This window comes from Anser anser (assembly GCF_964211835.1).
Source record: "Anser anser genome assembly, chromosome: 1".
In the NCBI taxonomy this organism is placed as follows: domain Eukaryota; kingdom Metazoa; phylum Chordata; class Aves; order Anseriformes; family Anatidae; genus Anser; species Anser anser.
This window is the reverse complement of record NC_139720.1, coordinates 39,340,441-39,478,369: the sequence shown is the minus strand read 5'-3', so window position 1 is coordinate 39,478,369 and position 137,929 is coordinate 39,340,441. Positions and strand designations below refer to the sequence as shown.

Here is a 137,929-nt window from a genome sequence, read left to right as displayed (position 1 = left end):
GGTCTCCACAGCTAGCAAGTCATTTTGCAGCAGCATCTGGACTTTGAATTGCTGTCATTGTTCATGTAATTATACCTAGCTGGTTTATACGTCTGCTTGTAGTACTGAGTTAATGCTATTCCTACATGAATTGCATTCTGGGCTTTGATGGTAGATTCCTGGGTCACTTTATCTTACCCTTTTCATACCTCTGGGACATACTGTGAAGACAATAACAAGCTTTTTGTATTTTCTACCCAGATTACAAGCCTTAAGCAAGGAGTGGAGGGAGGGAAAACAAAGCCTTGGCTTAACTCATGATTTTTTTTTCCCACAATTTTTCCTGGTTGAGTTATATCCAAATGCAAAAATAACAATAATATAGTGATATAAAGAATAGCATTTTTTACCCTATTAAAACACACTTTCTGCTGTTTATCCATACTGACAATAGCACAGTACCTTTATATATATATTTTTCTTATTTTTACTTACATTGAGGCTGTAAGAGTTGGTACAGCTATGCATCAGAATCTGACCTGTATTTTTAACTAGATGCTGATAATTGATATTAAAGACTCCAGAACCATATTTCTCATATCTGTCAACCTGCCCACTTGTACAGGGCTGGGCTGGAGTCAATTCTTTTCGGAGCAGCTTGTATGGTGCTGTTTTAGATTTCTGACCAAATCAATGCTGATAACACAGTAATGCTTTAGTTATGGATAAACAGTGTTTTATACAGCATCAAGACCTTCCATTTCTCGGTGAATATACTGGCGGTTTTGTATGAGTTTGGGAGGGAACACAACTAGTTAGGTGACCCAAACTAACCAGAGGTAATCCGTGCCATATAATGCCATGCTCAGCAATTAAAAGGGAAAAGAGGGGGTTTAGGAAGGTTACCCATCATTTTCCTGGGTACTGGTGGTACATCAGTCTACTCATGGGAGGTAGTGATTCTCTTTGCATCACATGGTTTGTTTTCTTTCTCTCTTCTTCTTCACTTATTAAACATTTTATTACCTCAACCCACAAGTTTTCTTGCTTTTATTATTCCTTTCCTCTTTCCCATCCCTCTGGGAATGGGAGGGGAAATGAGCTGCCTAACAAGGTTAACTCCCCACATCACAGAATCATCTAGGTTGGAAGAGACCTCCAAGATCACCTGGTCCAACCTCTGACCTAATACTAACAAGTCCTCCACTAAACCATATCACTAAGCTCTACATCTAAACGTCTTTTAAAAACCTCCAGGGATGGTGACTCAACCACTTCCCTGGGCAGCCCATTCCAATGCCTAACAACCCTTTCAGTAAAGAAGTTCTTCCTAATATCCAACCTAAACCTCCCCTGGCGCAACTTTAGACCGTTCCCCCTAGTCCTGTCAGCAGTCATGTGGGAGAATAGACCAACCCCCACCTCTCTACAGCCTCCTTTAAGGTACCTATAGAGAGCGATAAGGTCGCCCCTGAGCCTCCTCTTCTCCAGGCTGAACAACCCCAGCTCCCTCAGCCGCTCCTCGTAAGACTTGTTCTCCAGACCCCTCACCAGCTTCGTTGCCCTTCTCTGGACTCTCTCGAGCACCTCCATGTCCTTCTTGTAGCGAGGGGCCCAAAACTGAACACAGTACTCGAGGTACGGCCTCACCAGAGCCGAGTACAGGGGCACAATCACCTCCCTAGACCTGCTGGCCACGCTGCTTCTTATACAAGCCAGGATGCTGTTGGCCTTCTTGGCCACCTGGGCACACTGCTGGCTCATATTCAGCTGCCTGTCAACCAGTACTCCCAGGTCCTTCTCGGCCAGGCAGCTTTCCAGCCACTCAACTCCCAGCCTGTAGCTCTGCTTGGGGTTGTTGCGCCCCAGGTGTGGGACCCGGCACTTGGCCTTGTTGAACCTCATACAGTTGGCCTCAGCCCATCGCTCCAGCCTACCCAGATCCTCCTGCAGAGCCTTCCTTCCCTCGAGCAGATCAACACACGCACCTAACTTGGTGTCATCTGCAAACTTACTGAGGGTGCACTCAATCCCCTCATCCATAAAGATATTGAAGAGGACTGGCCCCAGTACTGAGCCCTGGGGGACTCCACTAGTGACCGGCTTCCAACTGGATTTAACTCCATTCACCACAACTCTTTGGGCCCAGCTATCCAGCCAGTTTCTAACCCAATGAAGCGTATGCCAGTCCAAGCCATGAGGAATTACTAGCCACTCCACTGCTTTCACGTTTCATCCCAAGCTAGGTGTCTGTACGGAAGCTAGAATCACAGGAACGTGGGTGGTGGTGGGTGGGACGACCTCATCGATCTTCTATGGGTATGTCACGGTAGTTAGTATGCCGTATACCTAGAGAGGCTGGTGAAGTATGGGCTGGGTGAGCAGAGTGTGAGGTAGATCAAAAACAAGCTCCAAAGTGAAAAGAGGAGGTGGAAGTGTCCACTTACCTGAAGAGCACAACAGAGCACAAAGCCCTTTACAGTTATTTTTCTATGATACAGTCCTGTATGTATACAGTGTCCAACTGTATGCCTGGATCCAATTCCACAAAGCCCAAGGTTAATATTATGTGGACAGTGAAAAACTGAGTGTATTTCTGTCTAATTGGGAAGCATTCATTACATTCTCTCTCCCTCCTCCCCTCCCACCCCCAACTTTTGATTGTAAATGTCACCAAAAATCTTGCCCAGCCTTGAAAATGATCTGTAATTATCACCTGGAGCCTGGGATTAAAATCTTCGGAAGGATTAATCATTATTTTCCAGTCCTAAGAGTCTGAAGAATAACAACATGTTGAGAAAAAAATCCAATGAGAAATAGCAGAGGCCATCCTGGCTGTCTTTTCCTCATCATTTTCTAATTTGAGGAAGGAACTTATGTCCCTGATGTGGCCTTAAGATACTTAAAACTCTTCATTGTCACTGCAGTTGCTATCACAGTTGTAGCATTCAAAATCCAAGGAAGCTGCAACTCTCTACATAACTTTTTCCTTCTGAAATACACACTTAGATGGTGAATAAAATGCGGGAGCCCTTCACTCAGAGAGACTCTGGCCTCTAGTGAGGAGGACAGATAGAAACTATGTGCCATAAAGGGGCAGCAATCACATAAAGCTTCCTCCCAGAAGCAGGTAAACGGTCAGTGAAGGAAGAAAAGCGTCACAAAATAAAAATCTCTTCCTTGCAGAAGCTGGTTTCAGTGTGTTCCTGACAACCACCTGGTCTGGGCCTCTGTTCTTTTGCTCTTTTCTAGCAATTTTGCACATTGACTGTTTTTGGTTTTCCTTTGGTTTGTAAAGACCATCTCAAAGCTTTGGAAACCATTGAGACAGATTATATTACTCAAATTATTTAATAAGGCAGAACTGAATTAATTTTCTAATAGAAGGGAAAAAAAAATAAACTATTTCTTGAGTTGCCCATCACTGTATCTCTGGGACAAGTTCACGTCCACAAGGCTCTGGAATGAGTACCTGCATCTGCCCCTTGGAAGCTGGTCAGACCCTGACTGGGTGCCATTCTCCTTAGCAGGTCAATTGAGTTCACGTCCCATGATCTGTCATTCAGAATTGTAAAGCAACAACATTTCTGATTTATTGGAATAAATAAGTCTGACCACCAAAATTTATGTCACGGAACAATTCAGCTGAGGGATGAGCGCATCAGTCATCTGATCAGCTTAGTAGGATTCTGAGCAGACTCCTTCCTTGGAAGCACACCTGGATCGACAATGTCTTGGTGGCATTTGGCTACAAGGTAATAAATTGGTGGGTTACGTATCTGGTGAAAAAAACTGTTCGTTGAGTATCTCTACCTACTTTTGCTAACATTTAAGATATTCTAGTTATATCTCCATCCTGCAATGGAAGTATAATTGTAGGTGTGGAGATACTCCTAACTAGCTTAGGTAGAGTACAAATGAAGATGTAGCAGCATCAACTTCAATATTTTTCAGTAACTTTCAAATCCATTAGAATTTTGAAGTGGATTACTGAGGCAGTTAGACTGCCTAGAAATAGATGAACTCTATCTTATCTGAGAAATCTAGACTAAACCCAGCAGATGTCCTTACACATCCTGCCATTTCACTGGGGACCAACCTACCCGTGGTCAGGAATGAGATGAGGGCAGAAGAGGGCTGTTTTCCAGAGTCTGTTGGTATTTCATCACAGGGGATTTCTGTTGCTCTGAAGAGTGCACGAGTGTTAGTTTATCTGTATCTGCAAGGTGGCTTCATGTTTCCAAGAAACCCAAGATCAAAACTGGGCCTAAAATAGAATATAGATGTTAACTGCTGCTTTTCTTTTTTATTGCACACTACAATTTGTTGTTGTCCTACCTGAGTAGCTGATAGTAAAGCAGAGTGTGGCTTGTAATTGAAACTTAACCTTGTAAAATTGTTGGCAATGTATTATCTGTGTGACTGTTTGCCAACAGGAGCATAAAATCCAATCATAAAGTCTGCAGTACTGCACCTGGGATCCTGGCAGAAGTGACTGTATCATCACTCAGTAAAATGTTTACAAAGAGTAAACAGGAGGAAGCCTTTCAGTGCAGACAGCAGGGTCTGATCTAGCAAAAAATAGCATAGAAGATGCAATGATGCTGTCACACAAGTGATTTGCATCAAAGAGTCTGAGCTGGGGAAAATGCTGCATTTTTGAAAAGGAAAATGATTTTCAGTTTATGTCTCACAGCACATGATGGCCACAGGTGGTCTGTGAGGAACCTTTGCTCTTTGAGATGACATTTGAATTCTATCACTGCTTTTTATTTCTGTGACAACTGTTGATCTGGGTCTCATTTGTGTCCTTTTTAGTTAGGTTAGTCCTTTTTCCATCACTTCAAGAAAACTCCATGGCTGAGGAAACATGGCTGGGGAACTTCTAAATACAGGTCTTGAAAGCAATGATGTTTTCTCTTGTATTGACAAGAGTTAATGCAGCGTGAATGGAAAGGCAGAAGAACTGCTCTAACAAACTTGCTTGAAGAAGTTTTAGTTATGATGATGTGATGTGGGAATAGCCCAAGTGCTCCTGCTCAGCCCCTGCTCACTGTAATCACATCTGCCTTTCCCATCAACTTGCATCTTTCCCTCTTGAGGCCTCCTTCCCCCTCCAAAAATCTTCTGTGAACTTCCTTTCTCTTCCCGATGCGTTGTTAATGCACCGTTTTCTGCCTGAAGAGGTTGGTTAGATTTTGGTAGGAGTTGCATTGCTGGAAGGTCACCACCAGGGCCTGCACAGTTCAGACCTCTGGGAAGTCAGGAGAAGGCAAGCTCTGTCTAATCACCTTTTCTTGGGACAGCAGGAGGAGCAGTGTGCAGTCCTTACATGGCCCCCTAGGTAGTCCTACAAGACTGAAGCATGATTTCAGAAGGGCACTAGCACTAAGCTGCGCAATTACAGGTACGATATACCATCATTCTTAAAATCCTTGAGGGAGGATCAAAAAAACCTGTCTACATAGAGGACAAACACAGTGGTTTTAATCTCTGCCCGTGTTACTATAAAAGAGAGGTTAATATCTGTGCCTCAAACTAGCCCTTGGTGCTCCCAGTCAGTAGGACTAGTCAATGCCGTCTGTGAGGATCACCCAGTACAGACTCAGAAAGCTACGGTAAACTTCAGAGTGTACAGATCAGAGCTTTGAGATCATATATTGCACTGGAAACAGCCATTTGTAACAGCATCCAGAATCCCCTGTCCACCAGTGAGGTTCTCAGACTTTACTGGGGGTGGTGTGGGTTTTATTATTGAGAGGATTTCGTTGGTCTGTGTGATGCATTCCTGTCGACCTGAAACCAGAGGCTTTCTTGGTGCATTACAGTGCTCCCTACAGCTCAGACACACAATAAAAGCTTTGTTAACTATATGGGGCACTAACTGGGAGAATATTTTGGAGATGGCCCATAGCATATCTTCTGCTCATTTGTAGAAGCTGAACGTGGGAAACTTGCACCCTTGCACCAATTTTGTTAGGACTGCAAAGAACTTTTGCTCCTTCTTTTTAAAGTGTGTCTATTTGCCCCAGCTGAGCAATGTCTGGGGGACTGGCATGTGGCACTTGTACACCAACAGAGGAGTAGTTCTGGCTTGGAGAATAGAAAGTCCTGCTTCCATGTGCTTTCTAGTTGTAAAGCCCCAGTATAATCTGATGGATTGTCTGGAGAACAGTGTGGAGACATGAAGATATTGCACCATAAATAATGTAAGCTGATATAAAATTGCAAGAGAGGAGATAATAATATGACCAGTGTAATTCATCTGGAAGGTAAAAAGTCAATGCTTTTGCCTGAGATCAGCCTATGAGTGGGTCAATGTCTATAAAGTGCCAATGAACACAAGGCTTGTTTTTTCACCACTTAATTCAGCACAATCCTTCTACAGTGCTATGTTGAGTCGTTTTTGCAGGCCCTGTGCCAGAGCTTTATCAGATCAACCTAGATCAAAGGTTAGGCTTGATTATTATATTTGTATATCTTTCCGCTTTTTTTTTTTCTTTTTTTCTGTCCAATTCTACTAAGCAATCCAGAGGCTTTAAGCTATGAAAAGCTTTTGTTGAAGTGGAGCAATGAAAACATTTGTTTCAGCTTGGCCTGCTCTCACCCAGTGTGCAGATGGGTGGAGAACACGGAGGTACTGTGCCGGGGCTGGGCTCACTCCCTGTACTGCACGCTCTGGTTTCTGAGGTGGTGGAGGTCCATGTGGCTGCTCAGAGAATGGTCCACAGAAACCTTTTGGCCCATGCATCATCTGCTCCAGGTATTTGGTGAATTAATATGGACCAGATGCTGTTCCCACTGTGTTTTATGGACAAGACCACTCTGTTTTGAGGGAAAGAAGAACTGGAGGGAATGTGAGTATGTGGACCTGGATTATGTGCTGAGGGCAGAGGATAGCCCTGTTCTGTTTAACTCACACACAGGCATAGCCACTGCACCTGGAGGCACGAGTCAGGTCCTGTGCTGGTGCTGTGGAGCCAGAGGAGCTCAGAAAGCCCAGCACTGAGGCTGGAGACTCCTGGATTTTGTCTGGATGGAGCCGGGGTCCTGGCGGTCCCAAGTGCCCAAACTGCTGAAGACAGGGTCCCAAATCCTTTTCTCGGGGACAGCAAGAGGCAGCAGCTGGGCCTCTGGCACCACCTGAGCTCTCTCACAGCTGCGGCTCCACAGTGCAGCTCTCATCTGCTGTCCTTCAGGTCCCCTGAGCCGGAGTGAAATATCGTCCTTCTCCGGGCTGTAGCGATTAAAGAACAAGTATGTAAACAGTCTGCAGGGTGAAAGAGGGGGTGCTTACTTAATAAAGTGATCATTTTTCCATACGGCTCCTAGAAAATGTGGTGGTGATGGCAATGAAGACCTCAGCTTGAATGAGCGGTCAAGCGTGTGCAGACTGTGAGATACTCCAGGATGATTTCACTCCTGAAGAGTGCAAGTTTCTTGTGGTGCGTCCCTACTGCAATTCCCCCGCTTTGCACGCTTGCTGAACTGCAGGTTTTAGTTTGTGCACGTGGGCTGGGAGATTGGTACAAGCACATGCCACACTGGGCTGCAGTATTTACTGTTTTCTTGACTTCCCCAGGACACTTTCTAAAGTCCCACCTGCTTTCAGATTTTGGAATCAGGAGCTGTAACACTTCTGCAGGTTCAAGATATCCCTGCCCAGATTCCCAGACTTCCAATACCCTGGATTTAAAGCTTACTTTTTCAGATAGCTGAAGCAAACAGGCAGGTGCTTTTATTTATTTATTTTTAATAGAACAATGAATGTATAGATCTGAATAACAGTTATTCCCAGTGGACTTCATTTTCTCCATTTCCTGCCCACTCTTCTGTGCAGATCTGAGAGTCCCCTTTGCATGATTTCCCAGTCTCCCCACATTAATTTGTCTTCCAAGATCTGCTTGGCTGGGCTCTGTTTTCTGTGCCCTTGGCTTTCCTGCCATCACTTTGCTTACAGTGGCTGATGAGATGCTTTTCTCCAGTAATTCCAGAGACCTTTGATCAATTTTATCTGTTGTTCTCTTCATTGATGACTTCCTTTCTGAAGGTCAGACTTTTTTACCATGGTTGGCATCCGCCTTGCTGATCAAGGATGCTGTGTTTCGGATGGAAAACCATTGAAGCCTATGAGAATCCCATCACCATCCTCATGCTCGCCTCCTCCTCCACCAGACTGGGAGAGCCTGGGAGCATCTCCTGCACCAGAAGTCCCCAAATCTGCACAGGGAGTCCCCTCCTCAAACTGTCCTCATGGGGTTTCTGGAAGAAGGATGACTCCACTGAACCAGAACCTGAGAAGGGAAATAATTACTGATGCTTCACAACAGCAGCAAGGCATGCGTGGGCACACGGTGGCACCAGGTGCCTGGCTAAACAGGACTTTCTCTGGTTGGCCCTGGCTGCCAGTGGCCTCAGATCCGCATCTCTGATGGGAGAAGCAAACGCCTGAGTATTGCGCAGCAGGACAAAGCAAGAAATCAAGGTTTCTAATACGATGTCTGGGAATACTCGCTTAACAAGTGTTGTCCTCTGTCTGTCATCTGTCATACAAATTCTGCTTCTGGTCATGTTACACTCGCAGGTCCCTCGGGGCAAACCTTTCCTGTAATGCTTTCTCAAGCCTCCCTTGCAAATAAACCCAGGGCACATTCCTGCTACCTTATTAAAAGTTCTGTGACATTGTTATCTAAAATCTTGTTCACATTAAAAAAATATTAGGTTTTTAAAAGGTGATGGCTTAATTTTCAGTATGTGTCCCTCTCCAGAATCTTTTAATGGCTGGTTAATATCAGGCTGGCAGCCTAAACTTCTGAGTCATAAATTTGAAACTTCTAAATTTTTTCCTTATGACAGAGGTATTTGGGGTAGAAAATCTGAATGACACGAAAGAGAAATTTGCCAGGGAGCTCTATGGGGGGAAATAGAGCTGAACAATCTTTTTCTAATTATCCTAATAGAGTGCCATTATCAGGAATTCTCTGTGTTCCATTGGGAAAGAAAGTTATGTTAATAGAAAACAAAGATATTTGATCCTTCATAGATCAAAGCACTTTTATGATGCTGCTCTCATTATGAAAGGCTCTTGGTGTAAGAATGGAGCTTTCTGGACAATGGCTCTATTGTTTGTCACTTATTTACCTTTTAAGAAAATCAGACCTAGGGTATCATTTATGAGGTCCCAGATTTGATGAGAAATTCTTCACTCTACCATAAAGTAACAGTTTTTAAGGCTGCGCTGTTGTTTACTGCCTACAAATGTGAGAGGTTCCACTGTGCAAAAAAAAAAATAAAAAAAAATAAAAATATATATACATATTTGGTGTGGAAATAAAAACTTGCTGAAATGCACTGAAGTGCAGAAGGTCCCAGCAAAGCTTCTGCATTCCACACTAGAAAAGCCTGTGGGCTTTCTTACCCATTTTTTTCTTTCTATTTGTGCTTGCTTATGTTTAGAGTTTAGCCCTGTGAGCTTCCAAGCAGCATTTTTCTTCTGTATTTATACAGCACTTAGAGCAGTGGGATGCTGGTCCATGACCAAAGCTCCTGAGTGCTCTCCTAACACAGATAATAATAAAAGTAGAGAGAGATCAATACTGAGAACAGTTCACTTATGGCTCACAAAATGTATTTCTTACAGCTGTAAATCCCTCCAAGCACGGGACAAGTGTTTAAAGACTTGGAAAACCCTACACACACCAGCAGTGTTGTGTCAAGCATAATGTCAAGAGTATGGGGAAAGGAGAGAGAGAATGTTATTCCAAAAAAAAAAGAAAAAAGAAAGAAAAGCCTGTCAATTCTTGTAGGTGCTAAAGAAGCACTCAGGGACAGAACTCAATACTTAATACTGGTAATTTACTGATTCCTATTTTCCTATTTAAGTGAATAGAAGAAAAAAAGTGAATTTTGAATAGCTTGTCAGTTCACTCAACACCCGATGAACTCAATAAAACGCAATGATTTATTTTTTTTGTTTGTTTGCTACTGTCACTTATATAAAGGTGTTTTTTTTCAGGTGTTTCTCATTTCAGGTATTTCTGCATGAATATCTTTATCTTTTTTTCTTGGACTGATGCTCCACAAATATCTGTGGATGCATTTAAGTCTCTGTTTAAGGCTGGAGACCTTTCGTCCCCCTTTGCAATCCAAACAAATAGCACTGTCTAGTCCTCCCTTGCATGTGCAGTCTGCCCACTACTACTTCAGTTTCCCTTTGCTGGTTTTGGGATTGAGGCCCTTTGTGACTCTGAGATTTTGTAAGCGTTTTTGCTTCGGCTCCTTCAAAAGTTTCTTTTCACGTGCTTCTTCCAAGAGTCGAATGCCACCTTAGAGACGGGCCAGTTTCCATTAAGTGCTCGTGGTACTTTTAAGCCCAGAGCAAGGAGTGTTTGGGACCTTCAGTAGCAAATCTGCTTGTTCAGGAGGCTGTGGAGGCTGCACCCTGTCCAGGAGGTGGCATTTCCTGGGGCAGGTGTTTCGGCACCGCTCACTGCATGGACAAATCCTCCAACACTAGATTTGGGGCTGGAGAGCAGGGGCACGTTCTCTGAAGAAGCCTACTCCAAAGTAATATTTCTCTGACCCACAGCCTCCATTTTCGTAAGGTAACTGCATGACCCTTCTGTCCCTTGGTGACATTATGGAGTTTCCAGTCTGTTCTGACTTTGCCTCCTTGCCAGCTATTACAGTGAAATGTTATTTTTCACTTGCAGAGCATATTGCCTCTTTGTCTTCGTGATAACGAACACACGCCAGCTCTGTTGCAGGTGTTCCTAGATATGATTCCACCCTGTGTACTTTATTGCCTTACATCAGCTCAGCAAGAATGTCATTGTCCCTCAGATACGAGGAACTCCCTCCCAGTGTCTCAGGGCTTGGTGTCTTTAGTTCCCCATGTCCTCCAGCATAGGATATGTCCCTCTGGATGGAGAAGCCCACTTGGGCAGCCAGGCCGAGTGGGGATGGGGCTCCAGGGGAGCAGAAGCTTCATGTCTGTTCAAAATACAAGGCTGACAAATCTCACAGAGAAAGCTTATGTGTCCAAGTGATGGTAAGTGGCTCAATTGCCACACATTATATCAAAGAAGAGGCATACAGAGCAGGTTGCTCCTTCCGTTTGGGAGATGGTGGAATTGAAGGACTGATGCCTAGGAAGCGAGGCTGTGTATTGAATCACTTGGTGTGCCAAATTTCGAGTGGATAAACTACACACTTCTTGTATCGTACCTGAGATCTACTGCCACGTTCTCACAAGACAGCGGGATCAGTTCTGGGAGCAGGATTCATTTCATGCAGAACTCTTTGCTTTCCTCCTCAGCAGGAAGCAACCACCATTGAGGTGTCTGCTGTGGGGGCTGGAGGTGGTGGTGGGCTTGTTCTGAGGTGGGCAGGGACCTCAGAGAAGTGCTCCACCTCCACCAGTGAAACAAAAGGGCCCTTCTGGGATGATTCTGTGCAGGACCCTACATCAGGGACTCCTCTCCAGAAGGGCTTTTTAGTCCTTATAGACTGTGGAGGGACCCGAAAGGGGACGGTGGACACTGCCCCTGTCACCACCGCTCCCTGCTGCAGGAAGGCCGAGCATAGGCCTCCAGGCACATGCTGAGGCTGCGTCGTGGCCTGCAATATTTAAGCTTTTGTAATGCATGCCTTCTTGTGCAAATGGCACTGTTTGCACATAAAATGCAAACAATTTGAAAACACATGCCACACCAGAAAATCCCCCCTGCTAGTTTGAACATGTTCCTCACCTCTTTCCCTCGAGGTCAGTGCGCCCAGGCGTAACGCTGCAGAAAAGCCAGGCTGTCGCTCAGCCCCAGCCCCTTGCTGGCTCCCCACGTCACACAGCTGGGCACAGGGCTGTGACCTGTCCCTTCGGGACCCTTGATGGGTCTCATGTTCCAAAGCCCATTCCTGATCTTCAGCCTGGGGATGTGGTTTGGCTTCTCGGTGTGTTACGCCCCCCTCCTGCCACGCATCACCTTCCCTAGCTCTTTGCATTCCTGAGATACAGACCCTCCCAGTCACCATCTCATGGATTTAGTCGCTGTTCTCTGAGCTCATCCACACTGGCAACACCTTTCAGCTGAGGGAAGGTCCCTTCCCTCAATGAGCACGACATTGCAGAGGCTATTCCTCACGGGCTGTGCAGCGGCAGGCAATGCTCTTGGGCAACCGGCCAGCTCCAGCCTCAGACGTTTCTGCACGTGTGAACCACAATTCCTTCAGTCTTCTCCTTCACCTCCTGCTGCTTTTTGAAGGTAACACGTCTGTACTTCTACTTTTTTAATGCTAATCAAGGGATTTTTTGTTCTAAGTGTATTTAATGTTTGTGGTTTTTACAGTACCAGTTACCTTCACACAGTGTTTGTGTGCTCAGAAAGAACAAATGATCTGTGATGATGTTTCATCCATGCCTGACTGTATTTTGTAATGAACAGAAATCCAATTCCTTAAAGGTGGACCAAGGCATGTATTCCATCCATTAGAGTTCCTCAATGAGGTATTTCAGGAACAGTTCTTATACACGCCCTTTTCCAGTCTGGTGATCATGATAAAGCCCATGCTACCAGCTGCATTGCCTGCTATTGTCTATTACACTTAATCAAAGACATTTAAATTTTTAAAATATGTTTTTTGTAATTGAATTCATTTCTTTCTCTTTCTTTCTTTCTTTCTTTCTTTCTTTCTTTCTTTCTTTCTTTTTCTTTCTTTCTTTCTTTCTTTCTTTCTTTCTTTCTTTCTTTCTTTCTTTCTTTCTTTCTTTTTCTTTCGTTCGTTCGTTCGTTCGTTCGTTTTCTTTGTTTTCTTTGTTTTTCTTCCTTTCTTCTCCTGAGTTTCTCAGCGAGTTCTTCTGGGTTCTTCAGTGGGAGATGACACCTCAACTAACTGGTGATTTTTTTGCCTGGGAAGCTTCCTTTCATCCATTCTCTCTCCATGCCATTTTTTCTCCCAATACCAAAGCCAACAGGCTTTCAGCTGTTTTGGCTGGTGCTGGTGGCTCATGTGGTTTCACATGGAAGCTCGGGGCCAGCATCTTTGTGTGGGGGTGACTGAGCTGCCTGCTCATGGTGCGGGCGGTGGGACTCACGGCCCCTTTTGAGAAGGAGCAGGAGGCAGAGTCGTGGTACAGACCTGTTCAACAGAGTCACCTAAGGAGGAGCCCTTGGTCCCCATGCTCCAGAGAACAGTTACATACTATGCATACAACAATCGGTCATTTGAATGCATAAACAACTCTATTTTTCGAAGAATAGACAACAAAAAGTTGAGCACTTAATCAACCCAAAGAACAGTCTTCCCACTGCATGAATTAAGATGCCAATGGCTGGCTCTTCCACCTGCTTGGGGTGTCATGGGTTAGAAATGTTATTACTCTCTTTTGTGTATCTCCCTGGAACAATGATCTTGGCTCCTCTTTTCTTTGCTGACTGATGAGTACCTTCAGGGAGAGTACGTACTCAGGGAGCAAGTGCTTAGGTGCTTGCTGATGCTGCAGACTTCAGACCGATTTCATATCCCAGGATTCATTCCCTGACCACACAAAGCTTTCTGGAGTCCTGTTGAAGGCTAACCAGAACAAGAGGCCTGGGAGAATTTCACAGAAGGCTGTGGCACTTCTAAAAGAGATGAAACCTGTTTCTAGTAGAACAATCTCCCAAATTACTTTTTTTCTTAAAAAGCTGGGAGAGCTCCTTCCTCAATGATAAAGTCAGTTCATTAACTGTAAATGCTGACAATAACTGCAGTGAAATCTATAGATAGTCTTGAGAAGCTCTTGTTATGCACGGAACAAAATTAATAACTGCAGACACCTGTCAAAACAATGATTACATATCAAGAATGACTCCAGATGAAAAAGGAGATGTTTGAAACTTCCTTCAAGTATTAGTTTTGGAGTCCTGAGACTTTCAAAGCCAGTTGGAGAAGACTCTTGGTATGTGCATGCACTATACTTAGTGGAAGTCTTGAGATTCACAGATGGAGTTTTTTCCCTTATTAATAAAGGCATATTTTTTGCTTGACAAGTGGAAAATGTTGCCACCTGTGAAAAGATTAAATAGGGATTTTGAGTGGACTCTTTGTCTGTGACTGAGTTTTTTAGAAATCCTGGCTGTGGGCCAGCTCTCAAGAGGAATATTCCTAATGTTTGTTTTTTCCTATGACTGAGATCGGATCCTTAGATAATTTTGTCAATGACACAACAAACTGTTTTATGGAGGGAATATACTCATATTTCCTATGTCTCCAGAGTCACTGAAGCAGAAGTCTGTGATTCTCGTTATGTGAACAAGATGTTCTTAATGTTGATACTGCCTTTTCTTTCCAGCACACTTGTGTTAGGTATAAACACATGGAATTCTTTCTACTTCATTTATTAGCATGGGTAAATTTGCATTCTTCTTTTAAATTCCTAATTTCATGTAGATGGGACTCTCTTGTAGCAAAGACAGATAAGAGTTGAATCAATTTCCTGAGCTTAGTTTAGATAACATACAATAACACCCAATTACTTTTAATAATAACGTTGGAGAGTGATAAGTTTGTCCCTTACACAATTATCATTGCCATGCTAGTGAAGGAGAACAGGAGACAAATGTTATGGCTGGCGGAGATGCTGGTCCATCCTTTGCTGGTGGAAGGAGCACAGCTCTGCTGGAGGCTGAGTGCTGTGCCCTCTTGCTGCACCTGAGCTTCTGCAGAGTTATTACACCTCACAGACCTGGAAAGGATTTTCTAACAATGTTGTTTTTGCTGCTGTGATCCTAGTTCTGTTCTTTTGTTGTTAGCTTTCCTGTGTTCATGTTCTTACTCCTTTATCTCCACTTTCTTGACTTCCAGTGCTTTCCTGGAGGAAGACCATTAATTTCGCTACACACATTTTAACAATTTAAGGTTTTCCTTAAGTGGTTGAATAATAAGGTTTTTCAGCAAGACCTTAACTTTCATACAGTGACCTAAACTGACGGTAGAGAAATGTCTGATTATGAGATTATTGTTCCAGTCTCTTATTCAACAGTCAGAGGAAATATGCTGTATAGCTGAAATTCCTATTACAGAGGACAGAGATAGGAGATACTTTGGTTGGCTCTTATATGCGGGCCACTAAGCCAGGACGCAAACACGGAGCAGCAGCAGCAAGGACTGTGCAAATGGTTGGTCTCAATTTGAGATTAAGTACAACCACCAGGTTACCCAGGGATGTTCTCCCCCACCAAGGGAAGGAGGTCTGAAGCCACGTGCCCAGCTGAAGCAGCTTCTCCCGCAGTGGCATTCCCCGTGCTTCTCCACTGGTGTCTGCTAAAGCTTGGCCTTTATGCATTTGTTTTTCTTACAGGTCATCCCATCTTCTTCATGGCATTCACTTGTTTCTCTGGCTAGCTTTTTGCCTTGGCCAAACTTGTATCTGCAGCTTCCCTGAGGACTTTCTGAGTTCCCAGCTAAAACCTCGTATAGTATCTAGCGTGCCAGAGCAGTGAGCTGGTGGCGTGCCCTGTCTGCTCTACCAAAATAACCCATCAGGAGAGGATGTGCTAAACTCTCCTTCGGCTGTTACTGGTGGTAACACTGCACTTCTGTGGCATGAGTGCTTTAAGGCAGAAGTCACCCACCTGTGCTTGTGTGTCCTTGTAGATCACCAGAACACTGAAGTTGACCACAGTACCTACTGCTCACTATTTGGCAAATAAGTTGATGAAAATTTTTCTTCCATGTATCAGGCCATAAAACCTTGATGGCTCTTTTTCTCTTCTGCTTTGAGGCTTCTGCTAACCAACCCATTCTTCCTTTGTAGCTACTCTGTCGCTCTTCTGTGGTCAAGCCATAGTATTTCCTTACTCAGAAAATGCAACTTCCTTCTTCTCCCACAGGCCCCCAGCTCTTTACTTGTCTGGAGCAAATAACTGCATGTGGAAGCCTCCTCATTGCCTGCTTTCTTACCATTTCAGTCTCCTCAGCCATTGCACTTCCATCTTTTTATATCGAACCCGAGCTCTTCATCCATCACAAAACTCCAACGCTATTCTTAACATCCCATAAAATTCTGCTATTTGCTTCCTGTCTCTTGAAACCCTCTCTACTCCTTGAGTTGTGCCTTGCCATGCATCTTTTTTTCTTCTGCAGATATTTAATGCCCTTCTCATCCCCATTCACTGCTGATCCTGTCCCACCTTAACAAGACCGTCCCAAAACTCACCCATCGACAGTATTTCTTTTTCACTTGCCTTCCAGCTGCAGTGACCCCACCCACCCTGGCTTTCTCATTTGTGCTGAGAACCTGCACACCCCCTGCTAAAACCTATTTTCATCTGGGATCGTTTTAATTTTTTTTTTTTTTTGATCTTTGTAGCTTGTTACTTCCCATGTGGATTGAATTCCTGCCTAAACGATTGTTTGCTTTCTCAGCATTTGTCCTTCATTGGTGTTTCACCTCGTTCAGGTTCTTCACAGAAGGGACCTAGGCTCACGATCTCTGAAAAGCCAAGCACATATAACCAACTGCTCTGTGCTGTGGTCCCTCCCAACAAGAATGCATCCGCTGCCTTGCCCTTCCTCGATACCTAGATGTAGTTAGACCTTGACTGTTTAGCTGCTGCCTGTGTTTAATTCAATTGAGCTGCAAGCTCTGGTGCAGCCTGAGCAACCCGACTCTTGCCAGTCCCATGCTTGTGCTGCACCCTCCACTTACCCTCGGCACCTGCGTGCCATGCGTTTTGTATGTGATGCTGCCACTGCCTCTCTGCTGTGTATCATCTGAACTTTGCCAGCTGTTTGGTAATCCCCCGACCAGCTCCGTCTGCCACATACAGCGTTGGAGAGAAAATGAAAAGGCACATGGGAGAATTCGTTGTCTGGCATATACTGCCAGCAGCAGCCTTGTGCAGCAGACCTTCATCTCTCCTGTGGTCCACTGTGACCTGAAATCTGCTGGGTAACTCACAGAGTCATTAAGGTTGGAAAAGCCCTCCAGGATCATGTGGTCCAACCATCCCGCTACCACCAATGTCACCCACTGAACCGTGTCCCTAAGCACCACGTCCAACCTTTCCTTGAGCACCCCCAGGGACGGTGACTCCACCACCTCCCTGCGCAACCCATCCCAATGCCTGACTGCGCTTTCTGAGTACTCGTGCACATCCGTTGTGTCACACGGGTCTGAGGTGAGAGTGTCTTGTGCGGCAGTTGTGAGAAGTTGTCACTGAAAACTAGGACGTGCAGGGAGCAGAATCTGTTCGTAAGGGTCTACGAGTAATGTTTTTTGTAAAAGACAGTCTATGTTGAAATGAAACACTATTCATCATCATTTTTTTTTTTTTTTTTACTCCCCAGGGCACCTAATGAGAACCCATGACCTGTAATTTATACTTCACCAAGAATTCTGGACATCTGGGGCGGTTAGTGTAAGTATTAGAATAACTTGGGAAGGACTAATTGAGGATGAACACAATTTTGTGAGGTGTTAGGCCCTGATTAAATGCTCTTTACTGTGTAGTCACATTTTATTACAACTTACATATGTTTGGAACACTGATAGAAAAGAAAGCATGTCATCTATTTACAATCACTACACATTTACATTATATTATTTACAGATAATGAATTTAGTAATATATATGAGCAGAAAATATAGCAAATATCAATATGAAACTGTACAGGGCTTAATCTCATGTCCTTTACTGTGGTTGCATTTCACTGTAATAATAAATACAGTTCTATATTTACAAATTTTACTTTAAAAATCTATTAAATGAATTTTAACAATTTCAAGTTTAAAATATTTGATCAAAATATTTCAAACATGCTTACAAAAATAAGACACAAAGCCTTTAGGACTTTCTGCAAGCTAAAAAAGTTCTGATAAAAGAAGCTTTCTTTAACTAGTCTTTAGAATTATAACATTATCTTGCTTCTCAAATCACTTTACAAACTTCTTAAATATAGCGAGCTGAAAGGAATTTCACTGACATTAAGCAGTGCAGCACAGATGGACCCAAGTTAAATTAAAGCTAAGTAAACATGGTAATAGGTATTGTGCAATGGTTGACTGATCCTCTGTTTAATCCAAAGTGGTTTCAGGCATCGTTCTCCAGCTGTATGCTGCACTGCTTCAAAACCCACAAGAGATAAAGGATTAAGATAAGTACTCAGCTGACTTTATCGTACATAATTTCGGTATTGGTTCATTTTTCTTCCTGAAAGATGAACATGTCAGCCAAAGTCAACTGATGGCATCTGTAACTGCAAAACTAAAAATACGCCAATGTGAATGGACAAGAAAATCAGGGCATATCCATTGTTGGCAACAGATTCTTCACTGTGAAAATCCATTCTTGGAGTCCCAGGAAGTTACATATGCAGTAACAGATGAACAACCGTGATCATCTGTAACTGATTACCTTAATTACTGGGCTAGGCTAACCTTGGTAATGTTCAGAAATTAGTCTCATTCACCCAGAAGCTGAGTGGCCATTAACCGAGAAGTGATTACTGGGCTATTAAATGTTACTCCTCAGGGAGCTATTTTTAACAACAAAAAAAATCAAAAACTTCACTTCCGTGTCTTAAACGATCAGCTCACTTGAGCAAAAAGTTCCAGCTCTAAAAAAGGATGACTGGAATGTCCTCTGATGGCTTGACTAAGGTCAAAGACTGATATTGTGGGAAGTGAAGGGAGCTCTGTCATCTGAGATATTTTGGCAGTAGACTTGGCAAAGACTTGAAGTTTCTTCTCATCTAATTGCATGATGTCTAAATGTAAATGCCTTGATTCAGCAAAGTATTAATAGATTTAAATCCAGAGAGTAACTCTGTGTTAATCTAATCTAACCGACTCGTAAACTAATGCCATCAGGCATCCCTGAATACCAATAGCTGCTCCAATAACTTTTTGGCAATAGATCCAATTTGAATTTATACATATGTGATGACAGATAGTTCACCCCAAGCCATGCTAACTTGCTTGGCTTGCTAATGACCATCACTGTCAACAATTGGTACCTTTATTTCTGTGTTGTATATCCCTAACATCAACTTCCAGGGGTCCATACTGGATCCTTCTCCTCTTGACTTAGTCCTCTGCTCTCAAACTTCTTTTCCCAGAAGCTGCTACTTATATACTGTGATCAAGTCACTTCTTTGATAAGTTGTTTTGTAAATTTATGATATTCAAATCCTTTTCAATTTCCCAGTCTTCTTCACAGCGTGTGAATACAAGAACTGTCTGAAATATTTCAGTAGTGCCTGTATCAGCGCTAAGAACACAAATCATACAACCTCTTCACTCCTACTTAATATTCCTGCATCTGTCCTTAGCCAAAAGGATGCAGTGGCCTCTGAATCTTCATCTGACTAAGGACCATGAGCTAGAGGCTTTCTAGAAGCACTGTTTCACAGGACAGAAATTGTGCTATGAGCAGGACTACTGTTTTTGTTCCTACACAAATGACCTTAAATAATTGTTTCTATGTGAATGCCTTTGGTGTCATTTATTTGTACTCAGCACACCAGTCTTCCTATATTCATGACTTGCTATGTAGTATTTCCCACTCTCAAATTCTATGAGTCCCTCACCTACCAATTTTATCAGCAGTAATTCTGGAAGTAATTCTACTGGCATGCTAGCAATTCATGACCAGGCTCTGCAGAACCTCACTAGAAAAATATCCATGTGACAACAGCTTGCCATTTATGATTACATTTTAAGTGCTCAGCAGGATTTTAATTAATTTCCTTCCTACCATATTATTGTTGTGGTTTTGACTGACAATTAAAAATGTCAAGTCATCCGACTTCTAAAAAAATCCAAGCCTAAGAGCAGGTAAACTGTTAAATGAATTCTATCAGTTGAACATGGAGCTTCATCAAAGTCTATTCTGCAGAAACCTTTAGGACTTCCAACAGGAATACTTTTCCACTTAGATACCCTGCTGAATGAGGGCCACACACGGATGCTTATAAAAACAATCTTGACACTGAATATCTATTAAGTTCGAATTATAATAAACAGGAAAACAAAAACAAAAACCCAACCCCTGAAACAAACAGTGCCAGGTGAAGAAAAAGCTTACCAATTTAACATGGTATTTTTGCTCTTGACCAACTGCCTTTTCTGAGAGGTGCTACTTTAAAAGAGAGCAGCCAACACAACTGCACAAACTGCAACAGCTTTCAGTTTCTCTCTTCATTCCAGCATTTCGGAGACAGGCCGTGAAGGCTCAAGTATTGGATTTTCAGCCTGCTGCAACTTTTGTCATCATCTGTTTTGTGATGCATGTAAAAATAATTCAGAGGCATTCTCTAGGTTGTAGACGCACACCCATACTTATTTTTGGGATTAAAAAAATTTGTAAACATCAATATTTTCTGCATTGCCACTGAAACTAGCGACACGGAACAAATGCTACTGATGAAAGATTGCAGCTTTCTGTCATTTGATAAGATGATGGCGTTAGTGAATTGCTGGTAGGCATGTCGTATGATATGCTAGCACTTGTGAAGGTTACCAATGCTTGTGTTGAGTCACAAGATTGTTTTTCTATGTCTTCTGAATTCACAGAGATCAGACTAGCATGTTTTGATCTCCTCCATAAGAATGTTTGCTTTCGCAAACTTCCCAAGTCCTCCTTGAAGTGTGGATTGAAAAGTATATAAAGGAGTGGGTTTAGACATGCAGGCAGTGGGACAATTACTAGCAGTATTGACTTTATCACTTCTGGGCTGATAAAAGTCAGGTTTAGTAAGGAGGAAAAAGATAAGAAGGCCACAGGGCAATAAAGAATGCAATTAGTAAAAAGTAGCAAGGCTATATGTTTGACCATAGAACAATCCCAAATGTTGTCTAGTTCTCCCTTTTCTAAACTGCAGTAGAGCTTTGTGTAAGCAACAGTCATTACCAGAAAACAAAGTGAGTTCAGCAACACCAGTGCTACCATGTAGCCCATAGCAGTGGGTTCTCCAAATGGTAATGGCAAACAAAGCGGAGAGACCCCATACTCACTCCCAGTGAGGAGTGGTATTACTGCAATGATAAGTGCCAACATAAAACAAAAGAAAATGGCAATTTTGACACTAGCAATAGAGGATTTTGTTTCAAACTTTGTAGCATGCTTTACAGAAAATGCACGTTCCAGTGCGGCTAAGGTAAGGAGGAAAATGGAAGCTTCTGAAGCAAAAATGGAGAGAAGACCAGTCATTTGGCAACCGATTCCACTTTCCCACCGTGCTCCATACTGAGCAAAGCTACCAAAAGTTGATGCATCCACACTAGCCAGTACTCCACTGGCAAGGCCCATGAAGGCATTTACAATAGCTATTAGACCAATCAGAAGTTTTATGGAGGACATATACAACGGAGATCTGAAAACTGTAGCAGTCACCAGCGCGTTGCAAATGAAGGTCAAACCCACTATGGTCCACACTCCAATTCTGATGAGCCAGCTCCCAAACAGATGGTCACATGGTTTGAAGGGACCTGAAAAGTCAAAAACAAACAAACAAAAGGGCAATGGAAACCCATGTAAACTAAAAGTTAATTTTGTACTTTGTAAGACTTCAACTTTCACGCCTCTTGCAAAAGTTCTCAGCACAATCAAGCAGTGAATTTTATTGTAAAAGGGGATCTGAAAATTTTCTTTCTTTGTAGTAGAGATCTCCGTAATGTGCTGCTCATATGCATGTTACACGAGTCTTTGTTCCTCAACCCAAATATTATATACATACATATATATATATATATATATACACACATACATATATATATTTGCCTAGTTGTAAACATGCAGTATGAATACCATGGGTAATTTCTCAGGAAAGAAAAGGGTGGCTGTGCTAATGAGTCCTGGTGAAGTGTGATGTAATGGATATGGACAGATGCACTTTGGCTACCTAATTAACATGTCATTACATGGTCCAAGTCCCCTTTGCAGTGTCTTTTCAGAAGACTGCTTTGCTCTTCATTTTCTCTATTTCATCCACAATGATTCCAGGATATGACTTAAATGGCTTTGACCTTTGCAAGTATAAGGCCAGGCCTATTTTTTGATATCCTATGTGTGAGGAAGAAAGCACTTTAATGCATGTAGCATTGAAAAGAATAAGAGAAGGTGGGTTTTTAAACAAATCCATTCCAAATAAATTCATGATGCATTTTGTAATGTTTTTTGTCAGGAATTTGAAATGGATCCTTAAAGGCAAGTTGCACAGACAGAGAAATCTGGGTGTCATCATTAAGTCTGCCATCATCTCCACCACTCTCACTGAAGTAATGGCTACTAAATATCCCATCTTCATAGACAAATGCAGGATGGACCTTAGTGCTACAAGTTTGAATAGGGATCCAATATGATCTGAGATGATTCAGTTTAGACTCCGAGGAGAAATCTGACCTTTTAGAGGAGATCAGGGTTCTTGAAGAATTTTAATAATGATAGAAGACTTGACATGTTTTAGTTTGGCTACAAACAGACCTTTTGGGACTAACCTATTTGAGAAAATATCCCTATAGTGGAATATTTAAATCTTTCATTTAAGATTCAAATAAATTTTTCTGTTTAAATTGACTATTAAGCTACATTGCAGGCAAGGAACGAGCACTGCAGAAAGTGAAATGTATTGTTTCATAGACTGTTTGATACAGCAGTTCCAGAATGACACATCCATGAGATATGAAGATAAATGGGGAAGGTAGTTTGAAGATAGGCACCAAATAAAATTGGATTGTCAGTTTTGTATTCTCTTGAGGTCAAATATGTGAGCTAGGTTGTAAGAGGAGAAGGCTTATGTGGCTCATTGATTTCATCATCTTAGCAGCCTGCAACAAACAGTTTGTGACCCAAAGTGTTCCGAATCACAGAAAATTGAAGCTGTATTTGTATGTGTAAGGGCTGCCTTTTTGGAGGTGTTTCCAATGATCTGTGGCTGAAGGCAGGTCAGTATGACTGAAGCCTGTTGTCCTCTCATAGATTTGAGGTGTATATGCTGTGTGATTGAAGCTGAATACTCTGCTGTCTGAGAAACATTTATCTTAATACTAGTCAGCTGTGCTTCCTCAAAGCATGTCCTCCACAGTGGTCTCTGATTGTCTATGCAGACACAAACCGAGCAGCTGAGATGTACTCCATATGACTACAGTTGTTGCCATCCAGTAGGCAGAAGCACCCATTGTGTCAGTTTGTAAGTTTTTCTAAGATACCATTTGAAAGATCAGCATGGAAGCTAGATTTTCACTTAGATCTGGTCATAACTTACCTTGAAGATGAGGACATTTCTGTGAACTCGATGGTATAAAGGAGGCCATAGGAGAATACAGGATGGTCAAATGCTTCTAAATTCTTTCTTTGACCTCCTACCTTTTCTATTTCTCTTGACATAACATCTTTTCATTTATTATTTGCTGTTATAAACAAGAATCTTGGCTTGGAGTGAGTCTTGAAGTACTAGCTGTCACTTGCATTTTTTTGTTCATGTGTTACAATTTAAGAATGGCTAGGGAAACCGCTTGCTGAGTCAGGATGCTAAAACTAGAAGCAACATTCTAAGTTATTTCCTTGCCTTAAAGGAAACTTTCAGTGGAATTGGTTTCCAATTTAATCACTTAAAAAAAAAAACACATGTTACTCTACAGGGATACACTATTCTACAAAAAAATGACAGTGCTGGGAGTCCCTTGTGTGTATGTTAATATAGTACTGTACAGTACATCCTAGACATTGAACTAAACTGTGTGCTGTTCGAGAAGCTCAAATGTAAAATAACTCAATGAAGTTGAGAAGAATTACTTCAGCTTTGCAAAGGAATGAGTGAGCAAAGATTCTGTTCTATTATCTGTTTCTTGGCAGAAGAGAACCTTTGCTTTTCCATTCCCTCGATAAGGCGGATCAATTCCTGTGGTAAGGGGCTTGGAGTGAGGATCTGCCAGAGGACTCTGAAACTTCTGGTACATTCATAGATGAATTCAGTACCTGAATATTTTTCTGAACTTCAATGCAGAATTTTGTATTTTTGTACAATGTATCCAGTCTCAGCAAATTATTGCAGAACATAGTGTTACAGTCCTTGTTTCAGATTCAGAGTTCGTTCTGCATTTCAAATATCTGGTAGTATTATGCTTAGATTCCTAGGTACTTGGCAGTTTCATACCTGGAGAAGGTGAGCATTGCACTGAATGATGAGCTTTCAAATCTTCTTCAAAGTCAAGCAGAAAATCTTCAAAGTCACGCTCATCTGTGGGGGAGGAAATACCCAGATTTGATACTGCAATTTTCAGGAAAATTTCTTTTAGTACAAACTCCAAAAACATCTTCGGTATTTAAGGCCTGTTCTCATCTCTTTGCCTGCCAAACTGTAAGCAGAAGCAGATGTATGCTTACTTGGTTTTGAATCACTTTACTCAAGATTATTTAAAAAGTTGGCACCATTACTTCTCTGAAAATAATCGCTTTTAGAAAGGTACATTCTCCATTACCTAATTTGTAGTGTGATGACTGCCTAGGAAGGGGTTTAAAATACAAATTCCACTGTTGTGCCAGGATACAGAGAATTAACCCAGGTTCTTTTATGTTTCTTGTGTCATCACTTTATGTATTCTTGGCTCTGTTCTTGCTGGGACTAGCCCTGAACTCTGAGACACACTGGTTTGCAGGAGTGGAAATAGCAAAGAAAGCAGCAGGATGGTATAAAATGCATGTATACACTTACGTAACAGGTCAAATAACAGACCTTGTGCTGAAGGGGAAGAAAAATACAGTAAACATCTGTTCTTGAGAGCAGATGCGCTCTTTGGTACCCAGGAAGTGCTGAGAAAAAAACCGAGCAGCTATGCCTAAGTAGCCACACTAGCTCTGTGACTGATCCTGAAACATGTAGACAGCACAATAGCCAAGGTGTTGCTACTTCCAAAGCTGGCAAGAGATTGAATCTTTGCTGCCCTATTATTGTATGGGGTTACATACCAGCACCACTTCCCTGTCTCTCAAGTAAATGGAAGATTTCACTTCCCACGTTATTATTTGGAGAGAAGGAAGAGTGAGTGAGATTTTTGAAAGATAGACCTGACAAAATGAATTTGCTAAGCTTGGGAACACTGACATATTACCAGGCAAGAGAGAGGAAGGTACTGCCTTGGTGACTGCGAAAGAGTATTGGATTTAACATCACAGATTGCTTACTAGAAAAATCACAGCCTTCAGGTAGATTTAAAAGCAAAAGGTGACAGTTACCTTGAATTTGTAACAACCCAACATCTTTCCTGTGAAAATCATCAATGCTGCTATTCTCATCTTTGTTCCATTGGCTGGAGATTTTGTAGTGGCTCTCACAAGCTCCAAAGGCACAGCACTGATAAGCATAAGGCATTTCCATGACCCTGTAGAAGAACAAGGAAGCACGCCATGATACTGGTTTAGAGCACCAGAGTTACTCAATTGTACTGCTCACAGTTTCAATTGTTAGCACAAATGAACTTGATTAAGTAGCCGCGATTGAAAGTCAAAATATTTAAGGGTAAAAATCAATCATGATGATACAAATTGAGGATTCACAAATAGAATTCCACATCAGACATGCAGATGATTTCTACGGTAATTTTAGTAAAGGCACAGTGAAGCTTTCTTATGCATTTTCATGGGAGATATGGATGTAGAACATGACTTGCAGTTTATTGAATGTTACTCTTAAGAGTTCTGTTTCTTTTTTATGTCTTAATAATTTTACAGTGTAACTCCACAGTTTCTTCACATTACTTTCTTAATGGCTTCTTTTAAAAAAGGGCAAGATCACAACTGCGCCTACCTGCTTAACAGGCAAAACCAAAACTTCACTTCCCAATGATAATTTTTCCAGTTTGGGGAAAATGAGATCTAATTTTGGATTCAAACTTCATCTCTCTCTTTTCACATCAAATTTTATCACAGTAAAATGGCAAAAAGGAGATTGTCTTTTGTGCACAGACCAAAGAAGCAGTATTCTACACTGAAAGGGGAATGAATCACAAATGCAGCATATGTGAAAACAGATGTCACTGAAAAAAGGCTTTACTTTATTAATTCTCACAGGAGTGAGCACAGTCATTGCAGGACACTGCATGTTCATTCCTAACTCCTTCAATATCATTGGTATTCCTAACACAAAACTGAGTATGAGTGAGCGAGTTTCAAAGATTTTGAGGTTTTCTATTGCCAGAAAATTGCTGATTTCCTGTATGTTTTGAATTCCATTCATTCAGGGATGTCCAAATTCTGGGGTAGTACGTAAGAACTACATATGTTCAACTTCTACAGACTACTTCTTCTATTCCTTGGATACACTTTGTACTTTGGAAGTGGAGATATTTAATATGCAGTTCCCCAATAGTACATAGTAAAACCTAAAAAATTATCTTAATTTCAAAAGTTCAATAAACCAAAAGCTTCAGATATAAATAGGTAACTAGGTTATTCTGTCTTAAAAAGAATAAAATAGAACTGTATCCTACTTTCAGGTTACTTTCAACAGGTTTATCATGTAAATTAACATAATGAATGTTCCAAGCAACCTTTAATGTCCTGGAAAATCCAGCAGGGAGTCTGTCTGAAGCAGGCCCAATACCAATAGGACTTGTGCACTAGCCAAAGGCTTGGTACAAAGCAGAACAAAGTGAACCCTAAGCTCTGAAGTGATTTTTAAGTTAGTGCATTTGGGGGCATTTAGATTCTATATACTTATATTTCTGTTGGGAATTAATTAACAACAACATTCTGTACTCTTGTACCCAATACAAGAAGTTAGGTAAGCTGTTTTTAAAGTACTCTGATAAAAGTTCAAGGTGACCAAGATCTAGTTATCATGCAACTTCAGGCCAGCAGATTTAAATATGTAATTTCTAATTCATTTCTGTGCATGTTATCTTTTAAAATATGGAGATTATCCTGATTAAACATTTTGATAAACATTTCCTAGAAGCCCTTAAATAAACTATTACTAAACCCTTCGCTTACTAGACTAACCCATACCTAGTCGCTTGGGTTGAAAAACAATCCACATCCCCAAAAGAAATGCCCCTTTTTTGACAGACAAACACACAAACAAAACCCAACAAAAACAAACCACAAAACACCTTATAAAAAGAAATGCTGAAAGTTCTGCAAGGTGATGACTGCAACTTGCGGTGTCAGACTTATTTGAAGACATTGATATAGCTGTGGAAATGAATAGCTAGTGGATATTTTAGGCTCAAGGAGTGAGAGCAAATGTGTTCTTGAACAGGATAGTTGATTTGGAAGCAGCCACCAGAGATCATCCAGTCCAACTGTCTGAACACTTCAGCGCTAGCCATAAGTTAAGGCACCTTACTGAGGGCACTGTCCAAACGCCCCTCGAACACTGGCAGGCACGGGGCATCAACCACCTCCTAGGAAGCCTGGTCCAGTGTTTGGCCACCCTCACAAAGAGATTTTCCTCGTGCCCAGCCTGCAGCCCCCCTGGCGCAGCTCTGGGCCGTCCCCAGGTGTCCCGGGGAGCAGAGGTCGGCACCGCCCTCCCCGCTCGCCCTCCTCGGGAAGCTGCCGAGAGCCAGGAGGTCGCCTCTCAGCCTCCTTGTCTCCAGCCCAGGCAGCCCAAGGGCCTCAGCCTGCCCTCACGGGACACGCCTGCCAGCCCCAACACCAGCTTTGTCATCCTCCTCTGGAGGTTTTCAAGCACCTCAACATCCTTTTTGTATTGTGATTCCCATTTCTTATCTTCCCTGTAGGACTTTCTAGCATCCTTTGTTAAACCTGAACAGTTCCCCTCCACACTCCTACCCGCCCTGGGTTACTAGGCTATACATATAGATCCCAAATTGGTAAATACTTCTGAATTTGTGTGTAAAACACACATGCACAGACTGAGTGGGATCCAGAACACACTGGACAACATATACTTTGCAATGCAGAGAAACTAGTATCAGCTCTTCCTGGTGACCGAGGAGTTCCTTTCAGCTACTTTTAACATTAAAATACAAAGGCAACTCTCAGCCATACAGTGCCAGAAGCATTCCTTTCTATGGCTAGTGTTTATTTGATGTGGGTGATTAGATTTGGACTTTGTCAAATTAAAGTCTTGTAGAAACACTGTCTAAATTTATTTTTATATACTACTTATCTTACTGATGGTATCTGTACACCTGATTTTTTTTTTTCTGCAGCAAGGAATGCCTCTATTTCTGTTTTTGGATTAAGCAGCAGAGAATACAAGGTTGTTTTCCACCTCACAAAGGTGAATGGGAATGCAGAGTTACAATGGACGGAGCTAGTCACTGAATTCTTTACAGCACTGAATCAAACCATCAGATAAAGAAGGAAGGAGTGGTTGGCAGCCCAACTTTATTTCCTCGTAGCTTGCTATAGCAAGCTGGGCTCGGCTCTGTGAGCATTCTTGTGCCATTGCTGGAGGTGGGGCAGAGGATGCTCAGCTCTTTGATGTGTTTGTGTATTGAACAGCAGTGACCTATTTAGATGAGCAGGCAGCTTTTGTACAGGAACTTGTCTTTAATGTTGTAACCAATGTCTAGTTCCAACAATTACAAAGGGTGAAATTACATTTTGTTTTAGATCTCTGTTCAAGTTTGGTGCTTCATGCACTGTTTGTGCAGTGATCCTGTGTGAAGTCCTGGCCTCATTAAAATGTAGAAATCCTACAGACTACAGGTTAGGATTTTACCCCACTTTCTCCTGATTGGATATGATGTGCTCTTACAGATGTTAATCAGCTCTAGATATATCAATCATACTTTTACTAACTTTAAAAAAAAAACTTAAGCTATTGTCTGACATCCTTTTTAATTACTTGTCCAGTAAGTACAGCTTTTTAATTACTGTAGTTGCATTTTAGCAATGTACATAATTTGGTGGAAAAATTATACAAAACATAATGTTGAGGAAAAAAAATAAAAAATCCGACTTGTACCCAATTCAGCTGAATAATGGATTATTCTAGGACCACTGCAGGATTTCTTATGCCAGTAGGCTATGGTATAAATATTACTATATATTTGCTAGTCTGGAATGATCGATTTTTTTGGTCTTTACACTCTTTTTAAGAAATTAAGGCATTTTAGAATTGTCACGTGCCTCAGCATGAGGGCAGTCAGTGAGAGAAGAAAAACTGGCAGAAGCTCAGCCTCAGACACACACAACTTTTTATGATACTTGCTTCTTGACCTCTGAGACTCATCTGAAGACTTATGTAAGGCCTCTAGTGCTTTGAACATTTGTGTTATGAAGTAGTTTCATACGCTGTGATCAAGTCACTGCCCAATCTCCTCTGTGAAAAACTACAAACATTGGGTTTATTAAGTCTTTTAAGGCACTGTTTCCTAACCCTTGAACCATTTTTGCAGCTCTTCTCTCTGTTTATATTAACATACCATCACAGAAGTACTCTAGTGTGGATCCTTCCAGTGCTGTATGCAAACATTAAATCATCTCCCTACTTCAACTTATGACTGCCTTATTTATATCTTCAAACACTCCAGTCCTTTTCATCAGTAACATGTCTCCTTGAGTTGTTTGCCTATTATGACTTATGGAACTTCTCCAGTGCAAAAGCCAAATCAAGTGAGGATATGAGGATGGAGTCTCCTTCCTTGGAGACCTTCAAAGGCTGTCTGGACGTGGTCCTGGGCAACTGTCTTCAGGTGGCCCTGCTTGAGCAGGAGGTTGGACAAGATGACCTCCAGAGATCCTGTCCAACCTCAACCATTCTGTGATTCTCTATGTTCACGCTGTTTAATTGTTTCAAAATTTACAATATCTTTTACATTAAAATGAGTAAAAAATATATTTTGCAGTTGGCATCCTCCAACTAAAACAGAAATTCAAGGGGGACTTAGGAGATACTCCCTAATATCCTGAAGTCAGAGGCAAAATTCTCTACTGTGACTTCCCTGTGGTCATCCAGTGACTAGCAGAGCTTCAAATAATCTCTAGAGATCATTTCTTTTCTCTATCATAGAGCATCCATCAGCAAATTATTAGCATCAAACTATTTAAGTAGTAACAGTAAAGTATTATCTTAATCAAATATTACAGGAAAGAGAGTTCATTTCTACTTGAAACAAAAATGGCAAATTATTTTGGAACTTCAGAAGTATATTCTTGATATTTACTGAATTCTCACTAAATATAAGGGAGGTTCTGTAACCACAGTCCAGTAGAAGGAGATATCACTAAGCTGCTAGCAATATTGTTTTAACAGCTTTTGAAACATATCACCAGGAAGCAGATGTGGCTCATATTAAGCAAGTACTGGGGTTAATATTTCAAAACACTTCATAGTTCTTCAGTTAAAAGTGAGCATAATAAAATAACTCTATCATTTTTATCATATTTGCTTTAGTTTTAATACCACAGATCAAAGACTGACAATACGAAGCAACATGCCTTACACACTGACACACCTTCCACTGCACATGAACACAAATGTGGCTTATTAGTTTTAATGATATACTCACTTGAGTTCTGGAAAATTTTCAGATGATATCAAACTTTGTAGGGCACGATTTCCTGTTAATTTTAAATGAGTTAAACCATGTAGCCCCGTCACAGGAAAAGAGGACAAAAGGTTGGATGACACATCCCTGCATAACAGCAAATAAAAATCAGCTTACAGGTTCTCATTTTTTTCTTCAGTGCTAGAAGAGTCATGTTGGAAAAACAAACTATGCTATTCTAAATTGATACAAAATGAATGCATTAGAGAGGCCCCAGTCAGCAAAGCAAAGCTGCAGCAACACTCAGGAGTATACACCTATGTCTCTAGCACAAAGCTAGTAGTATATACCTAGAAATCATTAAGAATAATCTCTGTTGTCAAATTTTAACTCTAAGCATTCAAATACAAGTTTAGAGACCAGCAAATGAGTTTAAAAATAATTAAATGGACTGTTGAATCAAAGGGAGCCAATACCAGAACAATTTCCCCCACCCTAAAAAAATCAGTGGGATACGAGAGGGCATGGCTGCTCTGAAATCTACACAAGGAGGAGCTCAGGTGTATGGTGAAGAAGTGCATTTCACAGTAGGACAGGTTTGGGCTGGAGAGAGTGAAGGTGATATTTCTACGCTAAGGTTTGTCTGAGGAGCTGAGAAAATGCAGATGAATACAGAGACATAACTTGGCAAAGTAAAACAGGTGAATGGAAAAGTGACTGTGATCAAGGAGAAATGGTAAAGTAATCAAAGAGGGGGAAGCTCAGATGCGTTCTGTTCTGTATTGCTCTCCATCCCTTCCATTTACTGTATAAGCCTTTTCAGTCCTCTTCCTACTAATCTACACTGCAATATGTAAGATGGTTAATGCTCAAGAAGGAGAAAGAAGGGGAGTCCGATGCAGGGGTGGATTGAAAAGTTCCTGTCTCTAGGACTATCTAAATCTAAAGGGCTAGTCATAAAATAAGAGATATGTTGACGGGCTGGTCTTCTACTTTTTCTGGTATAGTGCACTCGTGTTTGTGCAGGTGTGTGTCCTACTGCTCACAACACAGTTAAATACTAAAAGTGAAATTCTGGTCCTGCTGAAAAGGCTAAATCTACCACTGACTTCAGTCAGACCAGGACAACAGACTAGCATTTCAGGTAACACTCAGTACACTGGTTTACTCTGTATGTTCGAAGGCTTTTTTTCTTTACTTTTGTGTGACTGTTTGGTGCTATTGAACAAATGCAGAATTTATTGCTGGCAGCCTGATGTTCCCTCACCCCTTCTTCTCTAAGAAAGCACTGAGGAGGAACCCAAAAAGGAATGCCATAGACAATATTGGGGATTTTGCACCATTCAGAGGGGAGGCTTCTTCCATTAACAAAAACTAATACCCCTTTCCAAATGCGTGTTTCCCATGACTCTGAAATCCAACTACTGGATTATCTGTATGTCTTTGTGAACAACTTTGGAGTAGGATGACTCCAGAGGAATTTTCTTTCATGTCTTCCCCATGCATCCACTGCCTTAGGGGGTACCTTAACAAGGTATTGCAATGACAGTGGGAAGCAGGAAAAAGTTTTTGAAGACAGAGATGCTTGTGAATAAGGCATATGCAATTTGGATTCTGATGTTTTGACCACTAACTTCTCTGGCTGAAGTTACTAAAGAAGAAAAACTATTCCATCAGAGAAGAAGCAGTGAAATAAAGATGCTTACTGGAAAATGTTTCTAATTTAATTTTGAATCCAGTTCCCTAGTCCTCATACACAACTAGGAAGGTATCTGCATTGCTGATAATAGAGACTGAACTACTAACAAATTCAAAGAAGCAAGACAGGTAGACTGATATATTTCTTGGAGCCCAATCACTGTGATTACACTCTGGTATATGAAGCTTCTCCACAATACCTATGGGAGTTAGTGAAGTACAAGAAAAAAGACATTTAGAAATGGATTTGACAGATCAGAAGATTAGAATAGAGAGAGAAAGCCTCAATTTCTGCTGAGTGGGGCATCAAGTTACAATTTTTTTGCATGTTCTTGCAAGAAAAATGTGAAAATTTAAATGTAAAAGATATATAAATACTTACAGTTTGATCAGAGATGGTAAAGAAGAGAAGGCATTGGGGTGAATAATTTTAATTTTGTTCCAAGCTAAATCCCTACAAGAAAAGCGAGTAGAAAATTACATACCCACTGAGTGAATATGGAAGTTTTCATACACTTGATTAGGGTGCCTAAATATAAAAAAGGTATTAATTACATGCAAATATTTTCAATAAACTTCTACATATCTCAAACTGCAAAAACTTTTTACATTTTTTTCAAATTATGTTAGTCAGTTAATGGTGTTAGTTACTAAGGTGACAACATTCTCTAAAACTTAATGACTTTTGCAGTCTAACTCTGTTGTTTTCAGCCTGCTTCACAGTTAAGGCAGCAGAAAGAGGAGTGGGGTAATGGACTACTTCTAAGAGCCCTCATGACATGACTAGGAACAGCAAATCCATTGTCAATAGGCTTATTTTCTTAATAACAATCTTCACCACCCCTGAAAAAAAAAATAATAAAAAACACCTGCAAGCAACTAAATTAAAAAAAAAAAAGATGGGCTTGATTCTTCAAAAACTTAAAAAAGTAAAAACTTACAAAAGTAATTTCCCAACAAAATTATTCTACTGTGTCTATGTGAATACTAGAAACACATACAAGTTTGAAATCTATTTCTTACTGTTCTTCTTTATAGAGAACAGTGTTCTCTATAAAGATTTCATGCTCCCTAGAGATGATTCTTACATGAACCTGCCATCAGATGCTAGTTTTGGCTCAGTATCTCTCTCCACCTCTGTCAGAAATGTTCACAAGTAACAGCTTTTATAGCTGGAAGTTTACATCTTTGAATTCATTGCTGCAGATGCTAAGCTTCACAGTGTTTATTCTGCTTTCACAGTTATGACTTAACGGATGAAAGATCAAAGCAAGGAGAAATAGAAACAAGGATGTTTTGGGGCAAACAGTGGACAGACAATGAATAGATAGTAAATATGCCCCATGCTTTTGAGAACTCAAGTGAACCACTGCTAGGGCCGTACTCACAGAGAACGAAGAGCAGCCAGCTGCCGAAAGGTGTCTGCTTTGATTTCATCAATTTCGTTATGATGCAAGTCACTGAAATAGCAATAAGAATCTCCTCAGTTTCAAAGGCACCTGGAGGACGCTCCATGGTAATTCAGACTATTTATGATCCACTTTGGTGCATTGTAAGGGTATGTATTTGGGATATGTCAAATTGGTCAGCAGTAACCAAATTAATGATGCTCAAGCAAATTTGTATACAGATGACTCTTGTTAGGCATTTTAGAATAGTTTGAAGCTTACATTTTTTGAAGTTTTTTACACGCAGTAAAACAGGGTAAATCTTCCAGCAGATTATAAGACAGATCCCTGTAATACACAAGAGAAGAAAAGATTAATATTCAATGTAACGTCAAAAGAAAATATTGCCTTTCCTTGTGTCTCTTCATGCTCAATTTAAAATAGCTTGTTTTTACAGGAGAATACAAATGAGTGGACTCAGTTATCATCTGTCATCTGTCAGATTTTTATTTCTAACTGAGAAGGAGATATGAGGGGAAAAGGTAGGATGTATTAACTCCATATCCTACTTTTGCAAATTCCTTGCATTGTCTGACAATTTCCTGCCTGAAGCATAGACTTCTGAGTGTTTTACAGTAACAATATCAGCAGTCTGCTTCAAGGGAGTACTGGCTTTGCATCACAGACTTCATGTTCATCATGTTTAACTTGACAAATATTTAAACCGTTGTAAACGATCTATTAAATACACATATACATATATATATTAGATACTCACATTTTGTCAGAGAATATCCTATATTTTTCTGGCAATAATCACAATGAACTGTAATCAGCTTTCCGTTCTACACTTTTAATTAAGCAGTATTGCCTCTGATCCTTAGAACTGTTATGTCTTATAACTGAGTGATGTGGTTAAAGATATTGGAACTAACTTTGAAATCAATCACTACATGGGAGAAAAAAACTCTTAAAATGACTTGAGCCAAAACTCAACAAATTACAGAATAACTGAAACATCTGGACTGATTTATAGTATAATCTAACTAATCAAAAACAAGCCCAGGCAATTTGCAGAAATTGGAGGGGAAAAAAAAAGGAAAAGAACCACACACCCCTCCCCTTCTCACTCTCAATAGTTTCATCGTATATATACATCTTGTTTGGGGAAAACTGAATTGGAATTTTGCTGGTGGAAAGAATATAGAGTAAAACCTTATACCTATAATTACAAAAAATGTCCTTTTTCACAATTATTTAATATTATCAACAAAAAGAGTAATCTCTTATCATTCCTGCTTCAAATCCTTTAAAATTGGATCACATCTACCCGTTTACTTTCTGGAAAAAAAAAATTATTTTCACAATTACTATTCTGATAGGAGCATTTTGTAGATTCTATATTTGACTTGTGAAAGTGGTGCAAGTAACAACAGCGCCTGATTTTAATGAGTTCCACTCTGCTTTTACTATGCAGAAAGGCTACCATTAATATATACACATTTCTGTAACAGCAGGGTTATTGCCCCTAATTTTGTGCTCTTCACAGGTACTCTGTGGTTCAGATCAGACATGCCAGAGAGTTCAAGTGAGCTGGAAGCTTCTAAGCCAAGGTAAAAGATGGTTGGGGATTTTTTGTCTCTTTGTTAATAAATGATGCTCTTGGCAGCAGCAGAGGGCCAGGGGTTATGGCTCTCTGTTGAAGTGTGTATCCAACTGTGCTGAGAGGAGTCCACCTTCTCAGATATACCTCTACTACAGGTGCACCTGGGAAGTCTCTGTGTTTATTCATCCACGTTAGGAAGCACTGGTGGCTAGGTAGGATAAACAAAATGGCTTTCAAAGCAGTGTTTGTGCTTGTAGGATTTGTGTCTCAGAGCGGGGTGTTCTGCAGTAACTGAGCCAGGAGGCTGCTTCAAGGTCACTGTCTCCAAATAACTGGTTGGGTTCAGCACACCCTTATACTTCATGGTGCAGGCAAAACTCATCTGTAAGCTTAAATGTGAACTTGGGTACACATTGTAAAATGTGGCATGTTTGTTCCAGTCTGATGGGAATGGGGAAAAAGCAACTCTGTGTACATGACATGGCTGCCAAACTGGTTCCCTGCCCTTTTAAATGTCAGCTTCAATAATATTGGGTGATACCTGAAAATAAGGGATGTGAATTTTCAGTGGAGGCTTCTGCTCTTCCATGAACTGTACAATTTATTAATTGCTACTGTATTTATTTGCCTTCACTTTAGAGATTATTTATTGTTTTTGAATAGTACAGGGCATATTCAAAAGAAAGTCTGTGTGCAGACTTCCTTCTGGCAACAGACTGTTTCTGTCTTTTATCATTCTGGACATGATTATATTGAGTCCATCAAATAAAACTTAATTTTTCTGGAAACGTTCATGACATCCAAGCTGGTATTCAAATAATGTGTTATAATTAGTGTTATTTTAATGTTGGCCAGAGAAGCAATATCAAATGCATTCCTAGTGATGTAATACATAGAGGAAAGTGCTGTTGGCTGAATCTCAAAGAAGCGGACACAATGATTACTTTCGTTAGTGATTAAGCAAACTCCAAGGACATTTTCAAGCTAAAACAATATTGGATATTTGGTATAAGAAGTATGCCCCAACTATGCCAAATAATAGTCTATTAAAATTTCAGTCAACTACTTATGTGTGTTTGGAAAAGAAACTAAAAGAGAAGCATAAAAAGTACTCAAAGCTAAACTCCTTACTCAGTTATATTTTCTATTCACTTCACTGAGTTATCTGCCTCAGAAAGAAAACACTATAGGAGACAGAATGAATGAAAATAAGGCCATGTAGCTTTGCAGTTTTTAAAAGAAAATCGAGAACCATTTTAAGCTGTCCTAAAAATATGAAAATTAATTATCTTTTCCAACAATGTATGGGAAATCCTGACTGGTACGTGGATTGTGAACTTTTGGAGGCTGGTATTTTTGAGTAACATGGGGAATTGCTCCCTGCTCTGAATCCCTAGGCAGTTAATGTGATACACAGAAATAGCAGCAATTGGGTAATTTCAAAATCATATTGATTTCATTTGTTCATTAATCTTTTGCATTACTGTAATGTTATTAATCTTACTGAAACGTACAACACTTGGAGATTAGGTAGCTGGTCACAAGCTGATTTGGGGAGAGAGGTGATCTGTGCTCCTGTGAGGGTCCTGTTGAGAGCATTTATAAAAAAAAAATATTACTTTTTAGAGATTGTAAAATATTTTTTTTACAACATTCTTTAGAAAAAATAGTATCCAAAAATATAAAACAAAGCAAAAATATTGCTTTAGCACTTACAAACTCTCCAGACTTGTAGTCCCAGTCAGATCAGGAAACTCTGTTATCTGTGAAGCACCATTTAAGGTCCTAGAATTTAAAACATCATTTCAATATAATTGTGTTGAGGGATGTGTGGGACAGCTCTAACACTGCAATATATAAAGAGAATTAAAACAAAATTAAACACATACAGAGTTCTGAGTTCTGGTAAGTGTTGAAAAGCAGATTTTCCAACAAGCTGGATGGGGTTATCATAAAAATGTCTGTAAAAAGAAAGCAAAAAAGGCATTTTATAAAAAATATTTTAAAATATTCAGAACACATTACATGATTGTATTATATGCAAGTGAGTATACTCTGTATTCTCAGCCACAGACTTGGTGCACCTCTGGGCTTTTTTTCACCCACTAGCCTAAGTCCATCAACCATATTTTGAATACTGAAGCAGTCAGTCTCCTTGAATTTAAAACCAGAAGCTTGCCAAAAAAAACCCATCTCCTCTTTCTCCCGGGTTTGCATACATTGAAACCCAAAGATGAAGAACTTTGTTATGACATGGAGCCTGGAGAAGAGGAGGCTCAGGGGCGACCCTATCGCTCTCTACAGTTACCTTAAAGGAGGCTGTAAAGAGGTGGGGGTTGGTCTGTTCTCCTACGTGCCTGGTGACAGGACGAGGGGGAATGGGCGAAAGTTGCGACAGGGGAGTTTTAGGTTGGATGTTAGGAAGTACTTCTTTACTGAAAGGGTTATTAAGCATTGGAACGGGCTGCCCAGGGAGGTGGTGGAGTCACCATCCCTGGAGGTCTTTAAAAGACGTTTAGATGTAGAGCGATATGGTTTAGTGGAGTACTTAGTGTTAGGTCGGAGGTTGGACTCGATGATCTTGAGGTCTCTTCCAACCTAGAAATCTGTGATACTGTGACATGAGACAAAGTTAGCAGGTGAAGAAGTCAGAACTTCACACACTTGGAGGAGGTTGACCATCCGTCGCATTTGAGTTTCACTGTGTTTTTGAAGCCATGCTGCTTTCACTCATAAAATAACACTGCTCAAGATGAGTCACTATTTTTAATAAAATTGTTTTACAATTTCTTAATCTGAGGTTTGACAATTCTCAAGTATTCTCATGTAAAACCATGGGAATTAAGACTGGAATCCATCAGGAGTAATTTTGCTATCTTCTACATTGCCAGTAAAACGAAGAGACCTATAAGGAATAGTTCAACTGAAAGGTCAAGGCTAAGGCAGCAGTACTCACTCCCTTTAAATAGGGTATGCAAACTGCCACTCGTTCCATGAGGTTGGAAAGATATAAGCTTGTTCGCTTGCATTACTGTATGTTACACTCACAAAAAGATCTATCAGACAAATAGCCACAAATATGGTGTTTAGTTCCACATGCTCTACCAGGAAGAGTCACTGAATAAACTGTTATCACTTACATTGTAATAAGTGATGGATTACCCACAAATGCACGCTCGGGTATTGATTTGATGTTATTGCTATGAAATCCCCTACAAAAGAAAAAATGGTTTACACAGTAAAGAAAAAAATCGTGAAGGCATAATCTGTATTCACAATGCACATTGTTTTTTGTTTGTAATAAGGAAAGTGTTTGCGTGTAAGGGTATATCCTTGTTTTCTGGGGAAGATAGAACTGAAAAAAAAAGCAAAAGAAAAAGTAAAGCAAATAGTTAGACTTCTGCACTGTTCTAAATGAGAGTGCCGTTCAGATAAAGTAAACTGCAAAATGGCATTTTAAATTTCAGACGCTCACAGTAGGCAACAGTGCTTCATAGCTGTATGTCATGTATGTATGAATATATGCGTATGTATATGTAATGTAAATATAGACATATATGAAATAATAAAATTAACAGTTAAATATTAAAAATTAAATAACAATAAAACAGTATATATATATATTCCCCTGTGCTTGTTAAACTGCAACTATTTTTTTTTCTGAGATAAATGAATTACACAAATTTGTCAAGTAAATGATTTTATACGTTATATTAAGTCTCCCACAACCAACTTTCTGTTGAAATATTTTAGATGTGGACATGAACTAACTATCCAACGTAGTTGTGACTGCTGGATAGAGGACCAAATCTTTGTCTCATCATTAATCACTGGATTTTATTCATATGAGTAATTCTCCATTGTGAAAAACAAAAGAAACAACTAAGGTTTCAAAAGAACAATGATGATTTGTGTGGGAAACTCCCATTAGTTCAGTCGGGTATGAAAAAGGCTTCCCAGATTAAATTTATACATTTAGAAAGCCTCAAATTGTTCACTGATGCAAGCACACTTGGTCATTACTTGGACAGGTCCCACATTACTGGTTTCACTTGTTTAGTCATCATGCTACTGCTGATGAGACGCTGCAAGGCTCTGAATCCCTTGTTCTTCTGCCTGCAGTAAAAGCTGCATCCATGCAGATGCGGAATCCAAGCAATATGAGGATCCCATTTCACCTAGAACCAGCAAAGAAGACTGGTTTTGTGGCTGTATTGACTGGGATTCCCTGTATGGCAGAAAAGCTAAGCAAACGGCATGACTACTTCCCAGGGCACTGTCTGGCCCCTCATCACCACTCTGACTTCAGCCAGGAGCAGATTTTGGTGCATTTCTGCAAAATAGAGTCTAGAGAGCTTCTGAACTGGTTGGAAGAGAGCCTCTGCCCTGTGGCACTGCTCACCAGTGATACACCCTGCCCAAACCAAAGCTAGGTTATAGCCTGCCAGTTTATGTGCATGAGGAAAATTGCTTAGAGCTAACTGAACCTCCAGGTAAGAAGACTAGTAAGGCCACAGTGGGAAAAATTGTCCCACAGGTATTTTCAAAACTCAGTCTGGCAAACATTATGTAGGCATTAACTTTGGGTAACAGTTATACACACTTAGTTTGCACAGAACCACCCCTACAGCTGAGATTGCAAAATGCAGAGCCTCTGGAACAAACTGATTTGGCTCTGACTCGCTGGCCAGCCCTCCAGCTCTGAGTGGCTGCCTTGGTGCCTCCAAGCCACAAACAAAATGCCACATTCTGTCTTTTCAGCCCAGGCACACATTCTGAGAGAGAAACGAGGCTTGGCCCAGAAACCCCCTTGGTAAGGTACGCCTGCAATGAGCTGAACCTCCCTCTGCTCCCTCCTCCAGAGCCACACTCCTGACTAGCACGGGAGGTACCGAGCTGGAGTCAACGCTGCCTGGGGATTCCCTGCTTCGGAAAAAAATCCCAGGTCCCTACTTAAAGTGGCTTTATCACCAGCTTGTGATGCAACAGTGCTACAACTGCATCCAATTGCTATGTTACCTAGTTTTTGTAAATCTCGATGCTGATGGTACCGGTAATGGGGTAAATACTTCACATGGAAAGAATTCTGAACATGCACACCGTTGTGTACATTGTGTGTACAACGTGTGAATATTTCATTCATTCTTTTAGAATTCAGCTGTTTCTTACAATAAACTTGGCTGGTTTCTTTTCATTGTTGACATTATTTTACGGAAACTATGTCTGTGCATCCAGAAGTGTTTTGTTTACAACGTTACAAAGGAGTATTTACAGTGAAAAGAAATTGTTTTAATTTAATGGTGCAGGAGGGATGGCAGATAGCATCTAAACCTGATTGGCCAGTAAGAATGCCATGTTTTTTTTTCTTAGACTAGCAGATTGTGGGTTTTTTTTTGATTGCTTGAAAAAAAACAACTGTTGTGTTTGGGACTCAAAATGAATTATTGTGTTTATTATTCACTGTATTCCAAGGATGAAGTTCCTGAAAAAAATCTACTGCACAATGCAGTATAGAAGTTTTCAGAACTAGTATGCTCTAAACTGTGTGTTGAAAATTATCTTTTATCCATGTTGGCATGTTTATTAGTTCTTTCTAGAATATGAGTTTTTAAGGATTACTGATAAAATCACCAGCATTAAAAAAGAATCTGTCACACACTAGACAAAACATCCTCCTTCCGAATGTAAGTGCTGTGCTTCTGTACTTACAATTCTTTTAGGTTTGTTAGTGTCCTGATAGCAGTGGGGAACTCGTCCAGACTGTTGTAATTTAGATCTCTGTGTGAAAACAGATTGTATTATTGAGGTTATGTGCTGCATTAAGGATAACATAGACTTGTTTTGTAACAAAATACCGTCTTCCATTCATTGAATAAGTACATACAGGCAAAAGCCAATAAATCATCAGAAGTGTATGGATGTTTTCTAACAGACTCTATTTAGGGCACATTTTCATTCCTATTTTTCTATCAGCATCCTATTTTCAGTTGTATCCTAGCTATTCAGCAATGAAGAAGCCAAAAGTGGATTCAGATACTACTAATGGATCTGCTCTTTTGTAAATCGCTTGTTATAACTTGGAAATTATCAACAGAAAAAATAAAAACCAAACCAAACCAAAACAAAACAAACACCTCTTGCCCAGAATATTCAAGAACTTTGTACCATGAGCTGAATTTTACACGGTTAATACATCTCTTTATTAAGGTTTCATTTGCCTCTGACTCACTCAGTCTTTCAAGACTTAGATTTAATTCTTGAGTCTTTCTTTCATCTAATGTACTTTTCATGGTCTGTGAGACCAAGAAATTGGAGATACTGGAGTTAATGGAGTTTGGAAGGTAAAAATGATTGGGAGAAATCTTCCTCTGGCTAAAACAAGTGGGAAAACATACAGTAAGTTCAACTTTATCATTAACTATATAGTTAATTTTAAGCTTTGTCAGGATTCATATGGAGAATGTTTCTAACCACACACATTGTAGGAACAGTAGTTTAGCTAGGGTAGTAACCTCTGCTTTAAGAGCTGCTCATGTTGCTGTGGCAATTAGACTTCATTCTGTTAAACTGAAAGGGCTGTTAGCATACTTCTGCCCTGAGCATATGTGCATCCTTTAGCATTCAGGAGACACCTGAAACTAAAATTGAGATGTGCCTGTTTAGTGCAATGCTCCCTGAGCACTGCTTTGTGAGGAATACAGTCTGAAAAACTTGAGTAAAAGCCTTTTTGAATGGGCAAAACACAAATCACAGTTTACAATAGATTGAAATTGAAATAGTATCAGGCTGAAGTAATGCAGGCAGGAAACTGCTGTCTGAACTCAACAAGGCTTTCCTTCCTGCTTGTAAATCTCTCTCTCCTGCTTATTGACAAAAAGAGATTACACGCGCGTACGGTTTGGTTTTGCCCTCCAGTGATATGTGATTTCCAGACCTATGCGTTGATGCAAACAAATGATTTTAAAGCTGGCGTCCATCGTTTACACAGAGATCTCTTTAGATTAGCTTGAAACTATCTGGAAACTGGTCTATACAGTACACAATTACTGCACTCGGGGCAAGTGCTGCATTCTCCTATCACAGCAAAATGGCTGCACCTACACTTATTCCCAGGTTCATGATTGTCCTCTGTGTTTTCGCCTCTTTCATGCCAGGTGGCTGGGACTGGGTTTGCAATTACTTATTCCATTGTTCTTTTTTTCCCCATTTTTGACCAAGTGCCATGTGAATCTCACTTGTGAAAACAAAACAAACTATTACATTTTCCTTCTTCCTTTCCTGTCCCCTTTTCCGGTGCTACACTAAGGGACTTCCTTTCAACTCACAGCAGGCTAAAAATTGTAAAACTGCAATTGTAAAACTAAGGGATCGATGCAACTGAAACCAGCGATTAAAAAAAAGGCCAAAACTTCTTGCTTTCTGATCTTATGAAAATACATAAACGAGCAGTACATAATTCTGTGGATGAGAAAGAAAATAGTTACCTTTAGACCAGCATTATTCAGTTTTGATACTTTGCTCCTCAAACCAGGCCTTTTATGTTCTGCCCTGGTTGGTTGAAACCTCTAAAATCTCTGGAAAGGATTCAGCTGAGTGCAGAAGGTGGCAGATAGAAAGATATGCACAGGTCTACTGTCCCTGTAGCATTTTTGGGTTCTGTTGTCTACTCTAGCAGACAACGTGTTCACTCATCTATGGCAAAAACTTGAGGCAACTTGAATCTTTACAAGCGCTACTCTTTATCAGAGCTCTTTAAAGACAAAAACGGATACAATTGAAATGTTCCTCTCTTCCCTTGCAAAACATATATAATTTGGCTATTTGGCACTTTTTCCAGGGGTAGAAAAATAAAATCATTTTATAACCCTCCTCTAGGGTGAGACAGTTTCTTAATGGTAAACATTTTCATTGTGACAGCTTCCCAATCTAGCTATTAGCTTTATTGATTAAACAAGACAAATAAATAGTACTAAACTAGGCAAACATAACTGTTCATGAATAGGCACTTCTTTTTGAATGCCCAGTATAGTTTTCAAATGTCCTTTCAAAAATTTATCAACAATGATTATTAAAAAGGCAAACTAATTTAATAGTAAAAAAATAGGATTTGCTGTATAGAGTCTTTGTAAACCATCACTTAGATCCTGTAGCGATTAGGCAAGCCAAAAACCACGTTTAGCTTTTAGGCTATTTTTTATTCTTTCAGAATATTAATGAAAACAGTGAAAAAAAAAGGAAACAAATAAGAGGTCAACTCACAAAGTCTCTAGGCTGTGGAGCCCATCAAAGCATTTCTTTCCCAGGGAGTAGATTCTATTGTTATGGAGATGTCTGCAGGGGAACATTAAGCACACAGTCAGGAAAGCACACTACACACAGTGGACTTAAGCAAAACATTTTGATGCTTCAATCAAAAGAAACTTATTTTCAGGCATGCACCGATTATATGCAAGTCATGCTTTTGCAAGAGCATGTAGAGGAGGCACCTTCGCCAACCCTTCCCCCTTTCTCCTGACATCTCCCTACCCATGAGGGCTTCAATTTTATTCCGTACATGGGATTTCTTTTACAACCACCTAGATGGTCTAAGAAGGGTATATCCTGGAGGTCTAGGTTGAGGTTTGCATATTAAATACCATGCAATTGTAGACATATTCTCACCAGTTGTTAATTAACATGTTGCCTTAAGAACTGTGGGGAGTGTTAGCTGTATATATGGAAGACGTATATTCAGAAGGTGTTAGAGGGGATGGCACAAAGCAGGAGCAGGTGAGGAGAAGGATAATCAGGCAGAAATAGTCATTAGCCTCGCAGAATGAAAGAAGACACAAAGCCACAGGACAACAAGTCATAGCTTCACTGAGATGAGTAAGCTAATCAATCTTCAAAGTGCTTTAACTTGCCTTCCTTTGAAACTATAAAAACCAACAGCTACTTTCTCATATTTTCAGCAACTGAAAGAAACAGTTGCATGTCACATTTCAATCAAAAACTCCCATGTGAAGGCTGGTAATGCTGCCTATTTCTATGGTTTTTAGACTGACATAGAAAAAAAAAAAATATTCCGTGTGAAGCTCATTAATGTGAGTAGGTAGAACTTAGTGATACTTCAGATTGATTTCTAAAGAGGATGCTTTTTTTCCCAGCAGACCTTTATTTTATTCTGACACTCTGCTCTCATAGTGGAGGGAAACTAAGAGAGTAGCACTTAAAAGAAAAGAAGGTCTGTGAATGAGGAACTGCCAAGCACATGCCCTTCAATGCTTCATTCTGCTCCGAAAATAATTTTAAAGACCACAGAGCCTACAGAATTTGAGTCTCCCTGCCCATGAAAAACAAGGTTTCTAATGGCAAAATACAGATGTTTCGTGGGTTTTTCTTTTCCTGTGAAAAACCTAATCATTTTTTTTAAATGACTACACTGAGCTGTAATGCTTTAGTTAGCATGAAGAGTGTCTACAAATTCCAATTACATTTGGATTGCTAGTGATCGAGCTTCAAACCTACGCAAAATGAGCATGCATATTTGCAAAGAGTGGAAAATTTGCCAGACTGAATAGAGTAGGAAACAAACGAAAACAGAACCACACAGAAAGATTTTGACAGGCCAAAAATTTCAGTTATTGTAGATCATGAGGGTTGATTTAATTATTAATCAATACGAAAATCAGAAGACTAGAAATAAGCAGGGCAGATCTAAAATAAGGGAACCTAAGTGAGCAGAAGGAATCAGGGAATCAAAAGAGGTCATTTTCTCCTGGATTTCTTAACTATCCTCATATCACTGTATTTCTGGTATGGATGTAGAGAATAGCATTGAAGACATTCTCTATCTTAAGCATTGCTGAGATGTTTAGCTCGGTAAATGACTCCTTGAAAAACTTTAACTTGATGAGACTATTACTTGATGTAAATAGAGGGCAAAGATTGTGTGCCACAAGGCAGCTATTATCCCCCTATTATCGGTGCTCTATATGTTGACATGAATATATTAGGCACTAGGCAGAGATGGTGATTATAAAGCTCAATAAAGAACCCTGAAGAATGCCAGGTTCTATGCTCACACTGGAGTTAGAACATGCTAAAATATGCTAAGTGTCTTACAGACTATGGTTTCAGACAGCTTGTAAATCTTGAATATATTATTCTCTCCTTAATAATACTAAGATTTTCCAAACTATCCTGAAATAACTTCTCCCCCTCAGTCTCCTCCTCAGTTTCTCCAGCCAGTCTAGAATTTTTTCCATTTGGTGCATTCCCAGAAGATAAAAAACTGAAACCGTGTTCCAGAGTATTCCTTCCAGATTTCGGTGTGGGTTTTGCATCTGTTTCATTTAGTTGTATTGGTATGCAAACATATCTAAATACAAAACTACATATACTTTCTACAAAGGGAAATACATAGTTTCTACTGGACAGCATTCTTTCCAAGTCACCCAGAAAGCTTTCTGTTCATTTCCTTTTTCTAATCTTCTCTCATTCAGTCCATGCTGCCTTGGAGTCTTAGAAGGCAAACAGTTCATCTGTTTCTGTTTGTTTTGCTGACCAGATATGGTGATTTTTTTAAAAAAATCCCTTACATAGCTCTTTACTGGAGACGGAAACTTTTAAGCTAGATCAAAACAAGCGATTTAGCAAATGTGAGTTTAACTGTAAGAAGATGTAAAAGATATGCTTCTCTATTTTTTTTCTTTCAAATTTTGTTTTATAGTACTTATGCAAGCCAGAAAACTTAATTTGTATTCCAAAAAGGACATTTTCTGTAAGAAACAGTATTGACCTTATGGTAAAGGAGTATCATCATTAAGACTCATGCAAAAGTAGAAGGGAACTGCAGCTTTATGGCCCCAAGATACATCAGTTTAATACTAACATTGAAAGACAAAACTGAGGTTTAGTTGACCCATGTATATAGCTATTTACCTATTGTTTGCCAACTAGGGAGAGACTAGAGGAATGTTAATTATTAAAGGTTTTCTCAAGCAATGCTTAAATTAAACATTGCATCTTCAAGCAATTTATCACAAGGAGGTCAAAGCTCTGCAAAGAAGCAGAGATTGTGGCTAAAAAGCAATCGATAAAACTTACAGAACTACCAAACTAGAGAGGTTTCCAAAAGCATAGTCTGGTATGTAATGAATTTTATTCAGTGCCAGTGTCATTGCCTGAAGTGCTGGTAAACTTCTAAAAGCTTGGACGGGTATTTCTGTCAAAGAATTATCATCTAGCCACAGGTGTCTAAGGGAGACCAAGCCATTGAAGCAGTTGGGGGGCACATAGTTGATGTGGTTGGCATCCAGGCGTCTAGGAGAAAAAGAAATAAAGAAAATTGACTCTGAGAAAAGAACAGTGGATTTACACATGAAATTATCACCAAGAACACAAGGATAGGTAGGGGTTGCCACATCCATCTTTCATTTCCTGGAGATTCTACATTTCCATCTTGCTTGCAGCCTTATCTGAGACCTCACGTGGTGAGACCTCTCCTAGTCAGCTGGCTTGCTGCAGACAGCTCTCCTTTGGAGCTGTCAGTTCACTGAGAGCACAGACTAATCACTTCTGAACAGATCCTCTCTGTGGATCAGGCATGAATTTGTTTCCTTTCCAAATTATTCGAAAGTATGGAACAAAAAAGTATAAGAAACTCAGCAAGACATTCTCTTTCAGAATCTATAAATCACTGAATCATGGTGCCAAAAGCCGACTTTGGTTTCCATTTGCCATCCACAATTTTAAAAGCCAAAAATAAAAAGAATTTCTGAGTTTCTGCTCATGTTTTACACCTTCTTAAATCCTGTGTATTCCAATGATTCTAATGAGCAATGAGGTTAACATTTTTTAATAGTGGAGCAAAGTGTTTTTAAACAGAGGTCAGTGCTGCTAATGCAAATTATTTACTTTGAAAAGTAAAGTACTTAATACACTTCAGTTGCTGCAGAGCCAACAGAGGGAGCTCAGTTGCACATCGTACCTTTTCACAGTCTGCAGGTGATATCTTGCTTTCACACTTCTGCAAATAAGGATTAAATCTACTGAAATCTTTGCAGATATGGCACTAGAAATACTATGTCATATATTCACTGGCTTTTACTTTCTGCAACTTCATGAAATATCCAGATGGTGACCTGTACTCAATACACTTTTTCTGCTTTTAATATCTTGTTTGTAACATAAAAGACGCTCTCTAAAACTTTTCTTGAAGACATCTGTGCAGAGAAGTAATTAAGTGAATGATGAAATAAAAACAAATTTAAATAGAAGTCTGAAAACACTGCAGAACAAACAGACACACCCAGGGTACAAAGAAGTAATTCTGTACAGCCTAAATTCGGTCTGTTTGAGAGAAATGTAATACTCTTTGTGGCGGACATGGTAATCTCTTTATTTAAAGCTGCTTCCTCATTTGCAGTCATGTAAAATGTCAGGTCCATTCTATCTCCTTCTCCATGCTTCTTCTACCAACTGCATGAGAACAAATAATGAACGCTAAGGCTCTGTGCCAGGCTGGCAAATAACTGAGACAAGGTCAGTTGGAACAAATTTATAAAGTTCAGTGTCAAAGCCCTTGTACAATTAAATTTTCAATATAATAACTGACATGGCAGGCAGCAGAGACAGAGCTTCCAAAATAACTCAAGGGTTGGTCAACAAATGGGTGAGGCTGGAAATGTTTAGAAATAGTCATGCTGTACCTCCCCCATTCCCCAGGCAATGAGCATGCTATGCCTGTGTTTTCAAATAAGGTATAATTTGAATGAGTAGATGAGGTTTCTTTGTGTTTTGGTCAGAAGTAAATTTCTTCCCTGTGTGATGCTGGTATGTAAACTAAGAAGTTACAGTTGCATTAGTTTGACAGTTACACTGATTAAAGAATGGAGGCTTTATTCAACCTAAATGTGTTACTGCATTACAGTCAGCATCTTGTTCAATACCAAGGCTGAGTGTGCAGCTCTGGCTTCCCCGTTGACTCCAGAGGAGTTACTCACAGAGCCCCTGGTCACATGTTGAAGCCAAAAGTCAGTTGTTTCTATATGATCTTGTGGCTGAAATGGCAATATTTCTGTTGTCCTCAGAGAGGTCAGGATTTCTACCTTACCCATATTCAGCAGCAAATCAAGGAAACAACTTTTTTTATAACCGAAGTTTCCAAACATAAACCCACCATTAGCTACGTAAGCAAAATACACGAAATTGGTACTGCTGTAACATAAGTGAGATTCTAGGTAGTTGGATTACTCTTTGAAACCTTTTGAACCTTTGAAACCTAAACTTTGTAAGAAAATGAGAAGCTACAATGATCTGAGTTGCAAGCCCTATTACTGGACTACGTATCCTACCAGTGCTCATAAGAAGTACTGCCTCAAATGCATTTTGTTATCTAATCTTTTTAAAATTTCCAAGTACCATTTTCCCTCTTGCAGATAATAAAACATTTCAGTAGTGGTTATGTTTCCTGTCATACTGTAGGTAATGCACACTGATGTATAAAGCATTGATCAAAATCGCTGTTTTCAGCCAATTGTTTTACATGTGCTGATCAAAGTTTTGGCACTTTCAGAACTAAACCCATTAACTCACAAACATGACCCTATTTATAATTGAAAATATATAGATAACATGTGGTGAGTTTGAAAGCTGCTATTATATTCCAGAGAGAACCAATTTAAGGAAACAGAAAAGCTTGATCTCTTCTGATAGGCGGCATGTAAATAAAGCAGCCAGTATGAAATTCACCATGAGCTCACTTAAAATGTCCAAACCTTTCAAAGAAAATGCTTGAGCTATGTGGACTGTATCCCACTGGTGTTTCCTGTGACATACTGTGAATGCTATGACCATATGCATTATAAATGATGAAAAGATATTATTCATATAGAATTGTAAACACGACTAATTTACTGGTACTCCGAAAAGGGTGAAAGTAGATCTTTGAATAAGTTTTGATGCAGATATTTTGATCAGTTCAATATGAACGGACACCTAGTTTTATGCCACTGGTAGGTTTCTAAGGCAATATATATATTTTTCCCTTTCTCTGAGTCTTCTCTCGGAGTGAGCCCAGCTACCACCTAGTGATATACCTGCTAAAGACATTCCTTAATGGCTTGTTGGTGTGTCTTTCTCATTCATTCAAGATTAAGTCAAATGCTAGGTATGGGATCAGGAAGGAAATTTCTCCCAAGTCATTCTCCCCTCTGAAATAAGTATCTATTACATGAATTGCCTCTTCTTGCAGTGATGAGGGACTGAATACAATGAAGGGACTGGGCAAGAGGAAAGCTACAAAGACAGACAAAGAAGCCAAGAATACCATGTTTCTTCTGACATTCATTTTAAAATAAGACATGCAAACCCAAATGATAAGGACCTATACATCACAGGCAGGGGGGGCAGGGGGCTGAGAGCACACGAGGGCTGATTTCAGGCACGGCAGATTAACAAAGGGCACGATCCTCCCTCTCCTACCTCCTTCCTCCCGGCCTGACCGCCTGACCAGGATCTGTTATGTGGGGAGCATCACACAGGACTTGCTGCAAGGTGTGGGGCAGTGATGGGGAAGTACTGGGGACAGGGCCTGTCTAGGACGGGTGTCACAGGCAGGATGGGGTCACCTGCAGCCCCACCACGACAAGCCTGTGGTGACATGGACCCCCTCAAGGGTTTGTTGATAGGAGTTGGGCTAAAGCCCTGTGTAAGGAATAGCAAGAGTGACATCAAAACTGGCTCTGAAAAGTGGTTGTAATGAAAACAGAGCTGGCCATTGTGAGCTTGGTTTTTCAAATGTGGCCCTTTAAGCAGGATATCCCCTTCAGTCCACAGGGGAAAATGCTAGGACTATTGTGAAAGCTTAATTACAACACATCAGCGCAGCGGTTCCCACAGCTCACTTTCAGCTCTGCCCTTGTATGGGCTCGTACAGGACCGATACAAAGAACCCTGAGCAGCAACAGCAAGACTGAAAGAGAGAAGTCACAAGCCGTAATTTAGGAGCGTTTGTTTCTGTCCACTGCTTGGTGTAAACTCCATGTGCATGCAAAGCAGGAGGAGGTCTCAACAACTCTGAGAGTTTCAATCCTTAGCATTTCTCTCCATATCCAGATATTCTGCTCAGGTGTAGTGGTAAACCTGCATTTAAGATGGTGTGCTAGGATGCTAGCACGACGTATACAGCACAAACATCCAGTTACAAAGCTATTTTCAAACTAAGACTGGCCCCGAAACCCCAGAAGTTGAAAAAAGTGGGGCCAGCAGGACTTTTTGGGTCATCCTAGGAATCTGGCCGAACACCCAGATCTGAAGTCCATGGCCAGACATTTTGTGTGACCGCTCCTGGCCTCCCGAGCAGGTGGCTGCATGCAGAGCACTGATGGGATGGTCCCAGGGGTGTACGAATTGCCAAGTGACCCCGCAGGACAGCTCAGCCAAATCTTAGCTGGCGCTGGTCGAAAGTGTGGCAAGGACCCCGTTAACAGCACAGCTTGGTAGATGGTCATGGCCAGAGCCTGGGAGCACTCCTAAGCACTGTTTGCTTTGCTAGGCTGGCTCTAGCAACAGTATGTCACTGTGTGGCGCCTAGGAGGCCCTCCTTGGAAATCTAGTATGAGCCTCGCATTGCTAACCTTTTCAACACCTGCTACTCATCCTCCTCCCACAGATGGAGGTGGGGTTCAGCCACACAGGAAGATTCTTCATCAGCAGTTCTCAGGTTGAGAAATTTCTCTCTTTACAGATATGATTAAAAAAAAGTGCTTATGAGATTGCTCAGCAGACTTAAAAGAGTCAGATGTCTAGTAGCTTCTACTGAATGAAAGAAAACATCCCTCAGCAGCCTGGAACTGCTGATCTAGTTCAGACTATTTGCACCCTGCTTTGAAAGCCATCTGACCCTACAGCTGGTTGTGCTAGGGACTGGACCCAAATAAAGGGGTAGCATACACAGTTAGGGGATCCTTGCACCTCTGCCTTCCTTCCAGCTGCTTATCAAGCTAGAAGAGTGTCTGCGCTCTGATACTGGGCTAGTGCTCGATGTTTCAGTCCCTCTTCTGTTACCTAGTGTGCCCTAGGGCTCTAGTAGCTCACATGGTTAAAACATGCAGCAAATGCAATGGTGAGTTTTGAGACATCTTCATGTATGTGTACAGATGCATGCATGGGTACACACAACCTTGATTAAAACTGTGGGAAATTCCTCCTTAGGTAACTGGGTAACTGTTGAGGGACTGGGTTTCCTAAGAAGGATAAAGCCTTCTATAGGCTTCATTACCATGGGCTGTGACATGGAAAACCACAACTAAATCTCCTGTCTTTTCATGAAAACAATTCTCTTCGGAGAATGCAATTTCATCAAAGTTGGTTTGTCTTTTAACTAAAAATCAGGATTATTAACACAAACATACCGGAAAAAAATGTTTAAAGTTAACGCTTCTGAAAAAAATGCTTTTTAATTTCAAGACTGAAGTGGATGCATTTCAGAACTCTGTGCCATCAAAGTCTTCAACTCCTTGCTCAGATTAAGAATTTCCTTTGCAATGTCACATATTTGGAGGATTAGGGAGAAGGAGCTGAAAAATCAATTTTCTGACTGGTTCCAGCCAGGTAGATTATTTAGAAAATCAGAGATGATTTCTAGATAACATTTTATGTAAAACTGCATCACCACCATATGCACCAAACTTACAAACATATCTGAAAAATAAAATTGAAGTGATTTATAAATTCTGTCAGAAAGTTCAAACAAATTTAATTTATATTATTTTGTTATCCTGTATCTGTAAAGTCAAATTATTTTAATTGATATTATTTTCTTATCCTGTATCTGTAAAGTCAAATTAATTTGCTACACTAAATTCCAACTTCGCAGGTTTTTGATGGAGAAAGGATAGTTTATTTTTTCCTCTACCAATGTTTCCAGCACTTTGGAAGAGGGACTGTCTTGTATTCTGCCCTGTTTCCTGCTATTAAAGTAAAAGTCCTCTTAAATTTTACAGGAATGAAAGCAGCTAATGTGTGTTACTGTAAATAATGCTTGTTTTTAAATAGCCTTGATGACTGGTTTGGCATGGGCAGTGACACGGTACTTGATCTGTTCTTGATTTTGACCATTCCTGTCTGACAACACAATAGGAAAAGCTGCTCATTAATAATGATGCCTAAACAAGCAAATAAAGTGAGAGTTAAGTTTCATCTGTAGTATTCACTGCAAAGTATTGTGTTACAATAGTCTCAATAAAAGAATAGCAGAAGCTTCACTTTCTTATCAGTGATACTAGTTAGACTTTCCTCCTTTATTTAGTAACGTGCAAATAAAGATCTCCAACTTATCAGTTGCTAATAACCTAAAATTTATGTTAACATGCTCAGGAAACAACCTTTAAAAAACCAAACAAACATATTCTTACGTTATTTCCTGCTTTATCAATCCCTTCTTCTTCAAAAAATACTTACATGATAATTCTGGTACCTAACTGTCACTAGAAAAGACAAGATGATTATACCACAGGAAAAAAAAAAAAAAAAAAGAAACCTATTTAAGCAAATACTTAAATTCAATGAAAAGAGTTGGCCAGACAGCAAGTTGTTAATTAATAACTATATTTGAAAAATAAATCAATATACCTATGTAAAAGGCTTTTGGACTATACAGATATATTTAAAATTATTAAAAGCCTTCTTGATTTAAAAGCAGAACAGAGATATTGGAGCTCTGGGAAATATAAAATCCAGACACCATTTGCTTACAGTCAATTCCAAAGAAAAGTGAGTAACAGGAGAGAGAGCATTTAAGTGGCACTTCAAACCCTGCTGTCAAGATCTAAGTTGTGACACCAGTGATTGTGTGTTGGTCGTTTTCAGTCATGGTATTTGAGCTGTTTCCCTCTTTTTGGCTTAACAGAAATGACTGCCATTTGAATTGTTAGGGCCAGTAATCCAGATAATTTTTATTCATGATACAAAAAGAAAATTATACCCCATATAATAAGCTGAAGATATCCTTCTGCTGAACTTGGAGATAACCACATCTCAAAATTCATATGTTCTGGTTACTTTCTTAAATCCTTATGCCATAAAGGGAATCGGAGTCCAAAACAATCATGACCCAAGCACCAGTAGCTGAACTTATTTATTAATCAAAGTAGCACATCACGGTTGTTGATTATTGAACTATGAAGACTTCTAAAATTGGAGAAGATTTTAATGTTGTTAAATCTAAATTTTCTGCTTAAGAAAAACAACATGGTTGTTTGTTTTCAGGCAACAGTATTACGGTTCTCTCAGATTTTTTGCTGTTGAAGATGAAACACAATTTTTTTTTTTGGTGTGTGGTCATTTCTCATTTCATAGTATATAGTGAATACTGCCTGCTGCCTGAAGGCGACTGATGTACGCTGAAGGTAGTTCAAGCCTTAGAAAATTTATGATTTTAGTATTTATCACTCAATCTTGTCGTGCTATTCAGCATGCCAACAATATAACAACATGGGTGAGAAAGTGGAAAGAACTGGTGTTCATTCCTGCAATACAGCAGATTTTCTTGCTTTCTGTACCGCAGGCCATGTAACATCAACTAATCTGGTTATCAACATCTATACCTGCAATGTCATTTTTTGAGCCTGGAACTAGACAATAAGGAGGGAATATCATCCAGAAATATCTTTTTGTGCAAAAATTTGTGATGAATTTGTATAGTAAGTGAACATGGAAAACTTGTGTTTGTATACATATATATCATGTGCGCACACACAATTATATATATACTTATATAAAAATGATTTTAACATTATCCTCTTCACATTCAGTAAGGTAGAAAGGTGATTAGTATGGTTTGCCTCTCTACATGGTTGCCCTTCCTGGGTGAAAACTTAAAAGGTAGATTTTAAGTCCTGTCACCAGTTTTCAGGTTTTTGCAACTATACTAACCTAAAGAAAAGGGTTAACGAGGCTTCCAGAAACCATGCCACCTGTTTAGTTAAACATAATAAACACAAGAAGTTGTTATCTTACAGAACTTGCCTTTGTGTAGGCTTTTAACCTCTTAATTACACCCTTGAAAAGACTCCTGCTATTCTGAAGGTTTCGAGAAATAACTCCTATTGTAAATCAGAAACCAATGCAAAAACCACCATGTGAACAGAAAATTCCTAGACTGTATGAAAGAAGAAATTGAATCTCTGCACACCTTTATCTGACAGGCACAACCCAGTTTAAGCAAACAAAAGAATAATAGTCTTCTTTTCCTCAAAGAGGTCTCTTTCGCCAGTGATCGTCTTTCAGCTGATAGTAGCTTTTCTGTACAAACCCGTATCGTTCCATCTTGGATCTGCTACACAGCTGTCTAAAGGTTTCTCCTGACCACTCCTATTCTCCCTCTGTTTCAATTCTGTCACAAAACACCACTTCTTTACATAGAATACACAGTGTAACTATGTTTGGTTTACTTCTTCAGCTTCTTCACCTATGGAAAAGAGTATTTGCAAAAAACAGTGGGTGAGACCGTCATTTTGTTTAGAAACTGTGCTGCAAATTCAACAGTCTCTTTCAGAGCAACAAAGGAACTCTTGTTTGCTTGGCTTATCGTGTTTTGGTCCAGAGTGTGTATAGCATGATGTGATCTCAGCAAGATTTTTTTTTGTTTGTTTAGCAGAAAGAAAATCTAATATAGTCACTAGACCAGCATTTTCTCATGACTTTTTAAAAGATCAAAGGAAAGAACTGTAACCTCAAAAGTATATGGCTAAGATATTTCAGTCTGTGTCTGGTCAATAAAGAAAAAAGGCACTGACCAAATAACAATTATAAGATAATTAATTCTTAAGGCTGTTTCACCTTGACAAACCTTAACGAATACTTTGTATATTAAGGAGCTAAATATTGTTCAAGACGGACATAGGCACCTGGGAGCTAAAACAGAATAATGTGAGCCTGTGTAGTGGTAAGTTATACACAGATGACAAAATTTTGCTAGAAATCAATTCATTTCATTAATTCTGTTCTTCAGATTTTGGCTGAATTGAATGTATGCAAAAGATGTTAACTTTCTGGTAGAACTTCTTTACACATAAAAAAAGAAGACAGCATGTTTAGCACAGTATGCTTCCCCATCAAAGTATCTTAACTGTAACCAGACTAGATAGCTTGGTATATGTGCTACCCTTGTCATTCTTAGACCAATGATGTGGTAATCACTGCACACTGTAGCAACATTTTTTGCAATAGTTACTTGAACTTCTCTAATGACCTCTGATGACCTCTACAGGAAAATAATCTTATTTCAAAGTAGTTCTGTGAAAATATATGGTGATCAACTAAAGCACACAGTCAGCTGACCAGCTGATGCTTTTTGTATGTCCAAAGAAGAACGTGCCTGGCTATCTTAAATCATCTAGATACTTCATCCTGTAGAAGGTTGGTAGATACTTTAGAAAATTTAGACACCTTTTTTTTTTTTTTTTAATACTGTGTGAAAATGAAATTCTGTGGGTAATTCAGAAATGGAATCTACTCTGCATCCTGCATTGAGACAACAAGAATGTCTTTGTAGTTGGAAAATGTGAACTGCAATTGCAGTACAAGGCACTAATGATAATCAATTGACTGAACAACAAAATGGCAGGGGGATTTCAGTAGAGGTAGATGTAAAGTCACATCTCTGGGGAAAAAGCAATTCCCACTTGACATGACAAACTTCTGAGTAGCCATAAACATGCTATGAATTGGTCTTGAAGTTGTAGTAAGTGTGAAAATCATAGCTTAGTGTTTACTAAGGGTTAAAAATTTAAACAAGACAAATTTTGGGTGGTTAGCTGGAAAGTGAATAAAAAACATCCATAACTCCTCTCTACAAGTCCGGGGTGTGTGAACACTTTCAGTATTCTGTGCAGGTCTGATTCCTCCCTGACTTGTCTCAAATCCATGGTCAAAGAACTGGAAAGATGTTCAGTACAGAGTGACAAGGATGACCAGATGCAGGGAATAGCTCCCACATAAGAAACAATTTAACATTAATGACTAACGGAGATATGATAGAAGTCTATAAAATCTGGGGTACAACAACTGTTTACACCTTAGTCCTACATCTATCAGCATCTATTACCATCAAGAGTGATTGTAAGTTCCAAGTACATTAGAGGAGGTAGTTCACCACACTATGCAGAGTTAGCTGATCAGCAGATATTCTGCCATAGAAAATAATGGGTATTACGTTGGCTCAGAAAGCAATTGTACAAACTCACAAAGAAAATCCTTTAAGAGCTATTGAGTTCAAAGAAGCTGTTCAGTGAGTCCCTGAGTCCCAAGCTTTGGCAGATGGGACAGTTTACCAAGGGAGTATTATTATATTCTTCTCCTGACCTTTTAGTTTTCCTTTGGCATCTGCTGTTGAAGGCTGGATACTGGGCTAGGTCAGCTTTTAGCATGATGCGGTACAACTGTCCTTATGTTATAGAGCAGAAGCACATCAAAATAATTTCATTCATACCATGAAGCAGCCAATCCTCACTCCTGGTCTAGGAAATTTGGCAGGAGTTCTGTTAAAACTGAAGCTTGTGGACTGAGTCAGAACGGCACAGTCAAGAACAATAAATATGGAGACCAGCCTGAAGCACAGAATATAATTAAGCATCCTCTAGTACACTTTGTTTCATAAGTTAATAATATTTTCCATATTGCTTAAAAAGAAAAAAATTACAGCAAACGAAAAAAAAAACAACACAAGAGTTTCGTTTGGGATCCTTTCTTTTCACCTGTAAAGAATCTTAACTAGAAACCATGGGAAAGACCAGTGCTCAAGGGACCATATTCTTGACCCAGAAAGTATTGCAGGGCAAGGAGTGTCTTCTCAGATGGTGAACCAGTTTATAACACTGCAAAGAAGCCACCAGTGTCATGAAATTACTGGAATGAAATCAGTCACTTTTGATGTTTAATTGAGAGTACAATTCTCTTGAAAAGGAACTCAAAGAGAGTTAAAAGGAAAAGTTGGTTCAGCATGTTATTGAGTGACATTAACAGGTAATTAATAGGTAATTTTATATACTATTGTTAATGTAGGCTTACAAGTTGATTTATCAAGTATACTCACAGAGACTGCAGGCTGCGTAAGTTCTGGAGTGCTTCAGTAGGAACCTGGCGTAGTTGGTTATTCTGCAGCATCCTACATTTTGAGCAGCGCAAAAAAAACCAGAATCAACACAGTAAAGTTATTCTTTCTCTATTGCAAATTTTCTTCTAAGCTTACATCCTTTGTACTGGTTTTACCTGAAGATTAAAAGCAAGGAACAATTTACACAAATGCTCCATTCGCCTGGCCTTTTCAAAATTCTAGTTCTCTTCAAACCAAATACCTGTAGCATAATAGCCTTGTTAAGAGCTACCCATCAGCTTTAAGTGGGATTTTCAGAGCAGGTGAGGAAGTTAATAGATCAAATCTATTTGCTTTTGATAGGGTTTTTTAGGTCTGAGCTCCTAATTGCCTCCAGTGATTCTGGAATTGTCATCCTCATTGGGGGTTGGACCCGATGATGTCCCTTCCAACCCCTACAATTCTGTGATTCTGTGATCCTCATGTATTGATTTCTTTTTTCTTCTGCAATACTTCAGTGTTTTATTCTGATAAAGCTCTGCAGGACTGAGTCTTGAAATTCTGACTCGGGAAGATGCTACTATGGCCATCAGGATTTTTAAATGTATGAGGAGTTCATGATTTGGTTCGAAAAAATTTAACTCTGTAAGAACTGATAAACCTTTCCCAATTAAATTAATTTTCTCAAAAGAAAGGTTGCTTGCAATGACCTGACGGACCTCTTTTCTGAAGCTGTCATCTTTTAGCATGCAAAGACAGAAAAATAATTTTTCATTCCAGCAGAAACTTTCCTTCACTTTGAGCGTGGTTCCATTCACACTGCCTAATAACCTTGTTTGGACCAACTCCCATATATGTAAAAGGACTGTATTTGGGCGACTCTGATGTAGTGCATGTCTTCAAAATGAGGCATATTGGGACATTGTATATGAAATCATTTTTGGCAGGCTTAAAGCTCCTTGCGCCAACAAGAGCTACAGCTGGCCAACTTTAGAGTAGATGGGAGTGGGAAGCCCTTCATACTTCTTTCCCACTTACGTATCTTTGCAGTAGGGCTCTGTATATTTTTATAGCAGCATCTGGCTTACTTTGACACTGTCTAGGAGGTTGGCATTCTTGCTAATAAAACAATTTCTATGAACTTTACTTTAAGCAAAGATCACCTCTAGTAGCTATATAGTGAGATTTGGTCTGCTAATAATTTTTTATCAACTGTATATATTGTCTTATTACTCCAAGTAATATAGGGTCTAGTCATTTTTAATAGTTTATCTTAGAGTAATTAGATTGCAAAGAACAAGGTACAAAATAAGAACTGGATTTTAAATTGCATTGTGTTCTACAATAATGACTTCCCCCACCCCAGCTCTCAAGAAAAGGAAAAGGCAATTTACCCCTACTTTTGTGTGATCATGAAAAGTCCAAAGGTATTTAGACCTGAACTCAGAAATTTTGAGACAATTAAAGAAACTATTAACTGAACCAATTTTTACCTTTGATATTGTACAGAGACATCTACTTGATGAGCAAGTTGTTTTTAGAATGCCATTAATGTTTTCCAACCTTTGTGTTTAGGATATTTTCTATATGAAAAAACAAAGATTTAATGATGTTCATATGTATCTTCACTTCAGCTGAATTGTTCAAAATGAGCTGATCAAAATATGTAATTTACTTGATCAAAACTTCACTGGTTAATTAGTTCCCTGGAGCATTTAGGAAATCAGAAATATATCAAACAACACACAGTTTACTTACAGCACTTTAAGACTGAAAAGGCCAGCAAATGCTCCCTTAGGAATGTATGTCAAGCCATTTCCTGCAAGACGTCTGCAAAGTTTGAAAAAGAAAAAGAAAAAAGAGTGAATACTTCTACTCTTCATGTGGAATTAATTTGGTTGTTAAAAAGTGCAACACAGCTATGTTTGAACGACTGATGCCAGAGGCAGTAGTTTAAGAGCCTTGTTTTGTCATTAATACACTTTTAAAAGCAAAAAATCAAGAGGAGTCCTTAACTGTACAGTTGATTTACTGACAGCTGGACTGCAGAAACAAAATGCAAGTTCATTATAAATCAAGCTTATGGTTTAAAATGCATATCTAACTCTTCGTAGTGTTCTTTTTAAGCATTAGAGCCTCAGTAACAAAAATACAGGTACACTGACAGCAATAGCATCATTAGACTTACAGGCATGCACTCTTGGAATTGTGCATGTACAGTATTTGTGCACATCTAACCCAGCTGTGCATTTAACAGATGTACACATAATATCAAAATAAATTCATGTACTAGTGATTACAGTTCATTTTACAATAACAACACGTAAAACTTCTGTATTGGTGCAATCACAGTATTCCCTGTGAACAGACTTGTGATAGTTTGTCTTAAAGTGTATTTGCTTAAACTTGTAGGGCTTTTTTCCCTATTTCTTTTGCATCCTCCATCTCAGAATGTCAGAAAATACTTTACAGACCGAGGTAAGTACAACAAATACCTCTGTAAAGCACATTACCCTGACAAAAAAAAAAGAAAAAGCAAAAAAATAAAGCAAAAAAAAAAGCAAAAAAAAGGCAAAAAAAAGCAATGTGTAAGATTTGTGCCTATGGAAGAGATTCCGTATTCCGTATTTGATGTGAAACAATGCCATTGGTATGTTACCCATCAGTGGAACTCCAGAGCATCTTGTATTTAGCCTCCTGACATTCCAGTCCAGCAGGAATGTGCTATGATACCTGTTCCACAGCTGGAAAACTGACTGGCTGAGGTCAGATTCCCAGTCAAGTTCCCCCAAGTGTGTGTCAGTAGAGCCATACTGTCTGCTCTTAGGTGGCCACAATTGTGGGTTGGTATGATCTGACCCTCATATTTGCACACCAACTTAAACCAAGTGGAATTAGTTGAAATTTCACATCAGCTATATTGCACATCGAAATTGCAGACAGTTACCACAGGCCAGATGATGGGATGGCTGAGCTGACATGTGATTTTGCATCTGGCCCTTTAGGAAAGACCAGACAAAATGCCTTAGGTATTGAGCTGCCAGAGAGGAACCTACAACATCGAAGTTGGCATCAGAGTTGCTAATCCTGTTTGTGGAAAGAGCCAGGTGCTTACAACTGCAATCCCAAAGATGGAGCACCAACTGGTTCCTAAAATTTGTCTTCCTTTGGAGCTTATTTGGCCCAAGTTAACTACAGGGTCCTGGGCACACCTCCCTAGATATCCTTATCATATAAAAAAAAAAAAATTGGCCACAGAGAAAAAAAATGTGATTCCAGATGCTAACTCCAAACACTTTTCAGGCATCTTCTATCTGTGAAAAAGGACCTTCCTTGTACACACACACACCTGTTGGGTGATAGACCTGTGGCTCTTCCTATGTGTGCTAGGCTAGGCATGCCAGATCAGTTCCCTGAAAATAAACGCCATTTGCAGATCACAGACTAGCAGAGGCTAGGGACCTCTCTAATGCTGATCTCAGTTATGATATGGAGTTTTGGAAAGACTATAGACTACTTAACCCCCTCAACAACCTTCTGCGCTGTTATTTTACTGATAGGACTGGGTATGAGTCTGGACATGAATCAGAAAGTGCGGAGCTTGCAAAACTTTACTGGAAAAAAAAAAAGTAGGTACAGGTACTGAGGTTTACACGGACAGACAAACGTGCCTGCTTTGTGTGTCATATGGAAAACTCGATAAAGAGCAGAGAATTAAACCCATATATATCCAAAGATTCAAGCTGGTGCTCTGTCAGGCCACCATCCTTTCCTAAGAATGGCCATGTTGCAGTGAATTTCATAGTTGTTGCGATGCAAACTGCCACACACACGTTCACACTGCCACTTGGAACTGGACTGTTCTTTATTAAAAGAGCTAGCTAAGAAAATCAGACCCTTTAAGAGCTCCTAGAGAAGGACGCTGGTGTGGTAAGCATGCTCCTTCCTGCTCCAAATGCAGGACTGTGGCAATGCAATTGGGACACTGCCCAACTTTAAAGTTTTATTTCACTGTGTACTACTTCTCCCAGCTTAAGAGCATCATTGTGTCTTTCTGTGGTAAGCCTTAATATTTGGCATTTATTTATTTTTTTTTGAAAATGGACTGTTGTAATTTTTAAAATGGTTTTATGGTACCTGTGATGCATATCTCATATAGGCAGAAAGAAATACATATGCACAGAGACATACTTATACATGCACATGCTACGTGTCTCACTGACATTCAGCATGGTTTCAATGAGACTGTACTGCGCTGGGTTGCATTTAAGCTAGTCTCTGATGGCCAGAATTTTTTCATTTAACTTTTTTTTCCTGTTTCCTTTTGTGGTCAGGTTTTGTATCAAAAAAAACCCTGTCCTTGGGAGAAGATTTGCCAAAGTAAACTGTTGTCATTCTGATTGTAAGGTCCGTTTGGATTATCTGGCCACCCACAATGTACCACCCGAAGAGCACGACTTCTGCATGGCCCCATTTCCAACACCTTTCGGAGGAATATCTGAAGCTGACAGACAGGTATAAGCGAGGGATGCTGAACCATGTTCCTGAGATGTTTTGAATGATAGTTTCCTGCATTGTTAAATTGAGATGTAATTTTTCCTTCCTTCCCTTTTTTTTTTTTTTGTGTGTGTGCCTTTTTTTTTTCAGATTCCTAATCTTGTTTCGTATTCTGCTTCTTTTCCTTTTAGATCACAACTTCTCGACTATTAAATGTCTCGTACAGACACTTCAGACAGAGGAAACCACATGGTTTTGTATTCAGAGCTGCTGCATTTACTCTTGAGTTTTTCAAACCTCTGGTCATTCTTGTAGTTCTGCTTTGATTATTTTTCAGTTTGAAAAGAGCTCTCACTGATTTTGTAGACAGTGATTACTATAATTTATGTGATACTTCTCTGCTTATGCAGCAGAGGATCATGTTCATCATGTATAGGCCATCCCCTTCCAGTAAAGGACTAAATCAAATGTATCGCAAATGACAAAATACATGTGTGTTTGTGCCGTTCTCTTACCAGGCAAACTGACAGTGTCAGGAAAGGTAGACTTCTGGCAACATTTATTTTCTACATAATGATGTTGTCTGACCTGCAGTTACCGAAGTAAATTCTTTCTCACAACACCCTTTACATGACTTTCCATGGAATCAAAGTCAGGCAAACCACCTATCCACTCCCAGGATGCTCCATGAGACCACTTCTGAACACTGGCACAACAGCAGTATCTTCCTTTCCCAGTTCTTTGGAATTCCCCAGCATTGTGTGATTTGGAAAAAATAAGCAATAATGATTCATTGGGCTCATTATCTAATTCTTTCAATATTCTTGGATGAAAGTTAGCACACCAGATCTTTAAGACATACTGCAAAGCTCATTCAGTCTGGCTTATTTGTTCCCAACGTTTTTAATGCCTTCCTTGTGGCTTTTTTCTTGCTATTACTATGTTTATTTTCTCAGTCTTGGCATAGGGGAAAATGAATCCCCTTGTTGACACTACAGGTATCTATCAAGCATCTGTCAGAGTTTACTCTTCTCCATTTCAGGGATTTTGTTTTCCATTACACTAAACTATTTGAGGGAAGCTGCCCAGTACTTTTACTGAACTTTGGATGGACTTTGGGTACTGATTTCAGTCTGGATGGATATTGTTTTCCCTGAACAGATGAGGATGGACATCCCGTCTGTCTCTACAGTTCAGCATTTAGTTATGATTTCTGAGAGCAGGAATGAGCTAGCTTGTTCGTAGCACTTACATAACCAAATGGCTGGCTTCCGCTATTTGAAGTACTTTGAATTTCAATTTAAAAAAATAATCACTGTTATTTCCAGCATTTCTGAGATTTATTACTTTGGAAGTATCACATTAAATAAATGCAGGCTCAAAGGCATCACATCTCTTTAATGAAAAGGTAATCAATAGTACACAGTATTACTGGCTTTGGATCACATTTTTAAAGCTGCAATAGTTTAGAACTAGATTTTACTTATGCTGCTTCATTTCTCTTGCAAATTAATGGAGGCTAGAAAACTTAAGGGCATGTGTCACCATATGCTTCCCTTGGTACCTGCTACTTGACACTCTTGAAGACAAGATACTGGGCTACTTTTGGCTTAAGCACAGTGTGTTTATGCTACTGCATATTTCTTTCTGAAAGATGTAAAATAAATGAGCTGACAGAAAAGCATGTTGCCTCTATCCTCTCAAATGGCAGCAACTTATAAAATATGTTTCAGTGCTGTTCAGCCCAGCTGGCAATCTCTGCTCAATGTTGGAATGGTTGCAGTGCTACAGGTCAGGTTCGTGTCCTGTTCTCAGATCTAAGAAAAGGCAGGTCTGGTGTCTCCTCTGAGTATTCCTCATCTGTTTATCCCTTTTATTTTGTATTCTGACTTCTCCTGCAGTACCACAATTCGTAGAAATGGTGGTCCCCACATCAGGAGAACATTCCTAAAGACAACGCAACTAATGAGGCACCCACGGAAAGTTTTGAAAATGATCTGAACCTTTTTGTTTTCCATCTACTGTTGCTCACGTCTGAAAAGAACAGCTTCGTTACTCAGAAAGAAGCAAATAAACAGTTGTGACTGAACACAGTCAACTATTTTCATTTCTAGTACAAGATTTTTTTTCACCAACTCAAAACTGCGTTGTGTGTGTGTTTTCTGCATCAAAACAAGTGCTGCCTGGTGCCAAGCCTCTTCTCATTACCTGCTGGGATGTAACATGGACTTCAAACACTAAAAAGTCTTCTCTCTACAGCTAATGAGCTGTGGCACTTAACAAAAAAGCACCTTTTCCCTACCTACTAGAAACTGTTGCAAACCTAACCTAGCTACTCCTCACTGTCTACAGCAGATAGTGACAGTAGGATATGGGTAGTGGCTGCTTTTCTTCTTTTTTTAAGATCTAGTCCAAAAAATGCTGAACAAACATATATAGTGTATTTCAAAATCTGGTAGTATCAAAATCATGGGAAAGATATGAAAGGAAGATAATCATCTCCTTTTGAAACAGCATTCATTTATATTAATTTACACCCATGCTGTGTTCTAACAAGACTAGCACAATGGAATTTTCTTGAAGAAGTGACTGATCAAACCCTGCAAGGTGTAGAAATGTAGAAGAGATGGTACTCTGCATCTTGGTATGGCTCAACGTATGGCAGGGATAAGCATTACAAGAAGAGTTAAGCTGCACTGTTAAGACATGAGAATCCAGTGAATTCTTTTTTAATTCTCCTTCTGAACAGACACAGTTAAGTAGGACCTCATTACAATCAAACTTAAAATAAATATATTGGACTCATTATGATGCTGGTAATCTACCGTAGCAATACCAGATTATGGTCCTAGGCTGGTGCCAATGCATGTCCTTTAATAAAGATTGGATTACATATCATAGACTAAAGACCCTTAATCACTACTGCTGCATTATATTTAATCACTCCTCATGCCATTTGCTCATATGTATTTCAATATTCTATACATAATGTACCGATGAGTGCAACTCAAAATCATCTCTCACTGTGCAAAGATATTGAGGGATATCAACAAAAATAATTCCCCGCTATCTGGCATTTATCTCCCTTTGACTATGCATTTTACTTCTGATCATTACTTTGTTGATTGTATTTGAGGAATGAGAACAAAGAGTGCATGTACCAAGACAATGACATTATGAATTTGGTCATATAAAAATACATATATGTAAATGTAAGTTTAAAAATGGGTAGGTTACCATCAATAATATTATAACTCAGTTTTGCATTTACCTGTTTACTCTGAAAACATGTTCCATTCCTTATTTGCTACATTATATTCTGCAGCTAACAGAAAATTGAAAGGAATTATAGAGACAAACCTAGAGAAGAAAGAAAATAGGTGAAAAAAATCTTTGTTCTTATGAATAGAAATTGGAAGTATAGAAAGCCTGAGACAGTGAAAAGTCCTTACAGCTGGGTCACTACTGCTGCTCTGTGGTACTAATGTTGCTGAATTTGGTGCTAAAACGTTAGTGTTGCACATAGAGAATTTCCTTAACATTTATGAAATTGTGCATTGTCTCTTTTATACCTGGGGTACAGATAAGAAATCCTCTTTTGTAATTCAAAACTTCTTTCCTTAAAACCTGATCCCTCCTCTCCAACTGCCATAATTGTTCTGAGTAACCGATGAAGATATGTGGTGAAATCTTAGTCCCATTGATGTCTGTGAAAAAATTTATGTTGACATAAGTAGAAACAGGGCTCATCTCTGCATCGTGTCTCAGTATTGTATCTGCCAGATTCACCTCTTCTCCTACAAGTCGCACTAGCACTAGTACCAAAACTACTATCCACATTTGCAATAAAGGAAACTGCAGTTTCTGGAGATACAATGTGGAAGCATAACACAAAAATCCACATTTCATTTTTTTTTTCTTAAAAACCTTGTTCTGGATATATATAAAATGTAGCCATTATTTAGGGAAGAATTACTCATCTTGAATCTTTTGCTTCGATTTTCTTTACTGTCAAACTTAACCAAAGACTTGTACACAACACGTACACTATACCTACATATAGTCTAATTATAAAAATATATACGGAATATATCACATATATTTCTATGATTATAGCTTTCGTCAGTTTACATACACATCATTAAATAGATAACACTAAATGTTCTTGCTTATCACATTGAAATAGCTCTGATAATACGGACACATATCCAGAAGTCAACTAAAAAGCGAGATTAGAGTTCAATTTTATATTTATTAATGATTATTCTTGGGCAATAGAAATGTATGAATTGATGGGTGATTAATTACTGTGCTAATTATTAATTAATTAATGTATGATATCAGTGTATATCTTTCAAAATGTTTTTGAAGAATTAGTTTGTTAGATGAGGAATTTAAATGTTACTCTATGTTTTAATTATCTTTTTATATTTCAATCTGTCATGTTAATTAAAACTGTAATCATTACAGTAATATAAAAAGAAATGTGGGTCAAATGATATATTAAAAAATCCGATGCTCAGAGAGATCAAAGAAAAAATATATAAAGATACTCTCCTTTCTTTAAAAAAGGGGAGGGGAGTGTGCAAGTCATAATTGTGCTGTACATTATGCTTATTGCTACTTACAGTTTAGTAGGAAATTCAAATATAACACAGTTTGCTCTTGCTTTAGGGCCTAATTGCCTTTTAAAATGCATGTGCCAAATTCTCAGAGGGTGTAAACTGGAGCAACTCCAACTGACCTCAAGCAGTTGGAATGAAATCAGTGTGTATTTGATCTTGAACTGGCTTTGATAAAAGAGATCTTAGATTTTTGTCAGTTAAGGATGTGGTCTAAAATGTACTATTTTTTTCTCCACTTATAAAAGGGAGAGCCTCTTTCTGCACCTGGCATGATCCAACAGTGTGTTCCAACAACTGCTAAGGACAACTGATCTCTCCTTTCATGAAGGTGTCCAAGGCCAGCGCTGAGAACAAACCGCTTTGCTCTCAGTGCAGCAGCAGCCAGCTCCCTTCCAGAGGGCTCTAACAGCGAGTGGCCTTTTGCTACACAGGCGGCTGGGTACCTGCCCTCTGACTTACAGCACGGCGAGTTGTTAGGAGATACTCCAACATCAGCCAGGAAATCCCACGTTGATTTCCAGGAGTGGATTCCAAAGATACCAGCAATAAAAGAGAGAACTTTACCGCCACATTTGAAGAATGCTGTCACCAAATCACTAGTCCCAGAATAATCTTCAATTTGTTATAATACTTTAAATGTTACAGCAAGATGGAGCAACCAATGGTAGGTCAGATACATTACATTTCCTAGTCTGGGTCTTTCAAGCAATTAAGTAATACCAAAGAACTACTGGAGAAATTACTGCTAGCCCTGTTTGGAAATTAAAAACAAAACAAAACAAAACCAAACCTACCAACAACTTAGAGATAAGAACTGTGCTTGTTAACTTATTAGATAGAGATGTAATATAGGGTGAATTCAATATCTGTAATCCTAAGCAAGTGGAAAAATGAACAGTATAGGTATCAGCATCAATCACTGCTCTGAAATCAAGCAGTCTACAAACAGGTCGAATTTCCACTGACAAAAGATTATTTCTGCATACTTGCTACTGCAGTACATGCACAACATGTAAGACTTAAATTAAAATCCTGCCTCAGGATCTACAGATACATGGCACATTTAATAAAGCACAGTTTCACTTAAGTTAATTAAGTATAATTTCACTATCTGTATCGATCGTGAAACACGAAAAGCTCTTCCTGTGACTTTATTTGATAGTGTAAACTAGTTCCTAATGAATATTGCTGGATAATAAATCACAAGTTCCAGAAAGCACTTACAAGTTACAAGCTGAAAATATACTTAATGTGCATTCAGTAAGAGCAATGCAGCATTATTGACAAGGCTTCTTGAATACTGACATAGAGCGTTCATTGTTCTTACCTGCATGTGTATCCTACTATTTTCACTTTTCTTTTACCTTGTTCTCCTCATCCTCTCCCCTTCTGCCCCTTTACACTCCAGATGCAGAGCAGTGTCAAGGTTGCTCCATGCAACTTGCATTAACACTGCAAGAGTAATTGTTTGTCAGCACACTGTTCTACAAGCAGTGCAAGCTGCTCTCATTTAGTAAGGCATTTGCCACATTGTCTTCTTTTTGTTACTCATCTTGTCATTACAGATAACACAGAAATAGGGCAGCTTGGAGAGGGGACACAGCCACATGGGAAATCTCTTTGTTGTTCCTCAGCTTGGTGGCATCAAAGGCATCAAAGGGACCGCAACAGAGGCGGTGGCAGCTCCAGAACCATCGGGGCCCTTTTTGGTGAATGCAAAGCTGTCATTTTGTGCAGCACGAATCTTCCCTGCTTGGCTTTGTTCTTTTCTAGCAAATCAAACTAACCGCGTATGTAAAAACCAGGGGAGAAAACTACTGTAGTTGCTTCCAATTGATTAATTGCATAAATACTTTCTCACTGTTTTTACTGGTGTATGGTTAATTTCAAAAGGACTGGTGCACTTCAGGGCTTTCAGTGCCTCCCTGTCCGTCTCAAAGCAAAGCTGTGGAGCCCCGGCCCTGAATTATCACCAAAGTCTGTCCTACAGCACAGGAATTTACGATGTGCCCCTGGCTGCTTGCCTGGCTGGTGACAGATATGGCTCACCGATAAACACTGAGTATTGAACACAGCGGCGTATTCTGAACAGATCACCTCTGCATGTGATATGTGGGTATGAAGGGAAGAAATCAAATTCACAACTTATGTGCCAGCTATCATGTAGCACCCGAATTACCTCGGGGATTGTAAGTCTTTTAGCAGCGACAGTTCTGGAGAAATTCACTGATGGAGATGGCACAAGCCGATTTCCACCAGGAACAGCTCCTGTAAAAACTTCTGTGCAAAACCCAAAAAACTGATATTTAAATGACATCAGAAGGACACGTGTGGGGACGGTTTGAGGCACTAGGTGACACCCTATTTTTACTTCTGCTGTGCATGTCCATTGCAGGTATTTTTACTTTTTTGCCTTGGAGGTTTCTAAGTCTATGCAGATTATTCTTTGGGAAAGACTTTGGTATCTGAGCATCCTGTCCAAAGTATGTTCAAGTAAATTAGCATTCCCCCCAATTTCTCCAAAAAGTTTTGGACTATGGCTGCAGCACTCTTATATTTACTACCAAGTTCCATAATAGTAAGAAGAGAAGAATGATTTTTCAGTGCTAGCCATAATGAGCCTGTATCAGCACAAAAATAGATGGTACACGACCCCAGAAGCTAATGGTCTCAGTTCAAAGACACAAATGACTAGAGAGCTCAATCCCACCACTCCAAGTCAGTGGGGAAAAGAACACCTAATTCCCACTAGCAGCTTTGAAAACCTTTTTGTAGGAAAAGAGAGCAAACAGACAGAGAAGCAAAAGGAAAATAATAAATAAGAACAGTTTTTAATGAACTATGCCTGGTTATTTAGGACATCATTTTCATATATGCAGTGGTTGCTTGACCACAACATGGAGGGATTTCCACACAAATGATGGTGAGGTTCGCAAAATATGTCTGTTTTGCGTTGTATCTGTAATTCTGCACTTCAGTATGGCAATAAAATCCACTTTTAAAGGCACTTCTGCTTGATTAACTGATGTAATAATATCATGGGCAATGTGAAAAACTGTGGACGTGTATGTAAATCCCTCCAAATGTTTTCTTTTTTTTAAAGAAGTAATGTGTGTAGGTAAACTTTACTGTATCTATATGTAGGTTACAATTAACTTAAGGTGATTTTCTCACTTGATTTTGCTAAACAGTCTTACTCTGTAGGTAAAATAAACCTAATAACAATCCTATTTTTTGTTCCTTTTTTGCTAAAACATTTAGTTTGTTGAAAAACAGCAAAGACCTAAGAATCACTTGGAGTTTTGCTCATCTGTGGAGTGTTCCTGTGTTTAAAATTGAAATAAAAGCCTCGTATATGTGAGTGCGTGTGCATATATTTATATTATTATATAGGAATACATGTATTTATATATATATGAAGATAATTCTAGTTGGAGATATTTGTAGTTAAGTCTGATTCAAATAGTTGTAAATGATTATTGGCTTTCTTCCTCACTCTTCACAGAGATATTAATTTATAAAATAAAACAGTTTCAGGCACTGCTTTGAAGTGTTAGTAATCCCAAAATGATATGTCTACATTCAGAGGGAGTTGCCTGTTAAACTCTTAAGAGCCCTAGCCTAGGTAATTCTTTACACTTTCTAAAAAGCTTTTTTTTTAATGCAGTACTCTAACTTACTGCTCTATTAATACAGGCATACTAAACACATTGTAGAATGACATATATCTAGAAAAACACACAGGATCGAGTCTTGGGCTCAGTCATACTGATAAATATCTGCTGTTATTTTGAATTTATAATGAAGAATTTTACTTAATGGTGTTGTACAAGTCCATGCAAAGCAACTTGCTGATAATCAAGAAGCTGAAGCATATTTTTTTTCTTGGTGGGAGTTCTATCATATGCATTTTAAGAAAAAATGATGTTCCTGAAAGGCCTGAAAGGTCCATCATTTTCACAAACTGAAGATCTTGCTCAAAACTAAACTTTTTAGGGGCTGGAACAGTTCAGTTTTCAAAGTAACACAACATTTTCCAAGATTTTAGGAGGAAGAGGCACCTCAAAAATACAGCATAGTTTCAATATGTATGTGATCAATAAATACCAGGCATGATCATCAAGATTGCAAGAATGCTGCTTGTAGAGGTGTCTAACTTTGGCTGGAAGAGTGGATCAGAGTCAGCCTAGACGGTCAGAATTAGCTCAACAGACCTCACTTATACACCCTGCTTTGGAGTCAAAACAATTAATAAAATCTCAGCTCTTTTTGGTTAATGACCTGTAAGCATTGCCAAACCTCACATCCAGGACGTAACATCTACGCTAAATCTCAGTGGATCGATTGTTAGCCTTTATCAGATTTTTGAACTAGGCTTATAATAAAGGGATTACTAACACATTTTTCAACATTAAAAAGCCCTAGAAAATGTGTTTTTAAGCCCCTGCTATTTTCATATTTCAAAGAGTGGGTGGCCATTTCTGAGATGCATTTTAACCTCATGGAGACATCGCTTTGGTCTAAAGATCTTGTAAAATTTTATTTTACAATGTCTGTATTACAGGCCAAGTTAGGTTTTAAAGTTGTCCCATTTATTTAGCTGAGTAACATTAACAAGACAGAATTTCCAGGTAAGCTGGGAACAGAAATCATGTAGTAATGCCTGGACGAGCAAAATAATTTTAATACATACAGTCACTGCTCAAAAACAAGTATTAAAGGAGCATGGGAACTACAGCAGCTGTTACTCCCTACTTCAAAACTGAATATCCAATTCCCTTTCTATTGTCTATACTTTTTTCTGAGTAATACTAGACTGAATTGTATTATGTGGCTCTGAACACTGCAGACGCTCTCAGCACATTGGGTTTGAATTTGCCTTAAGAACCGGTAATCAGTTACCTCACATCTTCAAAGGCTTCACCTTTCTATGCTTATTTGGAAAGTGAATACGAACAGGAAGGCTGTCACAAAACAGCATCAGAATGATTAGCTCGTGCAAAACAAACGGAGGAGCTGACAGTCGGCATGTACGGCAAAACATAGCAATGAAATTCCCGGTACTATCAGTGGTGAAACAATGAAAATACAGAATTTGGAAGAGATGGTTGTAGGGATAGTTGTTTAATATTTAAGGTGGAAAATGTAGACCCAGCACAATTCCAGAGTTATTGACCAGAAAGATGAAATAGACTGCTGAACAGTCTCTCAAACAGTGATTTAAGTCTTGCTATTTGGATCATCATCAGGAAATACACAAAGGACAAGACAGAATTAAAAGAAATAATGCTTTGTAAATGCGAATGCTGCCATTAATAAATATAAGACATTCAAAAATATGAAAGGTGAAAAAGGAAAAGAAAACAGAAAAGAAAAACCTGCTTGCAAATAAGGTGTTGTTCAAACTTGGTATCACCAAAAAGGTTTTAATTTCTTTTTTTCTCACAGATGCTGGTTGGAAAGACCAGGTGGAAAAATTCAAATGACTGTTAGCAAGGACACCAAAAGTCACCAGTGCAATAGCCACCTAAAGGACATTTAAATTGCAGAGGACCATGCACTTTTCATAACTTAAAACAGACTCTGTCTTTGCAAGAATGGCAGAATCATGACTTTGCATATCTTATGTGGGGTTTATGGTGTGCTAGCAGCTAAACTTGCTAAGAGAAAAGAAGGCTTTCACTTTTTAAAGCTTATAAAGCACGTTTCATAATAGGCTAGATGCTTACACAGTTCCTTTAATCAACTTGTAGAGGTACTCATGCAAATGCAGGTGCTAGTTTTTTTCCCACAAGAGCTGTGGTGCATCATTTACAGAGTCTCAACCACTCCTCAGGAACCTAAATTTTCTTTTAAGCTTGGGTCATTGTAACTAGGGTCACTGCTAAATCCAGGTCTCATGAAAGCACAATACTTTTCACTTTTGGTTAGTCACCATCACTTCAAAACAGCATTCCTCTTTTGATGTTGTGCTTGATCAGCTAGTTTTTGCAGCACAGTTTTTCCCCTCAGTGAACGTAGTAGATAGCGTAACTAAGCTTTTTGAAGGATTCTGCATTTTACAGTCAGCCTTCAGGGATGCTAAATTTAAGAGTAAGGAAACAGTAATTAAAAGCGATTAGGACAAGAAGCATTGATACTATGAAATGTGGACTCAATTGTCCTTGACACAGGCAGAATGAGGCAGCAGGTTTTGGTTTTGATTATTGCTTTACTTGCGATTTTAATAAACATGAGCCAGTATTCAAACTTTTAATATCCTGCTGCTTAGCTATTTCCAAAAAGCAATCCAGCTCTTTTAAGCAGTCCTTGTTTAAAAATTTTAATTTGTTTGGCTCTGTCCCGCCTAGAGAAGTTGTAGCCTCTCGGTAACTCTTTTATAAGTTCATTTCCAGAATCACAAGCAATCGTTTTTTTCAACTAAGTGTTTCCGCATGTGCCAAAAGTGTCAGGCTGACAGCTTTCCTGCACCGTTTTATCTGGTTCCCACAGTAAGTATGAGAGACAAACACAGGAATGTGTCTAGTGCTGACTATGCCCATCAAGGATACAATGATACTTACAGCTCTTCCAGGAAGCGGAGATTGTGCACGGGGTTTGAGGGCAGCTTAGTAATGTTGTTCATACTGAGATCACTGTAGGGGAAAACAGACAGAGACTTAGTATGGCATGCCACAACTGTGGTATCCAGCTGTTCATTCCACACATTTTTAAGTACTACGTTAACAAAAATTAGTTCCTCTGCCAGGATTGATGAATCATTATCTAGTTAGCACTTTAAACATTCTACTTTCCTATGAAAATAGCTTTGTCAAACCAACACAGGCTATAGCATGTTTCTTGTTTCCAAAGACTTTGGAATGTTTTATCATGCTCTATAAATCAAGCTGGAATATTAAACAGCCCTGTTAGCCTACATAATTTTAATAAACCGCTGTACTGTACTAAAATTTATTTGGAGCAGTAAAAGAAAACTACTACGGTTTTCGTTGTTGTTATAGCATTGTAGCACACTGTTGGTATACTAAAGTAGACAAGCAAAAGTGTACAGATACAAACTATGTGCATAATTCTTTACATTTAATGAATATGGAAAAATTTTGCTTTTGCTGTACAACCTACTGGTTCTATTGGTTTTCCTTGTGTTACTTTAGGTACCTTAGGTGTCCCCAAAACCCAACTCACTTGAGCCAAAGAAAGGACATATTTTCAAATAATAAACATCCCCTTTCTAGAGTGCTCTTTTTTTGCAGGTTCTCAAATTGCATTAAATAAGTGAAATGAACCATAAAACAAGGGTGTAATGTGATCCTGCTCTGTAGCACACTTCCTGGTGGGGTTCCACAGTAGTTCCTGGCACAGGAAACAACCAGCCATAGCAGCTCTGTCAGAGCTCATTCAGGCTATGTCTTAGACTAAATTTCATATAATACCTTTTTATTCTTAAGGTGTTTCTTCATTGTTTTCCATTGTCTTCCCCAAGCCCCATACTATCATTACAATTGATTTGCATTAAGAATAAAAACTGTAAACAGGCTGCATAACAAAATTCTACCTGGAAGATACGACTTACACAACTATGTCAAAATTATTGTAGACGCTGTTAAAAATATTAGAGAACTTCATGTTTTATGCAAATGTTATGTGATCATTTAAAACAATCTATTCAAATATATGTATTTGTAGCAGCACTTATAGATTCTAGCTACTTTGGGTAGTAGCTGGATAACTTTATTTTTTCCAGCTGTTGAGAGCTCACAAGGTAAAGAAGTTATCTATACTTTGGTGGGTAGGGGTCCTATTCCTATTCCATCCAGTTCTTATTACTCACAGTCTGTTTCACATTACAGAATATATGTTTTTAGTCAGCATTGTTAATTCTGATGTTTGATCTTTTGCTGGATTTTAAAACGTGCAATTTAAAAACATACTTCACGTAAAGATTTTGAAATAAAGGAAATGTGTTAATACTTCACGGCAATTATCAAATCACTATTGGGTAAGATCTTTGCATCCACTTCAAAATCATGGTATAATTTCAGAACTGTGAACTTATTAAATTCATTCTTTACTGTAATACTTTATCACCTAATTCTTTCATACAGCTTAGCAGGTTATTACCTTTTCACTTTGATAAAGGCTCAAAGGATTTATTCTGGCAAAGGAACAAATACATGGATTTACTTGGCAAGAGAAAAACTCACCCAGGTAGTGAATCATATACTACTGAATATGAAGATAAAAATGATATTTTAACATCATTTTGACTGTGAAATTTTCAACATATATCTTAATGGGTTTTTGTAAACACATTAAATCACATTTTAGGCTTAAAAAGCCATAGTTGGTTGAAGGTGGGAGTGATTCTTCTTCAGATAGACACGTATTTAGGGCACTCTATAAAAACAGCATTAATCAGTGCTCTGGCTGACCAGGAGAAACTGAAGCCTATTTTTATAGTATATTAATTTCCAGTAGTAGTAGACAGGACTTGTTTGTTATCCACAGAACCCCATGTCTCCCAGCTCCTGACACATATCTGATGATACCCGTCATAAGCGATCTACAGACCAGGTTCTCTCTATTTTCTTAAGATGATCAGAAGAAGAGAAGGCCACTTTGATTACATGCTTTGATGCACAATGAGAAAATCAACATTAAATGTTTGTCCTAAAAACATCTTTAGAACTCAGAGGTGGATTTACCAACAGTGAATTCCAGTGTCTTAGTCTCCTTTTCAGATTCCATTTACATGGTGAAGTATGTGTTCTCCATCATATGATGGAGGACAACCTTTTCTTTTTCCCAGTCTACACTGCAGTAGTTGCTAGCTCTTTTTAAACCTACTAGTTAAATAATCCCATTTTGCTAAATAGGTTCCTTTTTTTTTTTCCCCAAATTATTATTTTCTTGAAACATAAAATACAAAGATATTCTTGTGGAACAGGACAACTATATGTTACCTATACATACTGTTTTTATTTTTAACAAATTTCTCGTAAACAGAAATTATTTCCAGATTTGTTCAGTAACATCTTTCCAAACTAGTTTTTAACACAGTGGTAACTAATATACTGACTATTGTAGTCTATGTTGGCAATGTGTTGTTGTGGTTTAAGAATCTAAGGAAGACTGCTGTAGGGAGAAGTAATATCTTTTAATTAGGCTAACAGATACATCTGGAAAAACTGAGAAACTTTCAGACACAAAAATCAAAAAGCTCTCCTTTTCCCAGCTGTACCAGTTGGCTGATTAGATAACTCTTTCTTCCTAAAAACCTTACATTGCTTGCACTGGCAAAGCAGTTCGTCTGCACTTACAGTTCTTAGTTTCAGAGTACTCTTGCGGGTCAGAATCACCATGGATGCATTTCATCCAATTTTTGTTCACAGAAGGAACTGAGGGACTTAGGAGAGAAGTCTCATGACCCAGAGCTACTTCTGGAGTGATGTACAGAGAAGCAAGACAAACAAAAAGAGCTGATGCAATGCAGTCAGTCACTGGATCTCATGTGAGCAATGCTGCAAAGTTTGGGCTGCTGAGCAGAAATTCTTCATAGTTCTCCAGAGACAAATAAAGGAGGCTCTCGGCAAACTTGCCAGCCTTTTTACCATATTGCCAAGAAGACATAGCTAGGATGAGATTTATGTCCATTAGCTAGATCAAGCACAGCTAACAGCCAGAAAGAGCAAGCTGGTAAATTGTAGGCTTACATATTATTACTACGAAAAACTGTAACAATTGTGATTGATATGTCTTACGTCCTGCACCTGCAATGGTGTATTTCCAAAAAGTGCATCAAACAGGTCTTCTGATTTCTCCTTTCAGTGCTGCCTGTCAAAATCAGTCATTTGCTTGCAGTAAAAAAGAGAAGGGGATGAAAGGTGGCTTGCACATCAGGATTTGTAGTGTAATGTTGAAAAAATATTAAAATCAAGGTCTTCAACTATCCCCAGAGGAACTACTCGGTTTTTATATCAGATCCATTCTCCAGTTTTCCTTGTGTGCATGTGCATGTGTACTCAGCAAAATCAAAACCACTGAAACTGCAATTGTTTCTTGTCCAACTCGGTGGAGTCTTACAGGCTACAGTGATGAAAAGCTTACAATTATTAGAATACTGAAAAATCTTTAATAAGTTGATGTAACACAACTTTTCCTATATTCCACCACTAAAGCACCCACAAATCCCACTTATGTCAGTAGGACCTGCATCATTAAGAGCACATTCTGAGTCTTAAAATGCCCCTATTGTAAACAGCAATAACATCAGATCATCACGTATGAAAATTAACCTCCCCACGAGCTTAAGAACTGTGCTGGAAAGGTGATAGGTTATTTTGAACAGTCAAATGAACACATCATCTCTTCTCCAAGCAGCATTCCTGCAGTCTATTTCCAACTGCTGACCATAAAATCAACATACCAGCAAATGATACTTTTATCTTGTCAGAAGATAAAAAGATTTGCTTCAATGACTGCACTGGCAACATGGCTCACTATAATGGTATCTTAATTATACTCTGTGCCAATCAATCACCAAGCTGTGTCTCTGGTGACTTGAGAAAGGAATCCTACTTGTGATGAAATCGTAAAGTACTTCTATGGCAAATTATCTTTTGAAGGACGGAGAATATTGCAAACTACACCATACAACTATTCATTTGTTTTTCTTGGTGACTATACAGAAAAATTCTGAGCATTTGCAAAACAGAATCCAGAAATGTAAATACAACAGGTCTTCCTCTCCCACTTCCACTTTTGTTATCCGTGCATATACATGCTGAAAAAAATATCTAGTTACCGTCTTAAAGGTAAGTAGTTCACCATAAGTTCCCAAAAGCCAGTAAAATAAGTTAAATGAACGAGTTCTTAACATATAATGGACGAGTCTGGAGGCCAAGTTACTAACCTGTTATTAGCTGTTATTACAAGAGATGTTTCAGTGACTATTCATCTTGGAATCTGTTTTCCACATTGTTCTTATGTCCTTTAAAGGAGAACAAAATCTGTCTTGGCATATATACAACGCTTCTACAGTTCATCTATTACTAGGTTATACTTCTATAATACTAAATATTACAAACGTTTCTACCATCACAGGGCTAATACAATAATCCAGTATTAATTAACAGTTGGAACCTAATTTTTAGAAAATGATCGTACCTCACTATTAGGATCGTTAGTTATGCTTTCTCTAGGCCTGCCTTGTCCCAACAAGATGTGTTAATAATTATTTTTATGGCAGCCTTTGAAAGATAAAGCACTAACATTAAAACACTGGCAACAGACTGAATGCACGATGTTCCTACAAGCTGGGAACAGCTCCTACACTAAGGCCATTTCCTTAATCCATTTACAACAAAACTGGACATTATCTTACATACAATATAATGAAAAGGGGCGAGAATTGCTACTGCTGTTCCCTTGCTATCTTTCTAACACAGCACTCTCACTCTTACTGTTGGCAGGACACTTTACTAGCTCCCCTGGTTGATGGAGGAATGTGCTAGCTATTAAGCGCCTGCCATCTACTACTGCAATTGCTTCACTATGGATATTAAAAATAACTTCATCTGCTACAGCGACTTAAAGGAGATAAATCTATTTGCCAACACTGTAGTAGTCGTTCCTATTTCTTACAAATAAATTCCTATAGCACGTCTTCATTCAAGGGTCTCTATAAATAAATAGAAGAATAATTACCATTGTTTTACAGAAGGGAAACTAAGACACCTAATGGTGAAGAGACATGCTCACAGTCCATCAGCAGGTTATATATATGCCATGGAGGAACACTGATGGCTTGTCCAGTGCCCTCTCCATTAGATCACAGTCTGTCCTGCAGCATTCACACTGCTGTCTTCCCAATGGTGGTGCATAAGCTGTCAACAGCCTCACAAAACAGCTACACCCAACTAGGAGCATGTTTTTATTCCAACAGTCCTCGATTATATTTTCTTTCAAAATCGATATACAAATTGGTAGGCACATGCTTCCATGTTTAATGCAGCCATGCAGAGAAGCACAGGGCAGAGCAAGAAGCATTGGAAGCACTTCCTGACAATTAACTCACAGCACTTCTTCTCACAGCTAGCTGCAAGCTGCATCTGTGGTTCTTTGAAGGACTCCATGGTAAAACTACGATTAAGATGTGAATTTGCACTAAGTGATTTGCATTTCAAGCAGTACATCTTTTTATTTGGAAAAATCTTCCAGAAAAATTAGTGGTAGATATGCAGGAAGAAGCAGTAAAGAGGGAGAGCTATTACAGGCATCCCGTGTAGCAGGCAACCGCCCCATCAATGTATTCACAGTCGACAACAAATGACAATAATGTGCGTATTTTGTATGCACATTAATCATGACCAATGCTAAAGTTAAATATTTAAAATGTCATTATCCCACGAAGTATGACTCATAACTGCAACTTATCAGCAACTGATCCCATTCTATACATTAATATGGAGATGATGCAAAGCTAAAACAAGGTTGCTTGTTACTCAGTTTCTACAGAAAATTTTTGTTACTTCACTTTGAAGTTTGCTCTTTCCAGAGACTCAACACTTTTGTATTAAAACACACCGTGGAAAAAGCAAATGAGGTTGTGTGGCCACAGAAGAACAGACCCTGTAGTGTAAGTATGTGTGTCTGCCCCTCTCCAAGAGCTTTATGCTAGTTTGGGGCTTGTAGCGCTACTCCCCCCCTTGTACTTCCCTTCCCTTCCTTCCACACACCAGTGGTGAGACTTGCAGCACTGCATTTGGCTTACAGAAGATATAAGCTCTGCAACTGTAAATAGCTATCTACTGGAAGGATCTGCTGCCTCAAACTTAAGTGATCCAGCCAGGTCTGGAGGGCTCCATCTACACTTCTCTGCTGTTGCCTATTGGCATGGAACCCGCTGGGCGAGCACTAAATAATGGATCCGGGCAAACCACGCCGCTAGGCCATGGCTGGATTCATCACAATCTAACAAAATGCTGTGGTCAAAATTTGAACTTCCTCATACCTGTCACTGGGTTGCTCGAATGTCTCGGACAGCAAAATCTGGTTTATTATGGAAGTAGCTCTGTATCACAGTCATTTTAAACAGCACGCATTATTCCTGAACATGGTAGGCAGTTCTGTCATATAAACAGCCATCAAAGGCTTGCTTAGATCTAGACTGCAGAACATTTGTAAAGCAAACAGTACGTGCATGATTAATCTTTTCAGGAAACAATTTTGCCATTCAGTTTATCCAAGACTCCAGCAGAGGGAGCAGGGCAGAGCAAACAATTAGGGTCAAAAAGAAAGTAAAGATCAAAGATCAGATGAAACACACACAGTGCTGAATTAATCTGACAAGTACCTGACATTTTATTTTAGGTACAAAGATTCCTGTGCTCTGCTTTTCTTGTATATCAAATTCACAGTGCTCCCTGGATGGAATTATCCCTTTACTTTCAAAGCTGATTCATGGCTGTTCACTTGGCGTTGAAGACTCAGTTTGGTAAGTAATAATTACCAGGATAAGTTACAAGAACATTCCAACGTGTCAATCATTTACTGTACTTAACTCACATAATTTACAGCTTAAATATCTAAAGGAATATTTTATAACACGGGAGCTAGCAGGAGCAATTAAAAGAGGCCTGAATGGAATTCCTCTTTCTCCCAAGCCCACAGATTGCCTTAGCGTGTTTTTGCTTTATGAGTTATTACTTGTTTCTGCTGCGCTAATTCAAATAGGTTATATGAGAACTGCAGACACTATCTTGTTCAAATACTGAAGACAACACACAACAGGAAAACCTATCAGCTTTTATTGCAATTTATGAAGAAGACTACTAGAATGTTTGTTCTGTTCTTTATCATTACCTGTTTGTTTATCAGGTACTGTTTATCTCACTTTGGATGTAGGACAGTGAGGTTAGCTTCAGAAAAGTTATGTGTTAGAAGTGACAAAGTTAAGGAAAAAAAACATCTCGATGTCTCCAAGTTTCAGAATATTTCCTGCAACTCCAGGTTTTGTTTATTTTTACTACGATTTGAAATAAAAATGACAAATATTTAGGAAAACCTTTTATTTTTTTGATGAAGTGGCACATTCATCCATTTTAGAAAATGTAGGCCCAGCCTCCTTTTACTTCTAGATTTATAATTTCATCACTCAATACAATGAAGGTGTTCTATAAAGCACAGACAAAGACTCAAAATATAGGTCCAAAGCCATCAAGGAAGACTTTCCTAGATTATTGCGGGCCACACAGCCAACTGGACTCACTACCCAAATGGAGGGCATGCACGACATAGACTATATAATACACAAATCAGTTATATACTCATTTTTGCCAAAATATCCAATATTACTTCTGTGAGGCTGCTGAGGGTGGAAATGAATCACAATTAGCCTGATTTAATTCATAACAAGATACACTGTAAATAACTTCTGCTGGCCATAATTTGCCTCAGCTCAATTCCATAGCACAGATTTGAAGACTTCAAAAGTAAACAGCTTTGACAGCATCTACTGCAAGCCCATTCTGACTGTGATGATGTAAGTCTGCGCATCCGGCAATCTGTGCACCTGCATTCAGAGCAGAAAATACAAATGCTACGTTGCACAGTGCGGAGAGCCCCTGGGTGCAGATGAGTGAGCTAGGTCCAGACCTGGGAGCTACGTTACCATGCTAGGTGCTCTCAGAATGGCTAATTATCCCTGCTAGAGCAGCATGTTGCTACGACTGTACTAATTTCACAATGCAGGGTCTCTGCACAGTGTTACTTTGGGTGATATAAGGTGGCAGCTGTCTTAGATATAAAGCTGGTATTTCTAAACTGGTTCATTGCAATGTGTAGACATGCACTAGATTGGGTGAAATTCTGGCTTGGTAAAAGAAATGGCAAAAACTTCATTTAGCAAAGCCAAGAGTCCATCTCTTTGGTCATAACTATCTTCTCATCTCAGAGTTTTCAGTAAAACTCTGGTTAGCTTCTTCACTATTCCTATTCTGTATGGTTCCCATGTTCTTATGCACTGGTGGTATATGATTGGGTTTGTTTTAACACAGCACTGTCACTTCTGCTTTTATTCTACTTTACCTGTACCTTGTCTTGTTGAAGAGTAATCTGAGTTTCACCAGAGAAAATGATGCTGTGCTGTATAACAACTACGAGAGCTCTACTCTGAATTATTTCACTGTATTTGTGTTGTTGCATAGCTGAAATAATTTTTTACAGAATCTTATCTTTATTGCACAGACAATGCAATGCAGCACACATGGTTTCAGCCAACTTTGCCACCGAATGAACTGCTCCTGATCCCTCCCACCCCAACACCATCCATTCCTTTTAAGGATGCTGTTGGACCAAGGTTGGCAACTGATCTGGATTAAAACAATTCCAGCAGGAAAATAAAAACTGGATTTAATCCAAATCACTTTCCTGAGCTGGTTGATTGCATCGCTGTTTGTGCCACCACAAGCAAAAGTGTAGAGGAGAAACAAATAAGGAAGGTGAAGCAGAACTATTTTTTTTGTTCTTGTTTTTGTTTTCATTTGGCCGTGTTTGTTTAGAGCAGTTCAGGGTGATCTTATACCTAGGAAGCAAATATTCTCAGTCTTCTTCAGATATACAAAGTTGTGGATTTTTTTTTTACACACACATTTGCCCTTTATGTCTAACAAACCTAGTTTGCTGAAATACAATAGGGCCTCCGCATCTGCCAGCTTCTGGCTGGCTGACAGCCTCTTACAACACCTCCTGTGGAGCTCAGTGGAATGACAGAGCTGTCAGATTTTTCTCTGACAGACTGAAGACCAAAACTTCTGCAATAGTAAGTGCCAGCAACTATTTATAGCTTGATTCTTACAAAGATAATGCACTTAAAAACAGTGCATTTCTCCAGCAAGTCACATTTTCTTTGCCTGAGGTGTTCAAAATTCACTCATCATGGGATACTTCCACTTGGGCTAGTATAAAATAGTCTGAATTTACAGAGACATCAAATCCTTAATCCTATACTGACATTATGTGTACCTGCTCCACTCACATTTTGTTTGCTTGTAACTGAACAGCTGCCCTTCAAATCAGCAGAGCACTGAAATACCTGGGCTAGCTGTAAGGAACTCAGGGCAAGGAGCAGGGCTGAGCACACACTAACGTACAATGCCAAGGAGAAATCTCAAGTAGAGACCTCACATGTGTTGGATAGGGCTGGCATGTGTTTTTCACATGGCTATACCAGCACAATCTTCAGGGAAAAGCGCTGTACTCCTTCTTGTATGAAAGTGCCTTCTCTTTGGACAATTTATTTCCATTTCCAATAAATTCCTGGAATCAGAGCTGTAGAATTAACACATGCAGGCAAAATACTTCAGGACTATTTCCACTGAGATCAGCTGGGCAGACTCCAATCTAGACTAAATGATCACAACTTCCTTCCCTTTATTTGCAGTGTTTACATAATCTGCTGTTTGGCCACCTCATTTTGAGGCCAGTGACCCACCACTTCTTGTCATTGTTACAACGATCAACTGAAAATCTCTTCAGGGCAAGTCATCAATTGGTACTGTTCAGGCACATCTGCTGCTACGTCTTAGTTTCAGGTTTGAAATACCAGTTCTGGGTCTTCTTGGAGATAAATACAGAGCAATATTGTAAAACACCAGTAGCCAACCCAAAACTTTAACAAACGTAAACTAGCAATGGTTTACTAGCAACAGTTGGCAATAGAGCCAGCCCTACTGCACCTGTGTGCATACATGCAATGTGTGTTCCCTTCACTGCACCTGTCTCTTCTGCTTTTTTTTTGCACATGAAATGAACTTTCCAAGATTCTTTTCTTTAGCTTTTCCAAATGCCATAAAAATGCTGGAAAGAATCGGTCATCCTATTATTTACGTGTCTTACAACTTTTAACACAGCAAGTCAATGTCAGCACTGGAGCAGCGCCTGAGGGTGAACACCTGGCTCTACTGAGGTTGGCAGCAAAACTCCCAGTGACTCCCATGGGAGCAGGACATGTCCCAGGCCTGCGGTGTCTAATGCCAGCTTCTACCCAATAGGCAGTATTTCACAGTCGTGGAAATCATGCAACAACAAATCACTTTGCCTGGAGCAGTGAATGTAATACCTACTGCTGGCTTCACCAGGAGGATTTCTACCTATTTTTTTCTGAAATCTGTTGAGTTAAAGACAGAATGCTGTTGGTTTGGGTCACTAAGGAGAGGAAGGTGGCATATTTGCTATACACAGAATCATGATTATACTTTTTTTTTTTTCAAGTGAGGAGGTTCAAAAATATAAGGATGCGGTTTATCTCGATTTATTTTACTTGCATATTCTTCACTGTTAAAGCCTTTATTTCTTTTCTGTTTTGGTTGTAATGGCTGCCTCAGTTGTTTGGGTACATGTGTTTTAATTCCTGGTGTTCTCTTTCCAAAGCAATTTGCTGGTTCTGCTTGTTTTCCCCTTTCTCCTCCTCGCAAGCCTTTGCTCGATTTTTGTCTCACATACGGTTCAGCTTTCCTGTCGGGTCCATCAGGAAAACTCACAATCATCTATATTGCTATATGTCTTTCTGGGTGAAGATGAACCAGTATTTTGGAACGATTTGGATCACAGCACTTTCACGTACTTGCAGCAGGTTGAAGAAGATGGCACTGCATGGCTCCACATGCGTTAATATTGCTGCAATTAAAAGGACCGCGGGCTCTGGAGGGTTCTGCCAGCTTTTTACTTGTGAAGCTTTACCAAGATCTTCACAATTTTCACCTTGATTCCTACAGATACAGCACAGCACGTGAAAAAAAATGAGGACTTCAAGCCATCCTGATCCTAAGTTAAAACCACTTTAACAAAAACACTATAGTCTAAGGTCTCTTTTTTTCTAACGTAATCCCATAATGGACATTTTTAATAAAGGCATGTGGTTTGAAAATGAGCTTTTAAATAACCAGTGAAAAGAAAGGACAGAGAAACAGGTTTTAAAATGTCTGTGGAAAAAAAAAAGACAGGACGTTATTTTAAATAATTAAACTGAACGCTCAGGTGATTTGTCTTGTCACATGTATAATGTATGAGGTTACTTTTATTTAAAAGCCAGTGCTAAAGAAGGAAATGGTCGCATCATTAGCAAATGCTATAGGGCAGAGAGTCTTTTCTGGGCAATTTTTCAATTCAATAAAATTTTCAAACTTGTATTTCGCCATTTCCAGCTCACATATTAAAAATCTATTAGCAGAAAACCTATTGAAAAGCTGACCATGAGCACAAGAGACTTTTTCTGGAAACACTTCTATTCAGTTCTCATGGCTGAACAAAAGCAGATTGGCACATTCGGTTATATACAAACGCCCTTGAAAGGGACCTCCCTCCCCTTTCCCATAGCCACGCGTTTCAGGGCTCTATATGCTGAAGGAAGCCAGTGAAAGGTTTGAAGGGGTGGGGAGACCAAGGGCTTCCACCGAGATCCTTCAAAGTCCTCTTCTTCTATAGTGGGAGGATTTCCCTCTAAATCCCTTTCAATAGCATATTGATGGCTTTGAAAGCTTAAATGGCATTTGTCAACCATCAGTAAATCTTGAAAACTGTTTCTGCAAATAGCTCAACTCCGAGTCTCAGCTTTTCCCATTAATCTGTACGTAAGGCCACTGAAGACTTTTTCAGAGCCTAGATAATGCCTGGATTAAAAGGTCCATTCAGAAGGGAAAACTTTAGCATTCACCTTGTGTACATAGCCATTTCACCACTGGTATTCATGGGTTGTTATTTCAACTCTGCATTTGTCCTGCAAACAAGACATTTTGCCACAAAGACTTGGTAGAGACATTCTTTAGTGAATTACTGAAACCTAGCCCCTCTATTTGTCATGGCTTGTTATTTTTATCAAGTGTAATCAGTTCAAATAGGAACCCCAGACTGACAACTTCACAATTACATTACTATTTTAAGAGTGGACGGTATGTTTCTTCCAATTCAACAATGAAACTGATTAAAGCACAACCTGATTGCTTCATCTAATGAAACAGTCTAAAATTTCCCTTAATCAGATGTCAGGAGACTTTTTGTTTGTTTTATATTAAAAGTAAAGATAAGAACTTCATAATAATCATAGTTCAACATTTTTACTTCATAGTATTTTATAAAAATCATACATTTATGAGGTTTAATAATTTATGTTACACACCGCCTCATGTTCATATTTTAGAGTAATACCATATTGATTTAGCTTTCTCCAAACAAACCAAACAGACTTTAAACTCTCACATTCTCTGCTCCTCTCACACACACATACACACACACTTTTATTTAAGCTGTTCTTAAGTCCTGTTAAGGTCTGTGTTACCTCCTGTCTGACATTTTGCATTTTGCATCCAATAAGTAATACCATTTTGAGGGGTGCAAAGCATTATTATCATCATTACTATTATTATTAATTATTAAAATAGCCAGGTCAAAATGTTTTTGCATCATAGAAAAGAAGAAAAACAGAACGAGATCATGCACTGGAGAGTCCAGGCAAAATTTGAAGAGGTGCCAGTGATGCAATGCTAGGCAAAAAGGAAAACAGATCCCTGTCAATTTTTCCCTGATCCAGATAGATCTCAGTGTTTGAACAAATAGACCTTTTCACCACAGTGGACGATTTACTATGAATGACAATAACACCCAAACTGGGGATCAGTGAAATTCATTGGACATCCCTCACAAGGGTACACACAGATAACCCGTTCCTATAGGAACTGTCGAAAGGGAAAATCTTAGTCAAGTATTCATACGTGTAAAATTACATCAACTATGCATGAAGGCCACACCTCACACCTGCTTCTTTTGTCTACCTTACAATCAACTCTTGTGGACATGTGCCTCTCCATTTTTTGCTGTCAACTGAAAAGACTTTGTACTTTAATCGGAGGAACCATGCCACTGGTTAAATGTAAACTAGGCCTGATTTTTTATCTCTGGATCATATCTTGAGATGAATTAGGGTATCCCGCCTGCCTTCCAAGCAACTCTCCCCACAGTAGGGGGTGCCTCCTGTAAAGGCCATCTCATATTTATCCCAGGGGGACATGTGAGATAGCCTATAGTACCTTAAATGGCATGAGAAAGGTATGTGAGAACATCTAAATGAAGCTCCTGCCTACTGCTGCGTTAAAGAACAGAAACTCAATTTAGTTGGCTAAGCATAGGCATCTAGAGTCATCTGAAATATCCTTGGTTACCTGAGACATCCACATGAGCCTGGCAGATATAACGTTATCATCTATGACAAGACCCTCTCTTCTGAAGAGACATCTGAAGCCCAGGAAGGATACACAAAGGCAATTCAAGTGCAACGGCTACCTATGCTTAGGCAATTGTGTTGAGCTCTGAGACTGGCATTCAGCTCCTAAAACCCCTAAGTTAGCTGTCCACATGTGAAACAGGCTTCCGAGCTCTTAGCGTAGTCAGCTAAATCTAGAGAGATTGATCTCATCTTCAGGTAAGTGACTTTGGTCAGTGCTCTCCAATGCTCTCCAGTGCTCTCCGCTCACCACTGGGACAGTGAGACACTTTGCTTACTCTGGACGTCTGCATTTTAGATCCACATGTCAATCTGGACCTGAATACCAGTTCAGTCAACTTCAGGAACACCTGAATTACAAGACAAAATGTGTACATAGAATTCAGAGTAGTGGTGGTGTAAAGGAATTAGATGATTCCTTCTCTGCACTGATATAACAAGATTTATGATCTCTGAAGCATGTTGTCATGCCTGGTAGTTTACTCAAGCCTTCCTTTTAATTTAAAAAAAAAAGTTTCGTTCATGCAGGAAAGTGAAAAGTTATCTGTATTTTTGTCAGTATATTTTAAGACTTGTGATTTGATTGTTGGTCTTTGTTTTATAAACAGGCAGGTCTTACTACAAATAAAAAACACTTTTAAAGGATGATTTAATAAAAATTAGTAAAACTCTACCAAAAGTGAATGGAAGTTAGTCTGTAACAACACTTAATGACTTTTGAAATCTTTCTTCTCTGTAACTCAGGGTATGTTCCATGAGAGTAGAGCTTAGGGAGCCTAGCTTCATGCAGGTTTCTGTCTTGTAGTTGCATTCCCTTAGGTTCAATGAGATGGAGCAGGTTTGTCTCCCATGCAGATTCTTAGGTGTCTTTAGATAAAATGCATCCTTTTGATATGGCTAGTACTCAGGTAAGGTTAGACACGGCGTTTTGCTGATGCTTTCCAGATGGTTAGGAACACAGGCAGAGCTCACACATTTTTCTAAAACATTCTGTGTAGATGTTACTTCAAATGAATGTTGAATCTTTTGGGACTGGAAATGAGTGATATCGCAGGAGAGCGAAGTATTCCTTGTAAAACTTTTTCTGCACCATTATGAGAGTTAGATTTTCCAGATTACCACAAGAAAGTTATTTTTTAAAAAAAGTTAGCCTTGTAATGAACAGAACATTATGGAAGAAGGGCAACTTTTAGAATTAGGGTCAGTGTTTTCCTCCTGTAGGAGTCACAAATCCTCTTATCTCCTCACAATTTTGATTCTGAAAAACCCTAAGGATTTAAGAAACTAATTTCTGTGTAGCTCAGAAAGGGGGACAAAAGCAACCTCATCCTTCCCCATGTTTGTGAATAAAGTGGGGATCTGCACTCTAGCTCACATCCTACAGAAAATGTGATGTAATTGAAAGGTCTCAGACACAATTGCTATCTTTTCTCCTGGGAGTGTCAGGGGAGCAACTTTTGCCCACAGATAACCAAGAATGATGTGTACTGGCAAGGGCTGGAGGGGGAGCGGGGTTGAGGAGGAATTTTCAGAGCATGAGCATCTTATCTGGCCAGAAGTAATACATGCTTGCCAGGTCTTCCTTCCTACACTTTTTTTTTGGTACAACGATATTAAATTACGCAGTACTTTTCAGAGAGCTCCCTAAAGAAAGAGTTAGCTACTATTTAGAAGTTGAGGAAATTCTAGAAAGGGAGATGAACTAATATTGCTGTGGCACTAAGCAACACCATTGTGAACCTGGGAAGAAAATATATGTCTCCTGAACGTCAGATCAGTGTTTTACCTATGAGGTGGTGCTGCCTCCTTAAGCATAAACAATAAATGTTCCCAGGCTAACTGTAACTCTCAGCAGTACTTCAATGAATGCTTCTACTTTTCTTTGTAACTCTTCCATCAATTTTTATTTTTGTGACCATGTTCTCACATCCATGCTAACATAGCTTTTGCAGCTGACATCACATGGGTTGGAATACAAATACTGCAGAGGTTCACAATGCCAACATATTTTAGGAGATAAAAAGTCAACTGAAAAATCTGTTACCTACTTCAGTTTAAGAGTGATATCATACAGAAACATACTTTTTGTCCCCGCAAATACTATTCAATGCATCTTGCTGGCAGGGGAAATTAATTTTCCAAACTCGGTCTTTAAAGGATATTATTTTTTTAATAGGAGCGTCCTTGAGATAGAACATATGCCCCTGTTTCTCTATCCACACCATAAAATGTTTTTCCCATTCATCATAAATAGCTGGTTTTTTTTTCTTTTTTTTTTTTTTCCCCTACGAAAGCTTTTACAGAGCCTACCTCTGTGTTTTAACTGTTCCTGACACAGTGGATCCACAATCCTGATTATGGCTGTGGGCTGCAATACAACCAAGACACAAATGATAAATAGAATCCTTATGCTTATCTGACTTTTTAAATATAACTTTCACAATATGAAGAGGTAGGTGGACAGAATTATTAAGCAGACTGGCTGTAGCTGCCTGCCACTACTCAGTTCATAGCAAAATGGGGAAACCTGGGGGAAGACGTAATCTTTAACCTTCATTTAGTACAGCCTAAGGTTACGTGATTCTCCTCTGCATTATTATTGCACAGCACAAAAGGATGTGCAAATGTGAGGCCCTAATACTTTTAGGTTTGTCTGCCCCCCTGCAAGGAATGGGCCTTCTAGAGCCCAATGTCCTCCCCAAAACACCTTCTATGCCCTTGTAAGACGAGTTTGTGGGAGTGAGATAGCTGAATGTTGAACACAGGAGTTCAGTAATTTCTTCCAAGCCATGTGTGATGGACAATTTAGAGATCTGTTTATGATAACAGGCATGTTACTGACAGAACCTCAGACTGTTGACTGGCAGCAAACATCAAAAATTACAGGAACATGCGTTCTTTAAAAACTTCTTAGTTTAAGACTGCTTAGACCTGTTACTATGTGTTTCCAGAGCATTCTTCGTTTTTAAGATGGGTATTAAAAGTGGGGGATTCTGTGCCCCATGGACTTCAGCAAGATTACGTGAACTGTTTGCCTGGGTAAAGACTGCAGGACCATGTCCTGGCACTTCACACTGTCTGCGTGTTCATGGTTTTAGAGTGAAACTTAATCTCTTTCTGGGCATCTTGATTTATACTTAAACAGAATGGTTGAAGCCAAGGAGAAGAGGAGTAACAGCTCCCAAAAAACTTAGCTGAGGTATACTATGCCACAGCATGTGTTAGGCTGACAGCCACAGCTCAGGCCTGTAGAGCTGCACAGCTGCTCCGTAACAATCAGGAGGCAGGGTATCCAGCAATTTGGCTTAGGCTACGGCTAGGGCTTTTTTGCTTTCACAGTGTCTACTTAGAAACCCTCATCTTGAAGTCTTATGGCAGCAGCAGATCCAAACTGTAGTTAACCATTGAGTTATTCCACCACGACTGTGGAGAAGTATGACAAAATACCTTGGGAAATCAAACAGCATCCTCAGTGATCGGCAGATGTACTGTTTATCTGGGATATCCCCTTTCCACACAAGAGAACAGAATCTAAATATACTAAAACTCATGTTAAACTGATCTTCAGAAACTTTTAGCTGCTAGCTGCATGGCATTACAGATCGTGGTGTACAATGACAACCCGGCCCATAAAACCACCTTAATCAGGGCCTCTCTCTTATGGCACCATCCTATTTTCAACTAACAATGCTTTCAGATGAGCCGAAAAGATGTACTTTGCTCCCACCATTACAATTTCTGCTCTTCTTTTCTTTACCCCTTTCAAAAACATGAAAGCATTGGATTGCTAATTACTTTCATCCAGCCTATAGGAAAATTAGTTTATCTTCCTGATCAAAGCAAATTAGGCAGATCATGGCTGATTAGAATGCAACAGTAAAATCTCCATACTTTCTGTTCCACCCCCTTTTCTCTCAGAAATGGGGCCTGTGTCAAATATGTAGGTATTTCCCACGGCCAGTCTGGACTCTGTTTCCAACAGGCTCTGGGGCTGGGACAATGGTTCTTACACAGACACTGAAGTTCTTTAGTTCAGTCATTGTGCAAGGAAAGAACTGGTAACCCCTCAGCTAGCATTTGATGAAACATCTAGATTTACATATTTCCCTAATTGCATTTTTTGAATGTGAGCGAGATTTATCTGACCAGAGTTAAATGCCTCCTTTATTCTGCCACCCAAAACACAAACCTATGCACTGCTGGCAGAATTGCATTTGGTTCTGATCCCAGATTAAAATTTTTGTTTTCACTATAGGGGGACAAAGCGATGCCTACCTTTGCTTCTCAAAGCACAATCTAAAGAGTGGCTTGGCTAGCTGCTGCCAAGGTGGCTGCTACACCGCACAACCAAATACTGCTGCTCCTTCGAAGTAACCCCTTCAAGCAGCATTTTCTATCACTCTAGCATCTTACTGTTCACTTTTTACCCTTCATAACTCATTTCCCTTCGATTTGGGTTCTGTGGCTTTAATAGATGAAAGCCAAGCTATACTGCTACTTTATTTATAACCAATTACTATAAATTAACAGTAAATCTCACATTTAGCTCCATTTAAACATCACTATGCAGCTGCCCATTTGAAAATAAAATGGTTGCCTTCTTTCACTTCAGTGGGCACAATACAAAACATCCATTGAGCTTTTCCTTTATTGCAGCTGCCAATGCCCAGCCGACTTTTAACAAATCAACCAAGCGGAATAACAATGCAGCTGCAACATTTTATGGTATTTCTGTTAGTCCTCTTTTGAGACTGAAGGTGTTAATTAGGAATCAAAGAATACAACCCTGCCAGCTTTCTTTCACAAACTATGCACTGGCCACTGCAGTTTTCAGAAGAAAAATAAATCTAATAAAGGGACAAAAATGTTGTTTGTCACACCAGTAACGTGTATTTAAGACCCTTTGATCATGAGCTTTTTATGTAGTCTTGTCAGACAGGCTGAAAATATTTTTTCCTCTCTTTTCTCCTTTCCTTAGGCTTTTCTGAATACTGATTCTAGGGTTGTCTGGAAAGGTGAAAAACCTGATAGTAACTGGAATGCTTTACAGGTTAAAATGGCTTTGCTGAGCAAGCCAGCTTTAAATCAAATCAAATCAAATCAAATCAAGTCAAGTCAAATAATAATTGTTCACTTTTTTGATTCAAGTGTAAGTTTTTTTGAAATATAAATGATTTGTTCCTGTTATACACTTTACTAGTTCTATCATTTAGTATTTCAAGCATTTAGATATATGCAGGCGTTTAATATTAATGTATCAATTCTTTTGTGAAATCTCATTTTAAATCCTCAAAAATGACAGTTGGCTGGATGTTGCCAAATATCCAAATATCCATTACAGACATTTTTTCACATGTGTACTACACAATCTATATTCAATATTTTATGAACACTTACTAACCGTAATCGTGGTAGAGTATCATATATTCAAAGGTAGCAGCATGAAGTCATTACTTTTAATCTTTGACTAAAGTTAAAACCTTAAAATAGGTTTATGAACTTAGCACAACTGAGAATTAGTCAAGCTTGCTAGCTTACGCAGCAAGAGCTTTCACTTTTAGATGCACAAATCATGCCAAAACCCATTAATCTTGCCAGAGAATGGCAGAAAGAAGCTCTGCTCGTTGATTTAATGATAATGAAATGAACATGCTCTTAAAGCTACCTTAAAGCAGAGTTTTCTAAACTGTAAAACAAATAAAGCCAATTTTAAGAAACACTTATTACAGAAGAATATATATAGCAGTTTTCTTTGCCTTAAACACATGGAGGAGAAGCAACGTTTCAAAATACAGCTCTGTTTATCTTGTTATGCTTTTAATGCAATTCCTTATCATGTTATATATACAGAACGTAATTATGAAAGATATTTTGGGGAGTTATTACTTAATATTAAGAAACACAGAACTGGCTTGAAAATGTTAAAATACAAAACTTAATAACAAAAAATAGTTCTGTCAAGATTGTCATATACTAAAATTCATGTAAAGTGCAGGCCCAGGACTACTGTACCAGACACAAAATGAGATGATTCATTATTATAAAGATATATTTTCTTTAATGCCCCAAGTGTACCATTTCTTATATTTCTGAATTAAAAAAAAAAAAAAGAAAATTGGAGAATGGCTTACCTTTTTAGAAATACAAACGTGTCTACATCTTGCTTTTTTTTTTTTTTTTTTTTTTTTTTTAGGTGATACCACAGAGTAACAGAATGGCTCAGGTTGGAAGGGCCCTTGAAGATCATCTAGTTCCACCCCCCGGCCATGGGCAAGGATGTTACCCACTAGACCAGGCTGGCCAAGGCCCCTTCGAACCTGGCCATGAACACCTCCAAGGATGGGGCATCCACAGCTTCTCTGGGCAACCAGAGATATGTAAGATGATAGCCTACTAAAAGTGCCTGCCTTATTTTTAGATGTTTTACTTGTTGAACATTGGTCTGGAATGCATACAAAAGGCAGAATTTGGCTTGATTTTCAAAACAAGCAATGGCAGCTGGGAGATGCAAGAGAATATTCCTTTTCTGCATAGAGAATAAGGTAAAAACAGCAAATATATTTGAAATTGGCTGCTGCAGCCACTTATTAAAATGCTTTTCTCCTGTTATTGCATCGTAACAGTGCCACAGTGTCAAAAGGAATGAAATTATGCTTGTAAAAAGATGTCAAGTATATAGACACAAGCCATACTGCTCTCCATAGGGTTATAATAATCATTAGAGTCCTGTTGCTAATAATTTATTGGAGTTCTATTCTGGATGATGTATTTCATAGCAATTTCAGAGTAAGGTGATATTTTCAACTGTACCTTCATATTTGATGAGCTTTCTTTCTTTCATGGGCTTGTGTGGTCTGTGGGCCAATGATACATGTATCTTGGGTGAAGTTTGCCATTAAGTGGACAAAATGTTTTACCTGCGGGAACATCTTTATGGAGGGGAAGGGATGTCTTTCCAGTTATTATTTAGAAATTATTTGGTGTATAAACTTTGTATTTACTTGACTCACAAATTCAAGACCTGCTCTGTGATTGTTTTAATAGAGCTATGTCTGGGTGAAAAGTTCTCTCTCTACTCATGTAAACCAACTCATGTGCTCTGTGTATGTTTAACTCTGTTCTGCAGGTTTTGCTTAATTCTAGACTCGTTTGGAATAGTCTGCAGAATTTATATTGTGCCTATTATAAGCACCTACAATGATTTTTTTTTTTTAACAAAAAGCTGTTTATCAACTACACACAGCTAATAAAAGCAAAAGAGTTTGGATAATGTACATATAAATTTACGATGAGAAAAATCCACCCTCATGGTTTTCTGTATCTTCAGTTCTGCACTGCAAACTGCAATGGTACAAGAGTACTTGAAGAGTTTTCCACTCCCCTTTGGCAGCTGACCATTCTCCCCTTGGTTGTCCCTGTCCCCTCAGCTCCACTGGTTTGGCCATTTCTGCAGCTACATTCTAAAACTGATCAGTGAAATGAGAGATGTATTTTTCAAAGACCAAAAATGTGTTTCTTTTTAGACCAGATTTTTTCACAGATCTGCTTGGGAGCACAGCCCAACAAAGAGCTAAGTCGGCACAGCCAAAGGAGATGAAGCCTAGAGCAGGAGGGTGGGAACAACTGGCTTTGCATGAAGGAAAGCAACATGAACATCTTAAACTGTCTCTCTTGCTGAGAGACTCTTAATATGGAATCACATTTTTTCTGAGTTTTCTATTCCAAATCCAATCTTCCAGAAAATTCTGAGCTCTATCTTTTTCCAATTCTGTGAATTCAGAAGCTCAACCAACAAAGGCAAGCGGCTCCTACTGAAGGGATTCAGCTGCAGAAAGCCAGTGCTTTTCCCAGTGCTCTGCCCTGCAAACTGAAATTAGCAGTTGTGCTTGAGCTGTGAGTGTTGGGAGTCATCACACATGCTGGCACCTTGGAAGTACACTTTTGGTGGAACACCTCTCCTTCTAAAATGTTTTTCCTCAGATCCAGCAAGTCCTAAATCTGTTACCCTTCACAGCTTGCAAAAAAAAAAAGTCCATTTTCATTTCTTATGCTTTTGTACGAGGAGATTCTATCCTGATGAAACCAGAAGAGAAAGTGTAAAGATAAAACATACCAGAAAATAAAGTATATAAATCAAGCTTCCCCTACACTCTCCCATCCTGTTCACTAAACCATCACTGCTATAGCATTTGATGAGTTATCCCTCAAGTACAATCTTTGGGCCAAACCCAGTATGTCCACTCAGTCCTCATCCTGTTACCTTTTCAGGTACAGCAATTATTTCAAAGTCCAAAACTGGCTCTCAGTCACACCTCTGCAACTGAGCTGATTTTGGATTACTGTATTTTTTTTATTCATTTTGGTAAGCAAAGAATTGGAAAAAAAAATCAGTAGTCATTGATTATCCACTATTTCCGAGAACACTTGCTTGAAAGAATTTAAAAAAAAACAACAACTTACTATAAGAGGATAAAGAAAAAAAAAAAAAAAGATTGACTGCTTCATTTAGAAAGAAGATGAAAAGGATTGTTAAACTATACCTGTATATACACTCTTCAAAATGAGAAACAATCCTCTTAATAACAGGTTCCTGTGATAATAAAGCTATCAATATTTAACCATGAAAAAAATAATCTTTAAAAAACACCATATTTGTAGCTGTAAAAAACTATTGTCTTGGGGCAGCTGAGATTAATATTTTGACAGCAATTAGGATGGATCAGTATGTTCTCAGGAATAAGAATATTCACAAGTATATTAAAATACCATGGGACACAGGGATTTGTTCTTACTTAAAAGGTAGCAGTAGTTAAATACCTTGCAAAACAGCTAGGTGTGGCCACTGTTAGAATGAGATACAGATTTAATCATCTTGGTCTGATCCCTTTAAAAATACAGCTTGCCTAATAATTCAGCGCTGATTTTCCCCATTTAATTGCTTTATAATTTGTAGACTTTAATAATTTGACTCTGTTACCAGAGCTTACACAGTTCACTGTGATAACAAGACCATTCAGTTTTCACATTTATTTGAAAGTATCTACTTCCACGTGAGGACAGACCTAGGAATATGACAGAAAACTAATCAGTGATCTGAGGATCAAATTTAGACAGCTGTCTTATTCTCCACTGCCTGTACACGTACAGTCATGCTCTTGCCTTTAAGCAATGTAGGTGTATAAATTTGCAGACCTCCAAGTGACTGTCAGGCACCTTTAAATGATATAGAATATAAAAACTAATGTAAAAATAAATATTTGCCAGAACCTCTTTCCCAGCCTGCATACAAGCACACAAATATATTTATGTGTTCTACCAACTGCAACTTGCAAAGGAAATAATCTTCTGATATCCAGTCTTCATCTTATCAGCTAATGTCTTAAAAAGTAAGAAACACACTTCAGACTCAATAGCTAGAAAAATCTTATAAAAATCTCTTCCTAGACCTAGGATAGTAAGCTGAGAAGTTTGAATGCGCTATTAGCTTTCCGTTGTAAGGCATCTCTTTCTTACTTTAATAGCTTAAATATGGTAAGGATAGAGGTCTTAAAAGCAATATAGGCACTTACAGATGCAGAGAGTGAACACAGGCTTACTAGGAATGGATCGGGCATTGAGCAGATAATATGGAAGTAATAGTCCCTGCATTTGGATTACCTATGTCATACCAATTACATCATGATCTCTTTTTCCTTCCAAACACAAAATAGCTAGGTCTGCACTTCTATCCGAAAGTATGTAACTGCCTAACTCCCATGAATATAAGATACCTTGGTATCTAAGGGAAAATTTAATCTATAAAAAGTATTTCTACTTTGACAGAATGAAAGATTCAGATACTAAGAAAAATTACACTGACTTCTATATCTTTGTGCATTTTACACTTTATATTGAGGATAAGAATTTATGAGCTGCTGTGTGGAGCTTCTGCACCATCCTGAAGCATTGCAGCCAAAGCAATTAACCTGAAGATGCAAGCATTTGCATTATCCTGCATTTGTGTGTCTCCAGAAAGTAGACAACACTATGCATAATGAATCCAGTCATCCTACTGGAGACATTTATCTGGAACTAGCAAAGCTTGTAGTTATATTGTCAGTTAATCTACATATTGAAGGTTTAAGAGCACAGATGCAAGTCTTTTAAGATCCAGGGAAAGGCAATGATTTCAACTACAGAACTAAATCAATAGATCAGGCAGATCCTGACCATTTTTAACAGAACTCGGGAACTGCTTCACTGACTTCTCCCAGCTGGGGATCAGTGTGGATGCAGCTCACGTGCCTCCAAGTAACTATCCCTCTCAGGGGCAGGCTGACTGCAGTATATGGCAAGCCTCCTCAGAAGCCAATGGAAGTCCCTCATGTTCCTGCTTGACAGCTCCAAAGAGCGGAGTAGCTCCCGGGGTAGCTGTGAGCTGACTGCTTTTCTGAAGAACTGCCTTAGGCATTTCCTACTTTCTTTGTAAAATGTGTTGCTGTCCTAAGTAACCTACAGTGGAAAATATTTTAAAATGGCAAAAGGAACCTCTAGCTGTCCTTGCCAAACCTGGCTTTTAGAAGCAGCATAAATTCTGCTCCAATATCCCTTATGAAACTGGTCCTAATCAGCGTCTTTCAAAGTAAACTGCATCATGCGCTCTGTGAAATACTGCAAGAGCAGCAAGAGGTACAGAATTGGTATTACAATCAATCCTGCATTCATTTCAGAACATCATGTACTCACTTCAGAATATCACTCAGCCTCATGTATATGCTTACATGCTGACATCTCAAATTTGTTTCCCTACAGTGTGAAGGTTAAGTCTTGTTTATTTATTTATTTTAAGGAAACTGCAGGGCTATTCAATGTTACATGTTTAAAGACACTATTCCATGGCCTAATCGTACTTTTCTTTGTCTAGTTTGAATTTTTACCTATCGATATCGTGTCTTATGTTAATACTCAATGTACTATGTTAATGCAATTTGTGCTCAGTGCTTTTGTAACAATTTCTAGTGCATGATGCTGTACCAGCAGAAAACAGCAATAAAACCTAACCATCACCTTGCCTATCCAAACATATAATTACACAATTTTACCAAATCTGATGGTCAGAGACAATCCTGTCAACAAGATTATGAATATTAAATAAATGAAAATTATTAATAACAAATGAAACTTCTGATTTTACTTGAGATGCATTACCTATTCAGATAGGTTATGATGTGTAAGGAAAGACTGAGTTTGAATACCTGAATGTTGTTGGGGCTTCTTTCTCCACAGTTAGATCCCCATGCACCGAGATCAGTCCCTGTGCACAGATAAATTATTTCTTTGTATCTGCTATGGCTTATGACAAACTATTCAAAGCTATTTTAACTAGAAGAGAAAAACATATAAATTACATCATTAAAATACTCAAGAATATGCGCTGAAACATCCCTGTAGAATCATCTTAGTGTGCAACTTCAAAGCCTCTTTCTTACTGTAACTCCTGTGAAATTCCACCTCACACTTCAGCTCCATCAATAATGCTGCCATGGTGCATAAAGAAAAATGCTGAGATCCCTTTGTTGTGTGTCATCCTCCCCACCTGGCGCAGCCCTGGGCTGCTCCTTTCGGGTCAGCTTACACAGGCCCGCACCACGCGCTCCCCAAGTGCACCCGAGGTCGTGGCAGTAGCAACAGGCCTGCGGTAACTGCATCCAAGTGGACCGATGCAGGAGCTTGCCTGTCATACTTTGAACACCTCGCTTTGCCTGAGAAGCCAGGAGCTGCTCCAAGGGTCAAACAGCAAACAAATGCACCAGTCGCTTTGTCAGACAGCCATCTTCTGAGGAGCCACGATGGGGAGTGCAGGTCCGAGGCATTTCCTTGTGATGGACTTGATAGCAGAGAGGGACACAGATTGTTGTCTAATCTTGGTAATAAATGATGGATTACCAAATGTTTTCACTGCTGGAATTACTTCTGATGAACCACACTATGTTATAGTCAGGGAACAAATAGGAGGCTTATTCCATGTCTGATTTTGTTACGTGTCTTTTATTTACCTTTAATGTTAGTAATGGTATTACTGGCCCAAAGAATAGAGACATCAGGCTTTGCTGCCAAGGAGTTTTTTTATTAATTTTTTAAAAATGTTTTTCTGTTATTCATCTGTGGCTAGGACATCCAGACATTTACCAGATTCATATTGTTCCATGATGACACACAGAGTGCTTATTTTCTTATGGTCTAACCTCGATCAGTATATAGTTTTGAGCAACCACCTCACTGCTGCCTTAGGAAAGCTGTGAACACTTAATGGAAGCCCTCTGCGCTGAGATAAACAAAACCACTAATGAATATAATTTACCATTAATTACTCTCATTGTGTTCTCAGGCAATTATTCATTTGCCAAATATGAAAAACAAATCTGTTTGTGTACTCAACATACGGTGATACTTGGATAAAGATTGAATAATTTGCTTTAGATTAGGCTCACCGCGACCCAACAGAACCCTCTATAATAAAACTAACTGGGACATGCCAGGAGCTTGATCCATATGATGCTAAGAAGTTGCAGTTTTAGCTTCAATGGGAATTGAACTGGTTCATAATTAAGTTTTCACAGACCCTTATCAGCATAGATTAGACTAACAGCATGTTGAAAGCATGCAGCATTTCCCTGTATACTTCCCACCCAGAGATGTAGCACTGTAAATAACACAATGCAGTCAATCTGGATATTGCAAATTCCTTGTGAAATCTGATGCTCGTACAGCAGTGCCCTATGGTCAGGCAGGCAGGAACATAGAGCTACATGCCTGTGAGACGCTATAGCCATGATTGATGATAAATGTAGAAAACAGGCCACATCTGGCTTCGGGTTTACAGGATTCTTCACAGATTGACCGGAGACAGCCACTGAAGGGAGAACAGCTGAGGCATTAATACGAGGACAAACGTGATTTTGATAACTCTATTTGGTGGGATGGTAACTGTCTATGATAAGTGTAATGAATATATCACAGTGCTATGTAAGCATCCTCAAAAAAAATCTACCGCGTTTTTCACAACAAGAAATAGACTGGAAAATAAAAGAAAATCCCACCTTCCTCCAACTGCTGGAAAGTCTGTGCAGTTGACCACAACTCTGGTACAATACAACTCTCCTGGCGGAGTCCACATCCTGACACAAATGACACAGCAATGATCACTGGGCTGCATGATTAAAATATTTTTTCTTTTCTTAAAAACTATTTTGACTTTTGTTTCTGAAAGACAGACACCCTGCACAGTAATAACACATTAAAAGTTTTTTCCTTCAAGAGCTGGCAAATTAAAACTGAAATTAATGCGTCATTTTAATTACATTAACCAATGCTTTTCTAAAGACTTTGAATTTTTCAGACTGAATTTATTTTAGCAGTACCGATTCCACAGAATCAAGCTAGTTCTGTTAGTATATGCAGAGCAAAAAACTACCTGAAGTCTTTCCTGGCATAAGTATTGACTTGCACACATGGAGGGACATGCAGAGATGAACCTGGCACTGTGCCTTTTTTCTCCACCCCCTCTAATGATTTATTATAAATATTCCATCCAAATAACCCAAGAAATACTTCCACGATAATATTCTTCCACAAGTATCTGCTTCTACACAATGGCTTTTTCTATTCCAGATTAAAGTTTTTCCCCTTATCAGTATTCAGTAAACATTTGTTTTACTCTAAAGACATCTGCTTCAAGATTTCAGTAATCTGTTCAGTGACGGGCCATGCTGTCTCTGGCCTTCAGACAGACAGGATGTTCCAAGATGCTTGTCCTGCCCTTTCTTTTTACATCTCCTACCTTAGCCAGAAGGAAGCAATGTTGTGGCACTCAGCAGTTCACACTACTCTACGTATGTACAGGCAACAGGTCAGATGTGTAGTCTCCACATGCTGAGAAACTTAAAGCCTTTCCAGATGCTGTTCCCAGGATCATGAGCTTTCACACTGTCCTCTGTCAGTGCTGGCCTAAATAACACCATGTGAGCACCTTATTTTGCTCCCAATTACACTTTCACTGTGCTCCACGCTCAATTAAAAAAACAAAACAAAAAAACTCACAGTATCAGTACTGCAAACCTATGCTCTTCACCCCATTGCAATTATAGTTAGGTGTTATCTCCACCAGGGCCAGTTAGTCACACTTTTCTGGTAATACCTATGCCAACGTAACTGTACCCTACAAAGTCTTACTGCAGAGCCCTGGCACAAATGCAAACTGTGATTTCCATTACCGCCACCTCTCCTGAGGGTTTGAGATTGGTTGAGGTGCCTGCCGAGAGCCACATTTCAGTACTCTACGGCGCTGATACAGACGGATTCCCAGGCTACCTGCTCTCCTTGCAATGCAGTTTGAACTCCTCTGTTAATCCTTCTGAAATTGTGTGTGCCTGTTGCAGGTTAAGGTCAATACCTTGAAGCTTTACGTGGGGGACACCACAGGGCTGGGATTGACTTCCTGAGACCTTTATCGGGCCACAGGGTTGAACCTGCACTTCTTTTGGCCCTCTTCCAAATCGTTGTCTTTGTACGACTTCAGCATGAGTGCAGGCAATGCTTCCACACTGCACCAAGCATATGGATCCTGTACGTTTTTGTCAGCAGGTCAAATATTGCTTTCAGACGCCTGTGTGGATTTTACCTGTTCCAGTAAGAATCTTACAGACTCCCAGGTTCAGCCTATGTAGGCAGCCATGATCCAAACTGAAAGGCAGACGTATATCCATATGAAGAAAAGAAAAACAAAAACAAAAAACAACTTTGGTTTTTCACCTTATTTTACCATGCCATACTTGTAATTAGCACCTCATTAAATGTTTTTAATCTACAGATCTCTAGCATTTATCAGTCACTACCAAATTAGTTAAACTCAGATGTAGGTGGTTGTCTCAGCCGTTCCATAAAGTAAGACTACACAACAGCTGCACGACTCGCTTCAAGTTGTCAATTGCTTCATTACTGTATCCAGGAGCAGAACCAAAGGTTCTGTTTATTTATTTACCTTTTATTGTTATTATTCAATGGCTACCTGGATCCTGGCTATCCCTATCCGATCACTCTCCCCGTTCTCAGAAGCAGTTCTTGCCCTTCCCTCGTGCTTCCAAAATGGCAACCTCTGTGCAGCAGGGCATTGCAGAAGCTTTGGTTTCGACACCTCCGTGAGGATGAATCTCATTTCTGGACACTGGACAACCTCACCTGCCCCCCATCACATGCATAATTGTAACCTCGTCATGTGCAAGACCACCAGGAGAAAGATTTAATTTCCGAGGCAGCCTCCACGCCAAACTGATCAGGGATAAAAGACCCAAAGGCAAGTTACTCATCAGGGTGGCTTAGAACAGGTAACGCTCAGAGATGGGTGAGGGAGAGCTCTGCCTTATCTTGTTTCCTTTGCCAGTTATGACCTACTTCTCCCCTCAGGGCACACAGAGACTCATTTACAAATGCAGTGAATGCCAAATCAGTGCAGTTACACTTCTCTTAATGCTGACATCATCTCACATCTGGTCTCTCATTCACTTAGACTAGCGTTTATATTATCACAGGATCCAGAAGGCATGGTACAACTGGCATCCTAAGATGCCTACTGCTGCAGAAACAAGAGCTAGGGAAATTTTATTTCTGCCTAACACTGGTGCTGTAACTGTTTCATCCTCAGGCAAAGTAGCCTGAAGTGTTTGGAAAATGAACTGACAGCAAAAAACATGAAGAAAATGGAGCAGTACTAGTATTAAACAACTAGTGCTAAACACGATCTTTACTTTTCTACCCTCCACATACCATTCATGAGCAGCATGAACGAATTATTGTATGTTTTTTATGGGAAAAGTTATATATACAAAAGCACACGCACAAAAAGTAAGACTAAAGGGTTAAGTCTATACACAGTCATTATACAAATTAAGTTCCAACCCACCAAACACTTCTGTGGTACTTAAGCAGGTAATACTTAGGTAACATTAATAAACATGGCTACTGTCAATAAAAAAGAAAGCATTTATTCAAGTGTCTGCAAGAGATTTTCCCTGGTGGGAGCAGCACTTGTCTGTACTGCAACCCACTGATAGATTTTGGGCACGTTGTTAAAAGGTGTCTACCTACCTACCTACCTTCCCAGTACCCACACCAGTATGGCATCTCCTGCCAGAAACCCTCCTGCCTTTCTTGAAATACTACAATGCAAAACGTTTCAGCAATTTTTATCAAAAACACGTCCCTAAAATTACTTGCAATTACATAACAATGTTGAAAGACAGTGCTTTCTAGATTAAACTAAATACACATTTTACATAAGACTTCAAAAAAAAAAAGAAATAAAGGCTTTCAAACAATTTATGGTATACATAATGCATCGGGCTGTGTAAAGACACTGTGTAGCAGAACATCACACTGGAACTATTCCGCACAAATGAGTTCATATTTGGGGAAGGGGACAATTATTTTAAAATTACACAAGGCCTTGCTCCTGCAAACATTTGCACATGTGATTTCAGTGGAACCACTCCTGACACTAAAGTTAAGTATCTGGATAAGTATTTGCAGGATGGGAGCCAAATCATACAATTGGGCCCAGACTAAGAGCCCATTTGTTACCAATAAAATTTTAATTTGGGAGGGGCTGATTATTATAATTATCACTGTTGGAGAACACTACACTTCAAAATAACTATTTTTGCAACAGTGTCTAGCCAGGAAAATACAGCTTCTCTTTTCTGAAATGGAAGTTAGTGCTGCGGCCAATGCCCCCAAAAACTAAAGCTCACAGCTAAAAGAATGTAATAAACCACGGCCAAATCATAAAACTGGAAGGTGTCTCAGCAAAGGCCTTATCAAGCTGGGGACATCCTATAAAGTTCCTGGGGATCTGCACTGCTATCCCATTTCTTTCCTGCTTGGAGTTCCAGGTGTTGCTCGCACCTGGTTTAATGTTCTCCTGGCCAGAGTGCTCGCTTCTCTCCGAGCAGCAGCTGATGGGCTTCTCTCATCCAAACAGCAACGGCACTCCAGGATGCTATGTCTGAGTGGGTCCTGCTGCTTTAATACTCCTTTCAATGTCTCTAATTAAAAAATCAGAAATTCAAGCTGTTGCCCACAGGCTTTTAGGAAAAAAATAAAATATAAAAAACATGCTTCTTGGGTCTAAAACCAGGGGTACCATGTGTTACTGTCATATATAGTACAAGACATTCATCGTCTTAGTTCTGCAGAGTTTTCACTTAAACTTCCATTCCATGAGAAAGAAGAGGGTAGCACTCCTTCAGCAAGCAACAGTAACATCGTCTCAGGCTTTCCCCCACTACGTTTCTTTCTTTTATAGCTCTCCAGGTATTAACCTTCTCACATCTGATCAGTAAAACTGCACAGACGTTGCTCAGGTCTTCCCAGCAAACGGCGCAGAGCGTGCAGCACAAGGATTTGCCACATGAATTGCTAAGTCTCTGAGGAGCTAGCATGCTTTGATCACATCTCGTTCTTTTTTAAAGACATTAGGGTATTTTCTTCTAGCTCAGTCTAAAGCTGTTTTCATATGTCAAAAACACCACATCGTGTTCTGCCGTCAGCCGGTTTACTCAGAGCCAAAGGAACCACACCTTATTTACCATGATTTTACTGGGAAAAGAATCAGATCTGCTGGACAGTTCAAGGAAGTAAGTGAGGGAAAATACTATAAATTGCATTAATCGAGACCATTCAAGTGACCAGTCGAGAATTACGAAAGCAGCCCATGCAGATGAAATATTATCTTTGGCCAACAAACGCAGAATAAAAGCAAGCAAACGGGACAGCAAAACTGGTAGCAATTTTCAATGTTTGAAAGACAAATGACGTCGGAGAGAAGACTGGGTTAACAAGGGAGCACTTGAGGAAAGCCTAATCTCCGCTGGCATGCTGGCTGGGAAGGTCAGCCCAGTGCACGCGTTCCCAGCTGGAGTCGGGCTCCCTCTGCCCGGCCAATTGTCCTCTGCACTTCAGATACCAAACCAAATGGAAGGTGCCTTCACCTTGCCAGCTCCTTGTATTCTTCCAGCTCAAAGACAGCTCCCTTTTCCCCAGCAATTTATGCAGCGTTTCCACGCAGCAAATGCTCTCAGGAGAGAGGTAGCGTGAGTCCTTTTTCCCCCTCCTGAGCAGCACAGGGCTCTTTAGAAGGCAGTGAAAAGTTATTTTTGGCACTCTAGTCTCAAGTGGGAAGAGTGACATTCTCTTCTAAAGGGCAGTTTAAATCTAATTTTTTCACAAATTAACTTTGAGTTGATGTATTATGATTTGAAATGTAAAGCAAACCCTTTGAAATCTGGCGAACATCAACATCACAGTCTGTTACTTCTTCAGTTTTTATGCATCTCTAATTTATCTATGTGTACCATTTACCTCTGTATACCTATTATTGCCACGAGCAGAGAGGAAATGCCCCGTGGTCCGCTTGAAGAAGGGATGTAACACTGAATTCTAAACCCAGAATCTGGATTCACCTTCATCCACAACTGGGATGAGACTCAGGTTATTAACTGAAACCACATGGCAAACGTTTAATTTATTTCAACTAGAAAAGAAAAAAAATGGTTTATAAGGTTTGTAGCTATGTGAAGAAGTACTTTTTAAGAAAAGGCAAACATTTTACTAGCTACCTAACACCTAAACCTTGTCAAGGGATCTGGAAGTGGTAAGAGACTTTGTAAAGTTTGCTTCTGCATAAGGAGATACCCTGCGAAAAGATCTCTTCGAGACACTGCAGTCATTCTCACAGTATTTTAGATGAAGAGGCAGACAAAACTTGAGCCTGCACTGTGAAATGAGAATGACTAAAATAGTGCAGATTTACCCCCAAAGAGTTAGTCCTCGGGTTTTTGGGTATTTCTGGCACAGAAACAACTAATGTCTCATTTCAGAAGTGCAGATAATTTACGGCAACGTACTTTTTAACCTTCAAGAACTAAGTATTTTTTTCCAAAATTCTTTGTCATTTTTTTTTTCTGCTAAGTGCCCTTAAACACTTTCAGACACCCTCAAAAGTTTACAGGAACAATTATTATCAAAAAAAGTATTATGGAAATGAATGAACCAGAAGGCCAAAATTTATTTGAGGACTATGTTATAAAACTTCTAATATGCAGTGATTTCCTCTTCATATACTTTACTGTTACTATCAATGTTACCATAGTTTTGAAAAGGAATCTTTTTAACAAGCTACTCCTACAAAGAATTACAAATTATATGAATCATATTTTTCAAAATGTTACTACACATATTTACAATGTACTCAAAACTTTTAAAATGTAACTAACACTTACCCCAAAATAGTTCATTAAGTAAACCATAATGGAAAAGGCAATGTACTGTAGCCTGCAATAATTATACATGTATGCACACATATCTGTGTCAATCCAAGATGGCAACATTATGAAAATATTCCTCTTAAGGGTTTCATGTTAGCCTCCTCATTTAAAGGTTTTGATCACAAAGAACATTGCATCTGAGCTGTTAGATGGCTCTGGCATTTATGATACATTTTCGTTTCTGTGCTATCCAGGCACATAACAATGATCCTCAAAATCTTTAAGAGCTATCATCTGTATTGTCACCACATGGCATATGAAAAGATTTTTTTATGCTTGTCATACTAAACATTCTTAAGCAGCAGTTGGCAGATTTTACACTATTTTTAATGAGCATATATTTAGAAGAAGTAGGTTGAGCCTGTGGTGAAAGAATGGAGTTGGGATAAGGCATTCTGGCTTTAATTACTGGCTTTGCCATAAACGTTACCCACAACTTTGAGCAAGCCCTTCTTTGCCTCCGTTTTCCACATCACAGTAACTGGTAACAATACTTCACTATCTCACAGGCTTAGTGTGAGAATTAATGAGGATCCCATGTACCAAAGACTTGTAGATCCTGGCTTCTTCCTTTCACTGTGTACTGAGAGGAAAGTGACAAGTTCTTAATTTGAAACAGAGACTTGGTGCTGCCCTTCATCAGCACACGGAATTCACATTAATGCCACCAGGAATTGCATTACAAACACTGAGTACACTATTTAGCCTAAAAGTAAATGAAGAAGAAGAAATGGAAAGAAACCACTGGATTCTCCTTGCCTGTTTTTAAAAAGTCTAACAGTTTGTGGCAGTAGATACATAACCGTTAAAACAAAAAAAAAAGATTTTTGATGGGAAGGCAAGAATTGCAACTTTAAATGAGAGTGCAGAAGCATGTAACAGGTCCAGCTGTAGACTACATTTAGCTCTGCTGCAAGAGCACCTTCATACGAAACACATGGAATTTAGCCACTGTGATATATCACGATCTGTGCACATTTGTCCCAACATCAAACAAACTTTAATGGCCTCGGCATTTCAAATTTTCACACAATTTCCAGTGGACACCGTTATCATTTCCTTTTGTTTTCTATGCAGGTGCCTCAGATAAGAATGACAGAAATTAAGAAAAAAAGCTATATTAAAAAAATAAACTAACAATGTAAAACCACAGACAGTTTTTGGCCGGATGTATATACTGTACAAGAAGGGAATCTACTAGAGAGGATGTTCTTTGCTGGAAAGAGAGTCCATGTGTTTAAAACGGTTTTAATCTCCCACTTTGTTCTAAAGCAGAAATAGTCACCGCGCAAAAAGACATTTCTGTTTTACTGGGAAAAGAAAACAAACCCAAAGCCAAAAAAAAAAAAAAAAGAGTTAGTTGGCTACTACCACCCTCAAGGAGGGAAACATCTCTGTAACAAGCAGGCATGTTTTAAGATTTGCCATTGCTTAGCCATCTACAGAAAATGAGACTTGACAGCTCTTTACGGAAGGCGGGCAGGAGCTACAGCTCTGCATAATTAGGCAATAATTAATCAATCCAAGAATAACAGCCTGGTAAATTTGGATGCACCAGTCTTTAACCCACTTGACTATTACACTGCGTGTATGCAGTCTTGGTCACTTAAAAGTCTGCCTGTCCTGCAGCGGAGTTTTTACACTTCAGGGTGTTCGTTATGGAACAGCACAAAATTCATGACTGGAGAAAGTCCTACTCCTGCTGAAGAACAAGAGGATTTAAAAACAAAAGCTTGGACCAGATTAGAGTCCTGCTTAGAAGCAGGTTGCTGGTGGTATATAGCTTTTGAACAGCAGAAGTCCACACCAGTGGTATTTTGACATCATTGTGCATATTTATGTTCTCCTTTTCTTCATAGAACAGTCAAGCAGTAGACCCTCAGAAGTTTTTACCAGTTTTAGCATTCCTCCAAGCAATAATGAAATTTGGGCATCTACTTGACACGGGACGCGTACAGGTTAAGTATGCCTTCATATGTTCAGTACCTATCTGTCTGGTTACAACTTTCCAAAGCACCAGAAAGTGCTGTGTCTTGTACATACCCCAAACCCTCACCTGATACGTTAGAAATCAGTGGTGAATTCTGTATGTATCTTAAAGACTGTATTTTTATTGTGTATAGCCAAAGCTCTGCTCTTCTATAAGTGGCATTTAAATAACATGGTGTTTTAACATTATTAATGGCTTTGACTTTGAAACGCTCAGCATAAACTAAGCTAAAATTGATCTTATTAAGATAAATTTCAGAATGGCATTTATGTGTACACTATTTAAAAAAGCCTTTCAGCTCTCTAAACCACTGCTATTTCCACGGAACTAAGCTCTCCCCTAACATTACATGTACTTACTACTTACATTTTATCAGTGGCATTTTATTTCTACCTTGCCGATGCTGTCACGTTTGCCCTTCTCTTAGGAAGGCCATTCCTAGTTTACTTTCATCCCCTCCCTCAGATGCGCCGTGTTTTATGTCCCCTGAAGAATTAGCAGCATTACCGGAGAAGTGAGCGAGAATTACCACCGAAGTACCGCAGGCACACAGTGCCGGGAAACCATCCTTACAGTAACCATAGTAGCGAGGATGTCAACAGCAAGCCAAACCCGACGGACAGACGGACGGACGCTTTCCGACCCGCAGCGTGCGGGACGGGGGGGAGAAGCCTTCCGCTTACAGAACCCCCGGACACGCAACCGCAAGGACCTGCGCGAAACCAGCACGGAGACCACCCGAATATCTCACGTCAGCACTTCCAGCACACACAAACCAAGAGAGCCTGAAGGCCGACCCTTCTCAAAAATAAGAGTATATGTACATGTTTTGGTGTTAACCGAGCTGCCGAGCGCGGCGGGCGGGCTGGTGGCGATGCCCTCACGGCGGGAGCTTGGCGGCTGAGCTCGGGCTGCGGCTCCGGCTCCAGCTCGGGCTGCGGCTCCGGTTTAGGCTCCGGTTTATGCGGCTCCGGTTTAGGCTCCGGTTGCGGCGGGGCCCGGCCACCTGCCCGCCTCCCGGCAGCCCGAGGGGAGATGCGTTAACAATGAAATCGGCAGCAGCCGCAGTTCAAAGCCGAGGTGCAGATAACGTCCCCGCGGACCTGATCGCCCTCCTCCTCTTGCAACCGCCTCCCGTCGCCCTCCGGACGGCACATCGCACGGCGACCCTCCAGGCACCGCAGCCGCTTTAGGAGCCCCCGGAGAATTAAAAAGCGATTACGAACTTATTGCGAGCCGGGCGCTCGCCCTCCTGTCACCGCCGGGGCCGGGCCCCCCCGCCCCCGTCCCGCCGCCACTTACAGGTAGGAGGTGAAGGCGCTGAGGTCTGCGGGCACGGCCGTGAGCCCCATGTCGGAGCAGTCGGCCCGGAGCAGCATGCCCTCCTGCTCGCAGCGGCACGGCGCCGGGCAGCCCCGCGGCCGCTGCCCGCTGCCCCTCGCCCCCCGCTGCGGGCACAAGGCGAGGAAGAGGAGGACGACGAGGAGGAGGAGGAGGAAGATGGCGCTGGACGCCGCCATGGGGAGCGCCGGCAGCCGCGGGGCGCCCGCTCGGCTCGGGGGAGCTGCTGCTGCGGCCGCCGCCGCCGCGCCGCTGTCTGTGGTAGCATCGCGGCTTACGCGCTGCTTTAAAGCCCTGCAGCCGGCACCGCGCTCCCGCTGACGCCGCCCCAGCCTTGCCCGCCGAACAGCGACGGGCCCTGCCCGCCTCGCCGTGCGAGCGGGGGCGGCCGCGGGCCCGGCGGGCGGGCGGGGAGGAGGGAGGCGGGGGGGGGGAGACCCCCCCCCCCGCCTCCCTCCTCCCCGCCCGCCCGCCGGGCCCGCGGCCGCCGCCGTTGCCGTGGCTCGGGGCTCGCCTCAGGGCGGGGATCTCGCCGTGGCGGTCGGCGTATCTGGAAGGTGGGGGGAACGTCGGCTGGGCCCCGGTGTGGCCGCGGTGTGGCACTTTGCTGTGTTCTCCCCCCGCCACGGCCGCCGACCCGTCCGCTCATTGCCCCCTCCCCGGTTAAAATGTTGGGGATGGGGCTGAGGTGGCTCGGGTGCTCGTTTGGGGTGGAAAGCCCAATGGGTAGCCCCCCATTACAGCAGCTTCTCACAAGACAACTTGGCCACCCATGAGCTGTGGGGAGGTTGGGATCCACCAGCTTCCCACTCCCGCTCACTTAAATCGCAGGCTTGCGATCATTTCCCTAAGGAGATCTGCTTCCAGCCCTTTTCCCAAGCAGATCTGCTGCCAAGGGAAACTACCTTGTGAGGCTGCTGCCAAAAGCTCTTGGGCTGTCCTGCACCCACCTTCTTGCCAGAGCTTCCCCTGGCATTGCCTTCACGACCTCCTCTGTAACTTCACCACCTCCTCTGTGCAGAAAGAGGACTTCAACAAGCTCCCCTCTAACTGGGGATACCAAAGCCACCGGTGACCGCCAAATTTTAAACCTTTTTCTTCCTCCACATCATTTTTTAAAAACATTTTTCTCTCCAAATCGGGCCACAAGCTCCAGATTTGAGACTAGCTACCAGATTAATAACCAAGTGCCAGCCCAATTCTTGTTGAAACCGGTGACTAAATGGTTGGTCAGGCTCCTTGGTATGCACTGGAGAGCGTTAGTTGAAGGTTTTTGTCTATACTGTCTCTGAATCTACAATTAAGTCTGAAATGAGAGCCTAATGAAAAGGGCAGCAAAATACATACTTTTATATACAACCCAGTTTATAATTGCTCTTTCCACCGTTGGACCATCATTTGGTGTAATCCGAGCAGCAGAAGGACCTTGAGCTGGATCTCAAGTTTTTTAGTTAAATTACTAAAGAAGGAATCTGCTGTCTTGTTAGTTAGGCCAGAATGGTTTGTAGATTTAGGCCTACGGGGCTGCTGGGAAGCTTTTCCCCAAGCATCACCGTATCCTAAACTAATAAGAACAGTGGTTGAAAGCACAAATTTACAGGAAGAAATGGCCAAGGAGAAAAGTTCTGCAGGAATCAATTTTCATTATGTATTATGATCTCTGTCCAGGAGACCCATTCCCCCCCAGTTCTCAGACTTCCTCATCCCTGTCTAATATCACTGCAAAGCAGCAATAGTTTTGTTTCTGAATCGCATGGTCTTTAAGAGATTTCATGCTGTGCAGAATAGATGCATGCTAATGGCTTGATAAATTGTGAATATTTTACTTTCTTCTGGGGTGAAACAGTTCTTTTAGGCATCTGTACTGCATGACATTAGAGTCATTAACGTGCTCTGCCAAAAGACATATGAATAGTTTTAGTTAACAAATAAGCAAATCTTTTTCATAACTGCAGGGAAGTAGTATATATATAACCTGAGGCCATTACACGCATATTTTGTTCTAGAAAGCAAAGAGTAGGCTGCTTGTTCATTTTCTGTAGAAGATTTAATCACCTTGCACAAGATACCTGAGGATGGACAGGTGGATTAATTAATAGTGGGGTTTAGCTGTAAATATCTTCCTTTGAGAGGTTATTTTTCATGCATACATTTGTCTTGCTAGTAACTTTCTTTGAAATATTAAAGGTGCTACTATTTAATTTAAATATTTTTTTTGGAAAAAGAGCATCTTGAAGATTAACAGAAGGACGTGATAGGAATGGATATGGATAGTTCGTAGCTCCATACATTTAAATTAGGCTTTACAGTTATTTTCTTTTCATGTTTCTTATAGGTCTCTGGTTCTCCACAAAGAGAAAAGGGAAATCATCGGTCAGTTTGGTAATGTTTTAGGGAATTGCTGTTCTGCTACTGTTCCAAAATGCCTTTGGGACCATCGGATTTCCCACAGGTTCTGGCACCCAGCATAATGTCCGGGTCACTTGGAGTGACATCTGTAGTGCAGCCATCAGTGGTCTATGGCTTTTACCAAGGTAGTAAAAAAAACCCTGAGGGGTTTCAGCAAAGCACTGTCTTGAATCTCTTCCTGTCTTCCTGATACTAAAGCAAACTGTCCTCTCATTGTGATAATGTGATGACCCTCCAGCTTCAGGTTTATCGATACAAAATATGTGCCATCTACTCATAAACAAAACAGTGTGTTATGGATTGTTAGCATAACAAAGAGCATACCGATTTGTAGGTCAAGAATACACAGCGGATATATATTTAACATGTATCTTTTGGGCAAATCATTAATTGCAGCATGACAGACTTTAGATTTTATGTGAAAGCTACAGGACTGTAAAAAGAAACTTTCACTCCTATTTCTGTTTTGTAAGCTTAGACTGGATGAACTGATTAAAAAATAAAAAAAAAAGAGTGTGGCTAAAGCGTTTAACAACGGAAATTTATGCTTAATCCTGAAATCATCAGATGTCCCAGCCAAAATGGAGCTTAAAGCAGAAATGTTAAGAGATTCTGCACTAGCAAAGGTAGCAGCTAGTGCTTTAATATTAAGGCAAGTCCAACAGAACGCCAAAGTAAAAAAGTACAGCAGGGAAGGACAAGGTAGTTTACAGCTGAATATATCATGTTTCTTCCTTTCCTGTCTATGGATGATGAGTAAGTACCTAAAAGGCAGTGCAGCCGTGTGGTTAGGCTGTGGAAAAAATAAAGCTATTGTGCAGGGTGGAATTTCTTTTTCTGCCCATTGGGGGAACAAATTCTTCATTGGACGTGTTGGAAGTCCTTACATTGAAGGGGTTCATTAAGCAAGTGTGAAGCTCCATTAGCCCTTAGGCTGTGCTATTGTAGAGCATTGCTGCTCTGCCCAGTGATCTCTGCAGAAAGATCTTTTTCCCTTTGCAGGACACCTGACTTGTCCTTTTATTCTGGCCAGCCCTGAAGAATTATGTATGCCTTTTAACATCTGTCACTATGAAGGGTTTTTATTTGTACGGGAGAAGGCTGTGTACTGTGTCCAATTTCATATTTACCTGTCAGTATACATTCACATTTGCATCATGTACTTAGCTTGTTTCAGTGAGGATCTTAGGCTAACACATGTATTTACATCACTTTATTAAGCCATACAATGTTCTTCAGACCAAGGCAGACAGCACCATTTCTGTTTTACATAGTAATAAATGACGGTACCTGAAATGGGCAATGGTTAGGAAAGAGTCACTCCTAGAACCATAAAAAATACTGAAGTTTAAGTACCATGGAACAATTTACCACATGGCCATAACCTGTTGATTGTGATGGTATTATGGATTATGTGTCATTAACTTGTTTTTGTTCAGGTTTTCATGCTATTTAGGGCATACTCTGTTATCGATCTTTAGAAATCGTCATTTTTGGTTGATTCTTTTGTTTGGCACACTGTCACCTAGCTGCACTCTTTCCTCAACAGTTCTGTAGTTAAGCTAGAAGCAAGATCAAACATTTGACAGGTGAGGTTTACTTGGATTCACCTGAAATATTCTTCAGTAATGAAATCGCTGATGGGAAGAAGGGACAAAACTAGAAGGACCATATTACTGTTGTTACAATTCATACAGTGAGAGTTGACTCAGTGTAATTTTGATGCAAGTTGTGATGTGCTGATGTTAACATTATTTTCTCTCTGAAAGATTTTGATAATAAAGAATGCAACAAGCTTAGCCAGGCACATTGCAATAGGTAGGCATTTGGGAAAAGAAATGAGGCAAAAATGTAAATACAGAGGATGCAAATTTACTGAATTTTTGTTTGGAGGGAATGAAAGCTGACCGTTACAGTAATTCTCTGTATAGGAAATAAAATCCATGTGTTAGAGCGAAGATGTGGAAATAAGCTATATAAAGAAAACCTATTACTGTGAGTTGAGGTGGATGTGACATCATTTAGGGAGTTACAGCCAGTCTGCAAAAGCACTAAGTGGATATTTCACCAACGTAGGAACTATGTGCTTTAAATAATACTTGAAATGATGCTTTTTAACTGTAAAGTTAACTGCTCAGTTACCTTATCTTTATGTCTGTATCTCACATAAAGCCAAAAGAAGAAAGAGAACACGTAAGCTGTGTGCAAAGGTCCATGAAGAATTGTGAGGCAGTAGAAGAGCTATAATACCTTTTATTAGTGCAACTAAGATTTGAAAACAGACAGCATCTCTCTTTTTGGCCCATCAGTCTTTTTTTCTCAAACTGTATCTAACTGTCGATACAAATCTTGTCTTTCTCTAGCCCTAGAGAGTCATGCACGGCTATGATACAGTTTCTTAAGAACCCTGAGGCGTAGCAGTATGGCAGCAAGACAGGTCAAATTGCCTTTATTCTTCCTCTAGCCAGGTATTTATATGGTGTTCTTAACTGTGCTTTCTGATAGTAAGTCATTGCAGCAGGTCTCTGAATGAGATGATCTGTCATGTTTTTACATGCCTTTGTCAGTTTTTACATGCACAGAAAAAGTAATAGGTTTGAACCCAAATGGCAAGTGGACTCAAATCTTGCTCAGAAAAGACTGAAAAAAGCTTCTGACTTTTGGAAGGGCGTGTTGTGATGGATGAATCACTTTGTTTCCCGAATTGCACGATTTTTGAACTCTACTCTCTCATCCTGCCCAAGTAATCAATAGCCAGTTGTTCAGTGTAAGAGCAGGTGTCAGAGTCAAACGTTAAAATAATTTGCATTATAGCACAGTAGTGAGTCCAGAAAGTGCTGCATTCTGTGGTGCTTGTCAGTGGGACTTTGAGGAAGCTCCGCAAAATATTGCTCACTTAATGCAACAAAAGTTCAGCATTTCCATGGAAAGTCAATACCTCCACATCTGCAAGGAAGTTAACTCCAGTTCATAAGGGGTTGCACTGTTTTTTTCCTTAACACTTTTAAAACATAAAACCTTTGAATATGTGAGTGTGTGGAGATGTATGATGTATTTCTGTGTCCTGTACGTGCTGTGGTGATCTGCATTTTTTTCTGGGTAAAAGACAAGAGTTGATACATACCATGTGCATGCATAGAGTCATTTCTTAATTTAGCAGCTCATACAGAAATTCTGTCCAACTCTTTTCATCCTTCCTTCTCTCACTGTGTCTGTGTGGCAAACACCCTGGGGTTCCTGTGGTTTTTGAAGTGTATTTGCATGATACGGTATAATGAGCGATTATATTGTTTTGTAGTTGTTTGAAGGAGGTCACAATAATGGATTTTTTCTTCTTCTTCTTCTTCTTTTTTTTTTTTTGTGGTATTTTTAATAGTTTTAGACATTTTGGGATCAGCCGCCATACAAAAGGAAGAGATGTATCTAAGAAACACCTAATTGTGACAAATTATCGGGAGACTTTAGATGTGGTCTAATATCTTGTTTTCCTGTAAATCCCACTCTAGAAGAGGGAGTTCTGAATTTTTATTTTTGTCTCTGTGTATTTGGCTTCTGAGCACAGAAAAAGCAGATTTCTTTGCAGAGAGGGAGATCAAGAATTTTTTGGTAGTGTGTCAGTCCAAAATATTTCAGACGTGTCTTATCATTGTAATAGCAGTGCTTTTCCTATTCTTGACCTGTTCTTTAGAACAATCAGACAGGAAATACCTTGCAGGACTTTATTTTTTAAGAAGTTTTTGAAAACTGTTTGCAAATTGTCCAGTGCAAAAGTAAACAACAAAGCTTTTTAGTACATAGTTAATCGGAGCAGATGTTGAAGTATCCATATCTCTGTGGCTCACGTGCTTCATCCTCACTTTGATAAGTTTATCACCATTAGGACAAACCCACAGGATGCGTTTACTCACCTCTTGACTCTTCCAAGTTGATGAGTCCCATCCGCAGTAATGCAAAATGACCCAAGGGAGGGAAGGAGTAAGATGCAGGCCCAATACCCTAACACATGCACAAAACCTCCACTAGAGCCTGCCATTGTTGTAGGAAATGTGGAGTGTTTACATGGACGTGCAAGAAGTGCTATTTCTTCTGCGTGGCTGGCAGTCGTGCAGTGCCCCTGCTGCAGGTGGAGGAAGGGGTCTGGCCCAGAAATGGGATGGTGCAGCCGGCAGGAAAGGAAAATGGGATTGTGTGCTTGCAGCTGCTGAGGAGTTGAAGATAGAAGAAGCCTTATGTTGGAAGAGCCCTTGTCTTTGAAAGAAGAGCACTGGGACATTCAGAACTAACAGGAAGTTTGGAGCAGAGGCATCACAGAGAGGTCTTTACAGTGAGAGGGAGGGAAAGTGTCCCACAAAGAACTTGCAAGGGAAAGAGGCAAGAAGTCTTGGAAGCTGCACTAAACTCAGCCAGTTGAAATTATGAAATACACAACTGTCAAGTTTCTGTGCCCTTTCATCCACAAACAGTACCCCTGATAGTGTTAATAGTCTTTTAATTGCTATGTATTTGCATTAAATATGAAAAAAAAAAAAAGAACATTTGAAAGATGGAGATATGTTTCTGGACTGAATGTCAGAATGAGGGCCTTACATAACATTAACACGTTTGTAACATGCATTGGGTTTCTCTTCTTCCGTTTCTTGGCAAGGCTGGTTAGCTGACTTTAGGGTAGGCACGGCTATTTTGGGCTGTGCTTCCCTTTGAGGCAATCGACTTACTTGAAAGAGTTTTATATTTTTAAAACCTGCCTTAATGGAGTGTCAGCATAAACCTGTGATATGTAAAGTCTTTACAAAAGTGGGGAACAGGATGTTATATCATTGAGCTTCCTCCATCATTGGTGAAACCAAAGGGTTTCCTGAGAGGCACTTGCTGGCCCCAGCTCTAAGCTGAGAGAACTCTGTCAATGTCCATTGATCATGCAGGGAACCTTAGAGGCTCTTACAAGGCTAACAAAGATGCCCGTGCTGGATAATACTCAAAGTGCTGTCATTAGCACTGAAACGTCCGAACACGTTTGCTGCAGCACTTTCATTCAAAAGCATCTGAAAGAAGTTCAAATTTATAGTCCATAGACCTGGTTCAGATCGCACTTAAAACCTTGGAAATCCAGAGTAAAATTCATTTTGTTGCAGTAGCTGAAAGGGCAAGATGCTCAGCAATACAGCATTAGTATGGTTTCAAGGAAGCCAGTGTGTTTATTTCTGTTAGTAACCAAGGCCTCTAAGGGTTTGGCTACTTTTCTTTAGTAACTAATGGAGATAGTAAGAGATGAGGAGAGAGTGTTCATACCACCCAAATTTAATCTCCCAGGCATCTCTCTGAAGCTGATTAAGAGTAATAGACTCCTCCAGAAGGTGGTTCAAAGCACCTATATTAATTATTTTATGTATCTGTGGATAAGTAAATCAAGATTGCTAAGCAAAAGTAACCTTGCATTGATTATGATTAGAGTTAATGTTACAGTAAAGCAGAGCCCTGAGTAGTTATGTGCAGGAAAGAGGAAACTTTGACAAACAACGGCTAATACAAAAAGCCCTGGCTTAGCATTCTGATTAAGAACATTTTTTTGGTCTGCATTTGGCTCAATATATGGGCCCCTGAGACAGGTGAAATAGAGGGTTGAAAGTAAATCAGTACTAATGATTTTGGTCTAATGCAGCTTGGAGTCTGTTAGAAGTAGCAGTGGTATAGAAAGCAGCATTTGGTCAAGTTTAATTTTTCTTTGAAATATTTCTGTGAACTATGGTAAAAACAGATGGAATCAAAAATATACTAAGTAGAAAAAAATGACAAAAGAGATCAGACTGCATTGTACTGAAAAGTAATTACTTCAGGTTTGACCACTTGGAATTTGTTTCAAAAGCAACAAGTCAAAAACATTTCATTTATACTTTTTCATTTCAATTATAGGTTTTCCTTTTCAGGGAACACATCTTCATCTGTAGAACAAATATACACTTAATGTACTTTATATTGAGAACAATAATGATTGATGCTGAGTTTTAGAAAATGTTATTATGGAAAGATGTCATGAGCATCATGTCTGTTGACTGATGATTTTAGGGAGTATTTCTTTGAACATGAGAACTTAATATGGTATGAATGGTTTGGGAAGAGAGGAGAGCTTCATGAGGGATGCTGTGTTGCTCACAGGTGGCCATAATGAATTCAGCTGTCCTCTTTTGCTTCAGATTTTATGTCCTCTCAACAACTTGCAGCTTGACCTATTTACTTGTAACAGAGAGAAAAATCTACCTCTTCCATACAGTGCCAGAGTTGTCAGTTGTCATTGTGTTATGTTATGTATATATACATTAGCATTGTATGCAACGTTTGTTAGGGCAGGAGCATGCTATTCTCTGATTAATGGAAGTCAGATCAGATACTACTCTTTAGCCATGCTCATTTGTACCCAGAAATCTTCAGAAGGGGGTATTTCTGTTTATTTACATTTTCAAAACGTACCTGCAAATTTTTGAGGCACTAGTTATTTCTTGCTGTCCTAACCTTGGACAACTTAATTACTAACTGAGAACAACTTAAAAACAAATTGAAAAAATAGACTAATGAAGCTATTTTGAAATCCTAAATTCAGATTTACTTTGTTGATTAAAAAAGATTATGGTATATTTTACTTCAGAGATTTAGTGTTTTGATTTTTTTTCCAGTTTTACAGGTGCCCGGCAGTATAACTGCAAAGTTTTTTCCACTGCATTTTTTCCAAGCAGCAAAAAATCTTGCTTTATGTTTCTTGGGAATATACATCTGAAAGAAACCATCAAATTCAGCATTAAGTTAATTTTAGCATTAAATTATTTTGAGGTGTAGAAGTTTGGAGTAATCTGATAAGAATAATTTATTTCAACTCTTATTATTTCTGTGAGTTGACAGATGCAAGAAAATGTATTATCAGGTACATAGATGTTTCTCAAATGCAGTTTATTAATTACTGTCCTTCATCCAAATAATAGAGGCTTTTGTGGTAGTTCCTTTGCCTTTAGTATGCAAGGCTATTCTTTCCATTTCTATCTCAGCACCTTGACACAGTAAGAACTAGCAAGTCTAGAATTATCTTCAGGTGAATTGCAACTTTTCGGGGAAATTTCTGTAAAAAATTACCTATAACGCATGAAAAACATGGTATCTTTTATTAATGCTTTCACAGAAAGAGTGATTAACATCAGTTATGACAAAGCTGTTATGAAAAAACATTACAGAAAAACATTAAAACGACAAATTACTCTCTAGAAAAGTCACAGGTAAGCATTATAAATGAATTTCTTTTATGTTACAAAACTTCTTTGAGACTGTTTATATGGACAAAGTAAGTATATATTTGTTTGCGATGCTGAAGTTGAAAGAAGTTAGTGAAGTGAAAAAGATAAAGCAGTTGAGGAAGACATTATTTTGACTTTTGGAAAAGTAGTGACAGACGAAAAGGCATATGAGGCCAAGGGTTAATTAAAAGATTCCAACCGTATCTATAAGTTGATCTGTGAAGAAGTTGAATGGATTCCCATACATTTGTGTATTCGCAGCGAATAATTTTGTACCGCTTATTACTGGAAGGTGGGGATTTTATTTATTGTTTTGCCAAAAGCACGCACACACAAGAGAGAGATTTCTGCTTGAATTAAAAAGCAACTTGGCTACCATCTCTTACCAACACTTGCATTTTTGTACTGAAGCTGTATGCTTAATACTGCCTCTGACACTGCTCTCCATCCTTCCTACTGGTTTCAGTAAGCCCAGACCAAGCTAAAAGCGTGGGCTCCCTCTGCTGGCTGCGGTGGTGCTCCGAGCCCTTCTCCGGATGCTCAGCAGGCGCTCTGCACAAAACGATTGGGAAGAAATGAGCTGCAGCTTATTTTAAACAATTAAAGCAGGAGGTAAAAATGTAATCTAGCCCTTTAAATGCAGCCGCTGCATAAAACTTGCCTTTGAAATGCCCAGACACTCTGAAATAGTAATAGTTTTATGGCAAAACAGCAACCGACAGACCTGAAAAGAGGTTTTTACTTTCTGTGATTTCACACACTAAAAGAGATTGGTGTACGTAAAGAAGCGAGGATGCAGTCCAACCGATTCTAACTTGTATAAAACTCACCAGAAAACTAATATCCCACCCTTAACTTATTTTTAGCTATTTCTAGACTCGGGGGCATAACTTATTTCAAGAGCCTTTGATTTCTTTTCAAATCCTCAACTGGATAAGGCTCTGAGCAACCTGACCTGAAGCTGGTCCTGCCCTGAGCTGGATGTTGAACCAGATTTCTTCTGTAAGCCCTCCCCACTCCCAACATACATTGTTCTGTATTTCTATCCTAGATGTGAGAGGAAGGTTAGAGTTACAACAAAGAGTTTGTATAATATAGCCTTTAACCCAATGTTCATCTTGAAAAGCCCTTCAATGTAGAAAGTAGCATTCTACCTGCATAAAGAGAGGGGCTTGGATGCACTTTCTGCACAGTAACCCTTTGCTTACCAGCAGGTCTTTGCAAGAGGAGAGGTATAATACAGGTGCAGAGGACCAGGCTGCAGATTAGTGAGCTGCTCTGTCATTAAGCAAAGTGCCTGCATGTCCTCCGCACCAACTAGCAGCTATTAATAAAGCTGTGTAAAACCACCTACAGTTTGTTTAAGAAGGAATCCTAGACCGTGTGTTTTAGACTGAGGCTTCAGCAAATAGTCTCTGGCATTCCTGTACAATGAGGAAAGGCTGCACAGACTGTGTGACAGTAAGGGAATGTTTTTAACACCCTGTATTGTGACCAACACTTACCACAGAGATGCTTGCCACAACCATTCGCTGCATGGGAGAGAGGGTGGATGAATGTAAACTCTCCATCCTTCCCAAAGTACTGAACAGCAGTATGTAGGTTACATGAAAGTTTACAGTGCCTGAGGGAAGCAAGGAAACATACAATATTCATGAGAGAGAGAGGCTTCTTTAGAAGATGGTTCAGAACAAAAGCCATAATCTGGGTGTTCTTGATTTTCTCCTCCAGTACAGTTTATCTCCTATCAACAACAACGGTAGCCTAACAAGTCTGTTCTTTGAAGGCTAAACGTAACTTTCGTGAATACTTCTCTCCCTTCCCTCACTTGGTGTCCAATGTGATTTTCTTGGTTCTTCAGGCCATGGATGGAAATGGATTTTGGTTCTTATCTGATGAGTTTGGATTATATACGAAAAAGTGGTGAGATCAACTTGCCACAACAGGATCCCTATCACCGTGCCATCAATGTGTCAGATGAAAAGTTTGTTTGGACTCGTGTTGTGATTTCAGTTAAAGGTAACTCTCAAAAGAAGGACTGTGCTTTTTCTACTAATTTTCAGGAAAGCTGCCTTCACAAACACGATGTCAGAATTATTATGAGATATGTTTCAAGGTTACAAAAGGCAATCCTGAAGGAATATTCTGAAATCTTTAAGACATAGGGTGTCCAATTCATTCCCATGTTAGCAGTGATGAACCCAGCTACAATGTAAGTAATAGGAGGAGGAAGGGGTACAAAACATCCTAGTAGCTTTATGATGATAGTTCTCACGACGACACTGTATCCTTAGTTAGTCCTCTGTGGTCAAAATACTCTTCATTCACTAGACGGTTTTTCCGGAAATAGAGAAAAAAACAAAACAGAAGGTACAGAAATAACATGGAGAAGCCTTGTGATTCTTCACAAGTTGTAAAGTTCTAGGGTATTTTTAGAGCTCACTGTATTTATGTGATTGCTTCAGATATTCTCTATATAAATAGCAGTTATTAGATAGCTGTGCACAGTCTACTTGCATTTAGCCCATTAATGGTGTCAGTAGACACCATTTACCAATCTAAATTTTATGCAGGCAAATGAACAGAGAAAACAACCTACTTTGCAAACACCTTTGCATTAGGAATTTCTCTCTCCTTTATACCTCACTTTGAGACACATATTTGGATTTGAGGGATGAGGTTTCAAGACTTGTTTTTTCTGTGACAAAAAAAAAATCTATTAATTGAGCTAGATGAGGTTATGAAATGGTAGATGGGTCAGCTCACATTGAGCCCAGTGTAGTTTCAGGGATGGATTCCCCTCCACAGTTATCTTAAATCCATAGTTGTAAGGGCCAGTCTTTCAGTTCATACTCTTGTTTTGCTGATTTTAATTGAAGTTAGTGGAAATTTTGACTCACAAGGGATATATCACGGTATGGAGTGGGGCTGTTTACATGCCTGTGTATACGTATATTGATATACCAGAGCTTTATTGGACAGATCTGACACGTCTTTCAGGCCAAATGCAAAGCTGAGCTAGCTCAAGTCATGCCTTCAAGAAGATGAAGAATCAAAGCCACTGCTAAATAGAAATCGCTTTCTGAAACCAAAGAAGGGACGTGGCTTTAGGTGTTAGATTTTTACATGCTTTTTATTTTCTAACACATTTTTAATATACTGGAAAACAGATTATGCAGTTTATATAAATGCCTGGATTTTCAAGAAGTCATGTAAAAATATGAATACGATTACCCTACTCTCAGTGCTATCTGAGTTTTAGTGTATTTGATCCCATCAGAAAATGCAAAAAAAAATAAATTCTTCCATATGCTGCCTAAAAATCCTGGGAGAAGCATGCACTGTTCATTAAAATGCAGTGTATATTCTATGATTTTTTTTAACCTCATTCTATATTCAGTGTATCTGCTTTTATACGAGCATAAATTCTTTTTTTAATATTTTCTTCCACACATTAGGTTTGTCTACTGTAATAATGACATAGGAGAATGTTTGCTGAAATGTGCTGTATCCGAGTCTGTAGCTTGGGCCTTTGCAGTCATCAGGTAGGTGTTCCAATTTATGAATAATAGGTTTTCTGGAAGCAAGTGCGTGAACCACTACCACCGGCTTGCCTCAGCAACTTCAAAGGGAAACTTTTTTATTTTCGGAAGAGACAGAAAGATCACATTTGGAGATTGAAAGGGTGCACTGCACCTTTTAGCCAAGACAAGGAGAATCAGCCAGGATCTGAGAGATTTCTTTGCCAAATTTTTTAAATAGGAATACAAAGAAAATGCTCTTTAAATTGTAAGTAGTATGGATAAAGTTACTTATAGGCAAAGTGGCTTTATTATTGCTTCCAGATGTGAATTCTGAAACACAGAAAGGGCAGTTAGCATTTGGGTCCATTAAAAAGAATATAATTCAGGACTCATTCAGCCTTATAGACTCTCTCTTGGATGAGAAAGAGAAGACAGGAATGAGAACCCAGCTCAGTTGAACGCACTCGCTGTGGATGGAGCCATTACATGGAGCTTGGGCAGGATGTGTTACTTGAAAAGCAGCATCTGGACACATACACACACCAGCACAAATAATTGACGGTTTCGTTCCATGGCCAAAAAGAAATTGGAAAAATATTCTCTCCATCTGACTGTTTCTTTTATTCTTGCAGCATCACAAGTAACATACAGATAGCCATTTCCAAAGTAGGTGAATTGGGATACGGCTTCCCGTTTCCCCCTGAAACCCAGAGGCTATACCTCACCTTGTAGGCAACTCTGAGGGTAATCACTGTCAATAAAGTGAAGGCACACACTAAAAATGGTACATTTTTGCTTCTCTTGTCTGCTCCCATTGTGTGCTGAGCTTTGCCAGCTCACGGTGCTGACTCTGTAGGGATGAGGGTGGTCTGATGATGATGGCACCCATGTAATCCAGAGGACCAGAGGACCACAGGACTCATGGCCTATAGAGGTTCGGGCTCCTTCAGGGCTTATGAAGGCTCTCAAGCTAAAGAACCCTGATGCATAAAATCAAACAAAGGGAAGCCAGTGCAAGCCCAAATCCAAAGTGATGCACCACTAGGCAGGCCCTAGCGAGCAGCCTGCAGCCTGTCCTTCAACAGTTGTGTGTGGGCAGCAGGCAGACAGGAGCTGGACACATGATGTTTACAGCTCTTTGAAAGGTGGCAGAGCTCCTGCCAGTATGTTTTAGCTACTTTCCTCATTCTGGAGAGCCAGAAAATATAGTGAGAGTAATTTGGCTTATTGACAGTCTTGCACAATAGCGTTGTTAGTGGAGCTCCAGCTGCAGAGCTTCTTTTACCAGTGATGCTGATGAGTATAAACTTGAGAAAACCTATCTCAAGTTGTGCATTTCAGGCCTAGTTTGGAGGGCTGACATTTACAAAAGGGAAGCCCAAGCGTATTTTAACTTTTAAACCATGGAAAAATAAAAATACTGAAAGGACCATGATTTTACAAAGATGTATTTTAGTACACAACTGCATAGTGAGATAGGTTTTATTCTGTGAATTCCCTGAGGACACTGACTGCTTATATCTTTCTCACTAAGGAGTATATAGGACCCAATTCTTCTGTGACTGTATACTCAGAATGAATGTAGGTTTCCAGGGGGTGCCACATGTGGAACTGATGAACACGAATTGTAGGACCCTTGTAAAATGTCTCTGCTAAAGTGTTCCAGCTTTTAAAGTTTGTCCCTAATTTCTTGCACATAAATTTCTATGAAAGCAGATTTTGTCTGCAAATGGATGCAGCCAAATGTGTAGGCGATGCATATACATTACTTAACCAAAATAAAATTTTCATGAGTAGAATTTATTCTGGCTTTTCTTTATCTTGACAGTATTAGTGTTTTAAAAATACTTAACCAAAAAACACTAACTGCACTTCACACCAGACCCTCAGGAAATGCAATAATACACCACAGAAGAGAACAAAAATCACCAATTAATAATGCATAGTATGTCAGTAGCTATAGCTGATATCTGCTACTGAATTAATAGAACAAGCAACTTTACAAAAAGCATAATAAAAAAGATTCTATCAGCATTGGCTTTGCTGAAATCATTCTTCCTTGGATGACCTTCAGTGTGCGATTTTCACAAAGCACGCCAGAGGTCATGTGGGTGACAATGGTAGTAGGGTGATGGTTGGACCAGATGATCTTGGAGGTCTTTTCCAACCTAAATCAATCTGTGGTTCTATTCTATGATTCTATGAGATATCTGACTCTATGGTTTTGCTGTTTATTTTATGCAACTGTCTACAGAAATCTTTCATTTCTTAATAAAAATGTGGTTCTACTGCTAACATAAATACCAATGAAGTTGGTGGAAAGGTTCACAATGAATTCAATTAGTCTTCACTGGCTCTCAGTCACCCACATATCCATATGTTTTCTCAAACTAAAGCTATGTTTGAGGATGCAATTGTGGCAGTTGCTGGTGCAAAAGTTAGGCTCATAAAATATATGGATATCAGGCTTCACCTTATGAAGTTTGGGCCTACAGTGCAAAGGGATAGGGAAACTCAAAGACAATATTTTCCTGATTTAAAGATGACCATGCATAACTCATTTGTGGCTTTACTTCAATCGACACCCTGCTCTTTTGTTTATAAAGTCATCCAAGAGTCACAACTAGAAAGGGCATATTCTAAGGGGGCCGCAATTCTTTTGACGCCTCTTTAAAATTAAATAATAAATATAAATCACAACTGAGAGAATCTGGTAAACCTGTTGCATAAATACCTATAATGCCACACTCTACTAAGTACCTTCAGATGGAAATAGGCATTTCTGGAATTGAATTTTTCTAAACTAAGCTATTTTGTATTACCAACACAGCTCCCTTCTTCCCCTCCAGAACACCTAAAAAAGTTGATGACTGCTGAAGCTGCATTGAAATGAGGTACCTAATTGACAAAGAAGATGTCAGAAAAGCTCTTTTCCAGCATTACCCACTTCAGGTACTGCCTAAAATTTGTTTGGCATGGCCCTGGCTGCCCTTGAAGTTGCCACCAGCCCCCTGCAGAAGTGTCCGAAGGTTGGTTGAGAGGACCCCCCTTCTCACTGGACTTCTGCTGGGTTGTGGGAGTGAGGAGCTTCTCCTTGAAATGCCTCTCCCATCCAAAGCCAACCTCCTATTTGCACTCAGTGACCAGATCCTGACCACCTGATTGCTAAAGCAATGTCAACATTACTTTACCTTTTGCCTAACAGCATCCAGCCAGAAAATGAGAAGGAGAAACTCCAGGCTCTCTGCAGGCACAGCCTTTCCCTTCCCCTGGGAGCATGGCAGCTCCTACTGCAGTGCATGCTGAGAAGAGAGTCCGTGCATTAAACCCAGATGTCACTGCTGCTGCAAACACAAGAATCTGCTGTCAAAGGGAAAGCAGAAAGTTCAACTTTGCCACTTACCAAATGAGGGATACCAGGGCTCCTGGATCAGGAAAACACACCCCTCTACCTATTAATGCTAGCTACAAACCTAGCCTTGGAATAACTGCTTTGTCTCATGAAGGCAGAAGAAATATTAAATTGTATAAGAGTTGTGCATCCATTGCTCAGGAAAGTGCAGCTACCCTGTAATCAGAAATGTTTGGTAAGGGAAATAATACTTATGCACCATATACTTTAAAATATCCAGTTAATTCAAATGCTGTTTGGATTTAAGAGAATGAGTAAGTTTCAAGGCTGCTTTTATATAGACAAGGTTTCCTTCTACAGAATTCTGTCGTATTGCATGTAAATTAACTTCATTGTTTCATGCAGTTTAGAATGTTTTCTCTTCCTTTCCCATCAAACTTTCAAGATGTTGATGATTCTGTTCATCCCTTGTTTGGGCAATATGTTGAAATTTCAGAATGGTTGAAAGCTTAACGATTGTTTTGACATGAGTTGCTCTTTTTGATCATTTCTAAATACATCATTTCATTAATAAATGCGTATTATTTCAGCTATACTGCCTTACATTTTAAGATTAAAGCTTTGAAAGTAAAACTGATCAAACAGAAAATTAATTAGAAAATCATCTAAATAACTTTTCCGAATACTTTTGAAATATATATATATATTTTTTTTAATAAGGAGAAATTCAATGAAGCTGTCTCTTCTCCCCCTCCAAACAATTACAGTTTAAATCATTGTGTATCTTGTGGTAAAAGTAGATTTCTTAAAATTTTCCATTCAGCTTCATTCCTGATCCTGGAGGAGTAGGGACTCATTATTTCTTTCAAAGTGATGATGGATAGGTAGTCTGCTTTTTCACTTTTAAAGTATTATCTGATTGTTGAAAATATAAACATAATATGTTATATTATGCCTTAGTTATCCAACAGAAGAATGAAACAAAAATATCATTATGTTTTTCCCAGCACTGAGACTGTGCATTCATGTTGTTATTATTACATAGGATTTACACTGGTGATATCACACAAGTATTTTATCGTATGTATCGATATTAGTTTCCAAAGAGGTTGAATTTGGGGTTTCTTTTTAAATGTCACAGGTCTGTAAACACTGTCAGTCTTCAAACAGAAAATTTAAAGGAATTCACTAGGTGAAAAAAAGGCTTGTAATGAGATGAAACATGTTCAGTTTTAGATTTGCAGAGAATGCTTCAAGCATTTTATATTTTTACAAACATTGTTAAAATCCCATCTGGTGTTTGTGAAGTATTTTACTATCTCCTGCTGGGCCAGGCAGACATCGGTTTTCATGTCTGTATGTTTCCAAAACATTAGAAAAAAAAATTGAACGGATCTGGATCAAGTACAGCAAAATGATAGAATACCATATTTCCATTCTTTTGCATTCAGGAACGGAGACAAATGTCCTGGGTTCCAGCAAAGATCCATCAGTTCACATAGCGGAACTTCTTGTGAAAAATGCAAAGGAGTAAATTTCTCTAAGTAGTTAAACATTCACCATCTTGCCTATGATATATTTTTATAAGCAATAAGAACATAACTTCTGTTTCAATTATATACTTCATTCTCAAGGGAATTCATTTGGAAAATAAAAAAGCCAAATGAAAATGTGTTCCATTTTGATAGGCACATTTTCCCATTATACAGTTGACTTTACCTTTTAATTGAGTGTGGAAAAAATGAAAACCAAAGCAGAAATGCAAAGTCCTCCTAATTATATATTCCTATCCATCATGCATACCTATGACTCATTTTCTCTGAAGTCAATGAGAACAGTCTAATTTCTGGTCTTACACTGCATTTACAACCAGTATATTTTTTAATTACTTTAATTCAGTTACTGCAACAATAGGAGAAATGAGAGAGGGTTTGGGAGGGGGGAGGGTTAGTGGGTCTGCATTGGCTATTGTTTGTAGAAGGGAGATAAATATCTAAAGTAACAGAGTAGTGATAGCATAGCTGCTCCTTTCAACTGCATTCTAATGGCTTAAGAAATATATGCATTTCCAATCAAACATGTGTTGCACTGAAGATCCTAAAAAGCCTTTCCTGCATTCACTGATAATTCATAGAGAAAGTAGATGCATTGCCAAAACAAATAAAAAATTCTTAGCAGACCAGAAGCATAAAAATAGTGATTGCTTTTTAAGATGCAGTGGTCATACCATTTTGATTACCAGATGGAATTTTCCTTAGACACTTTTTTGCCTTTTACCTGATAAATGGCTGGCATTCTATCAGAAAAAAACTTCCTGTTGTATGATTTTAACTATGTATTGTGTTATTTTCTTAAAGGATAGACTTCTGATGGGAGTATAATTCAGCTAAATTTTCTTCTCTTTCCCATTTTCCATCATTCGTCCCTCTCCACAAGGTTTGCACACACAAGGTCCATCTTCCTGCCACACACGTTTCATATAACCTTCATGTCTGAGTAACCCAAGGAGTTGTCTGTGTGTGCAGATAGTAGGTGCATCCAACTTTCATAGTCTTGGCTGCACGTTGTCCCTCTCCTTCCAAGCCCTCAGTTCTCTCTCCCTGCTGGTACCATGCCCATTCGTAGAGCTAAAGAACAAAGTCGAGAATGTGAGGTCAACAGACCATCTGATGTATATATGACGACTGTGGGAATTAGATTGTTCTCTGCTTCTCACTTTCTCTGACCGATGTAGAAAAACACCTCCCTTGCTATTTAAAATGGTAGTTGCAAATATTGATCTTCATAAACATTGTTATGGCAATCTTAAATGTCATGATAATCAGCATTCTGGATAAGTGACATTTATTTCTATTTGAGGCACTTTGCTGAGTTGGTATACACAGTTTGGTAACACCTTTATGCATGGCTGCAAATGGGAACTGTTAACTGCCTGGGAAATGAGGCAGAGGAATGGAGAAGCTCAGCTGAGCTGGTTGCTTTCTCCTCCATCAGGCAGATGTGCAGTGCAGGTATTTGTTCCTTGAAGATCTCAATGGCTGGTAAGCTGGAACTGGTGAAGGACATGGATAAGGGTATAATTATAAGAAACTGAGAGGGAATAGGAATTGCTGAAATCTGTAGCAGTGAGGAGACAACTATCTCTTCCAGCCCCTTTACCCTTTTTGGGGGGATATGGTGGTCAGTAGTGGGCTGGTGACCAGCTGTGGAGGTGTGTGTGTGGGGAGGGGAGGAGTGATGGGAGAAAGGAGGCCAACTGTAGCTCTCCGGCAGGTGGGAATGATTACAGAAAGAATGACGACCTGTACTGTACAAGTTATTGATGGTAGTTCCCAGAGGAGTTGAGTTAATAAAGCTGCAGCCAAAATAAACCACATCCCTTGCATCTTGTCTTTCTTCCTGCATGTCCGGAACAACGCAATGAGAGTCTGTTGCCTCCCCTTCTCCCCATGCCTCCCCTTCTCCCCATGCCTCCCCCAACATGCTGAGCTTTTCTTCTCCTCTGTTCTACACAGCTGTGTCACGGAAGCATTGAACTTTTGTTTTCTGATAACAGTACAAAAATATGAATGTTGAGTAGATCCTGATTCTGCTTTTCTAAAACGAGGCATACACTCAAGGTGAGACTAGGAGCGGAAAATAAATGAGCAGAAATAGTACCTGCTTCATGTAACAGGACATTGCCTTTACCATCTGCTGCTAGGTCTATGTTAAGCTGCATTTCTCTAGGCTGCAAAGAAACTAATGTGTTTGCACAAGAGGATCCTTGAGGGGAGCTAACACCCAGCAGTCAGGTGATGGTCTTCTGAAGTGATTATTCTTTTTAATAGTATGGACTTGTAGAAAAGGGGTTGTTCTGAACAGAAATGGTTGTAGAGTGGAAATCATCTAAGGGTTGAATTTGCAAAATCCAAATTCCAGACTTCTCAGCAGTTCCTGTTGATCTAGAGCTGTTTTATTTTATGATGTCTTTCTGGTAAAAGTATGTATTTATATTGCCCATTTTATAGACAGAGTCACCTTCTAGGTATTTTCCACAACAAACAACGCATGGCAACCCTGATCCTCCATCGCATTCTTCCATTTGCTCTTACAGCTCAAGTCTTAATTTTCGTGATTTTTCATCACTGATGCTAAATGGCATTCTTCGGTGTGACTTGTTTTCCCAGCCCTGTCAGTATGGAAGAACATTTTAACCAGTGGAAACTGAATGACTGGCTTCAGCACCATGTTTATTATTTAATAGCTTTGGCTTGCTATTTCCTTGAAATGATAGGTCTTGTCTGCCTGGTTTGTCTTTTATCACAGGAGCTGTGTGTGCCAGAGTACTGTTTTGTGTTGACATCAAACCCTGATGCTGTTGCCCTCGATATGATGCTTTGCAGAATTACTTGTACAGTCCATCGAGGAACTGGTCCATTACCGAAGTATTGAAGTTCTTCCTGAGTATTTAAAGGTAGAAATATCTATAACAAAATAAGCTTCTCTTTTTTCCTTTTTCTTTGTTCAGGTTGTAGGAAAAATATCTTGTTTAGATTAGAGCTTGCCTGAATGGACAATTGTGTACCTAAATGTGACTGAGTGTGGGAGAACTCTGTATTTGTATTGAAAACTCAGAGCAAAAGGTTTATTTCTGAAAGTGGTGACATTTCTGTTAGTTCTCCTGTGAGTCCTACAACCAAGGTCACTAAAAAGAATCTTCTTTTAAACCCAGGAGACAAGGAATTGAAAATTTAGAGTGATAGACATGGGCTGCATGGCTGTTTACTAGCAAGTCAGACATTTTGTGTGCAGTAGTTTGTTGCTATTTTTTATCTGCTGTTATTGTAAAATCATTACATCTTCCTGTAACTGTACTTCCCAGTCTTTTAAAAGCTGAGCTCACTTTCAAAATGAAATCAATCAAGCCCATTGCCTTTCCATTAGCTTTTAAGGTTAAACACCTGAGCATATATATTCTACTTTATCCTTATTACATGCTGCTTTTACTGCTTTCTCCCAGAAGCACTGGGGTAAGGATTCCTACTAATGTACTTTTTCTACATGCATCAGTAGTGAAAAAGTGAGCAGCACTGACATTAGCAGCCCTCTTAACCCATGGCTTCGGTGCAGGTCTCAGAGCTATGATTGCAGCATACGTACCCTTCTGAACAAATTGCTCAATTTTTTGCAAGCACCTTTCACAAGTGTAATACTTTCAATTTTTAATAATGGAAGCTCAGCCTCTGTAAGAGAGTTACCCACTAAACTTAGTCCATATCCACCTTTTCATATATCACAAGGAATGTTCTACATATTGGGAAATGTTATTTTACAATTAACAGCTCAACAGTAGGCGAGTGGAAAACTCTTTTCACACATATGGACTAGACCTTTTATAAAGATAAAATATTTTGTAGGCTGTAGAAATTTTGCAGTCATGGTGATGATCTTAGATTAAGTTAAAATGAAGGTATTTGCTTCTGTTGATTGAATTCCAACATTAACTTAGACCTAATCATACTTAGATCTAATCATCTTGATCTCTGTTTCCCAATGAAGGGTGGAAAATTTCCTTAAAATCCCTTTTGTTACCGTGGATTTTATTTGGTTTACAAACATAAGAATCTAGCCCTATAATTTTTTCAGGTGTTCACTCATGTGAAAGACTTTAGTGAGTGATAAGCTGTGGGCATTTCATCTTCTGCAGGTTATGACTGTAATACTAAAAGTTCAGATACCAAATGTTTTGAATTCACTGAGATGCCTCTTTTCCTGACGGCTGCTGATGCTCACTATGTAGAAAGTTTAGCTAGTGGATTCAATACTTGAGGATAAGCAAGTAGGCAAGATGTGGATCCTTGCCACCCTGCCCCAACCTCCAAATTTTCTCAGGAAAGAATGAAAAAGTATTGTGGGGATGCATGTTGATGAAGGGTCTGGTGCTGTCTGCACATGGCAAGATCTGCCCCAGCATTAATAACCATGGTAAACACCAGCATTCATTTCATCAATTGTTTTTAAGCAACTGGGTCAATGATATTTTTGACAATGTGAATGGTTAACATTTAAATTGCTTTCACAAAAGTGGTTAACACATTGTACCACTAATTATGTGATTACAGGGGATCTATTTATCAATTTACTTTTACAGGAACTATTTATTTTGGACTTAACCTTTGAGTTTTGCTATAGTTTGAAACAGAACCTCTCACAGAAGGAAGCTGTTAGTGGTGGCTAGTTTATAGGGCTTAGGGCCCAACAAAAATACCTCAGAATCATCCAAGGCCAGACAAGAGGTTTTATGAAAGTCTCCCAATTCCAAGCATGAAATATGAGTTAAGTTTCAGTTAGAAAGCCACCAGATTTTTCATTCCTACATATTCATCTTTCTAAAAACTTGTGTTTTGACTTGTGCAAGCACAGATAACTGGTGACACATAGGACAGGCAACTTTTTGCCATATCTACCTTACTTCATTTGGCATTTTGCTGAGCTACCTTAGTTCCCTCTTCATATGGCAACCCGACACTTTGTTTTTTAGAAACTTTAAGGAATAAAGACAGTCAACTTTGCTCATGCTCTCTGGCATGTATTGGTTTTTAGTGAAAAGATTTTGCTAGGGAGAGGGGCAAATCTGGATAAGGCAAGTGGACTCAGAAGTGAACACTGCAGTCTTCATATCTTGAAGATCAAGTGTGCTTTTGCATGGAGCCCCTGAGAGAACGGTGATTCTCTTTAGTCTTCAGACTCGGTTGTAAGGCATACGTTGTCTGTTCTCTTTTGAATAAACAAAGCATAGGTTCATGATGGCCGGTGGAAATCTCAAATGTAATGTTTTCATTCTTTGCCACTCTTAGGGCTCAGAAACTCCCAACAAAGTGTTCTTGGGTTTTGGGTTTCTTTGGTATGATTTTGTTGAGGTCTCATTACTGCTTTTTAAAGTAAAGTAGAAGTTGGTAGTTTGTAACATATCTTTTTCTGTGCATGTTAATTAGATTTTGCAAAACTAATTAATCTAATCTCAAACACCACAAGATCCCTGCTTTTTAGCACATACTAATCTGAGATTTGGGGAAGCGGGAATGCAATGGAAAGAAAGGGCAGTTGTTATAAAAATACACAAGGACTTTCTTCTGATGGATGTTGACCTAGAAGCTGTGTACACATATTTCTTTTGTTACAAGAAATGTTCTAAAGGGTGACTACAATAGTTCTATATTTTCTTGGGTGAAACTTCAACTAACAATTATATTATTACTATTGAAAATTATATGCATATATATTAAAATGGAAAAAAATGTTGTGTCCAGTAACTTGCAAATACTGTTCTTGCTTTTAAAACATCTTATAAATCTCTCCCTTCTTTCAAAACAGAGGACCTACAGTTAGTATGTCAAGTGCATTAAAACATGAAACGGCTCTTGTTGACTTTTTTGTTTGCTCTCAGATGCCAAACCGTTTAGAAAACATGAAAGTAGCCAATTTTGAGTTTAAGAGCTTACAGTTCAGATACATTTGATAAAACTCTTGGCCATAGAAGATTAAAAAAAAAAAAAAAGATGTCGCCTGTTGGTAAGTTTTCAATGAATAATTTCAGGACGTAAAATGGAAGTGATAAGGCAATAGCTATCTGAGACATAGAAGAGACTATGGGTAGATAGATCGCTTGTTTTTAGTGACTCATGCTGAGAGAGGAGCATGTCTGATGTTTACACCATTCACCATCCATTCATTTCTATCCCTAAATTAAAATTCACTTAAGTGTGGAGGTCAGTCTCTCAAAAGGATTCCTCAGATGGAAATCCATATAACCTTATTCCAGGGAAGTCAGTTCCGATGCAGCTTTTCCACAGCTTGCAGAGGGGCGATCTAGAGAGAAGGAAACCTGATGACGGGCAATCCTTTTGATGGAAGAACTGCTCAACGTGCAACACGGATGGCAGAGCAGCTGCTGTTGAGAGTTGTGCCGCGCCTCATGGTCTGGCCAGCTGTGTTGACAGCAGCTGAGGGAATTGGATTCCCAGGCCCACAGCAGCATCATGCGGAGTGCCTCTTTTCTTCATTTTGAGGGGAGAACAGGAAGAGTTAATTTTAGCCTAACATGCAAAACTTTTCTTTTTGTGCAGCACGTGAAGCATGAACTCAGTGGGAGGTCCATGAAACAGAGCCTGATTCTGCCCCATTAGCATTCTGGTCATATTTTAGGACAACATCAGCAGCCTTAGACCTCTTAGAATTGTTGTTTTGCTCTCATCTAAATCTGCCCCACAGCTGAGTTTTGTGTAGAGAGGGGGTGATGTCCCAATGCCAAGGCATGGGTATTTTAATTTCCCAGCTGTGAATTTTCTGTTTAATCATTCTTTCTCCCTCTCCCCACTCCGATAGTTTTGACAAACCAAAGAGGAAAATTAAAGTTAATAAATTCAGTTCAAGGTTTACTTCTACCAAGCCATTCCCTAGCCTGTGTTCACCTCTACTATTTTCTATTTTTAAAAATTAAATACTATTACTAGTAACTTGCAGACCTGTGCTTTTCATGTCTGCTCATGAACAAAGTCACGGGAAGCTTCAATGACCTCCCCTTGCTTCCTCTGTGGGGAGAGCAGAAGAGCAGTGTGTGTTGTTTCCATTATCACAAGCTGAACCAGGCTATGGTGCCACCACAGGAGCCCGGCTGCCTGCCCATATGAGTTGAGTATCTGGCAGAGCTGGGGTCCATAAGCAGGTAAGGGCATTCTTTGAAGAAACTCTTGCAGTGGAAGGAAGCCACTTGGCCTCAATGTAGGTGACCCCTACTGCGGGTTCTTTTAAAATGAATTACTCCTCAGTTCTGTAGTGATGATCATTTTCAATTTTTTCTTTTCGGTTTATCAATACTGCAGGAAAGATATCACATTCACTAAATGGATTGACTGACTTAAGAAACTGAGATTACTTCTTGTTGTTGTGATTAGGACATATGAAACATTGCTGTATGACAGTAACAGCTTATTTTGTTTAATTCTTTCTGCAGCCAGCTTGAACAAAGTTTTCAAGTTCCTTAGATAGTTATTTTTTTCTTTCATGCAAAACTACTGATGCAACCCGGATTGCACCAAGCAAAAAAATAAAATATTCAGAACTGCTTTGGTTTTATGCCCTCTAGAACCACAATTATGTCTTTAAACTAGAAACTGATTTTGAAACAAACAACAGGTTTTAATAATTCTCAGTGTTCCTGTCAGGTTGCTGTTCCGTGTAGGGAGTGTTGTTACTAATTTGCACCTCTTGGTTCAAGACAAAAGTGCCTTAAATGTGGATCAGAAATGGATCTGGCTGCAATGGCTGGCTTTGCACATTCCCAAAGTTTGGGAGCATTTAGATCTTGGAACTTGATTTCGGTCAGACTTGTTCTTTGACATCCTCGGATGAAAGGCAGCCTGTAAATGTGAAGGGCAAATTCTTCTGCCTCGGTTACACCATTGTTACCGAATTAATGCCAATGTGGTTGCATGCTGTAACAGGGTGGAAAATTTGGCCCAGGGTGTTTATTAGCACTATTATAAAGAAAAGAAACCTATTGAAGAGGAGAAACACAGAACTGTAAATGGTCAGGCAGCAGGCCGCTTGCTAACTTTACTTGCCAAACTGATGATTTACGTCAACATTAATGTTTTATACAACAAAGCCAAATAAATTCACTGTATAAAAAGTTTTATTACTGCAGCCCTGCCTCCTCTGCCCTTCGCCTTTTCCAACAGATTGCAGGGCACATATAAAGTGCTGAATGAACTGAAGTTATTTAGGTATCTGTGTTCAGTATCCCTCCAGGCTTATTTACTACATAAAGAGCAAAGAAAAACAGCTAAATATTTTAAGAGGATAGAGCAGTTTTATTTGTGAAATAGCTAGGGGCTTTAATGTATACGTACAGGTCTGCACTACACATTTCTAATAGTAAACAATGCAAGTGAAAAATAAAAGGGTTTAATGCATTAGTTATGGATTGGCAATGGACAGATATGTGGTGCTTATTCTCTGTCTGGCATGGCATGGAAACAGCATTGGGTCCCTACTAAAACAAAGAAGCGGAAAGTCAAACAACAGTCATGTCAAATTAAACCTCTTTTTGTTTAATTTTTCAAAGTGATTCATTTAGCAGGTTGGCAGAGAGTCAAACTGATAGCTAACAATAGTTCATTTATTTAATGTTGCTTTCAGTACCCTGTAGCCACTTGACTGTATCAGAACTTATCTTCCGTAATTCTCTTTGAGCTGTGAAGATAGGGCAGGAAACTGGAGTAGGTCAGGTATACATGAAGGCACTGCTCTCATGGTGGGGCAGTTTGTGTTTCACGAACCGTGGAATTGAGAAGGGATTTTCAAGAACAGTTAAAGCCTAGTTTTCATCTGAAAAAATTAATAAATCTGGTATCATAACATTCCATGTTTCCTGAGTCTCAACAATAAAAAAATGAAAGAGCTCAGTTTATAGAGAAAAAAAAATGTGTTGTGTAAACTGCCAGTGCTGCAAATACCTTGTGAGAGCAAGTAATGAAAATGAGATTTTTCCTAACTACATTTTCTCGCCAAAGTTTGTGGAGGGTAAGCTATGCTCTTGGTGATTTGCATGTAATTCTGTTTTCTTCAGTAGGGTTGAAAAAAAGTCTGATTAGAATTAGCAAACAACTCTGCAGTTTGCACAAATGGGAGTAAATCTACTCATAACCACTTTTTAGTAATGGTTCTGTTGGGCTTATAGAAATAAAGTTAAGCAAAGGTTATTGTGTCAAGAAAGTCAGTAGATACAAGCCTAATAATCAGAGAGGAAGCAGATCAGTTGAGTAAGAAGATAATATTTACAGTAAGTGTGAGTGTTGATAGCAAAGTTTTTTTTCTGTTCTGTTTAATAGGATTTTGTGTGACTGTTGCATGGTGTTTGATCAAGGAGCTCTGGCATAGGTTGTCCACCAAATGAAAACAAATGTAGTGTATGACTGTTCTTTGGCATTTTAAAGTTGGATATCATACAGAGTAACTGTATGCAAAAACACCACAGTGAGGGGGAAAATATGAGCAGCCCACTCATGGAAGACATCTATTTAAATTCCATTTATGATTTTTATTTGTTTGTTGTAAAGGACCAGATTTCATAGAATCAGAATAGTGTGGGGTGAAAGGGACCTCAAAGACCAAAAGCACTGGGGCCAGCATGTCAAGAGAGGTGGTTCTCCTCCTCTGATCTGGTCTTGTGAGACCCCACCTAGAGCACTACTTTCAGTTCTGGGACACCCAGCACAGGAAGGACATGTACGTGTTAGAACGAGTTCAGAGGAGGGCCATGAGGATGATCAGAGGGCTGGAGTACCTCTTCTATGAAGACAGGCTGAGGGAGTTGGGGTTCTTCAGCCTGGAGAAGACAAGGCTCCACGGAGACCTTACAGTGGCCTGCCAGTACCTAAAGGGGCCTGCAGGAAAGCTGGGGAGGGACTTTTTGTCAGGGAGTGCAGTGATAGGACAAAGGACAGGGAGTAATGGCTTTAAGCCAAAACAGGGTAGGTTTAGATTAGATATAAGGAGGAAATTCTTCACTCAGAGGGTGGTGCAGCACTGGCACAGGCTGCCCAGAGCAGCTGCGGATGCCCCATCCCTGGAAGTGTTCAAGGCCAGGCTGGATGGGGCTTTGGGCAGCCTGGTCTGGTGGGAGGTGTCCCTGCCTGTGGCAGGGGGTTGGAACTGGGTGGTCTTTGAGGTCCCTTCCCACCCAAACCATTCTGTGATTCTGTGATTACTTTTTTTTCCCTTTAAAAATGTATGTTATATTTCCCCTTTTCTAGTCAGTGGGAACTTCATCGGACTGCTATGATTTCTCAGATATGATGGATAGAGGGTTAGCAACTTCATTCACCAGTTCCCTCGCGACCTTCAGATGCATCTCTTCAGTTCCCATGACTTGCTTATCTTCAGGTTCCTTAGATGGTCTTGAACCTGATCTTTTCCTACAGTGGGCAGTTCATTCTCCCAGTCCCTGCCTTTGTTTTCTGCAACTTGGGTGGCGTGGCTAAAGCACTTGTCAGTGAAGACTGAGGCAAAAAAGTTATTGAGTACCACAGCCTTGTCCATATCCCA

At 39.6% G+C, this 137,929-nt stretch overlaps 1 protein-coding gene and 1 long non-coding RNA gene across 6 annotated transcripts; one reads left to right on the top strand and one right to left on the bottom strand.

Moving 5' to 3' along the window:
• Window positions 1–17,425: 17,425 nt before the first annotated feature.
• LGR5 (leucine rich repeat containing G protein-coupled receptor 5) lies at window positions 17,426–109,671 on the bottom strand. 5 transcript variants are annotated; one of them, XM_083815433.1, is made up of 19 exons: window positions 109,239–109,377; window positions 97,823–109,123; window positions 72,877–72,948; window positions 58,950–59,021; window positions 57,192–57,263; window positions 46,202–46,417; window positions 43,373–43,444; window positions 40,823–40,891; window positions 38,254–38,325; window positions 37,003–37,074; window positions 36,830–36,898; window positions 36,628–36,699; window positions 33,790–33,855; window positions 33,508–33,579; window positions 32,502–32,573; window positions 30,443–30,568; window positions 25,194–25,339; window positions 24,115–24,198; window positions 17,426–21,448 (listed from the first exon to the last, which is right to left on the bottom strand). In XM_083815433.1, exons 3-19 carry the CDS (start codon window positions 72,936–72,938, stop codon window positions 20,358–20,360), a joined length of 2,505 nt encoding a protein of 834 aa, XP_083671559.1. In that variant the 5' UTR covers window positions 72,939–72,948; window positions 97,823–109,123; window positions 109,239–109,377; the 3' UTR covers window positions 17,426–20,357. The 5 variants fall into 5 exon arrangements, with proteins under 5 accessions (XP_083671559.1, XP_083671557.1, XP_083671558.1 ...); XM_083815431.1 differs by lacking the exon at window positions 97,823–109,123 and having other exon boundaries at window positions 109,239–109,671; XM_083815432.1 differs by lacking the exons at window positions 46,202–46,417; window positions 97,823–109,123 and having other exon boundaries at window positions 109,239–109,660.
• On the top strand, window positions 109,036–126,425 carry LOC310888603. The gene is made up of 5 exons (XR_014575970.1): window positions 109,036–109,240; window positions 118,852–118,945; window positions 120,825–120,982; window positions 122,422–122,508; window positions 125,337–126,425. It is a non-coding gene; the product is annotated as an uncharacterized lncRNA (long non-coding RNA).
• The last annotated feature ends 11,504 nt before the right edge of the window (window positions 126,426–137,929 follow it).

What these genes read in the sequence shown, in the direction of transcription:
- LGR5 (XM_083815431.1), bottom strand. Translation starts at nt 109,456, where the DNA reads ATGGCGGCGTCCAGCGCCATCTTCCTCCTCCTCCTCCTCGTCGTCCTC. An exon ending in CTCCACAGCCTAGAGACTTT is followed by an intron (nt 40,892 to 43,372) that starts GTGAGTTGACCT and finishes GTTTTCACACAG; the next exon opens with AGATCTAAATTACAACAGTC. An exon ending in TTACCATCTCTGATCAAACT is followed by an intron (nt 30,569 to 32,501) that starts GTAAGTATTTAT and finishes GCTGTTATGCAG; the next exon opens with GGATGTGTCATCCAACCTTT.